This window comes from Oncorhynchus keta, chromosome 35 (genome assembly GCF_023373465.1).
Source record: "Oncorhynchus keta strain PuntledgeMale-10-30-2019 chromosome 35, Oket_V2, whole genome shotgun sequence".
NCBI classification, from domain to species: Eukaryota; Metazoa; Chordata; class Actinopteri; order Salmoniformes; family Salmonidae; genus Oncorhynchus; species Oncorhynchus keta.
Window position 1 is genome coordinate 44,092,682 of NC_068455.1, and position 104,043 is coordinate 44,196,724.

Consider the following 104,043-nt stretch of genomic DNA (forward strand, 5'->3'; position numbering starts at 1 on the left):
GTAAGCAAATTGGAGTGGGTCTAGGGTGTCAGGTAGGGTGGAGGTGATATGGTCCTTGACTAGTCTCTCAAAGCACTTCATGATGACGGAAGTGAGTGCTACGGGCGGTAGTCGTTTAGCTCAGTTACCTTAGCTTTCTTGGGAACAGGAACAACGGTGGCCCTCTTGAAGCATGTGGGAACAGCAGACTGGTATAGGGATTGATTGAATATGCCCGTAAACACACCGGCCAGCTGGTCTGCGCATGCTCTGAGGGCGCGGCTGGGGATGCCGTCTGGGCCTGCAGCCTTGCGAGGGTTAACACGTTTAAATGTCTTACTCACCTCGGCTGCAGTGAAGGAGAGACCGCATGTTTTCGTTGCAGGCCGTGTCAATGGCACTGTATTGTCCTCAAAGCGGGCAAAAAAGTTATTTAGTCTGCCTGGGAGCAAGACATCCTGGTCCGTGACTGGGCTGGGTTTCTTCTTGTAGTCCGTGATTGACTGTAGACCCTGCCACATGCCTCTTGTGTCTGAGCCATTGAATTGAGATTCCACTTTGTCTCTGTACTCACGCTTAGCTTGTTTAATAGCCTTGCGGAGGGAATAGCTGCATTGTTTATATTCGGACATGTTACCAGACACCTTGCCCTGATTTAAAAGCAGTGGTTCGCGCTTTCAGTTTCACGCGAATGCTGCCATCAATCCACGGTTTCTGGTTAGGGAATGTTTTTATCGTTGCTATGGGAACGACATCTTCGACGCACGTTCTAATGAACTCGCACACCGAATCAGCTTATTCGTCAATATTTCCATCTGACGCAATACGAAACATGTCCCAGTCCACGTGATGGAAGCAGTCTTGGAGTGTGGAGTCAGCTTGGTCTGACCAGCGTTGGACAGACCTCAGCGTGGGAGCCTCTTGTTTTAGCTTCTGCCTGTAGGCAGGGATCAGCAAAATGGAGTCGTGGTCAGCTTTTCCGAAAGGGGGGCGGGGCAGGGCCTTATATGCGTCGCGAAAGTTAGAGTAACAATGATCCAAGGTTTTACCACCCCTGGTTGCGCAATCGATATGCTGATAAAATTTAGGGAGTCTTGTTTTCAGATTAGCTTTGTTAAAATCCCCAGCTACAATGAATGCAGCCTCCGGATAAATGGTTTCCAGTTTGCAAAGAGTTAAATAAAGTTCGTTCAGAGCCATCGATGTGTCTGCTTGGGGGTATATACGGCTGTGATTATAATCGAAGAGAATTCTCTTGGAAGATAATGCGGTCTACATTTGATTGTGAGGAATTCTAAATCAGGTGAACAGAAGGATTTGAGTTCCTGTATGTTTCCTTCATCACACCATGTCCCGTTAGTCATGAGGCATACGCCCCCGCCACTCTTCTTACCAGAGAGATGTTTGTTTCTGTCGGCGCGATGCGTGGAGAAACCCGTTGGCTGCACCGCATCGGATAGCGTCTTCCCAGTAAGCCATGTTTCCGTGAAGCAGAGAACGTTGCAGTCTCTGATGTCCCTCTGGAATGCCACCCTTGCTCGGATTTCGTCAACCTTGTTGTCAAGAGACTGGACATTGGCAAGAAGAATGCTGGGAAGTGGTGCGCGATGTGTCCTTTTTCGGAGTCTGACCAGAACACCGCCTCGTTTCCCTATTTTTCGGAGTCGTTTCCTTGGGTCGCTGCATGCGATCCATTCCGTTGTCCTGTTCCGTCGCGGAAAACATATTCTTGGTCGTACTGATGGTGAGTTGACGCTGATCTTATATTCAGTAGTTCTTCTCGACTGTATGTAATGAAACCTAAGATGACCTGGGGTACTAATGTAAGAAATAACACGTAAAAAAACAAAAAACTGCATAGTTTCCTAGGAACGCGAAGCGAGGCGGCCATCTCAGTCGGCGCCGGAAGTTGCCGACTGATGTGTCACGCGGGGCGTCACCGCTGTCTTAAAACTCTTCGATGTGAAGTCCCCTGTTTAGGGGACCATCGTGGTTCTGGTACCGGTCCCGACCAACATTTTCTCTAATAAATCGATCTGTGGACACCGTAGATCAAAATGGCTTTCATTGAGAGGTTTCCCTAATCCTCACGGACACATGAGTATTTTCACAGACAGAGGGGTAACCCAGACACATCACATGGACTATAAAACTGAAGCATCCGTTTAGAAAGTTCTCACCACCAAATATGGTAGTGAGGGAAGTCCAGTCACGGGTAGTAGAGAGGATGGAACTACGTGAAACTGGGCCGACATTCTGCTCATGTTCTCATCGATAAAATTTTATTGAGATCAGATGTTTCATCTTCCCAAAACTAGAATCTGTTATGAACACAGTGCACAAAAAAAAAAACATTGTTTGGAAGGAGTGCAAGGTCGAATTGAGTTTGTGCACAGCACACTTCACAGAGGAGGCATTTCCTAATATAAAAATACATGCAACAATGCGCCAATAGGATCTTGCTAGTCAAGCACGACTTTGCCCACCTCCTTCCTTGTTCTGCCCACAATGCTTAATTTGCTCCCACTGTAAATGAGTAAGATGAACTATCTTGGGTTAGTTAAAAATATCTATGTTTTTTCTCTTCTGCCTGTGTGAAGCGGGATGTGAAATCTGACACCGCTTGAAGCTGGAATGTCCCTCCTACAATTTAACTCCTGGCTGAACCCTACCTCACAGCCACTAACAATGCTACATACCTGAAATCCGTATATCTTAATGCAGCAGGCGAGAGTGGTTTCGATCAAGAGAGACCTACATTTTTCTCTAACAATAAATATACAAATATGTATTTTACAGATATAAAGGAAGGTGAAATCTTATAGTTAGTCATTTTATAATGTAGTGAAAACTCGATCCAAAGATTAGGCAGAGACTAATATATAATTATAATAGTGAATATTTTAAATTACATAAGAGCAGCTGCAATGTAGATCCCTCTCTGACTGCAGTCACCTTCCCTGACTGCGACCAGAGGGGTCTACCTATGCAGTTGCTCGCATGCATTAAAAGATTCACAGATTATAATTATAAATTAGTCTCTGCCTAATCTTTGAATCAAGTTTTCCACAATAATACATTGAATATACTATATTGAGAAAAAAAAGAAGTAATTTCAAGCCTTACATCATAAAATATTTCATATTTGTACTGTGTACTTGAGCTTGTCCTCAAAAGTGACTACATCTAAAAAATGTATAACTATTTTTACCAGAAAGGTGAGATTTGAATCGGTCTTGCAGAAGCATTACTAATGATCGTTTATGGCACTCAACTACTTTTGGGGATTATGTAGATTACATTTAAGAGGGTTTCAGCCGAGAACAAATTAATGAGCTGCTCAATGGTGGAGCAAGTGCAATCAGCCAACCACCAATGGACTGTGGCAGAGGAGCAGATCACTAATTATGAATAATTCACTATGGCTGGATGCCAATCAATGCTAAAAACCATGAATGTAAACACCAATACAGTTACTGATTGTTTATTAAGGTATAGTGAAAGCAGAGATCGAATGAGTGGTGTTGCATTGGGAAATATCATTAAAGAGAGAGGGGAGAGAGTGAGGGAAGCATGGTCGGACAGCAAGATGATAAGCAATGTTTTTCGTTTACGGTGCTCTCTGTCATTGACTTTCAGCAAGAGAATAATGTCATTAACTTCCACTGAGGCCTGTGGCTGTACTGTAGCGCTTGCTGTGCTTTGCAGCAGAAACAGCATGTTGAGACTTGATGTTGTGTCATAGGCTCGGTAATGGGCGGTCCAATTGGATTGAGGCGTACAGTGAGCTCCAAAAGTATTGTTTTGGCGCTGTACTCCAGTACTTTGGATTTTAAATGATATGACTATGAGGTTAAAGTGCAAACTGGCAGCATTCATTTGAGGGTATTTTCATCCATATCGGGTGAACTGTTTAGAAATGACAGAACCCATATTTATAGCACTCAATGGCTACATCAAGCTTGTGACTACAACTTTGTTGGATGCATTTGCTGTTTGTTTTGTTTGTCTTTCAGATTATTTTGTGCCCAATAGAAATTAATGGTAAATAATGTATTGTGTAATTTTGGAGTCACTTCTATTGTAAATAATGATATATCTCTAAACACTTAAATGAATGTGGATGCTACCATGATTAAAGACAATCCTGAATGAATCGTGAATAATGATGAGTGAGAAAGTTAGACGCACAAATATCATACGTCCCCTGTTATTGTAATGTAGTGAAAGGTTAGCATGTCTTGGGGGTATGATATTTGTGTGTCACTGTCCCAATACTTTTGGAGCTCATTGTACATGTACTAGCAGAAAGAAGAGGGTTTGTAGCAGCCTTACATGAGCCAATCAATTTGTATTGGATGTTGAACTGTGCTGGTGCCTGATGACATTTCCAAATCAATAATAGTAAATGAATAGTGCCTGCATGCATTTACCGACCATAAGCGGATGCTAACCTCCTGTGTGCCAATGACGGTTGCACACAAACCCAGGCCAATACATGTTGTGTAACAACATTATGGACAACATTACACTCTTTCGCAAAAAAACAGTTATACAATATTGCCCTTCTGTTTTCAAAAAAATGACTTACATCATAGGTATTGCAAATTGGGCAAAAGGACAAATAATACCCAGGTCTGAATGATCAAAGCTCCAACTAGACTAGAGCATCTTGAAAGTTCTTGGTAGCTAGCCAGCTTCTTAGTTTGGATCCCACGACGCAGTTGGCATCAGTTGCTGGGGCTGCTTGTCTCTTTCCAGTGATCCTGCCGACCAAGGACGGGTCTGAGGAGCTATTTGGCGTCACAGCTAGCCTGGCTGCTAGCGAGCTGCATATCAAGCTATTGGGGTTTTCTTGATCGCAGCCCGTGACGTGGTTAGCCATTGTGGCTGGGAGCGCGGATTGTCCTGGGTTTGTGGCTGTCTAGATCCCTGCTGTTTGTTGTTTTCTTTTTTCCTTTTTACCCCTTTTTCTTCCCAATTTTGTGGGATCCAATTGTTTTAGTAGCTACTATCTTGTCTCATTCCGACAACTCCCGTACGGGCTCGGGAGAGACGAAGGTTGAAAGTCATACGTCCTCCGATACACAACCCAACCAAGCCACACTGCTTCTTAACACAGCGCACATCCAACCCGGAAGCCAGCCGCACCAATGTGTCGGAGGAAACACCGTGCACCTGGCAACCTTGGTTAGCGTGCACTGCGCCCAGCCCGCCACAGGAGTCGCTGGTGCGCGATGAGACAAGGATATCCCTACCGGCCAAGCCCTCCCTAAACCGGACGACGCTAGGCCAAATTGTGCGTCGTCCCACGGATCTCCCGGTCGCGGCCTGGGCGCGAACCCAGGGTCTCTGGTGGCACAGCTGGCGCTGTAACCTACATTGCTAGCTACCATGACAAAGACCCAAGCCGGCAGGAGTACCGTTGAGGACAGTGGTGTCTCTCTATCACACGTGAAAGATCTTTTAAAACTAACAAAAAGAGACCAACAAGAAGTTGATACTACAACAATAAAATAGCTTCAAGTGTTTTGTCCAAATACTTGTGGATTCTACTAATGAAAGAATGGACGACCTTACCATAGAGGTCCAGGACCTGAAGAACAGTTTGCTGTTCTCCCAGGGTCAGCTCGATGAGTTGAAACAGGAGAATGGCAAGATGACAGCAATCATCAGTAAGTCATTGAGAGATGACATCAGTTCTGTGTGTGAATCCATGATAACAATGACAGTCTGATTTATCTATCTTGAGGGACAATCAAGGCGGAACAACATGGTTGTGGACGGAATTGCAGAATCTCCACAAGACATGGACAGAGTCTGAGGAGAAAGTGAGGGAAATGATCTCTGAGAAATTGAAAATGGACCACAGGAAGATTGAGGTGGAGGTTGCCTACAGGACTGGAAAACCCACCACCGGCCCAGGTGATAGGCCCAGGCCGATAATGGTCAAGTTCCTGAGATTCAAGGACAAGGTAGCTGTTCTGGAAAGAACTTGAGAGGAACATAATTTCTTCCTCTCACAGAAGCCTGGAAGGGATGAGAGAGCCAAGCCTATGGGTTCGTACAGTAGCTTCAATCCCGCAGCACACACACACAAAACAATTGATTAACGGACTGCTGTGTATGTATGTTTTTTTTCTCTTGCTTTGTTTGCTCTTTTCAAAATCTCTATCTATGATAAGCTACCCAGGAAAGGGCTGAAAATAGCCCATATTAATATATGTAGCCTTAGAAATAAGGTTCATGAAATCAATAACTTGCTAACTTCAGATAACATTCATATATTAGCCATTTCTGAGGCTCACTTAGATAGTTATTTTGATGATACAGCAGTAGCAATACAAGGATATAACATTTATAGATGAGACAGAAGTGCTTATGGGGGAGGTGTTGCTGAATATATTCAGAGCCATATCCCTGCAATGCTTAGAGAAGATCTTATGTCAAGGGTTATTGAAGTGTTGTGGTTGCAGGTTCACTTGGCACACTTGGCGTTTATAGAGGCCACCAAGTGCTAACAGTCAGTATCTAAATAGTGTGTGTGAAATGCTTGATAGCGTATGTGATGTAAACAGAGAGGTCTACTTTCTTGGGGAGCTGAATATTGACTGGTTTTCATCCAGCTGTCCACTCAAAAGGAAGCTTCTTACTGTAACCAGTGCCTGCAATCTGGTTCAGGTTATTAATCAACTTACCGGGGTGTTTACAAACACTACAGGAACAAGATCATTCACATGAATCGATCACATTTTTTACTAATGCTGTAGAACTTTGTTCTAAAGCTGTATCCATGCCCATTGGCGGCAGGGTAGCCTAGTGGTTAGAGGGTTGGACTAATAACCGAAAGGTTGCAAGATCGAATCCCCGAGCTGACAAGGTAAAAATCTGTTGTTCTGCCCCTGAACAAGGCAGTTAACCCAATGTTCCTAGGCCGTCATTGAAAATAAGAATTTGTTCTTAACTGACTTGCCTAGTTAAAAAAGGTCAAACAAAAAAATTGCAGTGATCACAATATAGAGGCTATATCCAGGAAAGCCAAAGTTCCAACAGCTGGGCCTAAAATAGTGTATCACACAAAAGATTTTGCTGTGACTCTTATGTGGATGATGTTAAAAATATTTGTTGGTCTGACGCGATTAATGAGGAGCATCCAGACGCTTAATGAATTTATAAAATGGCTTCTTCCAATTATTGATAAACATGCACCTGTTAAGAAACGGACTGTTAGAACTGTTAAGGCTCCATGGATTGATGAGGAGTTGAAAAACTATATGGTTGAAAGAGATGGGGCAAAAGGTGTGGCTAATAAGTCTGGCTGCACATCTGACTGGCTTACTTACCATCTGATGTTGCCAATTATTCTAATTATTATTTAATTGGCAAAGTGGGCAAACTTAGGCAGGAAATGCCAACAACGAACAGTGAGCAATTGTATTCATGCATAAAAAAATATAATCAAAGAAAAGCATTGCAAGTTTTAATTTTGTACAGTTAGTGTGGGAGAGGTGGAAAAATTATTGTTATCGATCAATAATGACAAACCTCCTGGCATTGACAATTTAGATGGAAAGCTACTGAGGATGGTAGCTGACTCTTTAGCCACCCCTATCTGTCATATTTTTAGTCTGAGCCTAGAGGAAAGTCTTTGTCCTCAGGCCTGGAGGGAAGCCAAAGTAAATCCGCTACCCAAGAGTGGTAAAGTGGCCTTTACTGGTATGGTGGAAAATTGCAAGATCATCAAATGGTTGTTTTATGCAACAGAATATAGGATTCTTATAACTATTGTGTGTGTGTTCTACTGAGGATGGGCCTATGGGAGATAACACTGGCAGGAGATTTACGAAGTCTTTGGGGATACCGCATTCCAGAGCATGAGTTAATGTTTCTGTTGTATACGGTACCAGGGAGACATGGCTCCAGTATGGAGTTGGGCGGCCAGACATTAGTCTCTACACAATGAAAACTGTTGACACAGCAGATACCTATAATTCACAGCAGACAGTATCTTTCACAGAAATCTTAACCTTGTTCGTCATGTAGGTTGAAAGGGGTGTATCTTGGCTATAAAATACCTTTGTACTTTTATCTCAGGGCTCTCACCAATCATCTGAGCGTGATTCGTCAACCAGCCATCATTATCGTAGAGCACTTAATCGATTCACTTTATATGCGAGTTGTATTGACCTGCTCCCTTATTAGTAAGTGATTAAAGATTTTGTTTAAGTATTACTCTGACTTGTGTGATAAGTTTGTCTCTCCTCATTTGATAGTAAAGAAATTAACCACCACACTGGTTCTAACAGCAGACCTATAAGCTTGCTGCTAGCTCTCAGCAAACTGTTGGAAAAATTGCGTTGGACCAAATACAATGCTATTTCTCTGTAAACAAATTAACAACAGACTTTCAGCATGCTTATAGAGAAGGGCACTCAACATGTCATAAATGACTGATGATTGGTTGAAAGAAATGGATAATAATAAGATTATGAGAGCTGTAGTGTTAGATTTCAGTGCGGTCTTTGATATTATTGTTTTTTCAGACTCTGCCATATCGTGGATTCAGAGCTATCCATTTAATATAACTCAGAGGGTTTTCTTTAATGGAAGCTTCTCTAATGTCAAGTATGTAAAGTGTGGTGTACCGCAGGGCAGCTCTCTACTCTCTTCTATTTTTACCAATGACCTGCCACTGGCATTAAACAAAGCATGTCAGTCCATGTATGCTGATGATTCAACCATATACGCATCAGCAACCACAGCTAATGTAGTCACTGAAACCCTTAACAAGGAGTTGCAGTCTGTTTTGGAATGTATGGCCAGTAATAAACTGGTCCTGAATGTCTCTAAAACTAAGAGCATTGTATTTTGTACAAATCATTCCTCAAGTGGTAGACCTCATCTGAATCTGGTAATGAATGGTGTGGCTGTTGAACAAGTTGAGGAGTCTAAAATTAATTGGTGTTGCCTTAGATTGTCAACTGTCATGGTCAAAACATATAGATTCAATGGTTGTAAAGATGGGGAGAGATCTAGCCGTAAAAAAGAGATGCTTTGCTTTTTTGACCCCACACTCCAAAAAGCAGGTTCTGCAGGTTCTCTAGTTTGGTCTAATCTTGATTATTGTCCAGTCGTGTGGTCCAGTGCTGCAAGGAAAGACCTAATTTTACCATTTTTAAATGTAACCTTTATTTTTGGTTTGTTAAATGTGATATGTCATGTGTAATGTCAATTTGTATAGTTTACTTCGCTACTTGAGTCATCTCTCTCCGCTCTTTCTCTCCGTGCCACATTTCACACAGACCGAGCCATGCCCCGTCACTCAAGGAGCGCATTTGATGTTCGTCAACCACGAGACACCTGCATTCAGTCTGCATGGTCAATGCAGCACATCAAATCAAATTTTATTGTGTACGCCGAGGAACTTAACTTTCCACCTTCTTTACTACTGTCCCGTGGATGTGGATAGGGGGGTGCTCCCTCTGCTGTTTCCTGAAGTCCACGATCATCTCCTTTGTTTTGTTGACGTTGAGGGTGAAGTTATTTTCCTGACACCACACTCCGAGGGCCCTCACCTCCTCCCTGTAGACCGTCTTGTCATTGTTGGTAATCAAGCCTACCACTGTAGTGTCGTCTGCAAACTTGATGACTGAGTTGGAGGCGTGCATGGCCACACAGTCATGGGTGAACAGGGAGTACAGGAGAGGGCTGAGAACGCACCCTTGTGGGGCCCCAATGTTGAGGATCAGTGGGGTAGAGATGTTGTTACCTACCCTCACCACCTGGGGGTGACCCGTCAGAAAGTCCAGGACCCAGTTGCACAGGGCGGGGTCGAGACCCAGGGTCTCGAGCTTAATGAGTTGAGGGTACTATGGTGTTAAATGCTGAGCTGTAATCGATGAACAGCATTCTTACATAGGTATTCCTCCTGTCCAGATGGGTTAGGGCAGTGTGATTGCGTTGTCTGTGGACCTATTGGGGTGGTAAGCAAATTGGAGTGGATCTAGGGTGTCAGGTATGGTGGAGGTGATATGATCCTTGACTCGTCTTTCAAAGCACTTCATGATGACGGAAGTGAGTGCTACGGGGCAATAGTCATTTAGCTCAGTTACCTTAGCTTTCTTGGGCACAGGAACAATGGCGCCGTCTTGAAGCATGTGGGAACAGCAGTCTGGGATAGGGATTGATTGAATATGTCTGTAAACACACCAGTCAGCTGGTCTGCGCATGCTCTGAGGAAGCGGCTAAGGATGCCATTCGGGCCGGCAGCCTGGCAAGGGTTAACACATTTAGATGTTTTACTCACATTGGCTGTGGTGCAGGAGAGCCCATAGGTTTTGGTTGCGGGCCATTTCAGTGGCACTGTATTGTCCTCAAAGCGAGCAAAGAAGTTGCTTAGTTTGTCTGGGAGCAAGACGTCGGTGTCCTCAACGGGGCTGGTTTTCTTTTTGTAATCCATAATTGACTGTAGACCCTGTCACTGTCTGAGCCGTTGAATTGCGACTCTACTTTGTCTCTATACTGACACTTAGCTTGTTTGATTGCCTTTGCGAAGGGAATAGCTACACTGTTCGTATTCAGTCATGTTTCTGGTCGTCTTGCCATGATTAAAAGCAGTGGTTCGCGCTTTCAGTTTTGCGCGAATACTGCCATCAATCCACAGTTTCTGGTTGGGGAAGGTTTTAATAGTCACTGTGGGTACAACATCACCGATGCACTTGCTAATAAACTCGCTCACCTAATCAGCGTATACATCAATGTTGTTGCCTGAAGCTATCAGGAACATATCCCAGTCCACGTGATTGACACAATCTTGAAGGGTGGAATCAGATTGGTCGGACCAGCGTTGAACAGACCTGAGTACGGACGTTTCCTATTTTAGTTTCTGTCTATATGATGGGAGCAATAAAATGGAGTCGTGGTCAGATTTGCTAAAAGGAGTGCGAGGGAAGGCTTTTTATTTATTGCGGAAGTTAGAGTAGCAATGATCTATGATTATAAATCGAAGAGAATTCTCTTGGTAGATAATGCGGTCGGCAAGCATCATTCTAGGTCATTGCTACTCTAACTTCCGCAACTTGACTTGAGTTCCTGTATGTTGTTATGATCACACCACAACTCGTTAATCATAAGGCATAAATCCCCGCCCTTCTTCTTACCAGAGAGATGTTTGTTTCTGTCGGCGCGATGCGTGAATAAACCGGGTGGCTGTACAGACTCTGATAACGTATCCCGGGTGAGCCATGTTTCCGTGAAGCAGAGAATGTTACAATCTCTGATGTCTCTCTGGAAGGCAACCCTTGCTCGGATTTCGTCTACTTTGTAGTCCAGAGACTGGACATTGGCGAGTAGTATACTCGGGAGCGGTGAGCCCGTCTACGGTGCCTGACCAGAAGACCGCTCTGTCTGCAGTGCCGTTTTTTGGGTTGCCTACTGGGATCCGATCCATTGTCCTGGGTGGTGGTCCAAACAGAGGACCCACTTCGGTAAAGTTGTATTCCTGGTCGTAATGTTGGTATGTTGACGTTGCTCTTATATCCAATAGTTCTTCCCAGCTGTATGTAATGAGACTTAAGATTTCCTGGGGTAACAGTGTAAGAAGTAATACATAAACAAACAAAAAAATACTGCATAGTTTCCTGCATAGCGACTATCTCTGTCGGCGCCATATTGTCCATGCAACAATGTTGATGACAACAATGCTGTTTTCACTTTGCTTCTTAAGATAAATCCACTAGCGTTCTATAATGACACTATTAGTTTTTGTTTCTTACATCAGCAACCAGCTAGTTTGTCTTTCCTTTGCAAGTTACCCTAAATCCTGTGAGACGCTAATTGTTAGCTGCTAATGCTAATAGCTAGCTAATAAATGTACTGGGTAAGAGCAAATGTAGCTAGCTAATACAGCCTGATAATACCAGTGATGGTGTAGACCTAAATCAGCATGTTGTTTGTGCAACAGTACCTTCTAAATCAAAGAGGAATATGCAAAGCAAGAGCATGTTAGCTACATGAAGAAGCGAATAGAAAAAGCTTTTAGGGTAACCTAGGAAACACTTATCAACACTTTAGTTCCTACCCTGTCACAATAACACCTCCCTGGCATTTTAATTAGTTGTCATCTCAAACAACACTGTATTCAAATTGCCCACTATTATATTCTAACTAGAATAGTCATTCTATTTCCATGATTCCAACAGTTTCGCTATATTTCGCAAGTCAAATCACAACTGCAACATTTGGTTAAAAACAAGTCCTAGATGATTTGCCCATATCATGCAGCCCTACGTGGCAGTGTGGAAATGATCTCAGTTGAGCAGTGGTGAAAGCACTTCAAGTATTTTTACCTAAGGTACTACTTAAGTAATTTTTTTGGTATCTGTACTTTACTATTTTTTATTACATTTACATTTACATTTAAGTCATTTAGCAGACGCTCTTATCCAGAGCAACTTACAAATTGGTGCATTCACCTTATGACATCCAGTGGAACAGCCACTTTACAATAGTGCATCTAAATCTTTTAAGGGGGGTGAGAAGGATTACTTTATCCTATCCTAGGTATTCCTTAAAGAGGTGGGGTTTCAGGTGTCTCCGGAAGGTGGTGATTGACTCCGCTGTCCTGGCGTCGTGAGGGAGTTTGTTCTACCATTGGGGGGCCAGAACAGCGAACAGATTTGACTGGGCTGAGCGGGAACTGTACTTCCTCAGTGGTAGGGAGGCGAGCAGGCCAGAGGTGGATGAACGCAGTGCCCTTGTTTGGGTGTAGGGCCTGATCAGAGCCTGGAGGTACTGAGGTGCCGTTCCCCTCACAGCTCCGTAGGCAAGCACCATGGTCTTGTAGCGGATGCGAGCTTCAACTGGAAGCCAGTGGAGAGAGCGGAGGAGTGGGGTGACGTGAGAGAACTTGGGAAGGTTGAACACCAGACGGGCTGCGGCGTTCTGGATGAGTTGTAGGGGTTTAATGGCACAGGCAGGGAGCCCAGCCAACAGCGAGTTGCAGTAATCCAGACGGGAGATGACAAGTGCCTGGATTAGGACCTGCGCCGCTTCCTGTGTGAGGCAGGGTCGTACTCTGCGGATGTTGTAGAGCATGAACCTACAGGAACGGGCCACCGCCTTGATGTTAGTTGAGAACGACAGGGTGTTGTCCAGGATCACGCCAAGGTTCTTAGCGCTCTGGGAGGAGGACACAATGGAGTTGTCAACCGTGATGGCGAGATCATGGAACGGGCAGTCCTTCCCCGGGAGGAAGAGCAGCTCCGTCTTGCCGAGGTTCAGCTTGAGGTGGTGATCCGTCATCCACACTGATATGTCTGCCAGACATGCAGAGATGCGATTCGCCACCTGGTATTTATTTTTGATAACTTTTACTTGACTACATTCCTAAAAGAAAATACTGTACATCCCTGGTCATCTACTGACTCTGATCTGGTGGACTCACTAAACACAAATGAAAGACATCACTTAGAATGTATGTGTTGCCACCCTAGGATCACTCACTACTCATAACGCAAATGTAGAACTTGTATTATTCAAAAACTAAAAATATCGTCAAATACCGTCCAATTTAAAAACAAAATACTATGATATAATATCTTGGCCATATCGCCCAGCCCTAAACTGGCCCAGAACAGAGTGGCACGTTTTGCTCTTAATTGTAATCAGAGGGCTGATATAAATACTATGCATGCCAGTCTCTCTTGGCTAACAGTTGTGGAGAGACTGACTGCAACACTTATTTTTAGAAGAAACATGAATGTGTTGAAAATCCCAAATTGTTTACATGACCCTGACACACACACACTTATCCCACCAGACATGCTACCAGGGGTCTTTTCACAGTCCCCAAATCTAGAAACAAATTCAAGAAAGTATTATATAGAACCCTTATTGCATGGAACTTCCTTCCACCTCATATTGCTCAAATAAACAGAAAATCTGGTTTCAAAAAACAAATAAAGCAACACACGACGTCTCTCCCCACAACGTCTCTCCCCTATTAGTTTGTGTGTATGCATTGATATGTAGGCTACGTGTACCTTTAAAAAAATGTATGTAGTTCTGTCCTTGAGCTGTTCTTGTCTATTGATGTTCTATATTATGTCATTCTGTATTATGTTTCATGTTTGGTGTGGACCCCAGGAAGAGTAGCTGCTGCTTTTGCAACAGCTAATGGGGATCCTAATAAAATACCAAATCCATTACAGGCCACAGCGACCTGGTCTGTGCTCTGTTACAATCTTAAATCAAGCAGGAGCCATCACTATAGTCTGTCCTTTGAGTAGCCTCTATGCAGACATGAAAGGAAATGTTATTAGGAAAATCAATGTCTTATATCAAATAGTGCGACAAATCCCTCTGCGGTGTCGGTTGAGGTACGGTAGTCGCCTGGGTGTGACGCCACCTGTCGGAAGACAATGAGGGCAAATAGCATGAATGGATTGATGAAAACCTAACATAAACATATTGGTGTGATGCTAATCCAATCTTTTTGATGCAATAAAAAAATAAGAACACCTTGGCATTTACTGTATATGCCAAAGGGGCGTTATGGCATTGAGCTTGAAAGGGGCAGGCTCTCTCTTGGTACTCTCTCCCTCTATCGTCATGCCTCACTTGAAAGAAACACCAGGGGGTGCCAAATATCAGAGGGAAGTCTTTGATGCCTTGGCCTTAAATCCAGCTTTGATTTCTGAGGTTCATTCAGTACTGTACTTGTTTTGTAATGGTTCCCCAACACATTTCACAACTGTTTCCTTACTATTCCAATTCAAACTGAGTCCAAATATGACCTGACAGGCACCAATAATAAAGTCTATAATACCAGTAAGTTATTTTCTACAGAAATGATTCATTACATTTGACGTTTTATTTATTTAGGAGACGCACTTATCATTATTGGATATGATAGATATATGTTTTGATGTGTTGATCATGTGCATGTTCCTAACAGAAGCATGTCAGTTACTTTATGTATGACCATAAACTGGGTGGTTCGAGCCCTGAATGCTGATTGGCTGACCCTATACCATGGGTATGACAAAACATTTATTTGTACTGCTCTAATTACGTTGGAAACCCGTTTATAATAGCAATAAGGCCCCTCGGGGGTTTGTGGTATATGGCCAATATACCACGGCTAAGTGCTGTGTCCAGGCACCATATACCACACCGCCTCGTGCCTTATTGCTTAAATAGCCTATGTTAGTAGATAAATAATTAAACAAAACAACTCACATACAATGGTAAACTATATTACAGAGCAGGCCTAATAGCTAGTAGAATAGTTACAGTAGAGTTGCTGCAATACACTTGGCTCTAGCACCAAGGCTAAAATAGGAAAAAAAAACTCCTCCACTCTTGACAAACAAAGCCAATTCCCAAAAGCAACGCACTGTTTTGGGAAAGATTAAGGGATAAGGATTAAGTCGACAAAAATAAAGACCAGCCTTCACTACTCGTTCCAGTGCTTTCGTTTAATCCTTCATCAAATTATAGTCTAAAATTTGAAGGAATATTTTTTGTTAGACCAATATTAATTTAATTCGACCACTCCCACCGCTCCAAACGGAGTGTGAAGAAATATGCGCATCTGAATCACAGGCAAACAAGCTTCATGCTATTGGTTCCCCAGGGATTTACCTGGAAATGGGAGTGCCCATCATCATCATCGTCGAGATGAATTGTTCCTTCCTCTGATCCCTTGTAGAGTCCGTTGAAGAATTCGATTGGGAATAACTGAATCAACGTTCCCAGGACTCCAAGCATGGAGCCTATAACGTCGTGGAGCAAGGAGAGAGTAAGCGACTGGCTCAAAGGTAGGCTATTAACGGCGCCTTTTTGTGTTTGCCAGGTGCGTTTAATTCGGTTTGCACGCAGGTAGTCGTAAGTAAAACATCCACAAATCCGCTTGGAAGGGGAGGTGTAGGTGGAATGAGGAAGTGAAGTTGAATGGCCATTTCATAAAGTGATCGTATGTTTTGTACTTTTGTCGACAAGGACACGTTGACCAAAGCGCGAATAGGCCTACTATTTCACGTCCTACATGTATCAGTTATTGACTATGTGTAACTATTGGAGTGTGCGGTTTTATTAAAGCACCCAAACGAGTCTAAATTACACCAGATACTGAGCTGTCATTTGCAGCGAGTAGAAACCGGACCAGTTACTCAGCTGTTTCTGACATTATTAGAAACTACCACCATTTGTTATTACAGTTCAATCATGTAAAGCTACACGGCTTAAAAGTTTCTTTCATTTGCTTGCACATGTCATGGCAGAACAATCGCCACCAAATTGATGCAAATAATCGTGATAGGGATCTGTCAAGTAAACGTACTTTACTGTTAACATTTTAATCCGAGTTTTTTTGGGGAAAGTATTTGTCTACCCACAAGTGCGGTTATCATTCGTATCGCGAACTGGCTACATACAGAGTAATAGACATGCGTGCATTTAACAGACAAACGGGCAATACAACTGGACATTTGTTTGCAGATATTGTGTAACGTTTGTTTTTTTTAAATCCAATAATGTAGTTGCTTACCAGGGGTGGGATATTGTCAATGTGGCTTTGCATGGATAGTAGCTGGGAAGCTTGATGTTTAATGACAGTTTGCGATGGAACACATACAATATGTACGTACTTTCAGAATTGATTGGCGGGCTACTGGTAGCTCGCGATCTACCTGTTCCAGACCCCCTGGTGTAGAACATGTGATGATATGCTTTTTGTTGTACCAGGAAACCGAGAGAGATCTTTAACACTCCAGATAATCTTTGACATTTGAAAGCAACTCCTCCTCCAGTGTATGTTGTGTGATTTGTACACTGCTCAAAAAAATAAAGGGAACACTAAAATAACACATCCTAGATCTGAATGAAATATTCTTATTAAATACTTTTTTCATTACATAGTTGAATGTGCTGACACAAATCGCACAAAAATTATCAATGGAAATCAAATTTATCAACCCATGGAGGTTTGGATTTGGAGTCACACTCAAAATTAAAGTGGAAAACCACACTACAGGCTGATCCAACTTTGATGTAATGTCCTTAAAGTCAAAATGAGGCTCAGTAGTGTGTGTGGCCTCCACGTGCCTGTATGACCTCCTTACAACGCCTGGGCATTCTCCCAGGGGTGGCGGATGGTCTCCTGAGGGATCTCCTCCCAGACCTGGACTAAAGCATCCGCCAACTCCTGGACAGTCTGTGGTGCAACGTGGCGTTGGTGGATGGAGCGAGACATGATGTTCCAGATGTGCTCAATTGGATTCAGGTCTGGGGAACGGGCGGGCCAGTCCATAGCATCAATGCCTTCCTCTTGCAGGAACTGCTGACACGGTCCAGCATTGTCTTGTATTAGGAGGAACCCAGGGCCAACCGCACCAGCATATGGTCCCACAAGGGGTCTGAGGATCTCATCTCGGTACCTAAGCGCAGTCCGGCTACCTCTGGCGAGCACATGGAGGGCTGTGCGGCCCCCCAAAGAAATGCCACCCCACATCATGACTGACCCGCCGCCAAACCGGTTATGCTGGAGGATGTTGCAGGCAGCAGAACGTTCTCCACAGCGTCTTCAGACTCTGTCACGTGCTCAGTGTGAACATGCTTTCATCTGTGAAGAGCACAGGGCGCCAGTGGTGAATTTGCCAATCTTGGTGTTCTCTGGCAAATGAAAAACGTCCTGCACGGTATTGGGCTGTAAGCACAACCCCCACCTGTGGACGTCGGGCCCTCATACCACCCTCATGGAGTCTGTTTCTGACCGTTTGAGCAGACACATGCACATTTGTGGCCTGCTGGAGGTCATTTTGCAGGGCTCTGGCAGTGCTCCTCCTTGCACAAAGGCGGAGGTAGCGGTCCTGCTGCTGGGTTGTTGCCCTCCTACGGCCTCCTCCTCCTTTGACTTGACTTACCATTATGGCACCTGAGAATGCTGTGCTAATGCTTATTACAATGTAGCATTAGGATAGCTGGCTGCCCCCAGAGCTTGCATCCGTCCACTTAGCTAATTAGACCGAAGCAAGCGAGTGCTGATTGGCGTAAACAACCTGATGTACGACCAGTCATTATGACGGAGTCCCAGGCTGTTTTGAATGGCTGTCCGCCGACCTTTAAGTAACCCCACAGCCTTTTCATTTGATTAGCATTAGCGCACCAATTAGCCACCGACAGTTCCTGTTTTACCATGCGTGGAACAGGTAATTATTATAATTGGGTTACTACCGCAATACTGGACTAAGTAAATCATGAGGCATCCTCTCCTCTGTGATGAAAATAAAGACAATGCTGATGGCCATGACGATAATGGCGATTAGTTCCGGCCCTAGCCTTTTGGTGGCCCTAAGCAAAATGTTGTTTGGAGGCCCTCCACCTCGCCGGCAAAACATTTTAAATGGCCCCCCTCTTGACGGTAGAGAGGATAATTGAATTTGTAGAGTTTCCGGCAATTCTACACATTTTGCCATGGGGAGCAGAACATTTTTGCAGTTTTAAAGCAAGTTTGCTGACATTCTAAAAAAAGTTGTCATGGGGCAGGAAGAAGATATGGCAATTTTAGAATCAATTTCATGCAATTCTACTCATTTTTTTCATGGGGCGGTGAGAAAAATGTGCAGTTTTACAGCTAATTTCCTGCAATTGTACACATTTTGTCATGCAATATGCCATGTTAATATGATATCTGAGTGAGAATGACTAATAAAATCAATGGGGTCCCCCTGGAGGTCAGGGCCCCTAGCGGCCGCTTATGACCAGGGCTGGCCCTGACTGTGATGATGAGGATACAGATAATGACTTTATTGGAGGGTCTGCTGGCTCATATTAAAAACGTGATTACTAGTTTAGGGCATTTCCATGTAAACGGACCTACGAGCACCAACATTTTAAAGTTCGTAAGAGCATGTCACGTGAAAGCAAAGAGTCTATATTTTTGAGAAATTAAGGCACATATATATATATATATATAATTCATTTTTTAACCATTTGATTTCTGATCGAACAGATGGAAAAAGGGGTCTTAGAAAACATCTACCAGAAAAAGTCTTAAAAGTGTATTAGAAATAGATCAAAACAATAATGTTGACGTAAAGACCCCTGGCACCTAATATCAAACACTTATTTTTAGTTTTTGATACATTATTTGCCTTTTTTAAGAAACCAATCATAATGTCCATTTCATAAGTTTGGTCAGCAAAGTACAGTAGGCCTACATTAGAAAACAGTAGAGTAAAACACAGCACAGTTGAGTACAGTCAAGTTTAAACAAGTTGATTAGAGTATAGGAAAGTCCCGTGCTGTACAGAAGAATAGAGTGTGCAGTATTCTACTGTTCTGTGCTGTACTCTACTGAGCTATGCTGTACTCTACTGAGCTGTGCTGTACTATACTGTTCTGTGCTGTACTCTACTGAGCTGTGCTGTACTCTACTGAGCTGTGCTGTACTCTACTGAGCTGTGCTGTACTCTACTGAGCTGTGCTGTACTCTACTGAGCTGTGCTGTACTCTACTGAGCTGTGCTGTACTCTACTGAGCTGTGCTGTACTCTACTGAGCTGTGCTGTACTCTACTGAGCTGTGCTGTACTCTACTGAGCTATGCTGTACTCTACTGAGCTGTGCTGTACTCTACTGAGCTGTGCTGTACTCTACTGAGCTGTGCTGTACTCTACTGAGCTGTGCTGTACTCTATTGAGCTGTGCTGTACTCTACTGAGCTGTGCTGTACTCTACTGAGCTGTGCTGTACTCTACTGAGCTGTGCTGTACTCTATTGAGCTGTGCTGTACTCTACTGTTTTGTGCTGTACTCTACTGAGCTGTGCTGTACTCTACTGAGCTGTGCTGTACTCTATTGAGCTGTGCTGTACTCTATTGAGCTGTGCTGTACTCTACTGTTCTGTGCTGTACTCTACTGTTCTGTGCTGTACTCTACTGTTCTGTGCTGTACTCTACTGTTCTGTGCTGTACTCTACTGAGCTATGCTGTACTCTACTGAGCTATGCTGTACTCTACTGAGCTGTGCTGTACTCTACTGTTCTGTGCTGTACTCTACTGAGCTGTGCTGTACTCTACTGAGCTATGCTGTACTCTACTGAGCTATGCTGTACTCTACTGAGCTATGCTGTACTCTACTGAGCTATGCTGTACTCTACTGAGCTGTGCTGTACTCTACTGTTCTGTGCTGTACTCTACTGAGCTGTGCTGTACTCTACTGAGCTGTGCTGTACTCTACTGAGCTATGCTGTACTCTACTGAGCTGTGCTGTACTCTACTGTGCTGTAATGTGCTCTACTTTGATATTCAAGCTCGTGAAAAATAGACTTGTTCAGATTTGATTTGGTCCGGACCAACCAAAAATGAGTTGATTAGTTGAATCAAGTGTGTTAGTGCTAGGGCAAAAAACTAAAATGTGCACTAATGTAACTGCACATTTGTCACTTGCGTTTTAATAAAAGGTTGAAAAATGATACGATTATCCATGTGTGGTCTCCCTCCAGGTCTGGACTTCCCTTTCCAGCAGTACCCCTTCACAGAGTGGCAGGTGACTGGTTTGGAACTGCTGCAGCTCTCCTCCCAGGACCTGGAGCGTCTGGGTGTCCATAAGATTGGCCACCAGGAGCTCATCCTCGAGGCCGTGGAGAAGCTCTGCTCCCTGGTGAGGCCTGGGCTGTTGCTCTCTAGGGGCTGGATGGCTCATAGTGGTTCTCTATAGCCAAGTTGGTACTGTAGAGCGTGGTGCGTGCAACACCACGATAGTTGCTTCGTTCCCCTGGACCACCCAAACATAAAATGTATGCATGCGTGATTAAGTCGCTTTGGGTGTGTGTGTGTGTGTGTAAGCGAGCGCTGTGTGTGTGTGTGTAAGCGAGCGCTGTGTGTGTGTGTGTAAGCGAGCGCTGTGTGTGTGTGTGTAAGCGAGCGCTGTGTGTGTGTGTGTAAGCGAGCGCTGTGTGTGTGCAAGCGAGCGCTGTGTGTGTGTGTGTAGCGAGCGCTGTGTGTGTGTGTGTAAGCGAGCGCTGTGTGTGTGTGTGTGTAAGCGAGCGCTGTGTGTGTGTGTGTGTGTGTAGCGAGCGCTGTGTGTGTGTGTGTGTGTAGCGAGCGCTGTATGTGTGTGTGTAGCGAGCGCTGTATGTGTGTGTGTGCGAGCGCTGTATGTGTGTGTGTGTGTGTGTGTGTGTGTGTGTAGCGAGCGCTGTGTGTGTGTGTGTGTGCGAGCGCTGTGTGTGTGTGTGTGTGTAGCGAGCGCTGTGTGTGTGTGTGTGTGTAGCGGCGCTGTGTGTGTGTGTGTGTAGCGGCGCTGTGTGTGTGTGTGTGTGTGTGTAGCGAGCGCTGTGTGTGTGTGTGTGTGTGTGTGTAGCGGCGCTGTGTGTGTAACGAGCGCTGTGTGTGTAACAGCGCTGTGTGTGTGTGTAGCGGCGCTGTGTGTGTGTGTAGCGAGCGCTCTGTGTGTGTGTGTGTGTGTGTGTGTGTGTAAGCGAGCGCTGTATGTGTGTGTGTGTAGCGAGCGCTGTGTGTGTGTGTGTGTGTAAGCGAGCGCTGTGTGTGTGTGTGTGTGTGTGTGTGTGTGTGTGTGTGTGTGTAGCGAGCGCTGTGTGTGTGTGGCGAGCGCTGTGTGTGTAGCGAGCGCTGTGTGTGTGTGTAACGAGCGCTGTGTGTGTGTGTAACAGCGCTGTGTGTGTGTATCGAGCGCTGTGTGTGTGTAAGCGAGCGCTCTGTGTGTGTGTGTGTGTGTAAGCGAGCGCTCTGTGTGTGTAAGCGAGCGCTCTGTGTGTGTGTGTGTGTAAGCGAGCGCTGTATATGTGTGTGTGTGTGTAAGCGAGCGCTGTGTGTGTGTGTAACGAGCGCTGTGTGTGTGTGTAACGAGCGCTGTGTGTGTATGTGTAACGAGCGCTGTGTGTGTGTGTGTGTGTGTGTGTGTGTAAGCAAGCGCTGTGTGTGTGTGTGTGTAAGCAAGCGCTGTGTGAGTGTGTGTGTGTGTAAGCAAGCGCTGTGTGTGTAAGCGAGTGCTGTGTGTGTAACGAGCGCTGTGTGTGTGTGTGTGTGTGTAAGCGAGTGTGTGTGTGTGTGTAAGCGAGTGCTGTGTGTGTGTGTAACGAGCGCTGTGTGTGTGTGTGTAAGCGAGCCCTCTGTGTGTGTGTGTAAGCGAGCGCTGTGTGTGTGTGTTATCGAGCGCTGTGTGTGCGAGCGCTGGATAAGAGCGTCTGCTAAATGACTTAAATGTAAATGTGTAAGCGAGCGCTGTGTGTGTGTGTATGTGTAAGCGAGCGCTGTGTGTGTGTGTTAGCGAGCGCTGTGTGTGTGTGTGTGTGTGTGTGTGTGTGTGTGTGTAAGCGAGCGCTGTGTGTCTGTGTAAGTGTGTGTGTAAGCTAGCGCTGTGTGTGTGTGGTGTGTGTGTGTGTGTGTGTGTAAGCGGGCGCTGTGTGTGTGTGTGTAACGAGCGCTGTGTATGTGTGTGTGTAACGAGCGCTGTGTGTGTGTGTGTGTGTGTGTGTGTAAACGAGCGCTGTGTGTGTGTAACGAGCGCTGTGTGTGTAACGAGTGCTTTGTGTGTGTAACGAGCGCTGTGTGTGTGTAAGAGCGCTGTGTGTGTGTGTGTGTGTGTGTGTAGCGAGCGCTGTGTGTGTGTGTGTGTGCGAGCGCTGTGTGTGTGTGTGTAACGAGCGTTGTGTGTGTGTGTGTGTAACGAGCGCTGTGTGTGTGTGTGTAACGAGCGCTGTGTGTGTGTAACGAGCGCTGTGTGTGTGTGTAACGAGCGCTGTGTGTGTGTGTGTGTGTGTGTGTGTGTAAGCAAGCGCTGTGTGTGTGTGTGTGTGTGTGTGTGTGTGTGTGTGTGTAAGCGAGCGCTGTGTGTGTGTGTGTGTGTGTGTGTGTAAGCGAGCGCTGTGTGTGTGTGTGTGTGTGTGTGTGTGTGTGTAGCGCGCTGTGTGTGTGTGTGTGTGTGTGTGTGTGTGCGCTGTGTGTGTGTGTGTGTGTGTGTGTAGTAGCGCTGTGTGTGTGTGCGAGCGCTGTGTGTGTGTGTGGCGAGCGCTGTGTGTGTGTGTGTGTGTGTGTGTGTAGCGAGCGCTGTGTGTGTGTGTAACGAGTGCTGTGTGTGTGTGTGTGTGTGTGTAAGCGAGCGCTGTGTGTGTGTGTGTGTGTGTGTGTGTGTGTGTGTGTGTGTGTGTGTAAGCGGCGCTGTGTGTGTGTTTAGCGCTGTGTGTGTGTTTTGTGTAGCGCTGTGTGTTTGTGTAAGCGGCGCTGTGTGTGTGTTTGTGTAGCGCTGTGTGTGTGTTTGTGTGTTTAGCGCGTGTGTGTGTGTAGCGAGCGCTGTGTGTGTGTGTGTGAGCGCTGTGTGTGTGTGCGGCGCTGTGTATGTGTGTGTGTGTGTAGCGAGCGCTGTGTGTGTGCGAGCGCTGTCTGTGTGCGAGCGCTGTGTGTGTGCGGCGCTGTGTGTATGCGGCGCTGTGTGTGTAAGCGAGCGCTGTGTGTGTGCTTGAGCGCTGCTGTGTGTGTTTTGTGTAAGCGAGCGCTGTGTGTGTGTTTGTGTAAGCGAGCGCTGTGTGTGTGTGTTTGTGTAAGCGAGCGCTGTGTGTGTGTGTGTGTGTAAGCGAGCGCTGTGTGTGTGTGTAACGAGCGCTGTGTGTGTATGTGTGTAAACGAGCGCTGTGTGTGTATGTGTGTAAACGAGCGCTGTGTGTGTGTGTGTGTGTGTGTGTAGCGAGCGCGCTGTGTGTGTGTGTTAGCGAGCGCTGTGTGTGTGTGTGTGTAACGAGCGCTGTGTGTGTGTGTGTGTGTGTGTGTGTAAGCGAGCGCTATGTGTGTGTAAGCGAGCGCTGTGTGTGTGTGTGTGTGTGTGTAACGAGCGCTGTGTGTGTGTGTGTAAGCAAGCGCTGTGTGTGTGTGTAAGCAAGCGCTGTGTGTGTGTGTGTGTGTAAGCGAGCGCTGTGTGTGTGTGTGTGTGTAGCGAGCGCTGTGTGTGTGTGTGTGTGTGTGTGTGTGTGTGTGAGCGCTGTGTGTGTAACGAGCGCTGTGTGTGTAACGAGCGCTGTGTGTGTGTGTGTGTAAGCGAGTGCTTTGTGTGTGTAACGAGTGCTTTGTGTGTGTAACGAGCGCTGTGTGTGTGTGTGTAAGCGAGCGCTGTGTGTGTGTGTGTAAGCGAGCGCTGTGTGTGTGTGTAAGCGAGCGCTGTGTGTGTGTGTAAGCGAGCGCTGTGTGTGTGTGTGTAAGCGAGCGCTGTGTGTGTGTGTGTAAGCGAGCGCTGTGTGTGTGTGTGTAAGCGAGCGCTGTGTGTGTGTGTGTAAGCGAGCGCTGTGTGTGTGTAGCGAGCGCTGTGTGTGTGTGTAAGCGAGCGCTGTGTGTGTGTGTGTGTAACGAGCGCTGTGTGTGTGTGTAAGCGAGCGCTGTGTGTGTGTGTAAGCGAGCGCTGTGTGTGTGTGTTATCGAGCGCTGTGTTTGTGTGGTGTGTGCGAGCGCTGTGTGTGTGTAAGCGAGCGCTGTGTGTGTGTGTGTGTGTGTAAGCGAGCGCTGTGTGTGTGTGTGTGTGTGTGTGTAAGCAAGCGCTGTGTGAGTGTGTGTAAGCGAGCGCTGTGTGTGTGTAAGCGAGTGCTGTGTGTGTGTGTGTGTGTGTGTGTGTAAACGAGCACTGTGTGTGTAAGCGAGCGCTCTCTGTGTGTGTAAGCCAGCGCTGTGTGTGTGTGTTATCGAGCGCTGTGTTTGTGTGGTGTGTGCGAGCGCTGTGTGTGTGTGTGTAAGCGAGCGCTGTGTGTGTGTGTGTGTGTGTGTGTGTGTGTAAGCGAGCGCTGTGTGTCTGTGTAAGTGTGTGTGTGTGTAAGCTAGCGCTGTGTGTGTAAGCGAGCGCTGTTTGTGTGTGTAAGCGAGCGCTGTTTGTGTGTGTAAGCGAGCGCTGTGTGTGTGTTACCGAGCGCTGTGGTTGTGTAAGCGAGCCCTGTGTGTGAGCGAGCGCTGTGTGTGTAAGAGTGCGCTGTGTGGTTGTGTAAGCGAGCCCTGTGTGTGAGTGAGCGCTGTGTGTGTGTGTGTGTAACGAGCGCTGTGTGTGTGTAACGAGCGCTGTGTGTGTGTAACGAGCGCTGTGTGTGTGTAAGAGAGCGTTGTGTGAGCAAGCGAGCGCTGTGTGGTTGTGTGAGCAAGCGAGCGCTGTGTGTGTGTGTAGCGAGCGCTGTGTGTGTAAGCGAGCGCTGTTTGTGTGTGTAAGCGAGCGCTGTTTGTGTGTGTAAGCGAGCGCTGTTTGTGTGTGTAAGCGAGCGCTGTGTGTGTGTTACCGAGCGCTGTGGTTGTGTAAGCGAGCCCTGTGTGTGAGCGAGCGCTGTGTGTGTAAGAGTGCGCTGTGTGGTTGTGTAAGCGAGCCCTGTGTGTGAGTAAGCGAGCGCTGTGTGTGTGTGTAACGAGCGCTGTGTGTGTGTGTGTGTAACGAGCGCTGTGTGTGTGTAACGAGCGCTGTGTGTGTGTGTAACGAGCGCTGTGTGTGTGTGTAAGAGAGCGTTGTGTGAGCAAGCGAGTGCTGTGTGGTTGTGTGAGCAAGCGAGCGCTGTGTGTGTGTGTAGCGAGCGCTGTGTGTGTAAGCGAGCGCTGTGTGTGTAGCGAGCGCTGTGTGTGTGAGCGCTGTGTGTGTGTGTGTGAGCGAGCGCTGTGTGTGTGTGTGTGTAAGCGAGCGCTGTGTGTGTGTGCGTGTGTAAGCGAGCGCTGTGTGTGTGTGTGTGTGTAAGCGAGCGCTGTGTGTGTGTGTGCGAGCGCTGTGTGTGTGTGTGTGTAGCGAGCGCTGTGTGTGTGTGTGTGTGTGCGAGCGCTGTGTGTGTGTGTGTGTGTGCGAGCGCTGTGTGTGTGTGTGTGTGTGTAGCGAGCGCTGTGTGTGTGTGTGTGTGTGTAAGCTAGCGCTGTGTGTGTGTAAGCGAGCGCTGTGTGTGTGTGTGTGTAAGCGAGCGCTGTGTGTCAGTGTAAGTGTGTGTGTGTGTAAGCTAGCGCTGTGTGTGTAAGCGTGCGCTCTGTGTGTGTGTAACGAGCGCTGTGTGTGTGTAACGAGCGCTGTGTGTGTGTAAGCGAGCGCTCTGTGTGTAAGCGAGCTCTGTGTGTGTGTGATCGAGCGCTGTGTGTGGTGTGTGCGAGCGCTGTGTGTGTGTGTGTGTGTGTGTGTGTGTGTGTGTGTGTGTGTGTGTGTGTGTGTGTAAGCGAGCGCTATGTGTGTGTGTCAGTACTCAATGTCCGTTTATGTCTGAGGATGTTGGAAGCTGGCCACTAGGGGCAACAGTTAGCGCTGTTACCTTCAAGTAGGTTTTCGGTTTTGCTATGGTGTTGTGTATGGGAATGGAGGATGGGCGTAAGCATCTGCCTCTGGTGCCAAAGGTTCGATGTTCGAATCCAGTGATGGAAAGTTGTTTTTTATATTTTTGTTTTAAGCCTATCCCAAGCCTTACCTTAACCATTCAGAATGAATGCCTGAACTTAACCTTCAATACTTTGACATATGAAGTTTTGAACAATTTCGAAATGTGATGTTTGAGAAACATGGATGAACGTCTAATTCTGACGTGAGACTGTGAGAGCTTGTTGTGTGTTTGTGTAGACACGCTTCACCTGCCATCAAAGGCGATTATTCCCCGAACACAAAAGAAGCTACCGCTTCATACTTCTCATGCAAATTATGGGGAAAGTTTGTTGTCATTGGCAAACCTTCACTTCCTCCTCTTCTCTCTCTTTTTAAGATGCTCTTTTCATTCTCTTGCTCCTCAAATGTTGGTATAATGAATTTGGCATCCCGTCTCCTTCCTCTCTCCATTTCTCGCTTTTTCTTTCCGAATACTTTCCGGGGAGTCACTCTCAGGACACTAATGTAAACAGAGTGTGTTGCACCACTTCCAAGCTCCAGCATGCTTTTGTTTCCCCTGGGTGGATTAATTGACAGACGGTGCCAGGGCCTGTGGGTTTGAGTGGCATCACCACTAAGCTGTTGATCTGCTTGTAAAAGTCTGTTGCAGAAATAGGTTTCTGGCCTTCGTGTGTTAATGAAGTGGTCTCCGAGAAGGAGTGCTGATCTAGGATCAAGTCCCCCCCCGTAACCTTATTATTATGTACATTATTAACTAAAAGGCAAAACTGATCCTAGATCAGCACTCTAGATTCACGGGCCCAGGGACTGTATGTAATCAAGCATCTCCGAATAAGAGTGCTTTTCTAGAATCATGTCTCCTCTGTCGTTGTGATGCTATTCATTATTATCTCAAAGGCCAAACTTATCCCAGTTCAGCATTCCTCCTCATTATGAATACAGACCCTGGTCTTTCCTGTGGTCTGAATAAATGGACCCAGCATGTAGTGACTGGGTAAGGTCTGACCAGCTCTTGGCAGGTATTTACTGTAATACTGTTATGGCTTATGGTTAGCCTAATGGAGGTACATTTTTATGAACTACAAAGGACTCATATTGAGATCAACGGCTACTATGTTAACATGTAGTGTGTGTGTGTGTGCGTGCGCGTGCGTGCGCTTTCTTGCTCCACTTTTAGTCTGCATTGGGAGTCTGGGCTGCATCCTGGTAGCTCCTCGCTCATTGCTGCACAGAAGTTTTTAACACACTAATGCGGCAAGTCATGGAGAAGTGTTGAAACGGTTCATTACTGTGTGTAGAACACTGTAAAGCTAAAAGATTACCGGTAGCTTACAGCTATCATCAATTCAGTTACCTTGGAACTTTGTTTTTGATAATATGCAAAATAATACTGATTTCAAAGCTGATTGCCACCAAAACCGTTATTCATTAACTTAATCGGTCTCTCTCACACGCCTCTCCCAAACATGTATCTATTGCAACGGTCATTTTAAAAGGCTGAAATCTTCAAATGACCTTAGCAATCAGGGCTTTCGAGTTATGGATTGTTTAAATGTTTTAATAAGACAGGTGAGGAAACGTAACTTATTTTCCCATTTGCTTTTCCCATTGTAAACGATGTGGATGGAGAAGGAAATGCTTTGCTTTACAATTACCATCAGGGTGTACCCTTTCCATGCATACTACATTGAGTGTACAAAACATTAGGGACACCTTCCTAATATTGAGTTGCACCCCCTTTTGCCCTCGGAACAGTGCGTGTGTGCGTGCAGTGCATTCGGAAAGTAGTCAGACCCCTTCCCTTTTACCATTATTTTGTTTCGTTTACAGCCCTATTCTAAAATGGATTAAATAAATAATCTACACAGTACCCCATAATTACAAAGCGAAAACAGTTTTTTTGAATTATTTGCAAATGTAATAAAAAAAATTTAAAAAAATAAAACGTATTTGCATGTATTCATACACTTGGCTATGAGACTCGAAATTGAGCTCAGCTGTATCTTGTTTCCATTGATCATCCTTGAGAAGTTTCTACACCTTGGGAGTCCACCTGTGGTAAATTCAATTGATTGGACATGATTTGGAAAGGCACACACCTGTCTGTATAAGGTACCACAGTTGACAGTGCATGTCAGAGCAAAAACCAAGCCAGGAGGTTGAATGAATTACCCGTAGAGCTCCGAGACAGGATTGTGACGAGGCACAGATCTGGGGAAGGGTACCAAAATATTTCTGCAGCGGTGGGGACTTTCCCCAAGAACACAGTGGTCTCCATCATTCTTAAATGGAGGAAGTGTTGAACCACTAAGACTCTGCCTAGAGCTGGCCGCCCGGCCATACTGAGTAATCGGGGGAGAAGGGCCTTGGTCAGGCAGGTGGAACCAAAAATCTCAATTTTGGACTCGTCAGACCAAAGGACAGAATTCCACCGGTCTATTGTCCATTGCTTGTGTTTCTTGGCCCAAGCAAGTCTCTTGATGGTATTGGTGTCCTTTAGTAGTGGTTTCTTCGCAGCAATTTGAGCATGAAGGCCTGATTCACACAGTCTCCTCTGAACAGTTGATGTTACTCTGTGAAGCATTTATTTGGGCTGCAATCTGAGGTGCAGTTAACTCTAATGAACTTATCCTCTGCACAAGAGGTAACTCTGGGTCTTCCTTTCCTATGGTGGTCCTCATGAGAGCCAGTTTCAACATAGCGCTTGAAGGTTTTTGCGACTGCACTTGAAGAAACGTTCAAAGTTCTTATTATTTTCCGTATTGACTGACCTACATGTCTTAAAGTAATGATGGACTGTCATTTCTCTTTCCTTATTTGAGCTGTTCTTGCCATAATAGACTCTCTGTCTTTTACCAAATAGGGCTTCTGTATACCTCCCCTACCCTGTCACAACACAACTGATTGGCTCAAACCCATGCATTTGTGAAATGTCTTTCCTTAACTTAACAAGACACACTTGTTCATTGAAAAGCATTCCAGGTGACGACCTCATGAAGCTGGTTGAGAGAATGCCACGAGGGTGCAAAGCTGTCATCAAGGCAAAGGGTGGCTACTTTGAAGAATATGAAATATAAAATATATTTTTTATTTAACTTCTTGATGCACCCATCCCGTTAGCGGGATCCTTTTCGTCAACCACCGCTGAATTGCAGAGACACAAATTCAAATTAAATGCCTAAAAATATCAAATGTTAATGAAATCACAAGTGCAATATAGCAAAACACAGCTTAGCTTGTTGTTAATCCACCTGGCATGTCAGATTTCAGTAAAGCTTTTCAGCGAAAGCACACCAAGCGTTTATGTAAGGACATCTCCGTAGACAAAATATTACAAACAGCTAGCAGCCAAGTAGATTGGTCACAAAAGTCAGAAAAGCAATCAATTAAATCGCTTACCTTTTGATCTTCGGATGATTGCACTCACGAGACTCCCAGTTACACAATAAATGGTCATTTTTGTTCCATAAAGATTATTTTTATATCCAAAATACCTCCATTTGGTTGGCGCGTTTTGTTCAGAAATCCACAGGCTCGAGCGGTCACGACATCGCAGACAAATTCCAAATAGTAGCCGTAATGTTCGTAGAAACATTTCAAACGTTTTTTATAATCAATCCTCAGGTTGTTTTTACAATATATAATCGATAATATATCAGCCGGGAATGTAGCTTCTTCTTCTTCTTCTTCTTCTTCTTCTTCTTCTTCTTCTACTTCGAGAGAGAGAGAGAGAGAGAGAGAGAGAGGGAGAGGGAGAGAATGGCTTCTCCAAGCTGTTGTGCATACAAAACGCTGCTGGCACACAGCCCTACAATGACGCGATGTGATCTTTCTTGCTCATTTTTCAAAATAAAAGCCTAAAACTGTCAAGTCTGTTCACACCATGGGGAATCCATAGGAAAGGAAACTGGATGATATCCCTTTTAAAAGGAGCGAAGGCAGGCTATGGAACATGGAGCTTTCAAAATAGAGGCCACTTCCTGGTTTGATTTTCCTCAGGTTTTCGCCTGCAATATCAGTTCTGTTGTACTCACAGACAATATTTTGACAGTTTTAGAAACTTTAGAGTGTTTTCTATCCTAATCTGACAATTATATGCACATTCGAGATTCTGGGCCTGAGAAATAGACTGTTTAATTTGGGTACGTTTTTCATCCAAACTTCAAAATACTGACCCTACACTCAACAGGAACACTTTTGTTTACTACATGATTCCATATGTGTTATTTCATCTCATGCAAGGCCAATGGAGTAATCTATCTCGTCACCTGTTCATGTGGAAAAGCCTATGTAGGACAAACGAAAATGCCGTTGTATAAATACATAGCTGAACACTGCAGCTCAATCAGGTGTAAGAACATGGACTATCCAGTAGCAGCTCACTTTGTTGAAGCTAACCATCCCATCTCCTCCCTCAAATACACAGGTATTGAGCATGTTGCTCTACCAAGGAGAGGAGGTAACATTGAGATCCTACTACTACAAAGACAGGCTTACTGGATATCCTATCGAAAAACATTGACCCCTATTGGTCTGAATATTGACTTTGATCCTCAGGCCCTTCTTATGAGCACTTTTTTTCCCTCTTTTTATAAAATGTAAAAACTTAATTTTTACAGCTTATTAGCGTACACCTAACCTAATATGTTCCCCCTCTTGATGATTCGCATTATATTTTAAGGTTGAAACAAAAGATTACATGTAACAAATGAAATACGAAATTGTGAAATTGAATGAATCAATAATGTATGTTGACGCTAATATGATGTACAGTATTCCATTAAGTTTCTATATGATAGCAATAGTATAATATATGTAATATGCCATATATTTTTTTTACAGTTTCACTAATTAATTTTAATTAACTTAATCATTATGACACACCCCTCACCACTGTCATTGGTTACACTAATTGCACTGTGTGTCTACATAACCTGGTTCACCTATTCATTACATTACCCTGAGGAAGACACAGTGATGCAGAAACATTGGTGAATACCCATTAAATTGCTGGGAGATTATACATGGAGTGTGTGACTTTCTTCATTTTGATGGTTTATTCGCCGTCAGTCAGCACCTCCACACAAACTATTATTCTGGGTGTGCGCCAGCTTATGTTTTTAAATTCTTTTTTTTTTTTACATAGTTTTGATGCAGTCACTATTCTACAATATAAAGAAAAACCCTTGCATGAGTAGGTGTGTCCAAACGTGACTGGTACTGTGCATACATTGAATTCGGAAAGTATTCAGACCACTTTACTTTAGCCACATTTTGTTACGTTACAGCGTTATTGTAATTTAGATTTTTTTTTTCAAATACATCATCAATCTACACACAATACCCCATAGTGACAAAGCAAAAACATTTTTTTATAAATTTGTGCAAATTTATAAAATATTAACTGGAATATCACATTTACAGAAATGTTCACACCCTTTACTCAGTACTTTGTTGAAGCACCTTTTGGCAGCGATTACAGCTTCAAGTCTTCTTCGGTTTGAAGCTACATGCTTGGCACACCTGTATTTGAGGAGTTTTACTCATTCTTCTCTGTAGATCCTCACAAGCTCTGCCAGGTTGGATGGGGAGCGTCGCTGCACAGCTGTTTTCAGGTCTCTCCAGAGATGTTCGATCGAGTTCAAGTCCGGGCTCTGGCTGGGCCACTCAAGGACATTCAGAGACTTGTCCCGAAGCCACTTTTGCGTTGTCTTGGCTGTGTGCTTAGGGTCATTGTCCTGTTGGAAGGGGAACATTTAGGGTAATTTAATCCATCTACAAATCAGGCTGTAATGTTACAAAATGCGGTAAAAATGATGGGGTCTGAGTACTTTCCGAATGCACTGTGTGTGTGCACATGCATACAGTTGAAGTAAGAAGTTTACATACACCTTCGCCAAATACATTTAATCTCAGTTTTTCACAATTCCTGACATTTAATCCTAGTAACAATTCACTGTTTTAGGTCAGTTAGATCACCACTTTACTTTAAGAATGTGAAATAAAAGTAAAGTGATTTATTTCAGCTTTTATTTCTTTCATCACATTCCCAGTGGGTCAGAAGTTTACATACACTCAATTAGTATTTGGTAGCCTTTTAAATTGTTTAACTTTGGTCATATGTTTCGGGTAGCCTTCCACAAGCTTCCCACAATAAGTTGGGTGAATTTTGGCCCATTCCTCCTGACAGAGCTGGTGTAACTGAGTCAGGTTTGTAGGCCTCCTTGCTCGCACACGCTTTTTCAGTTCTGCCCACAAATCTTCTATGGGATTGAGGTCAGGGCTTTGTGATGGCCACTCCAATACCTTGACTTTGTTGTCCTTAAGCCATTTTGCCACAACTTTGGAAGTATGCTTGGGGTCATTGTCCATTTGGAAGACCCATTTGCAACCAAGCTTTAACTTCCTGACTGATTTCTTGAGATGTTGCTTCAATATATCCACATAATTGTCCACCCTCATGATGCCATCTATTTTGTGAAGTGCACCAGTCTCTCCTGCAGCAAAGCACCCCCACAACATGATGCTGCCACCCCCATGCTTCATGGTTGGGATGGTGTTCTTCGGCTTGCAAGCCTCCCCCTTTTCCCTCCAAACATTACGATGGTCATTCTGGCCAAACAGTTCTATTTTTGTTTCATGAGACCAGAGGACATTTCTCCAAAAAGTACGATCTTTGTCCCCATGTGCAGATGCAAACCGTAGTCTGGCTTTTTTTATGGCGGATTTGGAGCAGTGGCTTCTTCCTTGTTGAGCGGCCTTTAAGGTTATGTCGATATAGGACTTGTTTTACTGTGGATATAGATACTTTTGTACCTGTTACCTCCAGCATCTTCACAAGGCCATTTGCTATTGTTCTGGGATTGATTTGCACTTTTCGCACCAAAGTACGTTAATCTCTAGGAGACAGAACGCGTCTCCTTCCTGAGTGGTATGACGGCTGCGTGGTCCCATGGTGTTTATACTTGCGTACTATTGTTTGTACAGATGAACGTGGTACCGTCAGGCATTTGGAAATTGCTCCCAAAGATGAACCAGACTCATTTTTTTTTCTGAGATTTTGGCTGATTTTCTTTTCTGATTTTCCCATAATGTCAAGCAAAGAGGCACTGGGTTTGAAGGTAAGCCTTGAAATACATCCAGAGGTACACCTCCAATTGACTCAAATTATGTCAATTAGCCTATCAGAAGCTTCTACAGCCATGACATAATTTTATGGAATTTTCCAAGCTGTTTAAAGGCACAATCAACCTAGTGTATGTAAACCTCTGACCAACTGGAATTGTGATTAAGTGAAATAATCTGTCTGTAAACAATTGTTGGGAAAATGACTTGTGCCATGCACAAAGTAGATGTCCTAACCCACTTGCCAAAACTATAGTTTGTTAACAAGACATGTGTGGAGTGGTTGAAAAACAAGCTGAAATGACTCCAACCTAAGTGTATATATTTCCGTCTGGACTTTTACCACATTTTGTTGTGTTACAGCCTGAGTTTAAGATTGATTCAAGTGACATTTTGTTTCACTGGCTTACACGCAATACCCAATAATGTCAAAGTGGAATTATGATTTTAGAAATGTTACTAATGTTTTGTACACTCAGTGTAGATATTTGCACTTTTGGTGACTTGACCTACATTGTATGAGCTATGAAAATGACTAACTCATGATTCATGGCTTTAATGGTGTGTGGGGGTGATTCTTATTACATTGACAGCAGTAAGATTTGAGTTTGATTTCACCCTAAACTTTGACTGTAGCTTTCAAATTATATTTCACTTTCTATTTTCTGACAAAACAACCACTCAGAGGTCAACAGTATGACTCCATCTGACCATCAATTCTTCTTCCCCAGATCGTATTTTTGGCTTTTGTGATTTCAGTTGGGCCTCTGTGGATCTTGATGAAGTAGTTTATACACAGTGAAAAATGTTTTGGAAGCAGTGTAATATTTTGGCAGCTGTACCAGCTGTGCGTATGTTTGCCATGTTATTAATGCTATTGTAGGTTGAGTTTACATGTGATCATTTGTGTAGACAGGCAATCTCTCTTAGATGTCATTGTGCATCATGGCTTTATGATAACAGATGCACTAATACCTACTGTACTAGGCCTACTTTTCAAGTTGAGTAACTGTGTGTGTGTGACTTGTGCTTGTGTGCAATGCGTGTGCATGTGAACTCCCAGCAAACTTGGCCCCTGGTTGTCTCACTCTCAACAGCCTCCCACTGTTTTCCCCTCCCGGTCTCCCTCCCCAGACGTACGGTATGGGTGGAGAGAGCCTGCGCTGCCTGACAGAGAAGCTGCGCATTGTGGTCCACTCCCTGACCATGGGCATCCAGGTCCGCAGGAGGGTGAACCCCTACGACGGGCAGACTGCCACCAGGCTGCCGGCCAGCGTGCTGCAGGTGGTGCTGGAGCTCATCACCTCCGCCAAGGGCCTCTTCTCTCTGCTCAACAGGTACATAAAAAAAAAACCTGTTTTATATTTGGCCAATTATTGGCAAAAGAGCTGATCCGATTGGTCAAAACACCAATTAGTGGGAAACAATAGACATTAAAGAGACACATCTTCATCGTCTTGTGCTCACGGTCTGTGTCCAGGTACCAGTTTGCCCAGCTGAGTGCTTACACGACCAGTAGGAACATCATCACCCACTGTAAAGAGCTGGGGACCACAGTACAGAAGGTACGTCTACTGCTCCAATAGGCATCAAACAAAACAGACAGAAACCAGGAGAAACACTTGTTTTTCTGAAATAAGAAATAGTTGTTTTCGTTTCACTACAGATATTAAACTAGCAGCCGCACATGTGATGAGACAACGTTAGTGCCGAAAGCGTCCGTGCAGATAGTCCGGGTAGCTATTTGATCAACTATTTAACTAGCAATTTTGCAGTCTTTCAGGCATGGCTGTTCATGTTTTCTTAGTGTAGGCACTTACTGCTTTATACCAATTTGATTAATGTCGTTTACCTAATAGGTAGGAGTAAGCTAACCAGGAAAAACTCTAGGCCTTATAAACAACATTTTGAAAAATTACACATTGAATGAGTGGCCTACACCTTCTAGTTTGACCAAACAATACATACCAGACATTTTGGGGGGTTTTAGAGGAAGTGTACACGGGGCAGGCCAGCTGCTTGTGGGTTAAAACGCATGCAGCCAACTTCCAAAGAGGAACCACCACTGTTTGTTTGGTTTGCTAGTTGAATCAGCCATCTAACACGCACGACAACAGTAATCTCACTCCTCTGCTATTGTGGAACTCTTGTATAAACACCGACCATGCATGCATTCTTTTATCTCCAGCATACTTGGAATAGTTTAGGTTCGGGCACCGTGAAGAAGCACGGGTTGACCGTCGAAGGAGTCTCTTGCTGTTGCTGATATTCCGTGTTTGTTATTTTTTTGTGATGGGGAAATGTTGTACGAGTGGGGAAGGTGGATGAATGTGTTAAACTGGTTACTTGTGACTCGTGAGAAAGACGGCCCTGGATCTTCCCGTAGATAGTGCCTGGGGGAGGAGAGAGAGTTGGCGACCGGGGGAGGGAGTGAGAAGCAGGGACAGAGGAGAGAGAGCTGATGGAAAGGTTTACTGAAACTCCACTTGTGTAATTCCCTGTAGTTCACCTGCTGTGGCCTGCAGTGTAGTCGTGAGACACCGATAGATAGACAGACCGAGGGAGAGAAAGAGGACCCCAAGGTATTATATTTAGTGCTCTTACTTATAGCCCTATTTTGCAACTCTGGATTGTCTCCAGCCAAGGTAGGTAATTGCTCCTCTGTAGCTGTTTTTGTTTCTTTCTTTCTTTATTGCAGTAGCGAACTGGTTCGTCTGCTTGTTTGTGGTGCTCACAGTTTGTGTCAATTTAGACAGTCTTCCATCATTTGTTTGTTTTCTTGTAGAAAATTGCTTTGCCTTGTTTGCTCTCTCGCTTTTTTTGTGGTCCTCCTTTTAGTTGTTCGCATAAAACATAAGAGACGTGATAATAGGCTTGACCTCTTCTTCACAAATCAAAACAAAGCTCTTTAAAACATTCACTGTGCTCCAACGGTAATAATAGCACGCTGTTGAAGCCAATTCATGAATATGACTGACTTTCTCTGAGACGAGCAGCATAGAAATACAATCGACAGTCTACTCGCACTATTTCTATGGTAAGAACCCAATACCCCTCAGAAGGGAAGGAAGGTGGGAAGTGAGTGTGTGATGGGGTCTGCATTAGAACAATGAAGGCCCTTGAGGGATGTTGATGCTTGCTACGGGTATTTTGTCCAGCCGAATGCTGGCTTGTTGGTTTTTGTATGAAGTCTGTCCAAACATGAGACTTAAAAGTAATTAGTGCGTGAAACTTTGTCAGACTTTGTCATTACCCCAGATTGTTTTGACGGTGGATTGTTCTACGCTGAAGTTACTGGTCATTGTTTGGTTGGTTCCTGTTTTTTTGGACCCAGTGAGCAACCACTGCCCGCTTCTATTGTGTGTTTTAGGGGTAAGTTGAGCCATCCTTGTTTCTAGGAAACCATACACAAAATGCATAATTTAATTTTAAAAGTACAAAGTGTCGGTTAGGTGTTAAGCCTTTGTTAAATAAAAGATGCTTAAAATGATTCGGACAAAAAAAACCGATTTGTGTTGAATTGTGTTTGGGGAAATAAAGATGGTTTATTACACGTAGACATGGTTTTAACAGTGACTGGGAATATTTTAATTCCGTATAGAAATGTGTCGGGCAGCTTAACTCACCCTGTCCCACGGCTCTCATTACCCCATACCTGGGGTAAGTTGTGCCTAGAGACTGCTTTTGTTGGACAAGCTATGGTTTTAAAAATGTTTACGTGAATTCGGATTATTTCCAGGGATACACAACCTACTCAAATATATGTACACATTGTTAGAAAGAATACTATATTTCCCATGACAGCGTGATGCTAAATGTAATTTTTTATTTACTTTTAAACTTAACCCACTCTCCCCTATATAATAAATATATAGGCCATTTTAGAAAACGCTTATATCCAAAGCGACTTACTGTACACGCATGCATACATTCTAGGTACCAGTGGTAACGGGAATCAAACCCACTATGCTGGTGTTGCAAGAGCCATACTCTACCAACTGAGCGACAGAGGACCTATAGTCATAGGCCTCTATCATAGGTAGGAATATGTGTATCATTGAGAGATGCTGGATATTAAGGGGTCGGGATCCAAGACTCGGGTGCTTGCGGAAGGCAGCTTTGTAAGTGCAATCACTTGAGTCTCAAGGCAAGGTAGCTGAGAGTTAAGACAGAAAGGACCGAGGGATGTCCTTCACAGCAGGTTTTGTACAGTGGTTTTGTCGTTGGAAAAAAAAAATAAGCGTACAGCATGTCTGAAGTTTATAAGGAATTTCTATTACACTCATTAAAAATAACGTAGGACATCCAGACAGGTGGGTTGGTCCTCTGTCCATCTCTCAAGCCATCATTTATCAAGCCGATAGCTCTAGTAAGGTCGGCAGAATACACGCTCACACACACCCCATCCCCCTCCTCTGCGTACAACAAAGTTAGCCCTTGGCAACAAACACAAATGTCAAATCTAATGTGTCCTTGTTTCAGAGACTGATGCTTTCAATGATTATTACTTTCCTTGTTTCTAGAGAATTGGTTAATCTGTAACAAGAACAAGGGCCAGACAGATCGTCCCAAAAGACACCCAATTCCTATATAATGCACTACTTTTGACCAGAGCCCTATGGGCCATCCTTGTTTCCTTGCTATGTAGTGAATAGGGGTGCCATTTGGAACTCAAACCATGTCTCTCAGGGTCCTCATAGAAAATAAAGGACTCTCTTTCATTTCCGGCATGTATGAAATGTATTTATGGATGTGTGGTGCATTCATGTGTCTTTGTGTGTGTTTTATGTTTGTGCTCGTGTGTGTGCGCTCGCTCTCTCTGTAAGTACGTGTCCACCCGCCTCCCTCCCTCCCTACTCACAGGGTTTATTTTCCTTGGTGCCCTGAAGGATTTTGTTGGGCCAGGAGTAAGCTGCTGTGATCCTATAGTGCTCCACTGACTAGTGGCTCTGTAGGAATCTAGTGGATAGGCTCAATCGGTACTCTTAACTCTGTAGGACTGGAGAGTACAGAACAAGATCGGACTGGAATCGGTTAGAGCAACAGCAAGCAAAGTCCACTACAGAGAGCGGTACATACTAGAGAGAGAGAGAGAGAGAGAGAGAGAGAGAGAGAGAGAGAGAGAGAGAGAGAGAGAGAGAGAGAGAGAGAGAGAGAGAGAGAGAGAGAGAGAGAGAGAGAGAGAGAGAGAGAGAGAGAGAGAGAGAGAGAGAGAGAGAGAGAGAGAGAGAGAGAGAGAGAGAGAGAGAGAGAGAGAGAGAGAGAGAGAGAGAGAGAGAGAGAGAGAGAGAGAGAGAGAGAGAGAGAGAGAGAGAGAGAGAGAGAGAGAGAGAGAGAGAGAGAGAGAGAGAGAGAGAGAGAGAGAGAGAGAGAGAGAGAGAGAGAGAGAGAGAGAGAGATTACATCTACGTTTCCAACGGCCTGATCGTAGTAATACAGAAGCGTGACAGTATATAGGCTACTGTAGTTTAGAACATTGAGTATGGCTTCTCTAAGATGTTATGCAGCGTGGAGCTTGTTACTACGGGGAAATAGGGATACCTTAGTCAGTTGCACAACTGCATTCAACTGAAATGTGTCTTCTGCATTCAACCCAACCCCTCGACATCAGGGAGGTCTGGTTAGTGGTCTGGTTGACACACTACAGTGCATTCGGAAAGTGTTCCAGCCTTATTCTAAAAATGTATTTGTCAATCTACACTGTCACAATGACAGTGAACAGGTTTCTAGACATTTTAAACGGATACCTTAATTACATAATTATTCAGACCCTCGAAATTAAGCTCAAGTGCATCCTTTTTCCATTGATCATCCGTTGTTTCCACAACTTGATTGTAGTCCACCTGTGGGAAATTCAATTGATTGGATATGGTTTGGAAAGGCACACACCTGTCTATGTAAGGTCCCGTAGTTGACGGTGCATGTCAGAGCAAAAACCAAGCCATGAAGTCAAAGGAATTGTCCGTAGAGTGCTGAGACAGGATTGTGTCGAGGCCCAGATCTGGGGAAGAGTGCCAAAAAATGTCTGCAGCATTGAAGGTCCCCAAGAACACAGTGGCCTCCATCATTTCTTAAATTGAAGAAGTTTGTAACCACCAAGACTCTTCCTAGAGCTGGCTGCCTGGCAATCGGGGGAGAAGGGCCTTGGTCAGGGAGGTGACTAGAGTTCCTCTGTGGAGATGGGAGAGCCATCCAGAAGGACAATCATCTCTGTAGCACTGTAGCACACAATCAGGCCTTCATGGTAGAGTGGCCAGACGGAAGCCACGGCTCAGTAAAAAGCACATGACAGCCCGCTTGGAGTTTTCCAAAGAGGCCCCTAAAGGAATCTCAGACCATGAGAAACAAGATTCTCTGGTCTGATGAAACCAAGATTGAACTTTTTGGTTCACCTTCCAACACGACAATAACCCGAAGCATACAGCCAAGACAACTCAGGATTGGCTTAGGGACAAGTCTCTGAATGTCCTTGAGTGGCTCAGCCGGAGCGCCGTCTTGAACCCGATCGAATAGGACTGTGGGCTCTCCTCCGTGGCTGACGTGAGTAAGACATTTAAACATGTTAACCCTCGCAAGGCTGCTGGCCCAGACGTCATCCCTAGCCGCATCCTCAGAAGCATGCGCAGACCAGCTGGCTGGTGTGTTTATGGACATACTCAATCTCTCCTATCCCAGTCTGCTGTCCCCACATGCTTCAAGATGGCCACCATTGTTCCTGTACAAAAAAAGGCAAAAAGGCCCCGAAGCAGTCTCTTCTGTCATCATGAAGTGCTTTGAGAGGCTAGTGATGGATCATATCACCTCCGCCTTACCTGTCACCCTAGACCCACTTCAATTTGCTTACCGCCCCAATAGGTTAACAGACAATGAAATTGCCATAACACTGCACACTGCCCTAGCCCATCTGGACAAGAGGAATAACTATGTCAGAATGCTGTTCATCATTGAGCTCTGGGTCTGACTTCCTGACAGACCCCCCCAGTTGGTAAAGGTAGGAAACAACACCACTTCTCTGATTCTCAACACAGGGTCCCACAAGGGTGCATGCTCAGCCCCCTCCTGTACTCCCTGTTCACCATGACTGTGTGTCCATGCACACCTCCCAACTCAATCGTGGTCCTTCTGTAGCTCAGTTGGTAGAGCATGGCGCTTGTAATGCCAGGGTAGTGGGTTCGATCCCCGGGACCACCCATACGTAGAATGTATGCACACATGACTGTAAGTCGCTTTGGATAAAAGCGTCTGCTAAATGGCATATATTATTATTATATTATTATATTATGAAGTTTGCAGATGTCGCAACAGTAGTAGGCTTGATTACCAACAATGACGAGACAGCCTATAAGGAAGAGGTGAGGGCCCTGGCGGAATGGTGCCAGGAAAATAACCACTCCGTCAATGTCAACATAACGAAGGCGCTGATTGTGGACTTCAGGAAATAGCAGAGGGAGCATGCCTCTATCCACATCGACGGAGCCGCAGTAGAGAAGGTGTAAAGCTTCAAGTTCCTCAGCGTACACATCACTGACCATCTGAAATGGTCCACCCACACAGACAGTGTGGTGCAATAGCACCTCTTCAACCCCAGGAGGCTGAAGAAATTCGGCTTGGCCCCTAAGACCCTCAAACTTTTACAGATGCACAATTGAGAGCATCCTGTTGGGCTGTATCACCGCCTGGTATGGAAACTGCTCCGCCCTCAACCGCAGGGCTCTCCGTAGGGTGGTACGGTCTGCCCAACATATCACCGGGGGCAAACTGCCTGCCCTCCAGGACACCTCTACAGCACCCAATGTCACAGGAAGGCCAAAATAATCATCAAGGACATCAACCAACCGAGCCACGGCCCGTTCACCCTACTATCATCTTGAAGGCGAGGTCAGCATATGTGCTTCAAAGCTGGGACTGAGAGACTGAAATAAGCTGTTTTTCTCAAGGCCTTCAGACTGTGAAATTGCCATCACTAGCCGGCTATCACCCGACTACTCAACCCTGCACCTTAGAGGCTGCTGCACTATATACATAGACATGGAATCCCTGGCCACTTTAACAGTAACCCAACACATTAACGAGTCATTCTAATAATGTTTACATGCTGCTTTACTCATCTCATATGTACAGTACCAATCAAAAGTTTGGACACGCCTACTCATTCAAGGTTTTTTCTTTATTTTTTTAAATGTTTTCCATTGTAGAGTAATAGTGAAGACATCAAAACTATGAAATAACATATATGGAATCATGTAGTAACCAAAAAAGTGTTAAACAAATCAAAATACATTTTATATTTGAGGTTCTTGAAAGTATCCACCCTTTGCCTTGATGACTGCTTTGGAATGCATTTAAACTGTCACCTGGAATGCATTTAAATTAACAGGTGTGCCTTGTGGAATTTCTTCCCTTCTTAATGTGTTTGAGCCAATCAGTTGTGTTGTGATAAGGTAGGGGTGGTATACAGAAGATAGCCCTATTGGGCAAAAGGCCAAGTCCATATTATGGCAAGAACAGCTCAAATAAGCAAAGGGAAATGACAGTCGATCATTACTTTAAGACATGAAGGTCAGTCAATACGGAACATTTCTAGAACTTTGAAAGTCTCAAATGCAGTCGCAAAAACCTTCAAGCGCTATGATGAAACTGTCTCTCATGGGGACCGCCACAGGAAAGGAAGACCCAGAGTTACCTCTTGTGCAGAGGATAAGTTCATTAGAGTTAACTGCACCTCAGATTGCAGCCCAACTAAATGCTTCACAGAGTAACATCTCAACATCAACTGTTCAGAGGAGACTGTGTGTATCGGGCCTTTTTGATCGAATTACTGCAAAGAAACCACTAAAGGACACCAATACGAAGAAGAGACTTGCTTGGGCCAAGAAACACAAGCAATGGACATCAGACCGGTGGAAATCTGTCCTTTGGTTCCTACCGCTGTGTATTTGTGAGACGCAGAGTGGGGGTGCTTTGCCGCTGACAGCAAATTTATTTGATTTATTTAGAATTGAAGGCACACTTAATCAGCATGGCAACCACAGTATTCTGCAGCGATACGCCATCCCATCTGGTTTGTGCTTAATGGGACTATAATTTGTTTATTCAACAGGACAATGACCCACCACAACTCCAGGCTGTGTAAGGGCTATTTGACCAAGAAGGAGAGTGATGGAGTGCTACATTTTGGGACGGCAGGTAGCCTAATGGTTAGAGCGAGGGCCAGTAACTGAAAGGTTACTAGATCGAACCCCTGAGCTGACAAGGTAAAAAATCTGTTGTTCTACCCCTGAACAAGGCAGTTAACCCACTGTTCCTAGGCCGTCATTGTAAATAAGAATTTGTTCTTAACTGACTTGCCTAGTTAAAGGTTAAATAAAAACATACAAAAATAAATACAAATCTTAAGACCTTGCCTCCACAATCACCTGACCTCAACCCAATTGAGAGGGTTTGGGATGAGTTGGACCGTGGAGTGAAGGAAAAGCAGCCAACAAGTGCCCAGCATATTTGGGAACTCTTTCAAGCTTGTTGGAAACATTCCAGGTGAAGCTGGTGGAGAGAATGCCAAGAGTGTGCAGCTATGCGCTTCAACGCTTGGCAGTCCAGTTCTGTGAGCTTGTGTGGCCTACCACTTCGCTGCTGAGCCGTTGTTGCTCCGAGACATTTCCACTTCACAATAACAGCACTTAGTTGACTGGGGCAGCTCTAGCAAGGCAGACATTTCACTAACTGACTAGTTTGAAAGGTTGCATCCTATGATGGTGCCATGTTAAAGTCACTGAGCTCTTCAGTAAGGCCATTCAACTGCCAATGTTTGTCTGTGGAGATTGCATGTCTGTGTGCTTAATTTGATATATCTGTCAGCAACGGGTGTGGCTGAAATATCCAAATCCATTCATTTGAAACATGTGTATATATATAGTGTGTATCTACCTTAAACTGACGGATTTTAGTGGGGATTTTTTTATTAAGTTACTTAGATTGACGTACAGTGCCTTGCGAAAGTATTCGGCCCCCTTGAACTTTGCGACCTTTTTGCCACATTTCAGGCTTCAAACATAAAGATATAAAACTGTATTTTTTTGTGAATAATCAACAACAAGTGGGACACAATCATGAAGTGGAACGACATTTATTGGATATTTCTAACTTTTTTAACAAATCAAAAACTGAAAAATTGGGCGTGCAAAATTATTCAGCCCCTTTACTTTCAGTGCAGCAAACTCTCTCCAGAAGTCCAGAAGTTAAACATCCCAAGGAGCACTGTGCAAGCGATAATATTGAAATGGAAGGAGTATCAGACCACTGCAAATCTACCAAGACCTGGCCGTCCCTCTAAACTTTCAGCTCATACAAGGAGAAGACTGATCAGAGATGCTGCCAAGAGGCCCATGATCACTCTGGATGAACTGCATAGATCTACAGCTGAGGTGGGAGACTCTGTCCATAGGACAACAATCAGTCGTATATTGCACAAATCTGGCCTTTATGGAAGAGTGGCAAGAAAAAAGCAATTTCTTAAAGATATCCATAAAAAGTGTCATTTAAATTTTGCCACAAGCCACCTGGGAGACACCAAACATGTGGAAGAAGGTGCTCTGGTCAGATGAAACCAAAATTGAACTTTTTGGCAACAATGCAAAACGTTATGTTTGGCGTAAAAGCAACACAGCTCATTACCCTGAACACACCATCCCCACTGTCAAACATGGTGGTGGCAGCATCATGGTTTGGGCCTGCTTTTCTTCAGCAGGGACAGGGAAGATGGTTATTTGGTGGGAAGATGGATGGATGCAGCCAAATACAGGACCATTCTGGAAGGAACCCTGATGGATTCTGCAAAAGACCTGAGACTGGGACGGAGATTTGTCTTCCAACAAGACAATGATCCAAAAAATAAAGCAAAATCTACAATGGAATGGTTAAAAAAATAAACATATCCAGGTGTTAGAATGGCCAAGTCAAAGTCCAGACCTGAATCCAATTGAGAATCTGTGGAAAGAACTGAAAACTGCTGTTCACAAATGCTCTCCATCCAACCTCACTGAGCTCGAGCTGTTTTGCAAGGAGGAATGGGAAAAAATGTCAGTCTCTCGATGTGAAAAACTGATAGAGACATACCCCAAGCGACTTACAGCTGTAATCGCAGCAAAAGGTGGCGCTACAAAGTATTAACTTAAGGGGGCTGAATAATTTTGCACGCCCAATTTTTCAGTTTTTGATTTGTTTAAAAAGTTTGAAATATCCAATAAATGTTGTTCCACTTAATGATTGTGTCCCACTTGTTGTTGATTCTTCACAAAAAAATGCAGTTTTATATCTTTACGTTTGAAGCCTGAAATGTGGCAAAAGGTCGCAAAGTTCAAGGGGGCCGAATACTTTCATAAGGCACTGTACATGAGTCAATAGACTCCTATGCATTTTAAACCGACACCAGTGTTAACGACGACTCCTCACTTTGATCACTCATGCTATAGTATACAATGAAGGGAAATGAGACATTTGAATTTAAAATATGAATTGTTTCCCGATTTTTAATGCAAAGCTTTCTTGAGCCTTTGCCTTACATCATAAATTAGCATTTGTAGTTCATTAAGGTGAACGTTTTATTGTATTTAGTATTTGGAGTAATTATCAAATATAGAGCAAGGAGAAAAGGAACACTTGCTTTTTGTAGTCCCTTCACAATCATTTAAAGAAATATGCTCCTAACATTTCACATGGGTTGGTGCAGTGCAGACCTGGGTTCAAATACGGTTTGAAATCATTTTAAATGCTTAAGCTAGGCTTGATTGAACTTGCCTGGCGCAATGGAAGTAATATAATAGTTGCAAAAAAGCAAACCCTACCCATCTGTTACTTTAGACAGGCTAAAGCAAACCCTACCCATCTGTTACTTTAGACAGGCTAAAGCAAACCCTACCCATCTGTTACTTTAGACAGGCTAAAGCAAACCCTACCCATCTGTTACTTTAGACAGGCTAAAGCAAACGCTAATTATATATTGGAAATATTTCAAATAGTTGGTGAACCCAGGTCTGGGTTGTTTGGTGTTAGTGTGTTGAAGAAGTGTAATGAGATCCACCCCTAGGTATGTCCCTCTGTCTTTTAATAGATTGTTCATGTCTGCCCTGCTAACAGGGAACACGTTCTGTCTAATTTGGTCAAGAGCAAAAATACACACGAAGAGGCACAGTGACAAAGTGAACAGAGGTACATAGAAACAGACATTTCTGTATCAAGAAGGGGCTTACAGTGCCTTCAGAAAGTATTCATATCCTTTGATTTATTCCACATTTGTTGTTACAGACTGAATTCAACATTTATTTTAAAAAATACATGTCTTACCCATTTACACACAATACCCATTTTTTTCTTCATATTTTCAAATTTATTGAAAATGAATAGAATAGTCCCATACAGTATCAGTCAAAGGTTTGGACACCTACTGATTCAAGAGTTTTTCTTTATTTGTACTATTTGTGTGCAATGCTGTTATCAAGGCAATGGGTGGCTACTTTCAAGAACCTCAAATATAAAATGTATTTTGATTTGTTTATCACTTTTTTGGTTACTACATGATTCCGTATGTGTTATTTCATAGTTTTGATGTCTTCACTATTATTCTACAATGTAAAAAATAAAGAAAAACCCTTGAATGAGTAGGTGTGTCCAAACTTTTGACTGGTACTGTAAGTATTCACACCCCTGAGTCAATACTTTGTAGAAGCAACATTGGCAGTGATTAACAGCTGTGAGTCTTTCTGGGAAAGTCTCTAAGAGCTTTCTACACCTGGATTGTGCAACATTTGCCCATTTTATTATTTTCAAAATCCTCCAAGCTCTATCAAATTGGTTGTTGATCATTGCTAGACAACCATTTTCAGATCTTGCCATAGATTTGTATGTATACTGAACAAAAATATAAACAGAACATGCAACAATTCGAAAGATTTTACTGAGTTACAATTCATAGGAGGAAATTAGTCACTTGAAATGAAGAAATTAGGATGTGGATGTCCTGGGCTGGCGTGGTTACACGTGGTCTGCGGTTGTGAGGCCTGTTGGATGTACTGTCTAATTCTCTAAAACGACGTTGGAGGCGGCCTATGGTCGAGAAATTAACATTAAATGATCTGGCAACAGCTCTGTTGGACATTCCTGCAGTCCGCCTGCCAATTGCACACTCCCTTAAAACTTGAGACATCTGTGGCATTGTTTTGTGTGACAAAACTGCCCATTTTAAAGTGGCCTTTTATTGTCCCCAGCACAAGGTGCACCTGTGTAATGATCATGCTGTTTAATCAGCTTCTTGATATGCCACACCTGTCAGGTGGATGGATTATCTTGGCAAAGGAGAAATGCTCGCTAACAGGGATGAAAACAAGTTTGTGCACAACATTTCAGAGGAATATGCTTTTTGTGCGTATGCAACATTTCTGGGATCTTTTATTTTAGCTCATGGAAAATGGGGCCAACACTTCACATGTTGTGTTTCATATTTTTGTTCAGTACAGATTTAAGTCAAAACTGTAACTTGGGTTACTCAGGAACATTTACTGTTTTCTTGGTAAGCAACTCCAATGTAGATTTGGCCTTGTGTTTTAGGTTATTGTCCTGCTGAAAGGTGAATTAATCTCCCAGTGTCTGGTGGAAAGCAGACTTAACCAGGTTTTCCTCTAGGATTTCGCCTGTGCATGGCTCCATTTTCTTTTCATTTTTTTTATCCTGAAAAACTCCCCAGTCCTTAACGATTACAAGCATACCCATAACATTATGCAGCCACCACTATGATTGAAAATATGGAGAGTGGTATTCAGTAATGTGTTGTATTGGATTTGCCCCAAACATAACACTTTGTATTCATGACAAAAAGTTAATTGCTTTGCCACTTTGTTTGCAGTATTAATATAGTGCCTTAATGCAAACAGGATGCTATTGGAATATTTTGAATCATGTACAGGCTTCCTTCTTTTCACTCTGTCAATTAGGTTAGTATTGTGGAGTAACAGCAATGTTGTTGATCCATCCTCAGTTTTCTCCTGTCAAAACCATTAAACTCTTAACAGTTTTAAAGTCACAATTGGCATCATGGTGAAATCCAGAAATCCCCGGGAGCTGAGTTAGGAAGGACGCCTGTATCTTTTTTTAGTGACTGGGTGAATTGAGAACATCCAAAGTGTAATTAATAACTTCACCATGCTCAAAGGGATATTCAATGTCTGCTACCAATAAGGTACTCTTCTTTGTGTGGCATTGGAAAAGCTTCCTGTTTGAAATTCATTGCTCGACTGAGGGATACAGATAATTGTATGTGTGGGGTACAGAGAAGGTAGTCATTCAAAAATCATGTTAAACACACCGATTGCACACAGATTCAGTCCATGCAATTTATTATGACTTGTTAAGCACATTTTTACTTCTGAATTTAGTTGCCACAACGAAGGGGTTGAGTACTTTTTTGACTCAAGACATTTCAGCTTTTTATTTTGTATCAATTAGAAAAGGAATCGGGAAAAAAAACATAATTCCAGGTTGACATTATGGGGTATTGTGTGTAAATTTAGTCTGTAACAACAAAATGATGAAAAAGTCAATACTTTCTGGAGGCACTGTACGTGGTGAACGCGGCAGGGGGCATGGCAGGGTACGCGGTTGGCACGTTGGCCCTGCTAAGTTTAAGGCCCCCATTTTAGCTGTGTAGAGAAATGTTGGCATTTAAGCCCATTTCGCCAATCAATCAATCGATCAAATGTATTTATTATAAGTCATTTTTTACATAAGCTGATGTCACAAAGTGTGATACAGAAACCCAGCCTAAAACCACAAACGGCAAGCAATGCGGATGTAGAAGCATGGTGGCTCGGAAAAAGATTTGAGATATAAAAGTTGATGATAACAGTATGTGGCCAAGATGTTCAAAGGGTCAAATAATCAGTGGTTGTAGAGGGTGCAACAGGTCAGCACCTCAGGAGTAAATGTCAGTTGGCTTTTCATAGCTGAGCATTCAGAGTTCGAGACAGCAGGTGCGGTAGAGAGAGTCGGAAACAGCAGGTCCGGGACAAGGTAGCACGTCCGGTGAACAGGTCAGGGTTCCAAACAGTTGAAACTGGAGTAGCAGCACGACCAGGTGGACTGAGGACTGCAAGGAGTCATCAGGCCAGGTAGTCCTGAGGCAAGGTCCCAGGTCCTCCGGGATTCGAGGGAGAATAATTAAATTTACCCAGGACACCGGATAAGACAGAAGAAATACTCCAGATATAACAAACTGACCCTAGCCCCCCGACACAAACTATTGCAGTATAAATACTGGAGGCAGAGACGGGAGGGGTTGGGAGACGGGCCCCGTCCAAAAATACCCCCGAATCTTGCCAACCAGGCAGGATATAACAGCCCCCACAGGGATATCTTCAAACCACCAATTAAGAAGAGTTTGAATATTACGGACCCTAGAGGGGCGCCAACCCGGACAGGAAAATCGTGTCAGTGACTCAACCCACTCATGTGACGGACACTTCCTAGGGATGGCATGGAAGAGCACCAGTAAGCCAGTGACTCAGCCCCCATAATAGGGTTAGAGGCATAATCCCAGTGGAGAGATGGGAACCGGCCAGGCAGAGACAGCGAGGGCGGTTCGTCGCTCCAGTGCCTTTCCGTTCACCTTCACACCCCTGGGCAAGACTACACTCAATCATAGGACCTACTGAAGAGACTTCAATAAAGACTTGAAGGTTGAGACCGAGTCTGCATCTCTCACATGGATAGGCAGACCATTGTATCATACGTGTAGGTATGTACGACAGGACCAAATCAGAGATATAGGTAGGAGCAAGCCCATGTAATGCTTTGTAGGTTAGCAGTAAAACCTTGAAATTAGCCCTAGCCATAACAGGAAGTCAGTGTAGAGGCTGTCACTGGAGTAATATGATACAATTTTGGGGTTCTAGTCAAGATTTTAGCAGTCGTTTAGCACTAACTGAAGTTTATTTAGTGCTTTATCCGGGTAGCTGGAAAGTAGAGCATTGTAGTAGTCTAATCTAGAAGTGATGAAAGCATGGATTAACTTTTCTGCATCATTTTTGCAATGTTACGTAGATAGAAAAAAGCTGTCCTTGAAACAGTCTTGATATGTTCGTCAAAAGAGAAATCAGGGTCCAGAGTAACGCCGAGGTCCTTCAGTTTTATTTGAGACGACTGTACAACCATCAAGATTAATTGTCAGATCCAACAGAAGATCTCTTTGTTTCTTGGGGCCTAGAGCTAGCATCTCTGTTTTGGCAGAGTTTAAAAGTTTAAAAAAATTGCCGCCATCCACTTCCTTATGTCTGAAACACAGGCTGCTAGCGAGGGCAATTTTGGGGCTTCACCATGTCTCATCGAAATGTACACCTGTATATCGTTCGCATAGCAGTGAAAGTTAACATTGTTTCCGAATGACATCACCAAGAGGTAAAATATATATATAGTGAAAATAATTGTGGTCCTAAAACAGAACCTTGAGGAACATTTGTCAGAGGACAAACCATCCACAGAGACAAACTGATATCTTTCCGAAAGATAAGATCTGAACCAGGCAAGAACTTATCCGTGTAGACCAATTTGGGTTTCCAATCTCTCCAAAAGAATGTGGTAATTGATGGCATCAAAAGCAGCACGAGGACAGATGCAGAGCCTTGGTCTGATGCCATTAAAAGGTAATTTACCACCTTCATGCATGCAGTCTCAGTGTTATGATGGGGTCTAAAACCAGACTGAAGCGTTTCATATACATTGTTCGTCTTCAGGAAGGCAGTGAGTTGCTGTTGCGCAAGAGCCTTTTTCTCAATTTTCTTTGAGGAATGGGAGATTCGATATAGACAGATTTTTATTTTTAAATATTTTTTTATGTATTTTAATTTTACTTTTTTTATATAAAAAAAAAAGATATATATATATATATATATTTAATTAGATTATTTTGATTTATGTTTTTATATTTTCTGGGTTAAGGTTTGGCTTTTTCAAGAGAGGCTTTATTACTGCCACTTTTATTGAGTTTGGTACACATCTGGTGGATAGAGTGGTTTAATATGTTCAACATAGGAGGGCCAAGCACAGAAAGCAGCTCTTTCAGTAGTTTAGTTGCAATAGGGATGCAGCTTGAAGGCCATGACTATTTTCATGAATGTGTCAAGAGATATTGGATTTAAAAACTCCCTTGATCCTAGGTCCTGGAAGTGTTGTGCAGACTCAGGCCAACTGAGCTTTGGAGAAATACTCAGATTTAAAGAGGAGTCTGTAATTTAATTTCTAATGATCATGATCTTTTCCTCAAAGAAGTTAATGAATTTAGCACTGCTGAACTGAAAGCCATCCTCTCTTGGGGAATGCTGCTTTTTGACTAGCTTTGCGACAGTATCACATTTTTGGGGGGGATATTCTCCTCAATTAAGGTATACTTAGCGATATGATGTAGATGCAGAAAGTAAATGCCATAGTGGGTCAATTTCCGCAACAACTACGAGCGTTGAAGCGTTTAGGATCAACTTCTCCAATGTTTTGGTGCCATGGCTTCCACACCGTGCACATGCGCCGATACTGTGTGTGAGACTTGCATCTCACTATTTTCAATGTCTGCGGTACTGCTCGTAGCAACGCAATTTCGCTGAGTCTACCTTTAAGCACAGGGACATTTTTGTCGTTTTTAAAGCAAATTTCTTGCAATTCTACAGATATTGCCATGCAGTTGAGAGAACATTTTGCCGTTTCAAAGCATATTTTCTGCAATTCCATGCATTTTGCAATGGCTTATGCTGTGTTCTTTTGCTCAAGCATAATAACCAAATCTATACGTCTAAATTCATTGTTTTGGAAATTTTCATTTGTCCTTTGCTGTCAAAGATTATATTCTTTACAAAATATACACAGTGGCCAGTTTATTAGGCACCGTTCACAAAAATGGTTATCTCCTAAAGACAGTGAGTCACATGGCCGTGGCTTGTTATATAAAGCAGGCAGCGACACATTCAGTTACTGTTCGATTGAATGTTAGAACGGGCAAAACCAAGTGACCTAAGCGACTTAGAACATGGTATGATCGTCAATGCCAGGCGCTCCGATTCCAGTTTCTCATAAACAGCTTGCCTCCTGGGCTTTTCACACACAACAGTCTGTCTAGGGTTTACCGAGAACGGAGCGACAACCAAAAAACATCCAGTCGGCGTCAGTCTTGTGGGCGTTGATGAGAGGTTGAAGGAGAATGGCAACAATCGTGCAAATAACGGCACAGTACAACCGTGGTGTGCAGAATGGCATCTCGGAATGCACATCTCGCCGGTCCTTGTCACGGGTGGTCTTGCAGCAAACACCGGGTTCCACTGCGATCTGCTAAAAACTAGAAGAAGCAGCTCCAGTGGGCAAGCAATCACCAACACTGGACAACTGAGGAGTGGAAAAATAGTTTGCATTGAAAGCATTTTTCCATCCTGAGAAATATCAGATAAAGGGAACCTAAGGGATAACATAATAACACAACAATTACATACTTATTTAATTTATTTCACAAGCCAAAGTAATGCAACACCCAATGCCCCCTTTGTGAAAAAGTAATTGCCCCCTTTACACAGGCTCTTACTGTGAAATGCAGTGGGGGTTTTTTCCGCCAGGCATAATAGGACCAATGTCATCCAAATGTTGTATTTTTTTGAATAATTTGTCCATAGAACATTCTTCCAAGAGTCTTGATCATTATCCAGGTGCTTCAAGGTGCTTTTTTGGCAAACTTGAGTTAACTTTTTGGATGACATGGGTCCCATTTATGCCTGGTGAAAACCCAACACTGCATTCCACGGCAAGAACCTTATACAAACGGTCAAACATGGTGGTGATTCTTTGCTGGCTGAATCATTTCAAATACTTTGGCTGTGCTTGATTGAGTTTGCCTGTTGCAATGGATTCAAGTCCCAAAAAGTGCAAACGCCAACCACTGCAGGCAGGCAGGCTAAAGCAAATTCTCAGTATTTGAAAGGTCTGATAGAAACATGTTCTATTGTAACTGATACAGATTAGATGATGTTCTCTAGAGAAGAGAAATGGGATACCTAGTCAGTTGCACAACAATGCGTTCAACCGAAATATGTCTTCCGCATTTAACCCAACCCCTCTAAATCTCGAGAGGTGCCGGGAAGCTGCCTTAATCGACATCCATGTCATTGGCGACTGGACAATTTTCCTGTCTTGCTCAAGGGCAAAGCAGCAGATTTTTCCACCTTGCGGGCTCGGGGATTCGAACCAGCTACCTGCTGCCATATGAGTGGCAATGTGAATTAAACTATTATTATTATTATTATTATTATTATTATTATTATTATTATTATTATTATTATTATTATTATTATTATTATTAGTAGTACTGTTGATCTCAACCCAAGTGGTGAACATACCATATCAAACACGGTGCAATGAGCCACAGGATTCACCTGAGAGCCATATGCAAGTTATTTGGATGAGTAGAGATACTGATATTCATGTACCTAATCCATGCAGTGGTGGACAAAGTACCCAATTGTCAATGACTCAAGTAAAAGTCTTCCAGTAAAATACTACTTGAGTAAAAGTCTCTAAAAGTATTTGGTTTTAAATATAGTTAACTATCATAAGTATAAATCATTTCAAATTCCTTATATTAAGCAAACCAGACGGCACAATGTTCTTGTTTTTTAAATTTACAGATAGCCAGGGACATACTTGGACATCATTTACAAACGAAGCATTTGTATTTAGTGACTCCCCCAGATCAGAGGCAGTAGAGATGACCAGGGATGTTCTCTTGATAAGTGTGTGAATTGGACCATTTTCCTGTCTTGCTTCAAGACATTCAAAATGTAACGTACTTTTGGGTATAAGGGAAAATGTATGGAGTGGGAAATGTATGGAGTGAAAAGTACATTATCTTTAGGAATGTAGTGAAGTAAAAGTTGTCAAAAATATAAAAACTAAAGTACAGATACCACCCCCCCCCCAAAAAAAAGTATTTTTTACTTTTTACTACCACATCTGTTTCCTAGGCAACTACGAAGCACACACAACATCGATACCACACATGTAGATGAAGCACCGGTGTCCCGGCTAAATTTCAAATCTTGCCCTCGTACCATCATGGCCTCCTAATCATCCCCAGCTTCCAATTGGCTCTTCATCCCCCCTCTCCCCTGTAACTATTCCCCAGGTTGTTGCTTTAAATGAGAAAGTGTTCTCAGTCAACTTAGCTGGTAAGATAAGGGTAAAATAAATACATTTGACATAACTATATTGGAGAAGTGAACATAATGTTTGAGTAGTTTTGCCTAACCTTGTGTTGGAGTAGGGGGACTGTCTGATTTGCTGCAAATTCTCACTCAATCTTTCATTAAATTCCAATGAAGGCTCATTACATGTGTGAGAAGGCACAAAGCCCGAGGCCAACTTTCATGAAGGCTTTATTTATTATAAAAGTAATGGAGGCTTTTTATATTCATTCTTCTGCTAAGAAACAACCACAGTTTGTGTGGAACTCATGTTGAGGAAAAATTGAACATCGAAGTAGAGGGGCCTGTTATGAACAGGGCTGGGTGGTGGGTGCTGTGGTGCTTTGGGTCTGGCGTGTATCCGTGCAGTACACAAAGAGGAAGTGACACTGAGAAGTGAGCTTAGATTTACACTTGTGCTTTCTCTCACCATTACCCACCTGATCTAAGAGTAGTTTCAGGGCAGGCAGATTTTCACTCAGGTTGCGTCCCAAATGGCACCGTACTCCCTATGTATGTAGGGAATAGGGTGCCAATTGGGACGTTGGCCCAGAGATGTCATATCCTGTTCTGTGGGTTCACAAATATAGAAGAAAAATGTATCATAGAGGAAGTTGTCAATAGCAGCCTTAGGGGGAAGTTGTCAATATCAGTCATAGAGCTATGCTACAATGCGTCTCGTCCGACTCCTTCGATGTTATTAACCCATTGCTAGGGTATTGGGTTTTTCCTGGCTGGTGCATGTATACATTGCAAATTGTAGCTATTTGGTCTAAGGTCTTGCCTTTCACTTCTAATTTTAAAGAGGCATTCCGCTCCAAAATCAAAGTTTGGCCGATGTTTTCAGAGCTCAAAAGCGGTCTAATGTAGATCGTCCATGTCCCAGGCCATTTTGTTTTGTAGATGCAGCGATATGCCACAATCCGAAATGAGTAAATGTTTTTCCAGATGTGTGGTTCTTCGGGCTGAGGCATATACAACCAATTGCATGGGGTGTGGACTCGTTATGAAATTAGGCTACCTTTTGATGTAGGTAACCCGATGTAAATAAATCCAACTCAAGCGACTCTTTCTCTCTCCCTTTATCTCTTGCTTTCTCTCTCACGTCACACAACCTTTAATTAGTTAACTCTAATCCTAGCATTCACTGCTCACAGGAGTTCAGAGGATTTACCCTCCCTCACAGGGCAACCCAGTTAAACACACACTCACACTGTATCTCAGGGAAAAAATGTACCTCCCACTCGCTCCTCTATGTTGACATAACCTGGTATCCACATTGCGAAACTGACTTTGAATACAATTGGTCTGCCTCTCTAAAAAGGTGTTTGTCAATGAAATGACGAGTGAGGTAAATACCGTGAGTGGCCTGGATGGCATGTGTCAGTTAGTGTTAGCAGAGAGGATTGTGGGTGTTGTAGTGTTCCTAGTACTCTTGGATTGTCCACTTCCTGGTCTTTGAGAATGCCTCAGGCCTTTTTTATCAGAGAAAGTGGGACATGAAACCATCAGATCGTCCAATTGTCAAATGATACTGCTCTCTGCAAATCGTTTTTCAGTCTCAATGGGTGTTTGTATATTATTTGTAAGGTTTACACCTGTCCCTGATCTTGTTGTTTTCACTGTGCTCTTTTGACAGGATTCAACAGTTTACGAGAAAGAAAAGGACATCATCTCCATCGTGAGTACACTCATAGCCACTGTTTTCTTTCCCTCAACTCTCATTCCAAAATCATGGGCATTCATATGGAGTTGGTCCCCCTTTACTGCTATAACAGCTTTCACTCTTCTGGAAAGGCTTTCCACTAGATGTTGGGGACTTGCTTCCATTCAGCAACGAGCATTAGTGAAGTCGGGCACTGATGTTAGGCAATTAGGCCTGGCTCGGCAGTTGGCATTCCAATTCATCCCAAAGGTGTTCGATGGGGTTGAGGTCAGGCCTCTGTGCAGGCCAGTCAAGTTCTTCCACACCGATCTTGACAAACCATTCCTTTATGCACCTCGCTTTGTGCAGAGGGGAATTGTCATGCTGAAACTGGAAACGGCCTTCCCGAAACTGTTGCCTCAAATTTGGAAGCACAGAATCATCTAGAATGTTATTGTATGCTGTTGTGTTAAGACTTCCCTTCACTGAAACTAAGGGGCCATGCCCTAACCATTAAAATCAGCCACAGATCATTTTTCCTCCTCCACCAAACTTTACAGTTGGCACTATGCATTGGGGAAGTAGCGTTCTCCTGGTATCCGCCAAACCCAGATTCGACCGTCGGACTGCCAGATGGTGAAGTGTGATTCAGCACTCCAGAAAGCGCTTTTCCAATGCTCTGGAGTCCAATGGCAGTGAGTGTTGAAACTGAGGAAATACTTTTTTACATGCTTCAGCACTCAGGGGTCCTGTTCTGTAAACTTGTGTAGCCTACCACGTCTCGGCTGAGCCGCTGTTGCGCTTAGATGTTTCCGCTTCACAATAACAGCACTTGTAGTTGACCGGGGCATCTCTTGCAGGGCAGAATTTTATGTATTGACTTGTTGGAAAGGTGGCATCCTATGACGGTGCCACGTTGAAAGTCACTGAGCTCTTCAGTAAGGCCATTCTACTGCCAATGTTTGTTTATGGAGATTGCATGGCTGTGTGTTCGATTTCACACACCTGCCAGCAACGGGTGTGGCTGAAATGGTCAAAACCAGTCATTTGATGGGGTGTCCACATACTTTGGTGTATATAAAGTGTGTCGACTAGATGTGCAGTGCAACCCCCCCAAAACTATTTTTATTGTAATTGTTTAATTTGAATGCTAACAGCAACTGAATTTGAAGCATTTGATTTTATACGTCAAAATATAGGAATGAAACATGGTGAAAGAAGGTTATATTATAAGTAAGCGTAGATCGTAAGCGGCAGTCATATCAGCGGCAGTCTTGTCAGAGGCGGTCTCTTCACCAAACGAAAGACTTTTCTGGCGAGTTGTTCTGCATAGTTATTCGAGGAAGGAAAAAGAGGAAGGCTGCACATCGCTCTCTCACTTGAGTATATAACCTAATTATTTTCAGATTCTTATTTTACTCTTTTGTAGCTTTGCCAACTGTGTGTTTTCTATCCCTGTTCACTCCTCTTTCTGTAGGCTTTACACGTTCCCCATCCGTTGGCTGTCAACCCTTCTAATTTAGTCTACCCTGCGCGCACAGCCCATGTGGAATTCCTAGTATCAGGCAGCGTTTGGAACTGCCAATCTGCGGTCAAGAAGGCTGAGTTCATGTCAGCCTATTTTGCCCTGAAATCCCTCCACTTTTCGGCGCTGAAGGAGACATGGGTTACCCCGAAGAACACTACTCCAGCTGCTCTGTTGTCTTCTGACTAAGTGTTCTCTCATAGTCCGAGAGCATCTGGATAGTCGCGCTGGTGGCACAATGCTACTAATTTCTCCGAAGTCACTATTTTTTTTACATTTCCCCCCCCTCTAACCTGTCTATCTCCTCATTTGGATTCCTTGCTGTCACTGTCACTTGTCCACTCAAGCTTTATATTGTTGCCATCTATCACACAACATTTGCTCATCCTTAATGAGCTTGACACCTTGATGAGCTAATTTCCCAACAATGGCTCACCACTCATCATACTGGGTGACTTCAACATCGTAACACCTGGCTTCGATGAATTTCTTTCCACATCTTTCTTTCTTCCTTTCCTTTTTTGACTTCTCCTTTTCCCAGTCCCCTCCCACTCACAAGGCAGGCAATGTGCTTGACCTCATCTTTACTAGAGTCTGTTTGCCTACTAATCTCACTTACAACCCCCCTCTGTGTCTATGCTCACTACTTTGTTTACTTTTCTTTCCCTCTCTCCAGCAACCTTACCAACTCAGCTCCTACCCAGACGGCCATGCACCATTGCAATCTCTCTCTCCCATTACTCTCATCTTCTATCCTATAATCTCTACCTTCTGCTAAATCCTTCTCTCCTGTCTCCTAATTCTGCCTCTTCAACCTTACTCTCGTCCCTGACTCTCACTGTCCCCTTTGCTCCCGACCGTCTCGGCCCTCCACTCCTACTCCGTGACTAAGTGACTCACTGCGAGCTCATAGAATAGGGCTGCGGGCAGCTGAGCAGAAATGGAGGAAAACTAAACGTCCTGAGTACCTATCATCCTTCCACTCTTTCCTCGTTACCTTCTCTTGCTTTGTATGCCCTATGCCCTTCCTCACACAAGAAGCGACGCAGGTCCTAATCCAGGCTCGTGTCATCAACCTTCTCGAATTCTCCCATGTCGCCCCACTCCTCTGCTTACATCCACTACAAGACTATGGTGCTTCCCTACGGAGCTCCTCCCTACCTTCAGGCTATCCTCAAACCCTACACCCCAACACAAGCACTCGGCTATGCTCAAACCCTATGGTGGTCAGCTCCTGCTCAGCCCAGTCAACTCTCTTCTCTGTCCTGGCACCCCAATGGTGGAACCATCTTCCTCTTGAAGCTAGGACAGCAGAATCCCTGCCCACCTTTCAAAATGTCTAAACCTACCTCTTCAAATCGTATCTTAAATGAATCCAGGAGAACCCCACCGCCCACACACACAAAACAAATTCCTAGTAGCATTGACTTTACTGATAAGTACTTTATTGATACCACTGTGATATGTTGTCTCACCCAGCTATTGTAAAGGTAAATGTAAGTCACTCTGGATAAGATCTGTAGAAATCAAATTGTATACCCATATAAGATATCAAATATAAGTGAAACCATTTTTCATATACAACATCTGTCTGTCCCGTCAGTGTCGTCAGTTGGAGGCAGTGTGCGATGAGATCCTGAACTGCAGTCCAGAGGCGCTCCTTTCCCACACTGCCCAGTTGGAGAGTGTTGACCTGGTGCCTGTCTCCCCCGGCGACCACCTGGTAACTGGTCCACTGTCAATGTCATAAATTTTAACTAACCAATCAGATCTGGGACCGGCTTTGGCTAACCAATCACCTGTTATTGGGCTCTGTCTGTTTCTTCCTTTGCCTCTGCCACGTCTCCCTCTACCTTTTGGTTGGTCAGAGACAGAGAAAATCAGAACACCTTCTATTGAGCGCCTTCTACCTCTAACCTCTGTCTCTACCTCTATCTTACTAATCTGACATAAGTCCTTTAGGTCAGCCTGGTCGTCCTTTAGGGATGACTCATGCTGCCTCCATCTCTCTCTGCTCTACATTTCAAACTTATTACTTCTCTCACTCGCTGTCCTCCTTATTTCCCATCTGTTTAATCATCCTCTCTGATCATTTCTTCAAACTTCTTGTCCACTTTCCTCCAGCTGTCACTCACTCTATGCAATTAGTCCTCACTCGACCTCCATTGTTATACAGTGCCTTTGGAAAGTATTCAGACCCCTTCACTTGTTCCACATTTTGTTACGTTACAGCCTTATTATAGAATGGATTTTTTTAAAAAACACATTTCCTCAGCAATCTACACACAATACCCCATAATGACAGTGACATCTTGTTTTTTTACAAACATGAGATTTGAAATTGAGCTCAGGTGCACCCCGTTTCCATTGATCATCCTTGAGACATTTCCAAAACTTGATTGGAGTCCACCTGTGGTAAATGCAATTGATTGGACATGATTTGGAAAGGCACGCGCCTGTCAACATAAGGTCCCACAGTTGACAGTGCATGTCAGAGCAAAAACTAAGCCACGAGGTCAAAGGAGATAGGATTGTGTCGAGGCACAGATCTGGGGAAGGCAGCCCCAACATTTCTGCAGCATTGAAGGTCCCCAAGAACACAGTGGCCACCATATTTAAATATTTTCTCCCAAATTTTGTGATTATGATCTTGTCTCATCGATGCAAGCTGCAACGGGCTCGGGAGAGGCGAAGGTCGAGTCATGCGTCCTCCGAAACATGACCCGCCAAACCGCGCTTCTTTAACACCTGCTCGCTTAACCCTGAAGCCTGCTGCACCAATGTGTCAGAGGAAACACCGTTCAACTGACGACTGAAGTCAGCCTGCAGGCGCCCAGCCCGCTATAAGGAGTCACTACAGCGCAATGAGCCAAGTAAAGCCCAACCGTCCAAACCTTCCCCTAACCCAGATGACGCTGCGCCAATTGTGCACCACCCTATGGGACTCGGTCATGGCTGGTTATGACACAGTCTGGCATCAATCCCTAGGCGGTAGTGACGCTGCAACACTGCGATGCGGTGCCTTAGACCACTGCACCACCCGGGAGGCTTTTTGCCTCCATAATTCTTAAATGGATGAAGTTTCAAAGCACCAAGATTCTTCCTAGAGCTGTCTGCCCGGCCAAACTGAACAATTGGGGGAGAAGGGCCTTGGTCAGGGAGGTGACCAAGAACCGGATGGTCACTCTGTCAGAACTCCAGAGTTCCTCTGTGGAGATGGGAGCACCTTCCAGAAGGACAACCATATCTGCAGCATTCCACCAATCAAGCCTTTATGGTAGAGTGGCGGAGACTGAAGCCACTCCTCAGTAAAAGGCACATGACAGCCCACTTGGAGTTTGCCAAAAGACACATGAAGACTCTCAGACCATGAGAAAAAAAATTATCTGGTCTGATGAAGCCAACTCTTTGGCCTTAATGCCAAGTGTCACGTCTGGAGGAAACCTGGCATTCATCCCTATGGTGAAGCATGTTGGAGGCAGCATCATGCTGTGGGGGATGTTGTTCAGCGGTAGGGACTGGGAGACTAGTCAGGATCGAGGAAAAGATGAACGGAGCAAAGTGCATCAAAATCCTTGATGAAAACCTGCTCAGGACCTCCGACTGGGGTGAAGGTTCACCTTCCAACAGGACAACGACCCTAAGCACACAGCCAAGACAACGCTGGAGTGGCTTCGGGAAAAGTCCCTGAATGTCCCCGAGTGGCCCAGGTATAGCCTGGACTTGAACCCGATCTAACATTTCTGGAGAGACCTGAAAATAGCTGTGCAGCACCACTCCCCATCCAATCTGCAGAGACGAATGGTAGATTCTCCCCAAGTACAGGTGTCCCAAGCTTGTAGCGTCATACCCAAGAAGACTCAATGCTGTAATCACTGCCAAAGGTGCTTCAACAAAAAGTACAAAGTATAGGGTCGGAATACTTATGTAAATGTAATATTTCATTTTTTTAGCAAAAATGTGTAAAAAACAGTTTATTTTTTCTTTGTCGTTATGGGGTATTGTGTGTAGATTGATGCGAGGGGAAATAATTTAATCACTTTTAGAATAAGGCTGTAACTTAACAAAATGTGGAAAAAGTCTAGGGGTCTGAATACTTTCCGAATGCACTGTAGGTGTCCACTTTTCTCTCTTTGCTGTTCCATTTTCTCTCGCTCTGACTCAGTTTTCCGTTTTCACTCAGTCATGTTTCACCAACACCACACTTTTTTTTACATTTTATGTTCCCTGATTCTCTCTCTGTTCACATTTTCAGTTTCCTTCCTCTGACATTTTCGTTGTGCTACAGCATTGTGCAAAGTTATTGCCATGGAGACAGCACAACCCAAGACGCATACTGAGTGTGACATATTTCGAGTTACATGAGGGGAAGAAGGCACATTATCCACTCTGCAAAAAAAAAAAGCTTCAGTTAGAAATGTATATTCTTATAAATTATACTTACTTAAATGAGGAAAATGGTGAAAACCAATGGACAAGCACCTAGGAAAACATATTTCAAGTTATGTAAAGAAACAATATCAATATCTTACCGATTTTTATTTATTTATTTTTTTGCCCATTTCATGTGCTCAAGTAAACTGAAAAGGTGGAAATGGGATAATTCCCCCCTTTTAGTTGACCATTGGAGGAAGATTATGGACCTATGGTGGTCCTGTAGCTCAGTTGGTAGAGCATGGCGCTTGTAACGCCAGGGTAGTGGGTTCGATCCCCGGGACCACCCATACGTAGAATGTATGCACACATGACTGTAAGTCGCTTTGGATAAAAGTGTCTGCTAAATGGCATATATTATTATTATTATTATTATTACTATGCTCCCCCAAGGCTAGTCAGTTTACCGTTGGTGTGATGTGACCTGTCAAAGAGTGATTGGTTAGAATGGATCATTGGCTGGCATAGAGGATTTACTGCAGTCTGGTGCATGTCACATTGCACTGCAGTGATTTAAAAACCCTGTTGCCTTTTAAATCCAGTCAGAAGAATCTCATAGAAAATGAATATAACATTTCTTTAAAAATCGTAAATGTTGATCATGAGAAACCGAATATAGAAGCTCTATGATTTGATCTGCTCTAGCTGCCCCAACAGTCTTTTTCTCACACAGATCTGGGTTCAGATAGTATCTGTATTCTTTCCCATCCTTTTCATTTTTGGTTGAGCCTGCCTGAAGTGCCAAATCTGCAGTTTTTGCAACTTCCATTGGTTCCTTCACGCCAGGCAAGCTCAATTAAGCGCAGCTAAAGCCCCTGAAAGGAAACAAATATGGGTTGTTCCACCAAATGAGTACCGTTTCACACCAATATAGAATTGTAAATGTCAGTTTCTTTTTAAATGAAGTGCCCTTTTAATATAGACCACATGGAAAATTCAATAAATATATATTTTTTTATATGAAAAAATTATTCCTAAAGTGAAAAATTTGGCATTTTGACATGTCCCTCTGTGCACCTTCTGTGACTTCTAGGAAGATATGAACCCACTTAACCCCAACATTTTGGCAAGTTTTCACCAACATTGTAAGCCCCTCGTTATTGTTTTTGCTTTGACAGTCATTTCTGAAGATGATCATTTATTTAATGTGATTATAATCACATGGAATGCCTGTCCATAATTTCAAGGTCAACCCTGTTACGTGAATTAAACTTTCATTTTCATGTGGGGAAACTATTCCTTTTTAAATATATTATTCAAATGAAACATTTTAACTTCTAATAGTTAAAGCACGTGAACTCTTTTTGGTCATTTTTTGTGTGTTTTGTGGCGGAAAACTGAGCGGGTTGACCATAACACGTCAACCCTGTTACCCATAGATAGGTATGTGCATTGTTGTGGAAATTCTTACACAGGGACACTCAGTCTATCTTAAATCAATCATTCTGTTTATTGTCAGCGTGCTAGAGAGGTTCCAACCAACTCAATGCACCATTGTACACATGTCAATCAGGAGCTCTGCCTGGGCAATCCCAGCGGTTGTCGTATATATGGTTATACACAGACAAGTTATATTTGCATGATTTAGCATAATTCATGAATCATTACCATTTTGTTTCATTCATGTGACCGACCAATACTGGTTCATAACATGTGACAAACCAATGCCTCACGAGGCTTCTTCTCTCTAAGCTGAGACCTTCAAACTGAGATATATTTCATTCTCAAAACAAGGTCTGGGCGTACTGCCAAATTGCAGGTACTTGTAGTGAGGATTCAGCCACATGCATGAACACAGAAATTGGTTTATTGAACAGCACGTGAATAGAACATAAAAATGAGTTATAAGAAAAGCACCAACATTAAAATTCCCATTTTACGTTCCATCCTCTTATCACTTGTGTGATTATAAGCATTTTATTTTCATGTAAGAGTTTAGATTTTAGCTTCTATATCAAAATATTCTATACTCCTAAGGGGGGGAACTCAACACAGAAAAACCCCAGACAATTCATCATTTCAAACCCTTCATTCTGGGTTGTACAATCAAATTGGTATGGTAATAATATAATCATAATAAAGGTTATATTTCTATTAATGGGAGTGAGTATCAAAAGTACACACACATGCTCAAGGGATCTCTAGATTCAGAGGTGAATAAATCTTTGTGTTAACCATTGTTTCCACATCTCTTACCAGAATCGGGTTGGATTGACATTTTTTCACGAACTGTCCCTGGGACATCCACTTAGTCAAAATATATAAAACCCAGTTGTTTAACAATTCTGCTAAGACCTTCAAAAGGTTGGTGCTTGCTTGTTCCACATAATGTAAACAGGTTAAGGGTTTAGATGACCTTACCCTCAAGTTGTTAAAAGAAAAAAACCTTCAAACATTACCGTCTGTATCTGCAGGGGGAAATAGGAGCTCATCCAGAGTAGGCAGCTCATTAGTTTCATCATCCTCTGGAGGAGCAGAAAACATGTTAGCTGCTGAAATCTTATCAGCCAGAGAGGCACAGATCGCCTTACAGCACGTTAATAACATTTCACCGAGAAGAGAGAAAACACGTTATAAGTTTCACACCAACCTTGATAAGAATGAGGTTGGGGCATGGTTAGTCCAAGCCTCACCTTTCCTAATTATAACTAGTAATAAATTATCAAACCCAAATTAAGAATGACAGTCCTTAGTGCTTCACGTTGGTTCTATTACTTTCATTTAAGAACCTCAACTTAGCACACACCAATACTGACAGAATTTACATTTACATTGACATACAGTATATTCATCCTATATTTCTAGCTTCAACTTTTCTCATCACTTGTGGTAATGATAGATTGGTATCTCAATGTGTTCTTAGTCTAAATGACTATACATTTCACAGTGTGCAGACCTCCACAATCAACCTGATACCCCAAATAAACAATTTTGGATAAGCCTAAATCAATTCCGGGCACTGTTGACCAAAGGCACTCATCCTTCCTGCCATTTCTTCAAGTTCTTTTTCAGATAGGGTTTCAGTTCGTCCTTTTTAATGGCATATGTTCAAAGTGGATGGCCCTTGATAATGTCTCTCACCTGAGCCGCCACTGTCCTTTACAATCCAGTATGTCTTTGTCCATTTTCCAACCAGTACACCAGCAGCATGAGAGAAGTTTGGACTGGATCTCTCTCCAAGGACCCATGTCGCACTCCTGAGAGAAAAAGCATAAGAGAAAAGACAGTTGATAGCTTCGACTGGTTGCTGTCTCGAACTCAGGTCTCACGGTAGACGTGAAGGACCATTTTGAACGCCATTGTCAACCGTTACTTCAGCCGGTTAGAGGGTGTGTTGAGGTTCACACGGTTCTAGGTCAAATTATCTTCCATGCATCTAGATACCATCTATGGTCACCTTCACCATAACCTCGAGAGAGGACAGACCGGGACAACAGTAGTTGTGGGCATTTTTAATTTACTGTATGACAAATTAGTATTACTATCTGATTCAGGAAATCCATATTTCCTGAAACAAATTTAAAGGAGAATAACACCACACAGCTGAAACCACCCCCCAATTTGCTTATACTCCACGATCATATTGGTGATCCCACTGCAGAGTTACAGGTCAGAGAGTCAGAGGGCTAATCCATAGGGAGACATCCAGACACTCCAGCAGACCCAATATGGTGAGATTTGTTACAGAAGCTAGACAAAAACAAAAACGTAAACGACAACCGCAATACACATCTTCATATAAAACTAGAGGTGTGGAAAACTTCAATCCATTTGAAGTAACTGTCATCCAACATCTCATTTTTTTCTTTTACAGGCTGACTTAATGATTTGTCTGCTGGGCATGTTCTCAAATAATTGTAATGTATGCTTTCGCCGTAAAGCATTTAAAAAATCTGACAGCGTGGTTGGGTTCACAAGAAGTTAAACTTTAAACCTATGTAAAATAGTTGTATCTTTTCTGAATTTTTATGAGTATTTCTGTATTTGTATTTGACGCTATGCAATCTCACTGGATGTTGGCCAGGTGGGATGCCACATTCCCTAGAGAGGTTAAAAGGTGTACAGCATCCTTTCTAACCCCTTTCTAACCCACTAAAACCAAATAAAAAGACCCCACCCCAGAAACCAATATTAACACCACTAACAAATATTAATTAACAGGTGGGTTGTGTGTGGGTTCTGGCGTGTGTGTGTGTGGCAGAAATCGTAGGGTAAACACAAACAAAAATGTCCAGGCCTTGCTTAATTTGGGAGGTCCCTTAACAGCTGGATCTGGGCACTTTTAGCTGCTCTCCCAAGGCACATGCCTCAGGAAGCATTTCAAAGGGAGAGATACAGAATCATTCATAAACATGAAAAAAGGGTAATAGCAGACATTCCATCAGTCCCAAGAAAGAAAATTCACACGTACCTAGTTTTTATTTTGCATTTTAATCAGTCCTAAAAATTCTTAATCATAAATCGAGTTTACTGCATCTTGGGCAGGAAGTCTTAATTAACCCATGCATATACAGAATTAAACTTCATATACATGAGATGGTACGGTGTCCTGTAAAGCTGAATAAGGCGCATTCTAAAGTAAACCATTCTCTTGTCATCTTAATTTCTTAGGGCTGAAATCCCATCAACGGGATTGATATAACAGCCAGTGAAAGTGCAGAGCGCCAAATTCAAATAAAAATTCCTCAAACATACATTTTTCCAGCCAAAGAGATGAGTCACAAAAAGCACAAATAGAGATAAAATTAATCACTAACCTTTGATGATCTTCATCATATGACACTTATAGGACTTAATGTTACACAATACATGTATGTTTTGTTCGATAAAGTGCATATTTATATAAAAAATCTCAGTATACATTGGCGCGTTATGTTCACTTGTTCCATAAACATCTGGTGATATTGAAGAGAGCCACATCAGTTTACAGAAATAATCATTATAAACGTTGATGAAAATACAAGTGTTAGAAATGGAAATATAGATAAACTTCTCCTTAATGCAACCACTGTGTCAGATTTCAAAAAAGCTTTACGGAAAAAGCAAACCATGCAATAATCTGAGAACGGCGCTCAGAAAACAAATAGATATATTCGCCATGTTGGAGTCAACAGAAATCAGAAATAACATTATAAATATTCACTTACCTTTGATCTTCTTGGGATGGCATGGTAGCCTAGTGGTTAGAGCGTTGGACTAGTAACCGGAAGGTTGCAAGTTCAATCCCCCGAGCTGACAAGGTACAAATCTGTCATTCTGCCCATGAACAGGCAGTTAACCCGCTGTTCTGTTCCTAGGCCGTCATTGAAAATAAGAATTTGTTCTTAACTGACTTGCCTGGTTAACCTGTTAGTCCTATAGGGGCAGTATTTCATTTTTGGATAAAAAGACGTGCCCGTTTTAAGCGCAATATTTTGTCACGAAAAGATGCTCGACTATGCTTGGAATTGATAGTTTTGGAAAGAAGACACTCTTACGTTTCCAGAAACTGTGAGTGCCCTAGAACAAATGTTCAGGCAAAACCAAGATGTTTGACCGAACGTTTTCCATGATCACCTTATATGGCTGTGAATACAGGAATGAAAATCTGTCAATTCTGCCCATGAATCAGATTGCAGAGTTAACCGGTGTCTGCGTGGAAATTGTGCGCAAAAGTCAGCTGTATTTTTCCATCCGAATCAGAGAAGAATGCAGGCTTCCAGGGACGGCATTTCAATGAGATATATGACAAAACACCTTGAGGATTGATTCAAACAAATTCGGAAAAAAGTTTGTTGGTTAGTTTCGTAGCCAAATGCATAGTAACAAAACGGAACGATGTGTCCTACACAATAATCTTTCAGGAAAAACTGGACATCTGCTATGTAACTGAGTCTCCTCATTGAAACACTCAAAGGTAAATTATTTTATTTGATCCATTTGCTGGTTTTTGTGAATATGTTGCGTGCTAAATGCTAACGCCTGGTTCTGCATATTTTGTTGAGAGCAGGCATATTTAAATAAAGTTATGTTAAAATAAAAATCTTCAGACTGAGGTTAAATAAAGGTAAAATAAAAATCTTCATCAGAATGCACTCCCAGGAATCCCAGTTCCATATTAAATGTTTGATTTGTTCGATAATGTCCATTTATGTCCAAATTGCTACTTTTGTTAGCGCGTTTGGTTAAAGTCCCGAAGCGCGTTCACTAGGAGCAGACGAAATGTCAAAAAGTTCCGTTACAGTCCGTAGAAACATGTTAAAAAATTTATGGAATCAATCTTTTGGATGTTTTTAACATAAAACTTCGATAATATTCCAACCGGAGAATTGCTTTGTCTTCAGAAAAGCAAAGGAGTGCGAGCTACCTCTCATGTGAAATGCGCGTGACCAGCGCGTGACTGCCTGCAGACCTCTGACTCATTCCTCTCTCATTCGGTCCCACTTCACAGTAGAATCTTCAAAAAAGTTTCTAAAGACGGTTGACATCTAGTGGAAGCCGTAGGAAGTGCAACAACCAATATCCCACTGTGTATTCAATAGGGGCTGAGTTGAAAATCGACCAACCTCAGATTTCCCACTTCATTTTTAGATTTCTTCTCAGGTTTTCGCCTGCCATATGAGTTCTGTTATACTCACAGACATCATACAAACAGTTTTAGGAACTTCAGAGTGTTTTCTATCCAATACTTCTAATAAATGCATATATTAGCAACTGGGACTGAGGAGCAGGCAGTTTTCTCTGGCCACCTTTTCATCCAAGCTACTCAATACTGCCCCTGCAGCCATAAGAAGTTCATATTTTTTACCTGTTGCATTGACATACAATTATGTACAAACTGTTCCAAATTTCCACACTGTGTCTCTCACAGCTTGTTTGAGTTCAGTGTGTACTGGCGGCTAACTACTGTTCCACAAAAAGCATATCTTAAATCACAAACAACAGATGACTTAAACAGTGGACCAAGCCAAGAAGAGTGAGTGGCCTCTAATTTAAGTCGCAATGCTCAATCCCTCTGTCTTACTACTTCAAATGACTAAAATATTGTATTATTGGATTGCTATCTGAAAGCCAATTACCATTTAGTCTCCATAATCTGTTTACTTCAACCTTGACCCCCTTCTTCCCAATAGGAATGTGGTCCTTCTGTGGCTCAGTTGGTAGAGCATGGCGCTTGTAACGCCAGGGTAGTGGGTTCGATTCCCGGGACCACCCATACGTAGAATGTATGCACACATGACTGTAAGTCGCTTTGGATAAAAGCGTCAGCTAAATGGCATATATTATATTAGGAAGACCTCCTCAATCTACTACTTATACACATGGATTACTCTTCTGCTTTCCCCACTATTGCAAGGTTTAAAACAAAACAAAACAAACATTATACCTTTCTCCATATTGGAAGGCATTGTTTCATTTTACTATACCTTCAAAAAGTGAGTCTATTTTATTACCAATATCTGTTGGATATTTCTGCTTCAATATATATTTACATGTCTATTATTTAAAGATTCATATGTAATGCCTTGGAGGGATCAGTATGTATTAACTGGGTTGGCACTGTCCCAGTCCCCAGTAGATGGCATGCTGCCCATACTAAGTCTCTACCTAGCACCTTAAACAGTTGAGTAGGTGAATACAGAAAATCATTGGTTCTATTTGACAAATATGACAACTCCATTGTGTCCTCCTCCCAGAGCGCTAAGAACCTTGGCGTGATCCTGGACAACACCCTGTCGTTCTCAACTAACATCAAGGCGGTGGCCCGTTCCTGTAGGTTCATGCTCTACAACATCCGCAGAGTACGACCCTGCCTCACACAGGAAGCGGCGCAGGTCCTAATCCAGGCACTTGTCATCTCCCGTCTGGATTACTGCAACTCGCTGTTGGCTGGGCTCCCTGCCTGTGCCATTAAACCCCTACAACTCATCCAGAACGCCGCAGCCAGTCTGGTGTTCAACCTTCCCAAGTTCTCTCACGTCACCCCGCTCCTACGCTCTCTCCACTGGCTTCCAGTTGAAGCTCGCATCCGCTACAAGACCATGGTGCTTGTTTACGGAGCTGTGAGGGGAACGGCACCTCAGTACCTCCAGGCTCTGATCAGGCCCTACACCCAAACAAGGGCACTGCGTTCATCCACCTCTGGCCTGCTCGCCTCCCTACCACTGAGGAAGTACAGTTCCCGCTCAGCCCAGTCAAAACTGTTCGCTGCTCTGGCTCCCCAATGGTGGAACACACTCCCTCACGACGCCAGGACAGCGGAGTCAATCACCACCTTCCGGAGACACCTGAAACCCCACCTCTTTAAGGAATACCTAGGATAGGATAAAGTAATCCTTCTCACCCCCTTAAAAGATTTAGATGCACTATTGTAAAGTGGCTGTTCCACTGGATGTCATAAGGTGAATGCACCAATTTGTAAGTCGCTCTGGATAAGAGCGTCTGCTAAATGACTTAAATGTAAATGTTAAATGTATTTAACAGGATATGGGCTTATTTCAAAATGCATTACCGGGTTGGAGGAAATCTTCTAAGCGTTTATAGTTGATCGGGGGTAAATCAAGTCCTGTACAATGCTTGAATCTTATTATACCTCAAATGATCCATAAAGGAACCACTCTGAACATTTCTCACAATACTTTTTTACACCACTTTACGTATGTCTACGTGTGGATGTGCAAGTTGTAAAATATTATTTTTCTATTCTTACTACTTCAGTTCATCAAAAGAACCTATTATACTCAATATTATGTTACTTTAGCTCTAACCTTTTGTTACATCACAAATTCCTCCTTTAGACTAGTGTTCTATTCATACAGGGGTTTAGATATTTGCACTAGTTCTATTTAACAGCATATTTTGAAATAGTTCTCTTCTTTCATATCTCCATACATGACTCCACTGATGAGTAATGTTATCCTCATGTAATCTAAAGTCATGTTAACCTCAGAGACATGTTATCCTCGTTACGAACGAGACCCGTTATCCTCCGAGACATTTTACGTATGACATTTCTGAGACATGTTATCTCTACATTTAGGTCCTACAGCTGTGTTGGACAGACCCCTAGATAACGTTATGATCAACTCGCACACAACTGGAAAACACAGCTCACATTCACTCCATATTCACACTGGAGCTAGTCCCCTGACAGCTCTCAATCACTCAATTCTTAATAGCTCAATTTCAATCAGCTCTTGTTATCCAAATATCAATGTTTCAGCTTATTCCATATCTCACAATCACACAACTTTCACTTAGCACTATTCCCAAACACACTCGGTAATTGCCTCATTACCCCATGTGCATCGTCAATGATTCTCTCTTGTCGTTACTTGCTATGAACCATATGGATCATCATCAACGGTTCTCTTGCCGCTACCTGCTATACATATAACACCCCTAATTCAAAAATACCTTATGTCTTTGTTGTCTGCAGCCACTACAAAATGTCTTCAAAATGCCTACAGATGGCTGTCAGCGGGGCTTTCCATGGTACTGTTACGCCCTCGCTCTAGTCTTCTCATAGAACTAGTGAATAGTCTTCTCTCTATAAGACTATGGGTACCTTTAATGTGTTACAGGCCTTGATTAAAAAAAAATATATATATATATATATATATATATATATATATTATACAGATTCATATAAATTGACTGACTGAAATCAATTGCCGTCCCTCAATTGTTCGTGGATGATGGGATCCTGGGCAGCTCACAGTAAGGGTCTGTTCTGGGCGGGTCTCGTCGTCTTTTGGTCAGGTGGGAATTTCCCTCACACTTCATAAAATGCGCCACCGGTTTTCCTCGTAGACCCCCACTGGAAAGCAGAATCAATCATCCTGTTTGTTGACGCCATATTGTTGTGGAAATTCTTACACAGGGACACTCAGTCAATCATCCTGTTTATTGTCAGCGTGCTGGAGAGGTTCCAATCAACTCAATGTACACGTCTATCAGGAGCTCTGCCTAGGCAGTCCCCAGCAGTTGTCTTATATTCAGCTATACACAGACAAGTTATATTTGCATGATTTAGCATAATTAATTCATCATTACCATTTTGTTTCATTCATGTGACTGACCAATACTGGTTCATAACATGTGACAGACCAATACGTCACGAGTCTTCTCTCTAAGCTGAGACCTTGAAACAGATCTTTCGCTCTCAAAACAAGGTTCTGGGCATACTGCCAAATTGCAGCTACTGATAGTGAGGATTCGTTCAGTCAGCCACTTGCATGAACACAAAAATGTGTTTTAAAATTCCCAATATAGCATCTTTCCCTTTTTAAGACGATTTGATACGTATCTGATATGATACAGGAACGATCCGTTTTAGATTTAAACAATTTGGTGCGATTCGGTTTGATTAGAGGAACGAATTGATGCAATTCGATGTGATGCAATTCGATGTGATATGATTCGATGTGATATGATTCGATGCACTAACATTTGTTGCACAAACGCAAACACATCTCAAGAGGGTAAATAAAAGAATCGTATAGTAAGTGCCAAATAAAGTAACAGGGTTGATCGTAACAGGGCAACGCACTCGTATCTTAAACACTACGCAAAAGGTACTACGTTGGTGGAACGACCCAAATAATACCCAGGTCTGTTCAAGTCTCATCTGACCATTTACCTCTCCTTTCCTTCATTTTCAGTAAACAAGAGCTGGGCCATGTTCATTAGGCACTAAACACATGAAAACATACTGAAAGAGGGAAGGACTACCTGAACATGTCCAATAAGAAAAGCTTGTCTTCGTTTCTATTGCAAAACGCTTTGCTACATTGTACGCACTACTGAATACAACCCTGGAGTCTGAGGGATGTGGCGATGGCCTTTCAGATCTATTTTTCTAATCTGCTCCAGTCAATAAGTCATTATTAGAGGCATGTCTACAAGCCCCAGGAATCATGTGATGTGTATTGATCGTGGCTGTATGATCATGATCCCCCACGGCTCCCCTTATATCAAACAGGACCCCAAGGGAGAAATGACATGACATACAGGCAGATCACTATGCACCTGTACATACATTAGAGCTAGAGTAGAATGACATAGGAGAGAAGGATTGGAGGTTTGATTGCTGTGTGGGACGTTGAATGACATCAGCACTGCAGGGACTAGAAGGTATTGTGTTGTTGTGGCAGGTTGATGGATGATGGGCGATTTTATAACTGTAGTACTGACATCAGATTAGCTGGGCACAGAACGCAGGGAATTTCTCCTTATCTAGCGATCTTGTTTTTTTTGTGTTTTTTTTTCATTCTGTCTGTCTTTGAATGTATTTTACATTACCGTGTTGTCTCCCTTCCAGGGCATTGAGATCACGTCCACTGGCTCCAGTAATCACTACATCACAGGCACCACCGCAGAGGTCAGACTCTTTATTCTCCTCTTCCCCCTCTCAACCCTGTCCTTCAGAGCCCAATGCCATGGGCTCTTACTGAACATTATCATATAAATGCACTTTTACTTTAAGCAAAACCCCATAGGACTAATGGTTTGCATTACCTTGACATTTAGAAGGTCTGCTGTACTGTGTGGGTGGGCGGGTGTACAATCGGGTCTGAAATTACTGATACCCTTGAAAAAGATGAGCGATAATGACTGTGTTAAAATAAATGATTCAAATACTGAGCTATATTGTATGCTAAACAAAAAATTGGGAAATGATATACTTTTATGCTCATACAATTGCTAAGGGAAAGATTTTGTTAAGCAAAATTGTTGACCACCCAAAGATTCCTACAAATCAATTAGTCATAACTTTAGTATTTGGTTCCACATCCTTAGCACAAAATGACTACATCAAGCTTGTGACTACAAACTTGTTGCATGCATTTGCAGTTAATTTTGATTGTGTTTCAGAATATTTCAGCCCAATATAAATGCATGGCAATGTATTGTCATTCTGGAGTCAATTTAATTTGAAATAAGAATATGTTTCTACACACTTCTACATTTAATGTGGATGCTACCATGATTACAGATACCCCCAAGACATGCTAACCTCATACTATTACCAATAACAGGAGAGGTTAGAATGTCTGCTATTATCTTGGGGGTTATCTGTAATCATGGTAGCATCCACATTAATGTAAAATTTTATTTACAATAAATTGTACTCTACATGACACACTACATGACCGTTATTTTTATTGGGGACAAAATAATCTGAAAGATAACCAAAACAAACTTCAAATGCATCCAACAAGCTTGATTTAGTCATTGTGTGCTCGGAATATGGGGCCAAATGCTGAACTTCTGATAACATTATTTATGAGAATCTTTAGGGGTGTTTAATTTTAGTTTAGTTTTGACCCCTACCTTTTTGAGAAAAAAGTATTAATTGTCAAACAAAATCACTTTCTCTGAGCAATTGTATTATTATAATATAATTTCCCCCATTTTCTAGTCCACTATAGGCAATCTGGTGCCATTTGGGATGTAACCACTGACCTACAGTATCTAAGACTGGTAATCCAATGTGGTTGTAACTAATCCTACTGCGTTCGATATACGTTATCTTAGGTTGATTATTGAGGTTTTAGTGTTGTGAAAGAGTGCCACTTTAATGGTCATTAGTGGTACGGCTATTTCACCGTACTTTGCGCATGACAAAACTTGAATGGTCGTTCGTGAAATATCTAAGTGAAATGTCTTGCTTAGTTGATGATATTGACTGGTTGAAGCAGGTCACTTTTTATGGCCAGGAGTTTTTCCCTGTCAGTTTAGGTGGTTCACATATGTACTCCGCCCTGATTTGGCTGCGTCTGCCTGCTATTACAGTACATGCACAGCGACCCGAATGGAATGGCTGCAACGGTTGTGATAGGCGGTTGTTTTTCCCGAACTTACTTGAACGCGCTAATTGTACGTTTCTCTGGATAAGAGCTTCTGCTGAATGATATACAAATGCACATATAAAATAGAATTCTGATCATTCCTAGGTGATAGGTGGAGCGGCAGGTAGCCTAGTTGGACTAGTAACTGAAAGGTTGCAAGATCGAATCCCCGAGCTGACAATGTAAATGTATTATGTATTATAAAACATTATAATAATCTGTCGTTCTGCCCTTGAACAAGGCAGTTAACCCACTGTTCCTAGGCTGTCATTGAAAATAAGATTTTATTTCTTAACTGACCAGCCAAGTTAAATCAAATCAATAAATCGGTTGGGGGCTTGGCTATTTTACTACTCTACCAGTTAGATGAAGGCTTGCCAGGGAAAGGATCGAGGGAACCAAGCTTTAGTACAGGATGGTCTCTTCTCTGGGACAGCCTGGGATAGACATGTGTTTTTTTCCATGATGTCATGATCAGAATATAGACCGACTCCCCTGGCTACTGCTACTGGAGTCGATCTGAAGCACTCTGTGTATGCATTCTAGAGAGAACAGCACATGCACACTCAGTGCATGCACATGTGCACGTACAGTATGCATTATTTAGTACACAAGCCCACTCAGACTTTTAACCTCTGACCCTAAGTAAGCATTTCGCTGCTGTTTACGAAGCATGTGACAAATAAGATTGGATTTGATTCCTCTTTTTAAACCAATTAAGGTCAGACGTCAAGTCCCCACCACAATGTTACATCTGTCATACATAGTCTATAGTGGTGTGTGTTTGTGTGTTTTTAATTATTGGCTTGTGCATTGCAGTCACCCGCTGAGTTCTGTGAGAAGATACTGGCTGGAGACGAAGTGATCCAAGTCAATGACCAGATTGTGGTGAGTATTTTGTGTGCTTGTGTGTTACTTAGCGCCAAGCCTGGCCTAGCCAAACATAACTTTATATGAACTCCAACTCCCATAGTGCTCTGCATTGTCAGGTTGGCTGGAGCAGGAAGAACCTCGTGAAGAAACTGAAGGAGAACCCCAGTGGGGTGACGCTGGTCCTCAAGAAGGTCCCTGTGTCACTGAGAAGCAAAGAGACAGCCCAACAGCCCCCCTCGCCACAGGTAGGCTGCTGGAGTACAGTGAGAAGCATACATTGCATGTGTACATACATACACGCATTCACGAGGATGCACACACACACGTTTACACTCAGGCATGTACACACTCGCACCAGCACATACTGAACCAAGGAAACACATCCATTTAGACCTGTAGGCTTTCATAGAGCAGATTCTCTCTGGATAACCTCTGGTCACTTGGGTTTAACTGTTTGTTATCCCCACCTTCAAGCCTTCATGCTCTCACCCTGCCCAAGGTCTTGTCTCTGTCTATATAGAAAAACAAATCACGGACATGCACACACACATTTTTTCCCTCTCATACACACACTCTTCTGTCATGCACACACAGCTAACTACTCCGCCTCCCCTCGTTACATGACTCACCGTGTTAAAGCCAGCCTGTGCTGTAGTCTGAACACTGAGACAGCGAGACATGTCAGTCAGTCGTGTGTATTGACGCTTGCTCAGGACCTGTGTGCGTGTGTATGTGTGTGCGTGCAGTACTCCAAACGTGGAATTTTTTATAATCCAATTATTATTATAAGCACATAACATTTTACTGGCATGGACAAATTATGTAATTCAGGTATTCAATTTGTCAAATGTAAAAAAAACAAGATATATAAAAATCTTAGAATGCACTCCTATATAGATTTTCTTACTATATCGGGTATTTAAAAAAAAAAAAAAAAAAAAAAAAAAAATATATATATATATATATATATATATATATATATATATATTGTGTTAAAATAAAGGTATATGTACCCAATTTGCATAAACACACCTGGTGTATTTGCATATATGAATATTAACATAAAGGGGTGGAACAGGGCTGTAACCACCAACAACTTGTTCCGTCTACCCTACCTGCACTCAGCTGTGCTGTCTCGACTGCCTCATTAATTGGTGTTGTCACATTCTCTTGCATAATTTAACAAATGTGTCAATAGCAGAATACCATTGGATTAAAAATCAACACACTTGGCTCTAGATTATACCTATCGGAACATACTTCACATTGTTTGCGACATCAGACATAATATCACTATAATCCGAGTGTTCATTTTCAGATGTTGCTTTCATTTCAGTGCATCTAATTTATGAACGTTTCAACTAATATTTAAATTATTTAAAAAAACATTCTAATCCACAAAAACTGTACACCCTTCAAAATAGTTATCTTTCTAGTCTTTCTTGTGATGTCTGGAGACAGTGCATGAAGTCCCCGATGAAGCTTTACCATTCTTATAGATGCAACGGAAAGACGGTGTATTCCATTGAGCCCATTTCAGCCATTACCGGGGTGTGTTTGACAGGTCATTACAAACATTTCCATGGTCGTAAAGTGTGGAAAAAGTCGCAGGAGTAAAAGAAAAGCAATTAATCCAGCGAGGTGTAAATGAGAAGTGGATTTTGCACCCCTCAAACACAGGAAATATACGGCTGAAAAAGAGGGGCAGGCGCGTTGCTAGTGTGTGTGCGCCACAGGTGAGTGGAGGCTGAAGACCAGGATTTTATGTGGATGATAAAAGCTGCCATTTGTCCTGAGGGCTCGGCCCACATGGCGCGCTGTGGCTCAGCTCACACACACACACACACACACACACACACACACACACACACACTGTATTAAAAGGAACTGAGCAGAGTTCACACCCTATCTCTTAATCTGAAGTGGGTGGGGAGGGTTCACATTTTCTGCTGGCTGGTTTTCAGAAAGAGGAAGAGGAGGAGGAAGAAGAAGAAGAGGGAAACCAGAAACACTCCATATTTGAGAGAGTAGCAGCCTCAGTCAGGTCTCTGTCATTCAGGTGAGAACACACACACCAGACATGAATGCTACTACTTCAGTACTTTCTCTCTCTCTGTTTGTGTGTGTGTGTATATTTTACACAACCATTTGAGCATATTTTTTGTCTTTATCAAATGAAGTCCAGTATTTTTCAATTAAGATTTTTTTTTTTTTTTCATCCACCTACTTAGTATATTTTAGGCAGAAACTCTTGAGTTGTTTTGAGCCTAAAACCTATTTTCTGTCTGTACTGGCTGATTTTAAAAAGAAATGTCCGAACTGTTTCCTCTCGCACAACTTGTCTGACCTGTCTGCAACAGGCAGCATGATTCTGTAATAGACCAATGGCTGAGGTCATGTTGCAAATGCAATTAAGGCTGTCATAGATGGTCATTGGCCATTTAATATTTTCCCTCCCACAGAATACTGGAAACCAACAAAGGCCTGCTGCGTTAGATCAATACATTTATATTGTGTACTGTGCTACTGTCTGAAAAACATTTGACTCGGTCTCATACTGATCTCCTATGGGAGTGTAGATGAATTCTGACTTCTGATGAGTTTTTGTTGAAACGATATATCCAAATTGAATTGCACTTTAAAGGGGAAGTTTACCTTAAAATGAAAGTTTGTCAGTTGCTTTCATAATCTCCACAATGGTCTTACATTGATATTAGTTCATATTCACCACCTCAAAAAATACCCTAACTTCATGTGTTGCATTTGTATTTCCTGCTTCAGGGTTCTATATCAATGCTATAGTTTTTGGCCCCTCCCACTCTTTTGCGTGTTGCGTGTGTATGCTTCTAAACCCAGAGGCCCAACATCGCAAGACTTCTGGGAAAGCTGGCGAAGCAGACTCTGCAGACCAGATTGGGGTTTGAGAAGTGAAACATTCTTTCTTAGTTGTTAATTTTCTCAAAATCTAAAGGCACAACCTAGATTCGAGCCAAGTAGCTGAACATCTTATTACTCCAACCTCATGAAAGTGACAAACTGACACGTTTTCTTTTTTCGTCAAGAACAATTTTATATCGAAGGAGTGCCTTTTTTGTTTTGATGGTCTGCACATGCGCAGTTCGACCATTACACCCAATGATGTGTTTCTGCGCATGAGCTTAGTCACCATGACATCACCTACATGCGCAATGTTGAATTTCTATTAGAAGCAGTTTCTACATATCTTCATTCTAAACCATCTTTGGTGTTAAGTGTGACTAAGTGTGCTCCCTCTTCCCCTCATCCCATGTGTGGTGTGCAGGGCTGACATATAGTGTTGTGGATGGATAGTGTGAGTGTGGTAAAGTGTGCCCCCTCTACCTGTATGTAGGGCTGCAGTTCAAGGGCCAGTGGATATCCAGCCTATGGGCCAGGAGAAGTCGGATCTGTCCAGCGACAGGGGATTGGACGGCAGCCTGACATACACCTTATGTCCCAGGGGGTCCCAGGGGGACCTCTCATACCTGTCATCAGGTCGGAACCATAGACATGACCATAAATGGTAGAAGGGTTCCCACTCGATGCTGAAAGGTCAAAATTGGCTAAATTGTAAACATTAATGAAAACAAAATGTAGCTTTTTGGTGTATATTTAAAGGTTAGGCATTAGATTAGCAGTGAAGTTAAGTTTAGGGTTAGGTTTAATATCAAATTTAAAGAATAGAAATTGTAGAACAACTAGCCTGGGCATCCGTCTTTGGAACTTGGCCAGATAGTGACCATCTGGTAGAACTAGTGCCGGGGCACATAGGCCAATATGATAAGGTTTAGAAGGAATAGCCGAACTGGCATTACGGTAAATGGTAATAATAGATACCATTTTATTGATTCCTTTTGTCATTTGAACAAGTGTCACTATTTATCGTTCAAGACCATTTGAAGTGGTTATTAGACGACACCGCTTATCGCCATAACATGTTTCAGTAGATAGCCTACCAGGGCCCTGTTCAGTTACTCTCGGCATCCAAAACCAGTTGGTAAAATAACGAGAGAAAAACAGGGAAGAACATTGAAGAATTAAGCCAATAAAGCGATGAATTTGTCCTTTTTGAAAACTTTTTTGCTACTGAACATGACACTAAATTCCAGCTAAAGTAAGACTGTTGGAGACGGAATGTTAGTTGTTGGCTGTTAGTAGTGATTGTAATTGTGCTGTGTTGTTGTATAAAAAGTGTGCATGTGTGTGTGTCCTAGGAGAAGCCGAGGGTTTGGAGGGGTCTAGGCTCAGCCCCGGGCCGAACGGAAAGGGCTCTGCGCCCTCCAGAAGTCCGTCCCCCCGGGTAATAGAACTAGGCAGAGAGAGTATCAGTTCCTGTCCAGAGATGGGCGGACACACGGTGAGAGAGACACACACACACTGTTTTATTTGGTGGTGGTTATGATGGCGATGAGGTTCGTTTCTGGAGAGGCTCTCTACATGTGATGTTTTAATGTGTACATTTGAGCTTTTTGGAAAGACAATTACGTGTTTTTTTTGTTGTTGATTGAATTGAGGACAAATTCTCTGCTGTTTTAATTTTAGGAGGATAAAGAACAAAAAAAGGGGTCTACAAAAGGTAAGTTTGGGTTTTAAAAATCTGTTTTCCTTATTTATTTAGAGTACTTATTTTCGCAGCAGGTATTTCGATGTGCATGGAGATTGTGTCACCATAACTTTGACACCCTGTCCCGTCTAACCCCTCCCACACACACACACCACAACCCCCCCCCCAGGCACGCGTAAAGCGATGAGCAGGCGGCGTGTGTCGTGTCGTGAGCTGAGTCGGCCCGAGTGTGACGGCTGGCTGTGGAAGAAGAGGAAGGAGAGCAGTGTGTTCATGACCCAGAAGTGGCAGCGCTTCTGGTTCGTCCTCAAGGGCCCCTCTCTCTATTGGTACACCAGTCAGCAGGTGAGGTCCTTTTTGTTTAATTTGTTATAAATATGAACTGTTCTATGAACTGTGTAATTGAACGTATTAACTGTTTCATTAGTTAGAACCATGTTACCAGTGCTAACCCTGTTGAGCCCCCCACCCCAACTCCCCACTCATCCCCCCCTCAAAAAGGGTCGGGGGAAGAAAACTGTTAAACACTTATACACAAACCCACTGTAATTGCTGGACTATTAAGCGCACCTGAATATAAACCGCACCCACTGAATTATTTAAAAAATATGTATTTTGTACATAAATACGCCGCACATGTCTATAAGCCGCAGGTGCCTACCGGTACATTGAAACAAATGAACTTGGTCACTATCTTCCTCCTCCTGTGCACTGAAACCACTGAAGTCATCTCCTTCGGTGTCGGAGATGAATAGCCTCAGAATTGCTTCATCCGATGTTGGATCGTTTTCATTGTCGCTCTCGTCACTTTCATCCGGAGGCAAATACCCCGCTGAGCTCATTCTGCCCCTTCAACACGCAGCAGTCCAGCCTTTCGAAACCCGTTGATGATAGTGGATTTTTTGACAATGCTCCACGCTGTCAGGACCCACTGGCAGACTTGACCATAAGTTGCTCTTCGCATGCAGCCCGTTTTAGTGAAGGATTTCTCCCCACTTGTCATCCAAGCCTCCCACTGAACAAGGAGCGCCACCTTAAATGCACGATTTACACTGATGTCGAGTGGCTGCAAATACTTTGGGCCATCTGCTTTTCTTCCCTCTGAAAGCCTTTGTTGTCTTTTTGCACTGAGTCAGTTCCTCACGCTGCTGTTTCCAACGTCTTATCATCGACTCATTAAGGCCAAGCTCCCATGCAGCAGCTCTCTTTCCTTTTCCAACAGCCAGATCGATCGCCTTCAACATGAAAGCTGCATCATATGCATTTCTCCGTGTCTTTGCCATGATGAGGGTGACAAAATTACTGCCGTAATCATAATGATGGGAGGTTTGAGCGCGCTCGATTTTACGTCACATGTGAAGGTGCTCAGTTTTTTGGCGGCATGAATCTTGTGAAAGCGGGAAAAATCCATCAATTAGCCGCGTCATTGTATAAACCGCGAGGTTCAAAGCGTGGGAATAAAGTAGCGGCTTATAGTCCGGAAATTACGGTACACAATCATGTAAGGTGCTTTAATATTCCAGGACTTGATAACTGTTCGGGAGGGTGCATGCAGAATTGTGTAGATTGTATGGTATTGTGTAGAACAGATGGGATTGTCTGTCATGAGGAAAGTGAGTGAGTCGTGGCGGCTTTATTCACGACGTTTCTATGGAAAGGTTTCACTTCCCTGAATATACCCCAAGTGAACACAATCGTATAAGTGCATTCATTCATTATTGCGTTGATCGAGACGATGCACATGAATCGGCATTCCACGCCTTACATCAATGTACAGTCGTGCTTGTGTTAGCCATAAAAGTTCATTTTCATCTGAAGTCCTTGGACAGGCTACAGTGGATAATAGACGATATGCTATTATATCATATTATACACCGTGTCTCATTGGCAAGTTTATGCACGTAATGTGATGGAGGCCCAATAATAACATGGCTGAGATTGTTGCATTTATCACCATGACTGATAGTATTATTGCATTTGGTTGTGAAACAGGCTTCCACTGTGCAATGTGATTTGGCATTATCTGTATGTATCTAATGCCTGGTAATTGTGATAAGCATGGCCTCTTATGAGGCGGTCCTTATCAAAATTACCATGCGTCTTGTGCTCACTGGAATTGCAGTAGCCTGGTTAAAGTGGACTGAACACTCATAGGGTTCATTGTGGAGTAACCAGGCTATCATGGCTGCAGTAGTTGTGTTTGATTAACCTATTCCTTTCTTTGTCATCGTCAGGAGGAGAAAGCGGAGGGCCTCGTTAAGATCTCCAGCTACAACATCGAGGGTGCAGGAGAACACAAGAGGAAGTAGTGAGTATTCATGTCGGATGGAGTGTCTAGTGTGAGAAGACAAGTTGTTTAGGGGCGGCAGGTAGATTAGTGGTTAGAGCGTTGGGACAGTAACCGAAAGGTTGCTAGATTGAATCCCCGAGCTGACAAGGTAAAAATCTATCGTTCTGCCCCTGAACAAGGCAGTTAACCCACTATTCCAAGGCTGTCATTGTAAATAAGAATTTGTTCTTGCCCTAGTTAAATAAATAAAAATAAAATTTAGGATTCACTGTTTGATGGTACCTGACCTACTTGAGTCCCATCTGGATTTTTAAAATCTGGCGCAATGGAATCATCCTAAATTTGAAAATCCCATCCATCTGACACGCCAGACAGCCGCAAATGAAGTATTTTGACAATTATTTTAACCCAGATTTGGACTTAACCTTTATATTATTAGATTGCAATGCAAGCCCAGTGTAATGTACATCAGCAAAAAAGGGAACTGCTATATACGTTTCCAAGAGTGTAGTGTTTCCCCTATATTCATTTAGCTGCCGCTACTCCAAAAAATAAAATAAAAATATATTATTATTTAGTTGAAAATTATTTTCTGAATGGTCAAACATTTTCATTGTATAAGCAATTAAAACCTGGTATTAAGTATGTATTAAAGATAATGGAGCCACATATATATTTTTAAAGATCATCTTTTGAAACTAACAATCACCAAAATAAACTTAGATTTAGAATCTAAAATATCAAAAATGTCATGTCATAGGGCCCACATTATAACAAAATCAATGTTTGAGTCACTCGGATAGCATAAGAACATTGCATAAGCCATGGCAAAATTGGAGAATTGCAGCACATTAGCTTTAAAACAGCTACACTTTGTCTCTGCAGCAAAGAGTAGGGCCTCTAAAAATGTGGGTCAGAGGCAAACACTGAAATGTCATATCTACTAAAGGTAAAGGGAATCAATTGAGCAGACCTTCTTACTAATACCATTCTGTCAAAGTGTGAGTAAGTAGTAACATCCCCCATCTCTTATTGTAGGGGTAGCTAGCTAGCTAGCTAGCTTAAGGGTAGGTAGCTAGCTAGCTAGCTTAGGGGTAGCTAGCTAGCTAGCTTAGGGGTAGCTAGCTAGCTAACTTAGGGGTAGCTAGCTAGCTAACTTAGGGGTAGCTAGCTAGCTAGCTTAGCTGTAGCTAGCGTAGTCTTAACTTTTATTTTATTCATATTTTTCTTTGGGGAGTAGATCAGCTTTAATATTGCATATATATTGTAGCTTCCATCAATGTAATTGTCTGTATAATTTCCAATCGACCATTATATTTTTTGTAAATACATTGTACATGTATTTACATGCATTATACATATATACAAAATATTTTCCTTTATTATGTTCCCCTAAACCTACTACCCCTCCCCTAATTGGAGTAAACTAATGGGCAACAGCACTTAGGCTTCTACTTCCAGGTTATACATACTATGTATATTTTACGGACACAATATATTTTACAATAGTTATCTTTTTTAAATGTATTTTTATCCCATCCTTCACTTACCCTCAACCCATTCCATCTATCTCTGAAGACCATCCAGTTTCTATTTTCCACATATTTTTCAAATGTGCTGTGATGTTTCACAAAAGTTCTGAACCTTTTTCTATTCTCGTAGTTTCTACAGATAGTGACTTTTAAAGATAATAATGATTTTAGCAATAATGTTTATATTATTGATCGATTGACTAAAACCTTTCAAATCACCCAGCAGTAACCCTAACCCTAAACAAATTATCTAATGGTTGTCTCTTCGCAGGAAAATCTGCAGAGCTGGGATGATTGTATCCCCCATATACCGTGCATATGGAAAGTATTCAGACCCCTTTTTCCACATGTTGTTGCATTACAGCTTTATTCTAATCCTCATCAATCTACACACAATGCCCCATAATGACAAAGTGAAAAATTATTTTTAGATTTTTTTGCAAACGTATTAAAAAACAGAAATACCTTTTATTTACATAAGTATTCAGACCATTTGCTATGAGACTTGAAATTTAGCTCAGGTGCGTCCTGTTTCCATTGATCATCCGTGATATGTTTCTACAACTTGATTGTAGTCCACCTATGGTAAATTCAATTGATTGGACATGGTTTGAAAAGGTCCCACAGTTGACAGTGTATGTCAGCAATAAAACCAAGCCATGAGGTCGAAGGAATTGTCCGCAGAGCTCGGAGACAGAACCTGATGGTCACTCTGACAGAGTTCCTCTGTGGAGATGGTTGTTCCTCTGGAAGGTTCTCCCATCTCTGCAGCACTACACCAATCAGGCCTTTATGGTAGAGTGGCCAGACGGAAGACACTCCTCAGTAAAAGGCACATGACAGCCCACTTGGAGTTTGCCAAAATGCAACTAAAGGTCTCCCAGACCATGAGAAACAAGATTCTCTGGTCTGATGAAACCAAAATGGGAACTCTTTGGCCTGAATGCCAATCGTCACGTCTGGAGGAAACCTGGTACCATTCCTACGGTGAAGTATAGTAGTGGCAGCATCATGCTATGGGGATGTTTTTCAGTGGCAGGGACTGGGAGACTAGTCAGCATCGAGGCAAAGATGAATGGAGCAAAGTTCAGAGAGATCCTTGATGAAAACCTGCTCCAGAGTGATCAGGACCTCCGACTTTGGTGAAGGTTTTTTTTAATTATTTTTATTTCACCTTTATTTAACCAGGTAGGCAAGTTGAGAACAAGTTCTCATTTACAATTGCGACCTGGCCAAGATATAGCAAAGCAGTTCGGTTCACCTTCCAACAGGACAACGACCCGAAGCACACAGCCAAGACAAAGCAGGAATTGCTTCGGGACAAGTCTCTGTCCTTGAGTGGCCCAGCCAGAGCCCGGACTTGAACCCGATTTTAACATTTCTGGAGAGACCTGAAAATAGCTGTGCAGCGATGCTCCCCATCCAACCTGACAGATTGAGAGAATCTTCAGAGAAGAATGGGAGAAACTCCCCAAATACAGGTGTGCCAAGCTTGTATAACAGCTTGTATAACAGCCAAAGGTGCTTCAACAAAGTACTGTACTGAGTAAAGGGTCTGAATACTTATGTAAATATGATTTTTCTGTTTTTCTTTTTTTGTAAATTTGCTAAAATTTCTAAAACTGTTTTTGATTTGTCATTATGGGGTATTGTGTGTAGATTAATGAAGGGGAAAAAAACTATTGAATCCATTTTAGAATAAGGCTGTAACATAACAAAATGTGGAAAAAGTCAAGGGGTCTGAATACTTTTCAAAGGCACTGTATATAACATTCTATTGGTTGCAAGAATTATGTATCATAATATAAATTGGAATATTATACGTTTTGAATCTGACGTCGTTTTGTGTATTAGCTCATAAACCATGTGCCTAAAATCTAAAATCTCTTCCCAACTATTTTGCAATCTATATGGCAACAGCTGTCAATTATTTATTTTTTGGTCCTTAAATGAAACTGGTATACTTTCTCAGTAATCACAATTTTCTTTAACCAATTTTGGTCTTTAATGCAGGGCCGACAGACAAGTTTCTTAGTATTTCCCTCTCCCACTTGCCTCTTTGATTTTTGTGTTGATGCTGCAATTAGTTGGTTGAAATTTTGGGTAGAGCAGACATTTCCATATAGTTTTGTTAGCTGCATGTGTGAAATAACTCTCCATCAGTCCTATTTATTTTCAAGTAACTGAAAGTGAGATGATGTCATCTGAATGAACGGAAAAAGGCCATTCTTGAACAAGGGGTGAGACATTCTTACTAATCTGCTGGAGAACCAGTTCGGATTTAACTATAACTGATGTATGACTGACGCCTTTAGTGAGAGGTCTAATGTTTTAAGATTTTATCATTTCTGCCCTCCAAATTCATATTAATGATATAAATAGGCCCCTTCAATTTAGTTTCAGTTTTCCGTTCCACATAAAATGGAATCTTTTTTGCTCATATAATTTAAAAAACATTTTGCTAGGTGTAGGCAAGGCTATAAGCAAATAGGTAAACTGGGATATGACTAAAGAGTTAATCAGGGTGATTTTTCCACAAGTGTTTTTCTTTCCATGGTAGCAAGATCTTGTCTATTTCTGCACATTTTCTATAAAAATGAATTGTAGTGAATTTTTTTTTTCAAGATATCAATACCGAGTATGTCCACATCACCGACAGGCCATTTTATTGGTAAACAACACTGTAATGTAAAACATGTTTTAGGGGGTGATCAACACGTAATATCACTCATCGTAATTTGGTTGTAATCCAGAGAGGTTAGAAAAAGTATCTAGATCGTCTGAGGCTGTGGAGCCGTAATTTAATTAGAATTTCTCTCCCTCTCTCTTTCTGTCGCTCTCCTTTCTCGCTCTCCCTCGGTTTCTCTACCACTCTCGCTCTCCTTCTCCCAGTGTCTTCCAAATGTGCCACCAGCGCTTCCAGACTTTCTTCTTCGCCGCCGAGAACGTCAATGACATGACCAAGTAAGTGTGACCGATTTTATGAACACACACAGACAGTGTGCTAATACACACATACACACTAGGGATGGGCACGATTAATCGAATATCGAAACGGATGCTAGTATTCGATTGCTTGCGAGAGTATTCACTTTTTTAGGAAAAACAAGGCAACAGTAAACATGTCGTCGCCCACGAATGATGCCGCCCCCCCCCTCCCCCATGCTAACAAGTACATGGAAAAAAACATAGCAAATGCTCGTGAGCGCATGCAAACATTTTGTACAGTCTCTGACATAAACTATTTCCCAACTCATAAAGTTATAAAAAGTAACTTGAAAATGCTACTCACAGTTTGCTGCACGCACAAAACGTATATTAGACAGCAAGGCTCTTGATCCAGGAAGGGATTCTCTGCTCTTACTAAGAGAAGCATGATTCTGCGAGAAGCTTGATTTTGCAAGAAGCTAACCACTTAGCTAGCTAGATAACTAGCTACTAAGTTAGCAAACCAAATGCACAACTGCAGAGCATTTAAGACATTTCTGTGAGCTCCAAAAGTATTGGGACAGTGACACATTTTTTGTTGTTTTGGCTCTGTACTCCAGCACTGTGGATTTGAAATGATACGATGACTATGAGGTTAAAGTGCAGACTGACAGCTTTAATTTGAAAGTATTTTCATCCATGTCGGGTGTTACAGACGCACAAGTATCATACCCCCAAGACATGCTAACTTCACACCATTTCAATAACAGGGGAGGTTAGCGTTCTTGAGTGGGTATGATATTTGTGTGTTCGTAAATTTCTCACATATCGCACATATTCATGGTTCATTGAGGATTATCTGTAATTATTCTAGCATCCACATTAATGTGGATTTAGAAACATATTCTATTCTTATTTATAATAAAGGCGACTCCAAAATTACACAATACATTAATTACCATGAATTTATATTGGGCATAAAATAATCTGAAACACAACCAAAACAAATGTAAAATGCACCCAACAAGTTTGTAGAGTCACGAGCCTGATGTAGTCATTGTGTGCTATGAATATGGAACCAAATACTTCACTTTTTACTACTTTAATAAACATAAGTGAATTTGTCCCAATAATTTTGGTCTACTATAATGGGGGAAACTATGTACAAAAAGTGCTGTAATTTCTAAATGGTTCACACCATATGGTTGAACATTCCCTAAAATGAAAATATGACAGACTAAAGCTGCACTTTAACATCGTATTCATTGTATCATTTCAAATCCAAAGTGCTGGAGTACAGAGCCAAAACAAAACATGTCCCCATACTTTTGGAGCTCACTATATAATAATATAATATATAATAATATAATAATATATGCCATTTAGCAGACGCTTTTATCCAAAGCGACTTACAGTCATGTGTGCATACATTCTACGTATGGGTGGTCCCGGGAATCGAACCCACTACCCTGGCGTTACAAGCGCCATGCTCTACCAACTGTGCTACAGAAGGACCACCCATATAAGACATCTTGCTGGCGAACATTTACTTGTCATTTCCGTACTGTAGCTAGATCACCTGGTGCGTGCTGCAGAACAGTGAGTGACTTAAGGCTCCGGTCTCTTGTCATTGTGTGCTTGTAAACGTGACTGGGGACTACAGGTAAACTGTATCATTTTTAAAAAATGTGACAGGTGAAATGCTTGATCTCCTAACGTATTGCACAAGTTGACTGTGGGTATTTTACTTAAAAAGTAGAAACAAATATTCATTATTTATATTTTAAAAAACTTAAAAGAAATAGTTTCAATGCTATTCGTGGTATTGAAAAAGCATGCCGTGGCTACTTCCAAATACCCCGGTATACAATATATACGGTCTACCTTCCAAGCCTACAGCTGACGATTCCCCATAGAAACGACGATGGAAATGTCCCAGTGATTTGATTTGCATACACTTATTATTCAAATTTCATTGAAATGATGTAGCGTGGCTAAAGAGACTTCTTCTGATTCTGTTTTTTTTAGGCAGAGAATGAGTTATGTTGGTTGGTTGGTCGGTCCGGCAACGTGGTTAAGTCTTATAGGTGTGGCAGACCAGGGGGGTGGGGTCAAAACGTCTACACAGATCAGACACGGACAGAGTAGGATTAGCTCGGTGTCAAGGGTGTTTATTTGAACAACAAGCCAAAAGAAAAGGTCTCCTCTCCGGGATACCGTCTTCTGGGCTCCGGGTCTTGTTGTATCCTGTGGGGAACAAAAACTGAACTCCCGCCTTTTACCTCTGGAACCGTCCCCAACTATATGGGAGTAACCTTTCCTCCCCCAGTCCTTCCTCCCCCAGTCCTTCCTCCCCCAGTCCTTCCTCCCGTGTGCTACTCTTCTGGCAGCTTTATTGGGACCTGTCCAGCTGGTGAGCAATCAGCCCTTGATTACTCACCAACCACTATCAGCCCCAATTAGTCCTGGCCGGAGAGCCCGTCGAGACCTGGCACGTCCAGCAGAGGGCGCCATCGCCTCGTAATGTATACTCCGTCTGTCACCATGCCTCGACGAGTCTCCCCCTGGTGGCTGATCTGCTGTACGCCACATAGGTTACAACCATGATCAGTGATGGCTCTTACTTCAGAGAGGGTTATTATATCAGACATGGGTCACGTTAGCCTTGTCCCAGATCTGTTTGTGCTTTCTTTCCATTCCTGTCATTGTCACGTGGCACAAACATATCAGGGACTAGGCCATAAAGATAAAGGCTAACCTATGAGCACAAGAAAGAGGTATTTCACCATCTTGAGCTCATTGGATATGTCACTAGGACTGTGGAGCCGGTGATTGTCAAGCAAATAACTGCAGGTTTCACACGGTAATTGACCGTTAATTAGCATAAACACGTTTATCATCTCCTGTCTTCCACGCACAGCCTACAAGCCACTGATGCAGACCTGCAGTATATTTCAAAATGTAATAACAAATTGGCCTTTACATGCGGCCATTTTATATAAACAATTTACTCATTGAATTTACAGAATGTGCCGTATCGTTATCGGGATATGAGATTTTGGCCATATCGCCCAGCCCTATTAGGAAAGTTGATAAATAAATATAAACTCAGCAAAAAAAGAAACACCCCCTTTTCAGGACCCTGTCTTTCAAAGATAATTCGTAAAGATCCAAATAACTTCACAGATCTTTATTGTAAAGGGTTTAAACACTGTTTGCCATGCTTGTTCAATGAACCATAAACAATTAATGAATATGCACCTGTGGAATGGTCGTTAATTGCCTACGGTCTGTAAGCTGTCATTGTCTTAAGGTCACAGTTATGAAAACTTAGGACACTAAAGAGGCCTTTCCACTGACACTGAAAAACACCGTAAGAAAGATGCCCAGGGACCCTGCTCATCTGCGTGAATGTGCCTTAGGCATGCTGCAAGGAGGCATGAGGACTGCAGATGTGGCCAGGGCAATAAATGGAAATGTCCGTACTGTGAGACACTGAAGACCGGATGGACAGCTGATCGTCCTCGCAGTGGCAGACCATGTGTAACAACACCTGCATAGGATCGGTACATCCGAACATCACACCTGCGGGACAGGTCCAGGATGGCAACAACAGCTGCCCGAGTTACGCCAGGAACGCACAATCCCTCCGTCAGTGGTCAGGCTGTCCGCAATAGGCTTGTAAGCCTGTTGTAAGGCATGTCCTCACAAGACATCACTGGCAACAACGTCGCCTATGGGCACAAACCCACTGTCGCTGGACCAGACAGGACTGGCAAAAAGTGCTCTTCACTGACGAGTTGCTGTTTTGTCTCACCAGGGGTGATGGTCGGATTCGTGTTTAACGTCGAAGGAATGAGCATTACACTGAGGCCTGTACTCTGGTGAGGGATAGATTTGGAGGTGGAGGGTCCGTCATGGTCTGGGGCAGTGTGTCACAGCTTCATCGGACTGAGCTTGTCATTACAGGCAATTTCAACACTGTGCATTCCTCCTCCCTCATGTGGTACCCTTCCTACAGGCTCATCCTGACATGACCCTCCTGTATGACAATGCAATGCCACCAGCCATACTGCTCATTCTGTGTGTGATTTCCTGCAAGACAGGAATATCAGTGTTCTGCCATGGCCAGCGAAGAGCCCGGATCTCAATCACATTGAGCAGGTCTGGGACCTGTTGGATCAGAGGGTGAGGGTGAGGGCCATTCCCACCCAGAAATGTCCAGGGACTTGCAGGTGCCTTGGTGGAAGAGTGGGGTAACATCTCACAGCAAGAATGGGCAAATCTGGTGCAGTCTATGAGGAGGAGATGCACTGTAGTACTTAATGCAGTTGGTGGCCACACCAGATACGGACTGTTACTTTTGATTTTGAACCCCTCCCCCCTTTTGTTCAGGGACACAATATTCAATTTCTGTTAGTCACATGTCTGCGGAACTTGTTCAGTGTATGTCTCAAGTTGTTGAATCTTGTTCTGTTCATACAAATATTTACACGTTAAGTTTGCTGAAAATAAACGGAGTTGACAGTGAGAGGACTTTTTTTTTTTTTGTAGGCCTAGCCTGTAAAAAGCTGATGGGATCCACCTATTTTCAATAGAGGCCTATTCTATTCTATTCTACGCAATTGGTAGAATATTTTTTAAATATTTTTTTTTAATATAAATATTTTTTTTAAATATTGCGCAACATTAACTCATGGGCACTCGTGAATTACATTTTTGATCACATTTGCATTGATGTACGAGTGATTAGAGGGACAATAGAGTGCTGAGTACCAAGCAGTTAGCAAGTTTGGTAGACTGCTAATGACTAGCAGCAGCATCAGAGCTTGGAGAAGCCTAATAACCATGACTAAACGGTCACATGGAATTTGACTACTGTCATGACTCGTGACCGCCGGTGTGGTGGTAATACGGTCACCCTAACAGCCCTGTATGTCACATTAAGGTTTTATTGAACAAACTGTAACATTATGATGGTATGGGTTGTTTGAATCCACTTCCACTCCTCTATAATCACTGTCTTGCTCTGAAACATTTATACAGCTGTTATCCCTGTCTCTGCAACGGTCTGGTTCTCTCTCTCTCTCGCTCACTCGCTCACTCACACACTCACACTCTCTCTCTCACTCTCACTCTCACTCTCACTCACACACACACACACACACACACACAGTTGGAAGTCGGAAGTTTTGCATGCACTTGGTTGGTGTCATTAAAACTCATGTTTCAAGCACTCCACAAATTTCTTGGTAACAAACTATAGTTTCGGCAAGTCGGTTAGTGCATGACACAAGTAATTTTTCCAACCATTGTTAACAGACAGGATATTTAATTTATAATTCACTGTATCACAATTCCGGTGGGTCAGAAGTTTACATACCCTAAGTTGACTGTGCCTTTAAAAAGCTTGGAAAAATCCAGAAAATCATGTCACGGCTTTAGAAGCTTCTGATAGGCTAATTGACATAATTTGAGTCAATTGGAGGTGTACCTCTGGATGTATTTCAAGGCCTACCTTCAAACTCAGTCTCTCTTTGCTTGACATCATGGGGAAATCAGCCAAGACCTCAGAAAACAAATTGTAGACCTCCACAAGCCTGGTTCATCTTTGGGAGCAATTTACAAACGCCTGAAGGTACCACGTTCATCTGTACAAACAATAGTACGCAAGTATAAACACCACTGGACCACGCAGTCGTCATACCTCTCAGGAAGGAGGGTGGGTGCTTTGCTGCAGAACGGGCTGGTGTACTTCACAAAATAGACGGTATCATGAGGAAAGAAAATTACATGGATATATTGAAGCAACATCTCAAGACATCAGTTAGGAAGTTTAAGCATACTTTAAGCATACAAAGTTGTGGCAAAATGGCTTAAGGACAACAAAGTCAAGGTATTGGAGTGGCCACAAAGTCCTGACCTCAATCCTAGAAAATAGAAAATTTGTGGGCAGAACTTAAAAAGCTTGTGCGAACAAGGAGGCCTACGAACCTGACTCCTTTACACCAGCTCTGTCAGGAGGAATGGGCCAAAATTCACCCAACTTATTGTGGAAGGCTACCTGAAATGTTTGACCCATGTTAAACAATTTAAAGGCATTGTTACTAAATACTGAGTATGTAAACTTCTGACCCACTGGGAATGTGATGAAAGAAATAAAAGCTGAAATAAATAATTCTCTCTACTATTATTCTGACATTTCTAAAATCTTTAAAATAAAGTGGTGATCCTAACTGACCTAAGACAGGTCATTTTTACTAGGATTAAATGTCAGTAAATGTGAAACTGAGTTTAAATGTATTTGGCTATGGTGTATGTAAACTTCCGACTTCAACTGTACAACCGACAACATACAGACGCACTCGAACATACACAACATCACCCCTGCCCAGACCCTCCTGCTCACACCCCCATCTCCAGCACCGCATCACTCTACACCAATTGGCCTCAAACTGCACCATTTTGTTTCTCTCCACCGCCCACACTCACTCAGCATTTAGATAATACAGCAGTTGACCTTTCCATCTAGATCAGTACTCCTAATAGCTTAATGAATACAAGCCCTGGAGTGAATGCTGTCTCTTCCTCTGCAGGTGGATCAACTGTCTGATTTCAGCCATCCAAAAACACAAGAAGTTCCACAAAGGGCCACCGGACAGCGAAGAGGGTAGGAGAAGCTTTACATGAAATCTTGAGATTTTGATTGGATGAAGATAAGTATTTTGTCACCATTTTCCATCTTACAGTTGTCCCTGACAGTAGCCAAATCAAAAAATACATTAGAGGCTGGTTTCCCAGCCTACTACTGGACTCGTTTAAATGGAGTTTCTCCATGAGTTTGCTTATCTTTGTCAGGGTAACCAAACAAATGTGTTTTAAAAAAAGAGAGAGATTAGATTTAGATACAGTTGAAGTCGGAAGTTTACATACACCTTAGCCAAATGCATTTAAACTCAGTTTTTCACAATTCCTGTCTTAGGTCAGTTAGGATCACCACTTTATTTTAAGGATGTGAAATGTCAGAATAATAGTTGAGAGAATGATTTATTTCAGCTTTTATTTCTTTCATCACATTCCCAGTGGGTCAGAAGTTTGCATACACTCAATTAGTATTTGGTAGCGTTGCCTTTTAAATTGTTTAACTTGAGTCAAACATTTGGTCAAACATTGGGTGAATATGGGCCCATTCCTCCTGACAGAGCTGGTATAACTGAGTCAGGTTTGTAGGGCCTCCTTACTCGCACATGCTTTTTCAGTTCTGCCCACAATTTTTTTTTATAGGGTTGAGGTCAGGGCTTTGTGATGGCCACTCCAATACCTTGACTTTGTTGTCTTTAAGCCATTTTGCCACATTATTAACACAATTAAATAACAACGGCACAACAATCTATACTGGTACTGAGTCGATGTGTCGGGCTACAGGTTAGTCGATCTAATTTCTACATTTAGGTAGGGGTAAAGTGACGATGCATAGATAATAAACAGTTAGTAGCAGCGGTGTAAAAACAAAGTGAGTAGTGCGGGTGGCCATTGATGAATTGTTCAGCAGTTTTGTGGCTTGTGGGTAGAAGCTGTTAAGGAGCCTTTTGGACCTAGACTTGGTTCTCCGGTACCGCTTGCCGTGCGGTAGGAGAGAGAACAGTCTACGACTTTGGGCCTTCCTCTGACACTGCCTAGTATATAGGTCCTGGATGGCAGGAAGCTTGGCCCCAGTGATGTACTGGGCCGTACGCACTACCATCTGTAGCGCCTTACAGTCGAATGCCGAGCAGTTGCCATACCAGGCGGTGACGCAACTGGCCATGATGCTCTCACTGGTGCAGCTGTAGAACTGTTTGAGGATCTAGGGACCCATGCCAAATCTTTTCAGTCTCCTGTGGAGGAAAAGGTTTTGTTGTGCCCTCTTCACAACTTTCTTGGTGTGTTTGGACCATGATAGTTTATTGGTGATGTGGACACCAAGGAACTCTCGACCCGCTCCACTACAGCCCTGTTGATGTGAAAGGGGGCGTGTTCGGCCCTTCATTTCCTGTTGTCCACTATCAGCTCCTTTGTCTTGCTGACGTTGAGGGAGAGGTTGTTGTCCTGGCACCACACTGCCAGGTCGCTGACCTCCTCCCTATAGGTCGTCTCATCGTTGTCTGTTATAAAACAAATGCATAGATAAAATAATATATACCTAGTACTAGTCAAAAGGTTTTTTTTCTTTATTTGTACTATTTTTCTACAGTGTAGAATAATAGTGAAGACATCAAAACTATGACAACACATATGGAATCATGTAGTAACCGAAATAAGTGTTAAAAAAATCTATGTTTATTTTATATTTGAGATTCTTCAAAGTAGCCACCCTTTACCTTGACAGCTTTGCAGACTGTGACATTTCATTTTTAATATAATACGTACGTTTTGAAACATGTTCTAAAAACCTGTTTTTGGGTTGTCATTATGGGGTATTGTGGGTCGATATATATTTTTTTCAAATCCATTTTAGAGTAGGGCAGTAACGTAACCAAATGTGGAAATAGTCCAGGGATCTGAATACTTTCCGAATGCACCGTATATATTAATAATAATGTATGCCATTTAGCTGACCCGTTTTTTTATACAAAGCCACTAACAGTCGTGTGTGTGCATACATTGTTTCCCGTATCGGTGTCCCCAGCGGGAATTGAACCCACGACCCGTGGCGTTGTAAGCGCAATTGTCTGGACAACTGGTATGGACAAGTGGAAATAATGCTACGGTTGATTTATTTAAATTTTTTTGTCTTTGTGGACAGATTGTTACAGTGAGACCGAGTCAGAAGATGAGGGGTCTTCTCCTTCTCCACACAGAAACAAGATCTACACGGTGAGGAGAACCACACACAAACACATGCATAGTTTCTGTCTTTTTGTGTTTTGTTGTCTGTCTCATTCTGCACTGTACTATTCTTCTTTTTATTTTATTTGTTTTTTTGTCTCTTGTTACTTGCCAGGCCATCATCGTACCGGTAAAATAACAATTTGTTATTTTCTCAGGAAAATATCTTGGCTCTAGTAATGCCGTAGAATAGAGGTCCAAGTCAGAACTCTCCCTAAGTCTACCACACTTACCTGTTCTCTGGTTCTGGTTCTGGTTACTCGTTCTCTCTCTCTCCCGCTCCCTTTAGCCCTTTCCCACCTCTCTACCTCTTGCTCTGTCCTTCCCTCCATCCACTCATTTAAAAAAAAGCAAGTGATGTTCCATACTCATCTAATGTGTTGTGTTTGATGGACACCAGAAAACCCTGTCCAACACACTGCCTCGGGCCAGGAAGGGCAAGGACAAGGGAAAGGACAAAGAGAAGAAGGACAAGATGCACGCTCCTGGTCCACCCACGGGGCGCAGCAGAAGCCCAGGTACTGTATGGTGGAGCGCAACACTTCTGTGTCACCACAAGGTGGAAGAAGAGAGTCATATAGGCCTATAGGGGGTTCCATTGATGGATACATTTTCATTTCTACCAGATGGCCCCAATGTTCTGGGGGCTTCGCCAGCTTCATCATGGCTGTTGTCTGCCTGTCTCTCCCCAGTGTCTTCAAATTGTGCCACCAGGGATTCTATAATGTGTTTATTTGTCTGCCTCTTTTGTGTCATGATATCTATTAAGCCCCCCTCCTTCTCAATAAGTTTTATTGGTGTCGAAAGCATGACAAAATACAATGCCAAAAGTGTTAGTTTAGCGGTACCCACTGTTTTTTTTTTTTTTTTTTTTTCAAAGTTAGGCAGGAAGAGGATGAAAGAAGTGGTGAGGTTTTGGATATAGTGATGTGGGATTTTGTTTTGTATCGTGAGGTAGAGGGCAAGGTGAGTATGCAGCACAGGGGATATTTGTTTTTTAAAGAGTGGTGGGGTGGTGCAGTTTTAATGAAATGAGGATGTATCGTTAAAGAAAGACAAAAAGGTCTCTATCTCTCTATCTCCCCAATCGCACCAGGAGCTCCGGAGGATGAGATGGGCGTGCTGTTCCACCGGCTGAATGAGGGTGGCGTGTCCCTGATTGGCAGCGACAAGCTCACAACTCACGACCACTTCCGCAAGTCCTTCATCCGGCGCAACAAGAACCCGGTCATCAACGAGAAGGCCCACACGCTCCGCGTGCTGCAGAGCACCCTCAAGGTTCGGGTCGAACCCTCCGAGCTCCGAGCCTCTTCAGCTAAGCAGTGTCCCCTGAACTTGACCCACATCGCTACTTATGTGTACTCCTTATTTGAACGTTTTTGTATAAGTGACCTATATGGGGATTGTATCCACAAGTAGTCTCACTTTTGACCGATGGTATGCTCTTATTGTTGTCTTAATTTGTTCTCTTTCATACAATTTGAGCCGTTTCTAAATTGGGTTGTCTTTGAAAGAAGATCTCTTTCCACAAGTGGTTTTCCCCATGACCTAGAATGTTGTGAAAGGAACCGGCATAGCAGCAGGTGGTATGGCCCGGTCTGTGTGACTTCACCTGGAAAAACTCCTGGCCCCAGTTCACGTAGCCAGGGAAAACTCCTGACCCTCATTATAGTGTACTAATATAAACATTTCATTTACTATTATGATGTGAATGACCGTCTGTTTTGAATGTGCTTCTAGGATAAAGAGGCGGAGCTGCAACTCATTAACAAGGTTCTGGAGGACTCTGATCTGACGTCGCAAAAGTACCGTCAGTGGAAAGAACATAACGAAGACCTTCACCTGGTGATCGAGAAACTGGCTGTCCAACGGGCTAAAGCTGTAGCCACGGCAAGGGTGGGGCATAAAGAGGACCAGGACACGCCCACCGAACCGTCGCCCGGGAAGCAGGTCACTGTGGAGACGGGGGGGTGTGTGTGTGGACTGAGCCTTAGTGACGGGGAGATGCTGGTGGATGCGGAGCCGTTGTTGTCAGGCCCGGTGAAGAATGCGGGTGACTTGGATGTAGAGCCACAGGCCGAACACTCATCGACTGCTGAGAGCAGCACAGACCAGCAGAGCAGCAACACAGCCGACGTAGCTAGTCAAGCTAGCCCAGATAATTACTTCTACATATGAGACACCAATGGACTGAGCTGATGATGGTTTTTCTATTTTCCATCAATGATTATTATAAGGGCCTGGTGTTTTTCCCAACCATATGACCTAAGCAGGAAAAACTCATGGCTCTAATTACAGCTGTGATTACGTTCCAGGAGATTTTTCTGGTCAGTAAAAAGTGTGGCCCCTCAGGGTTTTTGCTTGGTTTTTGTTGATAGGAAAGACGGGCTTTGTCTATCCAAACCTGAATTCGGTATTCATATCACAAAAAAAATAAAAATTTTGCCAAGTATCACTCTATTGATATATAGTATAGTATATATATATATATATATATATATACTGTATTCATGGGATATGGGCTGTCTTAGATTTCTACTATTGCATTATTATTGCAGATTTTAAAGGAGATTTTACAGATAAATGATATCTATGTGCTTTATGTCTGTTATGTACATAGAATTTTAAATGTCATGTAACAAGATGCATTGGCGTTTTTAAACTTAGATTGTATGTATTTTTGCACAGAATAAGGTCCGATCTTGCCACATTATGAAAATTGTTATTATAGATCAAAGACAATTATTCATTTTAATCTGAGGTTAACATTGAAGACTGTTCCAAGATGTGTTCCCAAGTGTGTGTGCGCGTATGTGCTTGTTTTCAGCTGGGTTTGTCCAATGCATCTTGAATACACTGATGGTACAAAACATTAGGAACACCTTCCTACTATTGAGTTGCTTCCCTTTTTGCCCTCAGAACAGACTCAATTCTTCGGCATGGACTTTACAAGGTGTTGAATGCTGGCCCATATTGACCCCAATGCTTTCCCACAGTTGTCAAGTTGGCTGGATGTCCTTTTGAGTGCTGGACCATTCTTGATACACACTTGGAAACTGTTGGGTGTGAAAACCCCAGCAGCATTGCTGGTCTTGACACACTCAAACCGGTGTGCCTGGCACCTACTACCATACCCTGTTCAAAGGCACTTCAATCTTATGCGCATTCACCCTCTGAATGGCAATATATACACAATCCATGTCTCCGTTGTCTTGAGGCTTACAAAATCCTTCTTTACCCTGTCTCCTCCCGTTCATCTGAAGTGTATTTGACGAGTGACATCAAGGAGGGATCATGGCTCGCACCTGGATTCACCTGATCAGTCCGTGTCCTAATGTTTTGTACACTCAGTGTAAATTGATTCAATATATTCTGATTGAGCAATAGCGATCCTCACTGGTGACTGAGCAAGCGACTGCTGTAAAGAACAAATGATGAACGCATGCATTTGATAAAAGTTTCATGATCTATTTCAAGTAGCCATTGTCCTACACTCTTAGAACAAAAGGGTTCCAAAAGGGTTAGGAACCCATTTTGGTTCCAGGGAGAAAGAACCCTTTTTGGTTTCAGGTAGAACCCTTTTGGGTTCCATGTCGAACCCTCTGTGGAAAGGGTTCTACATGGATCCAAAAACAGTTCTACCTGTAACCAAAAAGGGTCCTTCAAAGGGTCAAAGACCATCTTCAGCCCCCCCCACACACACACACACCCCCACCCAGGCAAGTAGAGCGACCCGGCCGGGTGCAGAGTAAGCTGGGGGACAGCCTATGATGAGGTCTGTTGGGGGGTGTCTTCTCCAGCTGTGTGTGTTGTGATGTCCTATGTGATGATGAAACTGTCAATAAAATGACATTACACTTATTGATGAAATTTGTATTGATATTTGTCTGGGACTTTAGTTTTGCATTCATTGCTGAAAAAAGTGATGAGAAAAGTGTTGACAAGGTTGTGGTAAAACTGTCATTGTATTTGTCACATTCTTTGTAAACCACAGGTGTAGACTAAGAGCTTCCTTATGGGCTCTTCCCAACAATGCAGAAAAAAAGGTAATACCATGAGATAAATACACAATGAGTACCTTGGCTGTATATACAGGGTATTTGCTAAGAATTTGCATGATAACAGCGGGCACCTTCTGATAATTTCTTTGGAAATCAACACAGTTGGGAACAACATTGTTACCTCTAGTATCAAACGATGCCTACTTGTTTTTGGTAATGAACCTCAAACAAACAAGCAGTTAATAGGTTGTTGCTGTATACAATATTACCATGTAATTTATCAGTAAATATATTGAACTGAATATCAATGTAACATGAAAAATGTTGGTCCCATGTTTCATGAGCTGAAATAAAAGATCCCAGAAATGTTCCATACACACAAAAATCTGAATTCTCAAATTTTGTGCACAAATTTGTTTACATCCCTGTTAGTGAGCATGTTATCATTTGCCAAGATAATCCATCCACCTGACCGGTATTGCATATCAAGAAGCTGATTAAACCACATGATCATTGCACAGGTGCACCTTGTGCTGGGGGCAATAAAATGCCACTCTAGCCAGCAGGGTTGGTCCTGGTCAGTCCCTGGATGGGAGACCATGTGTTGCTGGAAGTGGTGTTGGAGGGCCAGTAGGAAGCACTCTTTCCTCCGGTCTAAAAAATATTCAAATGCCCCAGGGCAGTGATTGGGGACACTGCACTGTGTAGGGTGCCGTCTTTCGGATGGGACGTTAAACGGGTGTCCTGACTCTGAGTTCATTAAAGATCCCATGGCATTTATCGTAAGAGTAGGGGTGTTAACCCCGCGGTCCTGGCTATATTCCCAATCTGGCCATCACGGTCACCTAATAATCCCCAGTTTACAATTTGCTCATTCATCCCCTTCCTCTCCCCTGTAACTATTCCCCAGGTTGTTGCTGTAAATGAGAACGTGTTCTTAGTTAACTTACCTGGTAAAATAACGGGTAAAAAATCTAATAAAATGTACAGTCTTGGCACAATGCCACAGATGTCTTCAAATAAAAAATAAGATTTGATTTGATTTGAAGTTTTGAGCGGGCATGTAAATGACACACTGACTGCAGGAATGTCCGTCAGAGTTGTTTCCATAGAATTTAATGTTCATTCCTCCAACGTCGTTTTAGAGAATTTGACAGTACGTCCAACTGTCCTCACAACCGCAGACCACGTGTAAGGACCTGCACATACGGCTTCTTCATCTGTGGGATCGTCTGAGACCAGCCACCCGGACAGCTGAGGAAACAGGAGTATTTCTGTCTGTAATAAAGCCCCTTTGTGGGGAAGACCTAACCCAGGCCCACCCGTGGCTGTGCCTCTGTTCAGTCATGTGAAATCCATAGATTAGGGCCTATTGAATTTATTTGAATTGACTGATTTCCTTACATGAACTGTATATTTTTGTTCAATATACATTTCTGTGCTGTAAGATCAGTTTTTTTTATCACTGACAGCTTTGAATATTGTTTCGTTCCCTACGTTTCCTCCTCAAATAGTTCTCCAAGACACTCGCTGCCATGCAGTGGTGTAGTCCAGGGTTTTCAAACTTTTTTTCTGGTGTCCCCCTGGGTGCATGTTTAGTTTTTACCCCCCTAGCACGACACAACTGATTTCAAATAATCTAAGCTTGACGATGAGTTTGTTATTTGAATCGGCTGTTGGGGCAAAAAAAAACGAAACGTGGCCCCAGGAAAGTTTCTAAAATGCCAAAATGCTCAGCGGTTTCATAGAGAAAGAAATCTCAATTTAGAAAGAGGTGAAATAATAAATGCAACAAGTATCATGGGTTGCAAATATGACTAGGATAATGCATTTGGCTGCAAGACAATGAAAGAAAGTTCATTTGAAAACCAATTGAACAGAATAGCCATATGAGGAAGTCTTTAAAATAATTGCCTTGGTGTTTCTATGGTGGGATTTTGTCTATAGTCTACTTTGCAGCAAGGTAAGACATGCCTCATAATATACGAAGGAAAACATCCAGGTGTCCAACCATTAAGAAACAAATATAATGATAGACCTAACCGTCTTCTGGTAGATGGAAAGGCTTTCACGTTCTGAATTAAATATTAACTAGCTACAAAGTAGCATATGCCTTCCTGGCAGCATGATATCATGATTACTTGCATCGACGTTTGGCCACTTGTTTTGCAAACTCCATCTCAGACGCGGGGAGTAGGGGTTGCTGAGGGTGCTGCGACACCCCCTGAAAAATCGGAATATATATTTTTTTATTTTATGTAAATGCTCATATGTGTTACACAAACAACAGTTGTAGGTGCCTGCGCAGTTGAATTGAAGGGTAACTACACCAAAAAATAGAGTAAATGTATTGGATTTTTCCCAGACCTCAAAAGTCGTCTCCCTGACTGCGGTTTAACTTTGAGAACGAAAACCTGGACAATTTTGAAAATTAGAAACCTGTGGATTTCTGACTCGGTTGACAGCTTCATTTATCTCTTTCAATAATAGGCCTACTATTAGCCAACTTGAACAGTATAGATTAGGTTGGCTTGACTGTGAAAGACCAATATGGGATTTATAATTGTAGGTAATCCAGAGTGTATGTCACTGTTTGTTATAGAATTTTTAACAAGGGGCTCCTTTCCTTCGCCGGGTGGGCCATTTGGAAAATTGTTGGCAAAATTAGAGTATACCCACTTCTCCAGGTACCACTACACCACTGCTGTGATGGTTACCTCCCTGACAAAAACGTGTAAATCTCATTGGACAGGACGGGTGCCTGTGTGTGTGTGTGTGTGTGTGTGTGTGTGTGTGTGTGTGTGTGTGTGTGTGTGTGTGTGTGTGTGTGTGTGTGTGTGTGTGTGTGTGTGTGTGTGTGTGTGTGTGTGTGTGTGAATTTTGATGAGCAATATGTCTGGGTTTCTTCTTCCTCATTGTGTGATTTGGCAAAATGATCTTTGTGCTGGGTCAAGAACACAAATATTAAGATAAAAGTGGTAGCGCATATCTTTACAAACCCACCCGTTCCATGTGTCTAAATACACTTAAACATATTTAATAGATAATTACCCTCTTTGCAGGTTTCAAAACAGGATGTGGGTATAGGGCTCAATTAACTAGGCTACAATACTTCACAGCCTGTTGAAAGTTAGCCTGCGATTAGCTTTCCTTATCGTTAGTCCCTGAAGGCAGCTTGTGCTTAGAGGATTACATAGCATTTACACTATACAAGCAACACTCGCCTAGCCATGCTAGCCTCACCCTCATGTGGGTACTAAGCAAGCTAAGTAGTGCCACAGATCAACAGCCATTGTCAGCCAGTCCAGTAGGGATTGGAAGTTATGGTGAACTTTGATTGGTCACTCGCGATATCGCGGAGGGTTTTAATTATAGTTCCGCTTTCCCCAACTTTAGTCCCGCTGTGTTCAGCTCCCTCCCTCGCTCGTGCTCGCATCGCTCAATGGTCTCCGCTTCTCTCGCTTTCCTTCCATTGAACGTGAATGGCTCCCGATGTTTCACCGTGCTTTGGCGCTTCCTCGTGTAAATGGCCCGTTACACAGCAGGACCTGTGAACATAAAGCATCTCAGAGTAGGAGTGCTGCTCTTTGATAAAGGTCCCTGTGGTCTAAAAGTCCACTGTAAACTGATCCTAGATTTGCACTACATGCTTTATGAATACAGGCCCAGGAACCTAGGTGTAGCCTGGCGTAAGTAGGGCTTATCATTGTAAGTACACGCTAGATTCTTCCAAGGTCTTGTCACATGTTTGCTAGTCAGTATCAATGAAATACCCAAGACCCATTCTGTTTCTGTGGGACGTGAGTTCTTCAGATATTTGCTCTGTAATTAAAAAGTCCATAATAGTTCATTCTGTGCATTGCAATTTCTCGGACAAACGCATGTAACACAACTGGTATTGTAGGACGTGGGATGCAATAAGTTCACCACAGGAGTGCACAGGTTTTTCAATACTAATGATTTCAATGCTCTAGCTGCAGACCTCATCTCTCAGCCCCGTCTGTACACTGCCACTTACTGGAGACCTCATCTCTCAGCCCCCTCTGTATACTGCCACCTGCTGGAGACCACATCTCTCAGGCCCCTCCCCCTCATCTCTCAGGCGCTCAGTGACGAACTGCCCAGGGAAGACATATCCCCTCTTTCAATTAGCTCCTGGATGCTTCTCTTTCTATTGGCTTCAAAATCAAATCAAATGTATTTGTCACATACACATGGTTAGCAGATGTTAATGCGAGTGTAGGGAAATGCGTGTGCTTCTAGTTCCGACAATGCAGTAATAACCAATGAGTAATCTAGCCTAACAATTCCAAAACTACTACCTTATACACACAAGTGTAAAGTGATAAATAATATGTACATAAAGATATATGATGAATGAGTGATGGTACAGAACGGCATAGGCAATATGCAGTAGATGGTATCGAGTACAGTACATACATATGAGATGAGTAATGTAGGGTATGTAAACAAAGTGGCATAGTTTAAAGTGGCTAGTGATACAGGTATTACATAAAGATGCAGTAGATGATATAGATTACAGTATATACAGTGGGGCAAAAGAGTATTTAGTCAGACACCAATTGTGCATGTTCTCCCACTTAAAAAGATGAGAGAGGCCTGTAATTTTTTCTCTTGGCCATAGTGGAGTTTGGAGTGTGACTGTTTGAGGATAACAAGTTCAAACAGGTGCCAGTAATACAGCTAACGAGTGGAGGACAGATGAGTCTCTTAAAGAAGAAGTTACAGGTCTGTGAGAGCCAGAAATCTTGCTTGTTTGTAGGTGACCAAATACTTATTTTCCACCATAATTTGCAAATAAATTCATTAAAAATCCTGCAATGTGATT

The 104,043-nt window shown here is 42.8% G+C and overlaps 1 protein-coding gene across 3 annotated transcripts; it reads left to right on the forward strand.

The window, feature by feature from the left end:
• Nucleotides 1–15,544: 15,544 nt before the first annotated feature.
• On the forward strand, nt 15,545–99,054 carry LOC118368536 (connector enhancer of kinase suppressor of ras 2). 3 transcript variants are annotated; one of them, XM_052497071.1, is made up of 21 exons: nt 15,545–15,800; nt 20,482–20,639; nt 34,563–34,765; nt 34,909–34,993; nt 55,323–55,364; nt 58,457–58,576; nt 72,590–72,649; nt 74,940–75,008; nt 75,110–75,238; nt 76,958–77,052; nt 78,364–78,506; nt 79,226–79,368; nt 79,554–79,587; nt 79,745–79,920; nt 81,810–81,883; nt 86,290–86,361; nt 92,922–92,995; nt 95,111–95,181; nt 95,594–95,711; nt 96,290–96,471; nt 96,934–99,054. In XM_052497071.1, the coding sequence occupies exons 1-21, from the start codon at nt 15,749–15,751 to the stop codon at nt 97,369–97,371; spliced, it is 2,538 nt and encodes an 845-aa protein (XP_052353031.1). In that variant the 5' UTR covers nt 15,545–15,748; the 3' UTR covers nt 97,372–99,054. The 3 variants fall into 3 exon arrangements, with proteins under 3 accessions (XP_052353031.1, XP_052353032.1, XP_035608606.1); XM_052497072.1 differs by lacking the exon at nt 58,457–58,576; XM_035752713.2 differs by lacking the exon at nt 20,482–20,639 and having other exon boundaries at nt 15,546–15,800.
• Nucleotides 99,055–104,043: the final 4,989 nt, after the last annotated feature.

What these genes read in the sequence shown, in the direction of transcription:
- LOC118368536 (XM_052497071.1), top strand. Translation starts at nt 15,749, where the DNA reads ATGGAGCCTATAACGTCGTGGAGCAAGGAGAGAGTAAGCGACTGGCTC. An exon ending in TCTCCCCCGGCGACCACCTG is followed by an intron (nt 58,577 to 72,589) that starts GTAACTGGTCCA and finishes TCTCCCTTCCAG; the next exon opens with GGCATTGAGATCACGTCCAC. An exon ending in GGGGCGCAGCAGAAGCCCAG is followed by an intron (nt 95,712 to 96,289) that starts GTACTGTATGGT and finishes CAATCGCACCAG; the next exon opens with GAGCTCCGGAGGATGAGATG.